This window comes from Lutra lutra, chromosome 4, assembly GCF_902655055.1.
Source record: "Lutra lutra chromosome 4, mLutLut1.2, whole genome shotgun sequence".
In the NCBI taxonomy this organism is placed as follows: Eukaryota; Metazoa; Chordata; class Mammalia; order Carnivora; family Mustelidae; genus Lutra; species Lutra lutra.
The window spans coordinates 160,807,201-160,949,509 of record NC_062281.1 but is presented as its reverse complement, the minus strand read 5'-3'; the positions used below and the strand labels follow the sequence as shown (position 1 = coordinate 160,949,509).

Sequence of the window (142,309 nt, the reverse complement as noted above, 5' to 3'; positions counted from 1 at the left end):
GCCAGGTACACCAGCTCCTGGCCTGGCTCTCTGCCTGGCCTGCCCCTCTCCATCAGTCCCCTGAGGCTGGCTGTTCCAACCCAATCACCAAGACAAAGGCTTGGTTCACCTTTGGTGTGCAGGAAGTCAAGGGCAGCGGCCACATCCCGCACCACTCGGCTGGCTTCTCGCTCATTGAAGTGCTTCTGCTTCTGGATATGGGCCAGGATGGAGCCTGGGGAGCAGAGGAGACACACAGGTATGGTCTTTTCAGGCCTTAGGAAGCCTAACTTCTCAGAGGTCAAGTCTGCTCAAGTTTGGGGTGGGGATGGAGCCTTATTCTTTCAGCACACCAAGTGTAGTACCTGGCACAAACGAGGTGCCAGCACAAAACTGGAATGAACATGGGGCACCTGGGTGGCTCAGTTGGTTAAGTGTCTGCCTTCAGCTCAGGTCATGATCTGAGGGTCTCGGGATCGAGTACCACATTGGGCTTCTCCCTCAGCAGGGAGACTGCTTCTCCCTTCCTCTCTGTCTGCCACTCCCCTTGCTTGTGTTCTCTCTCACTATCTCGCAACATCAAATAAGTAAATAAAATATTAAAAAAAAACTGGACTGAACAGAACTGGACTGTCATCTTCTGTACCTACCCACGATGAGAAAAGGAGAAGGGAGAAAAAACAACTATATGCACGACCAAAAATATTAGTGTCATTGAGGCAGATTTGGCTTTTGAAGTAAGAAAGAATTAAAGTGAATCCACATAAGGTTTGGGCAGGGGCCTCACCACAGGAACACTTCCTCTTTTGGTTCTGATCTCAGATCCAAACAAGAGCACAAGCCTTCAAACAGAGGTGCCACGCCTTCAACAGATATGTAAAGGTCTAGGAAAGTCTAGAAAAAGGGGGAAAAGTGCTTTCCCTCTGACTTTCCTATTTCTTATTAATAATAGTATTATTCTGTTAGCAACGGCTAACATTCATGGAGTAGTGACTATGTGCCAGACACTATGTAATAATCTTCAAATAGGTTATCTTAGCCTCACCACAACTGTACAAAATAGTTATCCCTGTTCTATAGATGGGGAACCTGAAGTCAAGAATGGATCAGCAACTTGCTCAAGATGACACACCAGTAAGTGGAGGCATCCGGACTTAAGCCCAGTGAGTCTGGCCTTGAACCTGTACAGACTACCCCTCAGCTGGACATGTGGTCTGGCTGCTGGGGGCACGGGCTGCACTAAGCCAACCACAGTCTCCTTACCTACTGCAGTGGCTCTGGCCTCAGCAGGGCTGCACTCTAAGCAATACGTTTACAGACAACCCCCAGCATTTTAAATGTAACGTCTTGGTGGTGGCAGGGCAGGGGCATGAACTTATGGCACAGGCATGAGCACATGGCCTGGCTCCATGCGCTCTGTGCTCACAACTGGAAGTCAGTATTTCTGGGCTGAAGGGCTCATTTCTGCATCTTTTTTTTTTTTTAAAGATTTTATTTATTTATTTGACACAGAGAGAGAGATCACAAGTAGGCAGAGAGGCAGGCAGAGAGAGAGAAAGGAGGAAGCAGGCTCCCTGCTGAGCAGAAAGTCCGATGCGGTGCGTGATCCCAGGAAGAAGGCAGAGGCTTAACCCACTGAGCCACCCAGGGGCCCTCGTTTCTGCATCTTAAAAATGGCACAGGGGCGTCTGCGCTCAGTCGGTTGAATGTCCGACTCCTGATTTCAGCTCAGGTCATGATCTCAGGGTTATGAGATGGAGCTCTGTTTTCAGCTGGGAGTCTGCTTGAGTTTCTCTTTCTCCCTCTGCCCCTTCCCCGCGCTCTCTCTCTCTCAAATAAATAAATCTTTTTAAAAAATGGCACAAATTTACTTATTGCTGGTTTTTGGCATGGGGAAGGGATGACAGATCTTTCACTTGCCAGATTAAACAATGAAAGGATCCCAGCATGCTAGGGATCATTCCCAAATAACCAGCTCCTGGCTAGGTCTCACATTTGCTTTACTGTAGTGAGTCTCTTGCTTCCAAATTTATTAAAAGGGCAGATAGACAGTAATATGCTACCTACTTCTAAGATAGCCTTCGGCATAGCCAATAGTTTTAATAATACTAATAGCTGACACTTACTGAACCCTTAGTGCCCACGGGGCACTGTGCCAAGCATTTCATCTAAATGATCTCACTGAATCTTCAGAGCTATCGAAAAAGGTAGGTGCTGTCATGATCCCTATTTTATAGATGAGAACAATGTTTAGAAATGTTATATGACTTGCCCAAGTTCACACAACTAAAAAGGGATGGAGCTACACTTAAACCCAGCTTTGCTGGTTTCTAGAGCATGCTCCCTTAGCCACCAAACCCTTCCATGTGGCCCTCCACTCAGCTCCGGATATCCTCTCTAACCTGCACCCTGCAAATCTATCCTTGGGCTGGGTGAGTGACGGTGAGAGCAAGGGCTGTTTAGCCCCTTCTCTGCGTCAGGAAAACAACTTCAATACCCATTCCAGTGGTCACGTGTGTGCGTGACAGCAGTAGTGGTGACAGTCAAGAGTGGCATCTTTCCGTCCGAAGGACACAAATCCTCAGACCTCCTCTCTATCCTGGGTCTATGTCCTAATCCATGGGACCCTCCTTTGCTCTGGTGAGCCTTTCTGGACCTCATAATGTATGCAAGAGCTTCTGCCCCATAATTAATTTAAACAGTGAACAGGTCAAAACAATGGATTGATAAATTGATGACTAAATGTATCTATATGAGTCCTACTACAGGGAGAAGGCATTTATAGAATGCCCACACAGGTGACATTCTAGGTTCTGCAAAATGCTAATTATCATCTTTCCCTCCGGCCTCCCTTCTCCCAAATCAAGGGCAGTTTTAAGTCCTTCATCCTTTTTATTAGCTTGACTCATTTTAGAAGTCTCTGGGATTCATGATGGATGATCACCACCCTGAGTCTTAATCAGAAGTCCAAACACATACTCAACAGTAAGTACCTCCTTGCAATTTCTCAAAGACCAAGTAAAACCTTGTGTCATCTTCAAAGAACTCAATCAGCTCCAAAATGTTCCTTAAATAGGAAAAAATAGGAGAAAAGGGAAAAAAAGGGAAATGGTATTATATATTAAAGCCCACTTACAAATATACAATGAAAAAAATATACAATGCCCTGTAGCAGGGCAGAAATCAACCTGAAATCAGAATGCTTATTAAAGACCCATGTCTGAGAAGTAGCCAATGGTGTTAGCAAGACTCAGGTCACCTTATCTTTCCATAATGTTCAGTCTCTGGTGTTTTCACCAAGTCTGTGCTGTCAAACCCCAACCCTAAAACCCACTAGGTAGAGTTATAAAAAAGTCCCGGTCACATTAAACTGAATAAAATCTGCAGCCGACTGGAAGCAATTGCGGCTAATAACACTGAATAGTAGGTGTGTGTCCTGGAGGCAAGCAGCAAATAATTACTTGCCCTCCCTCTTGCCCATAAATCACGGGGCAGTATTTACATTGCCTGGAGAAAATGGAAACATCTGTCAAATAGACTTGGGGCCTAACGTGGGCACCGCTAGACCCTAACTGCTAAGCGCTGCTTAATGAAACGGCCGCGTTCCCGGCCGCCGTAGCACTTGTGGCCTTCCCCGGTGAGCACTCTCTGTCTGCCTGAGCATTACCGTGCTCTGCCAACAAGGTCGTCTTGTAACTCAGGAGGGAAGCCACTGGCCTGGATATCGGAGGTGTTGGGGTTTTTTTTCTTTTAAAGAACGAAATAAACCAAGTAGAGGCTCTGATGCTCAACTCAGAAGCTGCAGGGCTGAAAATAAAAATCTGTCCCTCATAAAAAAATGCTGACCACTTTGGGAGACGCCAGGCTTTTACTAGTGTGAAGGCGTCCAAATAAGATGACTAAAATGGCCTGATTTGAAAGAAGATTGTGGAGGCAGTGCCTGGAGTTAAATCAACAGCAGCCCCCATCCTCCAAGCTTAATGACAAAGCCATCAATACCTGGCCGCTGGCTCCCCGCTGACCCTGCTGTGCAGGGAGGCAGAGGGGGAAGCAGAGTCTTAGAGGTGACCCTGATTTAAAGCCACCGCGGGAGAACCACTCATTTGGAGCTGGTGGTGAGGCGGCTGAGGCGGGGCGGGAGGCCACCTTGGCCTGGTGGGCCCGCAGAGTATTGGAGCGGGCTTCTGGAGCCTGAGTGGTGGCTGCACATCCACTAACATGCTGGGTGCGGGACACAGCCAGTACCCGTGCTAGCTCACACTGTCCTCATCTAGTCACAAAAGCTGGGCCCGAACAGTGTGTACTGGGTAACCCTCAGTCAGCCTTGTTCCCAAGGGCACTTGAAGGAGGGAACCCCATCTTCTCCCAGCCCCTCATTCAGAGGGCTCACTCTTCCAATTTGCCTGGGTTGTTATTCACAATACTTCAGCCTGAACAGAAGCAAAGGCTGCAGCTGCATCTCCTCTCCCCACTCTCTTAAACATGGAAAGACAGAAGGAATCCCCTACGGTTGTGGCCAAGGCACGTGAGCTAAATGCTGGGGTCGGAGGTGGTGAGAAATGACCTCTTCTGCAGCTAAGCATCCCCCCAAGAGAAGCAGCAAGTAACCCAAGACTGCACTCACTTGTTTCCTTGACACTGATAGAGCGTCTCCACCTCTCGAAATACCCGACTCCGGCTGTGCCCTGCTTGTTTTTCGATGATCTGTGGAAAGAATAAAATCTGTTATACCCACCTGACCTTGAAACACCTCTCGGCAGGAGCCCTCTGGGCAAATGCAAGGCCCAATTCAGCCCACGTCTGGTTTCAAGCACAAATGTGGAATAGACCTTGGTGACACAGGCACTGTGACTCTGCCAGCAGCACAGGAGACCGACCCGAGGCTGTCCAGCCTGGCTGAGGCCTATTTTGACTCTGGCTAAGCAAATGCTGTGGAAGTCTATGGGGACACCGAGGCAGCCAGCAAGAAGACACAGAACTACTTCTACCTGGCTCCCACCTCAAGGGCATTTCTTCCTGTTGTAAGGGTGAGATTTACAACCCCCCACCGAAGGATCTTCCAGGGCGGGAGGAAGAGCAGTGGGGCTGGAGGAGGCAGCAGAGAGGAACTAGAGCTCCAGGACCCGGCTCAGACCCCACCCCAGCAGCTCTGCAGAGAATGCGCCCTTTGGCAGGCACTGTACTAAGTAACTCAGATACACAGTCTCGGTTCTTACAACATAATCCCGAAAGATAGGAAGAGGTCAAACATTCTGCCCACAGCTTGAAAAGTGGTGACAGGGTTGGCATCCAAGCCCAGCGCTGCCTTCAAAGCCCTCGCTATCCTACCTCTATCTATGTTCCATCCAGCTTCTTTCAGACAACCTAGAGACATTGTTTCCCATGTATATACCTGGAGATGCTTGGCAAGCAGGAACTGAAGGCATGGGTGAGCCAACAGATGAGCAGGTGGTTTAAGCAAGGACTGGCTAACTCTGTACATCTCCACGGACCCATCAACAGCCCCAGACCATTGCGAGTAGAGTCTGGTGGCAAGTGTTCTGCAGAGCTGGCTCTGCCTTATGGCCCCACGAACGGAGTGGGCGGCACAGAGGATAACACCCTTCTCCTTTGTTCCCAGACTGCTGTGTAGAATACTTCAAACCACTCCCATGTGTTGCAGCATAAGCGCCCATGACCAGGTGTAATTTTCTATACAATTCCATGTCTGGGAGTAAACCACGGTGGGCCCACATTCTAAGCAGTCTGAGAAGTGTGGAGCCGGGGCACAGAAGATCTCTAACTTGTTCATTTACCTAGCATTTCAGATCAAAGTCAGGAAGAACCTTCTAGCAGGCAAGCTCTTCAGCAACGGCATTATTTTCTCTGCATAAGTAATCGACTCTGCTATCAGAGGTTGGGGAGCAGAACATGGACAATTATTTGAGGAGATTTGGAAGAAATTCAGGACCATCCTGAAGTTCCATTTCAACCCTGAGACTCTAGGATTCATCATTTGGATGCCTATAGGGAAGGCCTAATAAAATCAAATATTGTGAGGGCATGCTGGGTGACGTAGCCCGTTTTTAGGGAGCTTCCAAAGGACAGGAGAGATATGAGATATGGGCTGAACTGCTCAAATCAAAGAATTGCAAAGCCAGGGTTTGTGTTTGCACCAAAAATGCCCAGGGGCACAGAGGGCCAGGTTTTCCTCTTATGATCCAAACCTGAAGAAATAGGTCTGGACAGATGTATAAATGTCCCCAAACCTTTGAAAATCAACTGATATTTGTAGCTTATTACTACACTTAAGCATATTTTTAAAAAATTACTTGTAATTTATACTCAAGTTTCCAAAAAGGAATTGAGGTAGTACTTTTTGTTACCATATGAAGCAAAACTCCAGCAAAAAAGGGAATGTGACTTAGCAGAAGTATTCCCCTTTATTAATCCATAGCTGGGACTATGGCCAGTTGGTTAAAGCAGAAACACTTCTTTCAGGAGCCACTTTGGCTGGGCTTGCCTGTATGAGGCAGTGCTTAGACCTGAGGGCTCAGGTAGATAAGAAATACATTTGACTTGCTTCCTTGGATTTAATGAGACCTTGTTTCTAGATCAGTGATTCCCAAACTTTGGTGGGTGTAAGAATCAGTGACGAACGAGGTAAAAACACAAAGACCCAGGCCCTACCCTCTATCAAGAAAACTGGGTCTCTGTGCTATTAGCCCTCTAGATGATTCTGATCCATGCTGAATGTAAAGCGGCCCCACATCAGGGCTTCTCCAGCTTCAGCAAGCGTCAGAACCACTTGGAGATCTGGCTAAAATCATATTGCTGGGCCCATCTCTGGTTTCTGACTCAGTAGGTCTGGGATAGGGCCAGATAATTCATACTTCTGACAAGTTCCCAGGCAATGCTGACGCTGCTGGTGCAGGAACCACACTTTGAGAACCAGTGCTCCAGATCCATCTCTTCCTCCGTGTGGAGATGGCAAACAGAAGCACAGACGGGGAGAGTGAGCCACTGCGAGGTCATGCCACAAGGAGCCACCTCTCCTGCTCCAGAGCTGATGCTCAGCCCTCATTATGATACCGTACATCACTTTACAGCATTGTGTAACTGGTAGTGTTTCTACTTCTACCAGTTCATTTTTATTTTCATCTTCATAACCACTCCCCTGAAATAGGAAAGCTAGGTATTATTATCCTCATTTTAGAGATGTGGGAACTGAGGCTTAAGGAGATTCAGCAACTTGCCCAAAGTCAGGTAGTAGTTTGGTAAAACAGAGATGTGGGTATGCCTTCTCATTCCAAATCTGGTTGTCTACTCCCTGAATTTTACTCCATTTTTCAGAATAAGACACAGCAGCTTACTATCAGCCAGGTATGGTTCTAAGCACTTTACATATATTCTATCCCTACGTCAATGCTCCAAACCTTCTATGATTACACCCATTTTGCAGGGAAGGAAACTGAAGGACAGAAGTGTTAAGTAACTTGCCCAATGTTACACAGCAAGTAAAAAGAGAAACAAAGAGTTGAATCCAGTGAGTCCAGCTTCGGAGTCCTCATTTTTACTGAGTTGCCATATTGCATACTATGAAGCGTATCTGGCTTAGGCCAGCTAGGAGTGACTGCGTGCGAAGTTAAGTCTGGCATCCAGAGGAGACACTCACTTTGACCGCATACTCTTTGCCATTCTGCAGGCTCACAGCACCTTGAACTTTGGCATAGGCTCCTTCTCCGAGCAATTCAGAGGTCAGCTTGTACATATCTAGAGGTGAAATGGGTGACAGGAATAACGAGGTAAGTCATGCCTTTGCAAGCTCAGATGGAAAGAAGAGCTTCTGTCACTCAGCCTCCCTGAGGCTGCAACAGCGAGGGCATACACGGTGACTCTGCAACGCTCAGTGACAAGGAAGACCATTAACTCTTCCCGCCATTGCAGGACTCAGTTTCTCAACAACTAGAACACATCAAAGGCATCCTGTTCCTCATTTTAGAGATGAGGTCAGTGGAAGAGTTTTAATTTGGCCCACGTGTCCTGAGCACCTACTATGTGCCACACAACATATTAAATTCATAATAGGGACAGAATGAGGAATAAAATATAGTTCCTGCCCTTTGACGGTCACAGTCAGGTAGGGAAGACAGACATGCAGACTAGTGACCCCAGAATAAACCAGGCAGTAGTAAGTACTATCATAAAAGGACAAGACACAGGACAAAAAAAACAAAAAACAAAAAACAAAAAACAGCAGAGGGAAGGAAAGGTTAAATCTGTGTAGGGAAACTAAGGGGTCATCACAGAAGGAGTGTGATTTCAATGGACATCATGACTCATTTGTGGAGCACCTGCTCTGTGCCCAGCTGTGCTTGGCACTGGTGATACAAAGGGGAACGAAGCACTGTTTCACTGTGTACTACACACAGAAGTGACTGGAGGTTTCTGAGAAGTTTCCAGAAGTCAGTCACAGGAAATAGGAGACAGAAGTAGGATGCAAACGGATGCCTTGAGGTTTTTAGGGTGCTGACTCAGGGTGGTTCTCACAGAGTAATAGGCTGGGGTGAAAGAACATTTAGGTGACCTGCCCAAGCTCACAAATGGCACAGACTCTTCGAGTCCCTTTCAAAGGAAGCCACAGCTCCATCATGGTCTCTGTCAAGCTGACCTCTTCCTCCCCTGACCTCCACTCACTCAACTGACCTCAGTTCTTCCCTCTTGAGGCAGCCCAGCATTTAAACCCACAGGGTGAGCAAAACACTTTTAAACCATGAAATTAGATTTTATCACTCCTAGCATGAAGGCCCACAATTGCACAAGCCACCCTCGAATAACAGGAAATACTCTCATGTTCACAGAAAGAGCAAGACCTGTTGATTTGGAAACTCCTCTGAAGATCTCGAGACTTTTGTCCATCCCTCCATCCCACCCCTTTACACATATATCTACTGTTTAAGTTAAAGACAAACAAAGAGACAAACCCTACTCTAATTACCTTCTTGGGTCCCGAGGCTGTTTATAAGCGTGCACACTGTTGTTTCTAAGTGTTTTAAATGACATGCGTCTCTGGCAATGGACACTTTGGTATTAGCCTTTTGTGCACCTCAGGATAGGTTGGTGGTTGGAAGCCCAATATCTCCGATTCATAAAGGGCTTGTTACTAGAACCACTGTACAAAACAACTGATTCACTAGTCTGTCTGCGATATTGCAAAGAGGGACCATGAGGGGACGCTCTTTTAGGTCTCACAGTGAAAGAAACACCATAGGTGAAGGGGGCGCATCACTCCTGGAGTAGCTACTGACGCTTTCAGTCCCTTGGAGAAGTGTATGATGAGTCACTTCATGCCATTGCATGCCCAGTGATGACAGGACCAGTGCTGATCCGGTGCCTCCCACAGTGTTCAAAATCTTTGATGATCCAACATCGTATCCCCTGAACACAGCATGCACTCTTAAAGTGGAGTCAAACTCATACAACACAAGTAGCTGTGATTTCTCGAAGTCAAATCCTCTGTTTCTAGAAGATTTAACTTTCACTTGGAGCTGTGGCCTTGGTGTTCTCTCATCCTTTTACACGGTCGTTCTACCTCTCAGCAGCCCCTCCAGGAACAGTCAGGGCAAAGAGCACATCGGATGAGGGCCGAAATGCACCAAGCAATCTCACTCCATATACAAGTCTGATGGATCGGTCTTTCTAATCCCCCAACAGGTGCTGAAACCATTCAGACCACACCATCTGAGAGCTCCGTCATCCCACCTTTCACCCTCCTCACACAGATCAGCACAAGCTGACTCTCAGATACACACGCTCAGAGCTAGACCTGTGGGCTACCTGGATGCTCCTCCCATGCTCAGGGAGCCACAGGCCCAGATCTGAGGAGTCGTGTGACCAACCTTCAAACTTCCCTGGTAAGGAGTCAGTGGCCCGGGCCTTCCGCTTCTTCTTTTTCTTCTTGTCACCCTCTGCAATGGGAAGGGGTTCACTGCTGCCCATCTCTGGGAGAAAAGAGATGTAAGGGAAATATCACTATACTGATCAAGGCATAAGTTCACCCAGAAGCAGGGGGACCCAGGAGCTTTACACTGATGGTTTTTAAATATCTGTGAGGACTATTGATTTGTTTGACCCAGGAGGCAAAACTAAAGGCAAAGCCATTATTGGAGATCATTAACTGTGGAAAGGAACTCAGACAGACAGGCTAGATTAAAAGAGGATAGCAGAACCTACTTTAACCAAGCTCATTAGCACGTGGATTTAGATCTGCCACCAGTCAAACTGTAGTTCCCAACAAAAACAATGAATCCACAAGCCGAATCCCACCTGTGACATCCTCCTGCCTCAGCGCCAGAAAGGCAGGGCCAAGGGAGCTAAGCAAGGGCGTGAGCTTGGGAGGGGCCCAAGCAAATGAAATCATATGCTCAGTGACATCCGAGAGGATGTGCGCAGGGATTTACAGGCCTTCAGTGGAGTTGCCCCTGGGGGTACAATAGGACAGGGGACGCCTTTGAGGATGGCCCTAAATTACTTCATGTCTGGGAACACACACCTGAGTTCCTATGCAACTCTGAGCATCCTCTCCCCTTCCCCTTAGCTCCTTATTTGAGAGGATGCAGTTAGGGTCTATTCATTAGTCTGAGAAGTCTACAGCTGACAGGTCTCCATTGGGCTGCTGGATGAGGTCATTTACGGCAAAAACATTATTATCTCTCACTGGCCAGCAGGTTAAAGGGAGGCTCCCCACGTTAAATGGCGGATTTGTGAGGCAGACATTTTGACACTGAGCACGCCAGGCAGGAAAGGGTAGGGATGGAAAGAATAAGCAGGAGACTGAGAGGGGGAAAGAGAAAGGAGGAACAGGGAACCAGGACTCAATCACGGCACTGTTTCTAAGACACTCTAGTAAGGGCCTTCTCCTGTTAAAGATAAATTACTTATAGAACATGTCATGCCCCTGATCCAGAGCGGAGCCTTAATACTCTTTGCCTGCAGTTAGAAATAATAAGATTTCTCTGAAGTCTCTGGGTCTAAATCCCCACCAGGGTGATTAAACCTTTACATCCTTCTAAAATAGAGGCACTCGGGTGCTGGTGGGGCATTCAGTGTGAGAGACTTTTACACCAACCTTCAATAAACACAGGCTCTGACTTGTTGGATTTTTTTTTTTTTTTCCTGAGATTTTGAAATGGAAGCTGGCTCTTTGCCCATTGAGGGGAAAGGCCCACTTTCTTCTCAGAGGACCCCGGCTGAACACGGTCAGAAAAATGGCAAGTCTGCTCGGGAAGATTGATTAGGGCCGATGCATGTCTCTACATTGTTCTCAGGAGCAAGTACACACGGCTATTAGGAGAGAGCACACAGAACGGTGGTACTTTCCACTATAATCCAGAAAGCCTGGTTAGACAGCCAAGTGTCTGACGGCTCGGTTTAGGTGCATTCTTCCTCCCATTTTTGGATCTGACGACAGCAGATTTTTCAATTATACGTTAGAGAACGGATAAACACGTGGATAAAAGGAATCCACAGAGGATCTCAAAATATTACTTGGCCAACAGCTTCAAGCACAAGATCTATCTGGGGGTGGCAACCCACTATGAATTCAAAGAATCCAACTTAAATATCGGCACCCGATATCTGCCCTCACCAAGCTAAGTTAAAGGGAAAAAGCTGCCCAACACAGTGAGAAATTCTACAGAAATGAAACTCAGGGGGCTCTTCAGGAGCCCAGGGTGGGGTACTGGCCACTGGGACAGCAGGCTGAGGAGGAGGGTCCACTGTCCCTCTTACCCTGACCTGTGTGCAGTCCAGGGCCAATCCATTTTCTTATCAGCGCTGAGGGGCAAGTGCAGAGCGGACCAATTTTGGATTCCCTTCTCCTTCTCCTTCCTCTGCCTGCTCTCAGACGGAGGAGGGCCTGAAGACAAGCAAAACAGCCAAAAGGCAGGGAATGCGGAGGAGCAGCAAGAGAGCTGGCAGCATTATAATTCACAGGGGATGCTCAGACATACTTACGACTCGAGCTAGAAAACCCTGTTAGCGGCAATTTATACTCGGTTTTTACCACAGCAGGGCTGAGGGAGCTTCTTGTGGAAGAATCATACCTCTGAGCACCGCCGCATACTCAATATTAGATTTTATGGCTTCACACACAAAAAGATAAGAGTACCTGGTCTATTCTGCATGGATTTCAATGGAAGAGGGCACGCCAGAAGGGACAAATGGTTAAGACTTTCCTTGGAAACAGAACTTGTTGAAGGAGAGTTGTTTTTGAAACTAGGAAGAAAAAAATGTAGGACGGCAGTGAAGTGATAAAAGAAAAAACAAAAAACAACCATGCTTAACTTCCCTGTTGACACGGGGGGGAGGGGAGAGGGAGAGGGAGAGGTGTCATAATCTTACCAACAGGTTGATAGGCTCCCCACCTGGAGCCTGTCTATAATCTCTATTCTATTGCAGACAGTCCACTGGCAGGGTCTGGGGGACCTTAATTTATTAAGCATGCAAACATTGGATGGAAGTTTCCTTAGGGCGTAAGTCTCCATAATCACGCTGGTCCTTGGCTCACCTCTTTCCCTTGGCCAGAGACGTCCTCTCAGCCACTACAACCCAGCTCAAAAGTCTCTGCTCCCCACACCCTCAAAGTCTCCACCTGCCTGAATGAGTTCAGTTCGTACAAACACTCTGGAAATCAGGTACTAGGCAAACAGATGGCTTTACTGCACAGAACTAACAGTGCTCCTCCTCTGCTCCCGAATATCCTGCCAGAAGTTCTACTTGGAGCACTGATGCGATCTGGCCTTGAGCTCTCTCCCTGCAGTGTTCGTAAAGGCCAGAATGTTGCCTGTTCATCTCTGCATCTCCTGTAAGCCATGGCACAGTGTCAGATCCACATCAGCCATCAGAAAATGGGCCCCGAAATGAAATGTTAGGAAATGATGCGCATACTTAGTGTTAGGTGTTGTGCCTGACATCCAGGCTCTTTAGGTAACAAGTGCACGCACTGAAAGAAATGCAGGTCCACCTCTGCCCTACAGACTGTGCAGAGTGAGGCTAGTCCATTCTATGAGCTCTCTGACAAACTCTTCCTCAGAAAGAGCCCTGTGGCCTGGAAGGTTCTTGTCTTAGCCAGAAGCGTGGTCTCTGCTACAGGATTGGGCAATGTGTTTGTGATTTCAGAGGCGGGAACGAGCACTTCTTTTAAGTTTTCAACAGACCCCAGCTGGTGTGGAAGCTCCCAGTACTTCTATGGCCTCCAGCCCTTACCTTCCCCTTGGTCAGGGCTCGGTGGTCTACCATCCGTGTACTGGTGGAGGTGGAGCTGGAGAGGAAGCACAGTGTTGACAGGGAAAGGACATGAGCTTGGCATCAGGAGACCAAAGAGAAAGTCCCAGCTCAGATATTACTAGACATAGCACCAAGGCTATGCCAAGTTACTCTGCTTCTTAGAGTCACAGCCTCCTCATCTACAGAACAGGTTTTAAACTAGTATCTGCCCCTTCCAGCAACCCTGTGAGGACCCAATGATATACTTGATATAAATGTGCAGGAAAAACATATGTGTTACGGGGCGCCTGGGTGGGTCCGTCGCTTAAGTGTCCAACTCTTGATTTCAGCTCAGGTCATGACCTCAGGGTCTTAAGATCAAGCTCTGCATTGGGCTCCACACTCAGTGGGGAGTTTGCTGGGGATTCTCTCTCTCCCTCTCCCTGTGCCCCTCCCGCCCTACTTGTTGGCTCTCCCTCTCTAAAATAATGAATGCATCTTAAAAATTATGAGTATGCATAGGTATGTAGACATACTAGACAGAAATACACAAAAATGTTAATACTACAACAATTTGAAAGAGAGCCTAGTATATGCCAGGCACCGTGCTACATATTTTATGTACATGACAGTAATTCTAATTCTTACAATAATTCTAATTCTTACAATAATCCCACAAGGTAAATATTTTGCTATATTTAAGGCAAGGAAACTGAGGCTCAGAGGTTAAACAATCTACCAAACACCAAACATCTAGTTAGTGGTTTAACTGGGCTTCAATCTCAGTGCTGCCTTTCGTGTCCAGGACATTTCTAATCTATAGTAGTTTCCTCTGTGTGATGGGGTGATTTTTATTTTCTGCTTTACATTTTTCAGCATTTTCCAAATTTTATACAAAGAAATGTGTTACTTTTTAATGTTGTTATTATTATTTTAGCCAAGTTTTATTTTCAATAAAATACACGATACTCCTTCTCCAACACACACTGGAATTCAGAATCTGATTATATAGAGTATTTAAAATCATATCTAGATTTCTCGGCGCTGAAATTCGACAATAAGTGAGGAAAAAACGTTTCAGGAATATTGGCACCTGGAAAACAACACACACTCTTTTAATTTTTATTTTTTTAAATGCTATTTTTTTTAAAGGAAAAACTTTGTAAAAAACCAAAATGATGTAATGAGCCTGCAAGAGACCAGTTTAAATCCTGGCTCCCACCACGGAGTGCGCTCGGGCAGCTTGCTTAGCTTCCCTAAGTATCAGTTTCTTCATATACTGAGAGAGGTCAGAGTGAGGCCTGGGCTGCCTGCACCACGAGGCTATGGTGAGGGTCAAAGAAGACATGGTGTGAAAGTGCTGATGACTTACTCATTCAACAAATACTGTATTTATTGGGCACCTATGGATTGTCCAGTGCTAGATGGTAAGACTACGAGAGAAGACATAGTCTCTCTGCCCTTAGAAATTTAAATCCACTGACATATAAAACAGTTTCAGTAGAGTGGGACAAGGGCCATGTGACAGGCAAGTACCAGGTGCCATGAAGCAGAAGACAGGCATCAAATTCAGTTTAGTAACCAGAGGAAGGGACAGCTAAGCTGCCATCTGAAGGATGAGGGAACTGGTCAGGGTGGGGCCTGGGGAGAAGGACAGAGAAAGAGCATGTGCTAAGGCCGAAGAGAGCAGGCATGGCTGGTCAGTGTGAATTGGGGAGAATTCCCAGAGCTGTTGAGGTGGGGGCCGAGGAGTCTCACCTGGTGGGCCCGCAACAGCAACAGTTATTTCCAACAGGTAAGTACCCTTCATCCACTGTTCTCCCCACAGGTGACCCCCAGGCCCACCTCTGAAAGAACTGTTACTTCTCCAGAGTCTTAGGAGCCACACTGCCCCCAAAAGCAGCAGATCTGTTCTCCATGTTTTGGTGGAGCCTACAGAGAACTGAGTAGCTCCAGCATCTGGAATGTGATACCCAAGATGATCACTTTCCCTCTAAGAACATGACTTTGCTGGTTAACTCAGCTCAGCAAATGTAGTTCATGCTCCTCTTCCGAGTACTCGAGAGTTCTTTTCAAAGTCTATGGTTCCCTCCTCTTTCCTAACGTGTAAGATTTATTTCCCTCAGTCACAAAGGCTTTCCAGAGAAGGAACAGTGGTGACGACAAGCTGAGGAGTACAACTATCTGTGTGGTGTTGCCTCCTCAGTCGCCAGCTGGTGGAGGCCCTCAAATGATGGAGAACTGATAAAAGGAAAGAAAGAGGGCGTACACTCTTAAGGAAGAGCCAAGACAGAAATGGGAGGTCAAGGAGGCAGCAATCAGGAGGGGCCTGGGAAGACAGAGCCCCGACACTGACTTCTCTGAAGGAGTAGTACTAATAGGCGCAGTGCTACCAGCTACAGTACGCATACCCACACCATGCTCACCAGATGCCAGGCAAAAGGTCCTAAGCATTTCACAAACACATTTTACATGTCCTAACTCCTTTCATCTTCACAACTCTAGGAGATAAGAATAATTATTATCTACATCTTACAGATGAGGAAATTGAGGTACAGAGAGATTAAGTAATTAATTTGCCCCGGGGTCACACAGCTAGTAAGTGGCAGAGCTAGGATTTAAATTGAGACAGACTGGCTTAAAATTCAAGCCTTTAACTATTATGTTACTAGTAGTATATTTAATATTATTTCATATATCTAATATTATTAATATTCTATTGAGCTATTCATGCTGGAAGGCAGGAGGGGTAGCCCAGTGAGAGTTAGCCAGGAACCAACAAGAATGCTTTTATTTAGAACCCTTAGCACAGAGCTTCCCTACTGAGGCACTGTGAATGAGATATTGATCCTCTCACCGTGCTGAAGAACATCATTTTCTGTGTGGGCACTTTCTGCGTGTGCTCTAGCTGACACAAATACAAAGGCATTATCACCACATTACCATTATTATATTAATCTGAAATCTGATTAAACAGAAGTTTCTTTGTCTTACTTGGAGATAACTATATTTTGCGTTTTGGCATATTACGGAGGATGAGCTACAAACTAGTCCAACCACATGATTTCGTGGCAGTTCTGGTATCAAGCACAAGGCTACATTCTTCTTCTCTCTGACGTATTAGTTGGTTGATGTCATTTCTGATGGTATCATTACTACATAGGGGCCAAGGTCAAGGAAAAAGTATACTCAAACAGAAGCTACTCATATTTAAGGCACGATGGCTGAAAGGAGCCACCTGTGCAATCAGTTCACTCAAAGGCCAGTCTGTGAGTGATTCCGAGGGACTAGGCTATTTCACAGGTTTTTCCCAAGAGCCCTGTGTGTAGTGAGGCTGGTCAGCGTTAGGCAGACTGCGGCATCTCACTCAACTTCGGGGAGAGTGGGCAGTCTGAGGCCCACTAGGGTGCCGGCAGGGCGGTGAGTCACAACAGGCCTCAAACGATGCTGGGACACCAAGATTTCCAGAGGGAAAAGGTCTGGAGTTAGGCCCATCTTCTTCCTCCATTCTGATTCTGGGATCACAGCAGCCTTCAAAGCTGTCACCCGCATCTCCTGGCGGAAGGAATGATCAGAGGAAGGATGGAGCGGGTAAAGGAAGTGTGTGCTTTACAAAGAGTAAGAGAGAGGGAAGGACTGTATTTGTGTGAGCAAGAGGACAGAATAAAAAGCTGAAAAAGGCAGGCTGAAGTCAGATCACCCAAGCTTATTAATGTGACCACAAGGCCCTCCAAAGTCTGATCCCCAGCTGCTCCGCAGCCTCACCAGGTCTGTCATTCTTCCAAGTAAAAATGAAGGGTGGCTAGTTCAGCTCGTCATTCAAACAATCCTGAAAATGCTTTTCGCTGAGACAACCACCGTACTTTGGCATGCACACAAGTGCTCTATAAGCCTTTTCACTTTGTCATACAGAATATTAAAAAGATGTGTACTCGAAGGTTGACATTAATTTAAATTAGCAATTTTACTGCTCAATCAGCATATTCTTTTTTAATTTTTTTAATTTTTAAAATTTATTTATTTTTTTAAGATTTTATTTATTTATTTGACAGAGAGAGACACAGCTAGAAAGGGAACAGAAGTAGGGGGAGTGGGAGAGAGAGAAGCAGGCTTCCCGCTGAGCAGGGAGCCCGATGTGGGGCTTGATCCCAGGACCCTGGGCTCATGACCTGAGCTGAACGCAGACCCTTAAGGACTAAGCCACCCAGGCGCCCCAGGACATTCTTTAAAAACAAAAACAAAACAAAAACAAAACCCTGAGATGTAGCAAAGAGGAATACCATGACTGCAAGGACAGTTCGTTCCGGCCACTGCCTTGATTCATGCTAAAGTTCCAGCAGTTCTATGCACTGTTGCTCTACAAAAACAAGTAACATTTTAGTGCTGTTACAAAAATAGTTTTGACTTGGTAGATACCCTGAAAAGGTTTCCAGGACCCCCAAGGTCCGCATAGCCCACTTGTGAATCACTGCTCTAAGCAGTGGGGCGGGACTGGGCCGTGAAACTGGCTGCGATGTGCAGAAGCAACTGGAGGCTGGCCGGGGACTGGGAGAGCAAGGAGAGGCTACTGCGGCCGGCAGGAAGGCAAGGAAGGCCTGTAACTAAGGCAGGGATGGGAAGGAAGAGAAAGAGGTGATGGGATGAAATCTTGGAGGTGGAACTGGTGGAACTGGCACTAGTCTTGCCGAGGGACTGGAGATGGTGGAAAAGTCAGAGATGCCCATCCTCTTTGAAGGAAGGGACGGGGCCTCTTCTCTCTGTCCCCTCTGCCCAGCAGAGAGCCAGCACAGAGGGGGACCTCAGTATATTTTTATGAACTAAAGTGAGGTAACCAGAAGAGCAGTGGCACCATTAAGGAAGGGGAGAATTCAGGAAGGGGAGCTGGTTGGGAATGGGGAGCGGGGAAGATGGTGTGTCGCTGGGAAGCCTCGGGTGAAGAAGGGTGACACACAGTAGCCAAGGAGTATAAAAGCTCACAGATCAGACTCAAACCATCCTTGCCCAACCGTCATTTGACCCCATCTCCAACTAAGGCATTATTTCTAACCTGCCAGGCATGATAGAGCCACAGGCATTTATGAACATTTCAAAAGAGCATTGTATATGTCACAAATACGGCAAGTTAAAAAGAAAAACAAAAACCTGGAAAGATACATCTCAAGCCATTATTAACAATGGTTACTTTGGGAGAACGAAACTTGGGGGGGTATAGAATTATACTTTTCATACCTCTGTTGTATTTGATTTTGTTATTTATGGCATAATTGTTTTACTTTCAATAATTACAAGTAAATAAATATGTTTTACTGACTGCACAATCTCCCTTTGACCTCCTCTGCCATTGTATTCTGGTAGAAATGTGCTCATCCTTACTACGTAACTGTCTTAGGCACGCCAGAGAGCTCAGCTAATCCCAGCTGCTCACTGAACACCGAAATCTCCTACCCACCCTTTCTTCTGAAGTATCAGATAACTTCAACCCAAAGCAACCTAAAAGCTTAAGCAAAATGTGCATCCAATCTTACCTTGCCCAACTTCTGAGAAGTAAATCCTCTGTAAACTGAAATGAAATAATGAAATAATGCTCCTGTTGGAGGGCTGCTGTCTTCCAGCTACAGGAAATGTTTCAACAGTCTCTGGAGGTAGCAGGCATTCTTCACTTCCTGACCAGCTTTTGCTTCCTCTGGCTTCATGAAAATCTTAAAAAAGCAGAAATAGAAAAGATATAACAATCTGACTTCTTTAAAATGAGCAGTGAAAATAAAGCACACCCTACATGACCCCCAGCCTATGCATCACACCAGTAAGTAGATATATACAAGACCATCACAGACTTCCCATCTTTAAAATCAGGCACTTTAGCATTTGAAAATGCTGACACTAAGCATTTGAAGATATAATGAGGGTCTGAGTAGAAGTTTTCAGATTCTCTTTCCGCTGTGGGAGTCCAGACGTGGACCTGGAGGACAGATCTGGACAGCTTTCACTGAGGAGTGTCCTGCGGAAGGTAAAATCTGACACTTCTCTGTCATCCATGTTTTTATTCTATTTTTTTTTTTTAAGATTTTATTTATTTGACAGAGAGAGAGATCACAAGTAGAGAAAGAGAGAGCGAGAGGAGGAGGCAGGCTCCCTGCCTAACAGAGAGCCTGATGTGGGACTCGATCCCAGAACCCTGAGATCAGGACCTGAGCTGAAGGCAGAGGCCTAACCCACTGAGCCATCCAGGCAGCCCCTTTACTCTATTTTTTTTAAAGATTTTATTTGAGAGAGTGCATGCACATGCGCATGTGCATAAGCAGGGGGAGGGGCAAAAGGAGAGAGGGAGAAACAGCCTCCTCACTGAGGAGGGAGCTCGATGTGGGGCTCGATCCCAGGACCCTAGGATCATGACCTGAGCCAAAGGCAGATGCTTAACTGACTGAGCCACCCAGGCGCCCCCGTCACCCATGATTTTAAAGATGAATGAAGGGGCGCCTGGGTGGCTCAGTGGGTTAAGCCGCTGCCTTCGGCTCAGGTCATGATCCCAGGTCCTGGGTTCAAGCCCCGCATCGGGCTTTCTGCTCAGCGGGGAGCCTGCTTCCTCCTCTCTCTCTGCCTGCCTCTCTGCCTACTTGTGATTTCTCTCTGTCAAATAAATAAATAAAAAATCTTAAAAAAAAAAAAATAAAGATGAATGAACTCTGGCTCAATCTCTTAGTGGCCAGGTCCAGGTCTCATAGGCAGGAGGCAACAGAGCCAGAAAGATAAAGTAGATGCTGAGAGCAGCAGGTGGTATAACCATGAAAAAGGTTTTAAGCCCAATGCATAATTATTGCTAGTTTTCCATGTGATAATTTGATCTTCTATATGTCCACGGCAATTTTCAATCTTGCGACTCTGGCTATCATATGTCAAAGCTGATTTGCCAATTTCTCTACAAAATGAGTATCTATTTCCCTTCTTCCCCAGTGGAAAAGCTCTGAGCATGCAGTTTAAATCTGAGTTCTGGGGCACCTGGGTGGCTCAATCAGTTAAGCGTCTAACTACAGATCAGGTCAGGTCATGATTTCAGGGTCCTGGGATGGAGCCCTGTGTTGTGTATGGGGGCTCCATGCTCAGTGGGCAATCTGCTTGTCTCTCTCCCCCTGCCTCTCCTCCCTCTCGTGCTCTCTCTCTCAAATGAATGAATAAAATCTTGAAAAAAAAATCTGAATTATGGGCCCTTGGGCTAACATTTCTAAAATGGTCTTCTAACTGGAAGCCGGATATGTTTCACCAGGATCTCAAATCATGTGTCCCAAACTTGACTTATCCCAACCCCCATCCTTCCTCCTTTCCCTTCTTCTCTATCAGATTCTGCCACCCTGCCAGCTGCCCAGCCACAGATCATTTGAATCATTTCCACTATCACTTTCTCCTCTAACCTTGTCATCCCAAATGCTCACATGCTCAGGTTTTCCCTCAGCCTGGTATGCTGCCTCTTGAAAAGAACACCTATTTCATCCTTCCGGGCTCCTCAGGAATTACTGAAAGTGATCCCACAAATTACAGCAGTCTCTAACCTTTTTCTATTTCACCCAGCATTTCATCACATCCATGGCACGCTATGATAATACACAGAGCTGGGTATTCACACACATACATGGCTTGCCCACTAGGCCATAAGCTCCTCAAAGGCAGGGATGGATCTTTTTCATGTTTGTCTAGTATCTAACGTAGTATCTAGCTCAAGAAGGGCTCTAGGAAATATCTGACTACATTATTTCATCCATAAAATATTTCTTTATTGTTCAATAGAGAATGTTAGCATACATAACTATTCTTCCTATCATGCTTTTTATTCCCCAACAAATCTCTGTGGCCCAATGAAACTATTTCTAGGGCCCAGAGAAGCTCAAGTTACACTCCCTCTCCTTAAGGCCACATTTCCAGGGACTACCTGGAACACCTTTGAACTATAACTCTGCCTTTAGTCTTGCCAGAGGTTCCATCTTATTGCCTATAGTAAGAGTTGGCCAATTTTTTTTTCCACAAAGAGCCTGATCGTAAATATTTCAGGCTTTCTCTATGTTGCATGATCTCTATTGTGACTACTTAATTTTACCTTAATTTTGTAGAACGAAAGCAGCCATAGACAATATGTAAATAAATGATTGTGACTATGTTTCTATAAAGCCTAATTTGGATTTTCTCTCTTTCTTTGTCTTTCTTTTTAAATATTTTATTTATTTGCTTTAGAGACAGAGAGACAAAGAGAGAGAGTGAGTGTGAGTGGGGTGAGGAACAGAGGGAGAGGGACAAGCAGACTCCGCACTGAGCACAGAGCCCAACCACAGGGCTTGATCCCACAACCCTGAGATCATGACCTGAGCCAAAATCAAGAGTCGGATGCTTAACAGACTGAGCCACACAGATGCCCCTTTATTCAATCTATTTATTTATTTATTTGAGAGAAAAAAGAGAGTAAACACAGGAGCAGGGGGTGGGGGAGTGGCAGACAGAGAGGGAGAGGATCTCAAGCAGACTCCCTAGTGAGCATGCAGCTCAATGAGGGGCTCAGTCTCAGGACCCTGAGATCATGACCTCAGCTGAAACCAAGACTTGGACACTTAACCAAATGAGCCACCCAGGCACTGCTAGCATTTGGGTTTTAGATAATCTTCCCATCACAGATATTAATCTTCTCCCCACCCATTTAGAAATGTAGTAAGTATTCTTAGTTTGCGGTCCATACAAAACAGATGATGAGCCAGATACAGCCTACAGGCCATGTTAGTCAACCCAGTTTATTTCCCCTCTTCACCAACTCCATTCCTCCCCCCCCCCCCCACAAGGCACACATGCACACAAACACACCTCCGTTTGCTCCCACCTCCAGCAAGCCTTCGGTAAAAACAACCTTCAGAATTTATTTATGGATTTTGTGTTATTCTGCTGTTTAGAACTACTCAAGAGCTGCGGAGGTCCAAAGTACACGGGCTTTTGAGCCATGAGGGCCTAGAATCAGGTTCCAGGCTTCCCATTCACTAATAAGTTGTCTTGGACATAATACTTAACTTCTCTGCTTTACTGTCATCATCTATAAAATGGAGGCAAGAACACCGACGCTGTAAGGTTGTTGTGAGAATTAAGCGAGCTAATGTATTTCAAGTTCGGGGCACAATGGCTGCCATAGAGTAGGCACTCAATAAATAGCAATTATGACTCTAGCTTGAGATATGGCTTCCCCAGATCAGCTGAGGCCCTAGAATACGCTCTGTAAACCACAACTGGGCAGCCAGAAGGAATAAACTGACAGCAAAGTACAAAGGCAGAGAGAGAGAATATGAAGATTTTCAGATTCATGACCCAGGATTCTAAGTGCCTGGTTGGCCCTGATTCCTTCTGGCACCATTTCAAATTCCTGGGTCTCTTTTCCTCCTCAGAAAGAACTTCTGACTCTCACACTGCCTGCATCTTCTCAGCATTGTTTACCAAATACCCCAATAAGCCCTGGAGCCCGCCCTTCCCTCTGGAGGTCTTCCTGGGATAAGGTTGGGAAAGGATGAATGAAGCCAGACCACACCTACACACAGTGGAGTGCCACTGGGTCTAAGATGGGTGGGGCACCCAATTCCCTCATTTCTTCTAAACTTCCAACGGGTATATGGAATGAAATTTTCCCAGAGTTCAAGAACTAGTTTCTCTATAGAAGTCTTAGAGAAAAAAGGCCTATTAAAAAACAAGGAATCCATCATATTATTTTTAAGTAATATGAAAACATCCATGAAGGGCAGATAAGATTCAGGCTTGTGGTATCTGTCCTTGGTTCACAAGTCAAATTTGAGCCTGTCACTTCCCTGCTCCAACACTTCTAATGGTTGTCCAATCCACTGGAATAACCAGGCCTCTGTGCCGTCACTCAGGGGCTCACAACCTTGCCCCAGATTACCCCTCCTGCATTAGGTCCTGCCATTCCTTTATAGAAATCCTGACCTACAGTCCAGGCAGAATGGATGATCTCTTTCTACCTAATTGCCTTCAAAAATTCCCAGCTCTCCACACTTGTGCATAGTCCAATCACAGCATCTGTCACATGTGATTGCACATCTCCCCTTAGCCTGTGATCTGGGGACAGGGTGAAGACTATGTCTGATTCCTCTCTGGGTACTTACACCTCACAGGGCCTGGCATGAGGCAAATACTCAATAAATGTTAATGCATGAATGAAAACACCTGAAGTTATTCTTCCCTTATATTGTTTTAGCTGGACTCTTAGGAGCAGACTAAGCAGTCTGGGTCACTGCCAGGAAGTAGGAAAACTGAAAAGAAAGAAAAGAAGCATGACCAATGTGATCCAAGCCACGGAAAATAGGTTTTAAGAGTGAGGTAAAAGAAAACTAAGGCTGCTTAGTCTGGAGAAGAGAAGAGGAGGCCTAACTCGATTCTGGCTTTAAGTACACAAAAGGTTCTCATGAGAAAATCTTGATCTCATCCTGCCTTTATAATCAGAAGGAAATTTTCAATATTCAAGGAAAATGGAACAAGAAGAAATGGCTTAAGTTAAGGTCAGAGGGTTTTAAGTTGGAGAGAAAGAAGAACCAAATTAGGTACCACTTTTCCAGAGATACTGTTACCGTACTTTTTGGCAAGTGAATTGAAGCTTACTTAGCACTTTTGTTGAAGGTTGCGCAAAAGGGAGTAAGTATGCTGCTCTGTTCCTGTTTACTGTGGAGAGAGGTGGGTGAAAACACAAGTCAGGTAAGATTTTCTAATGAGTCACTGACTTTTAACTGACCCTTCTCCTGTAGGCACTTTCTGTCACGTTACACTTTGCAGTTCTGCGATAGAACAATGTATTATTTCAAAGTTTCCTGATGAAGCAATGGAAGGCAAGAGAAGGCAGCGATGTCAGAGTAAGACAGTAGGGAAAACCACCCAAATAAATACACCTTCGATAGAAACAATAGCTAATGGGACATTAATAATAATTGTTAATATGATTACTATTAAAGCTAACATTCATTGAGCTCCTACTATGTGGTGGGCACTGTGCTAAGTATTTGATGTTAAGTTATCTCAATCCTCATAACAATGCTATGCAGTAGGTAATACCTGTATCCCCATTTTACAGATGAAGAAACTGAAAACCAGGAAGGTTAAATAACTTGCCCCAGCCACACTGCTAGCAAGTGATAGAGCCAGAACACAAACCTAGCCAGTCCATTTCCGGATCTTTATATAACCTAGCTACTGTGAATCCAGAAGAATGAGAGGCTGGAATTTAAAGCCTAATCTCTCAGAATCCAGGTGCATATTCCTGGCCACTTCCTTACACCACCCCAAGCCAGGAAGAGCAAAGCACCACATGACATTAGCAAGAGAAGAGATCTCAGAAGTGAACCCATATAGACCCAATATTACAGACAAAGAAGCTGAGATCAAGAACTCACAGATGATAATGAGCAGAATGAGGACTTGAATGAAGCAGCCTAGTAAGTCTTGAGTGGGGACCTCTTTCCTCCATTATAGATTCTTGCTGAATCTGAGGGTGAGAAAATGAAGGAATGGTATCTGCCAAGTGGGTTCCCTCCCCAGACATTTCTGTGATGAGCTGCTAATCTCACATTAGAACCTATGCCTGAAACACAAGGATGCCAGCAGCCTCTGTAAACTGATTCTGAGATTCTAATAGCAAAGGATGCCAATGCACTTGGTTGATGGTGCTACAGCAGCTGCCAGAAATACTCACACATTAAATCAATCAAGCAGACCTGGACCAAGCAGCTTCCATGTTAGGCTGGTGGTCCACAGTTTAAGCCTGAACTGGACTATTCCAACAGCCTCCTCGCTGATGTCCTCCTTCTGGGACCTTCTTTGCTCCAGACTAGCCTCCATTATGCAGCCAGAGTAAACAGAGCCCTAGTGATGGTATTAGGAGGCTTGCAGCATAATGGAAAGAACACAGGTCTTTGAAATCCAACACTTCTAAGTTTGGACCAAGTTCTGCCACTTACTCGCTACCTGACCTTGGGTAAGTCACTTTAATCTTGCTGAGGTCTGGCTTCTTCATCTTTAAATCAGGGAAAAATATCCCCATATTGTAGGACTGTGAAGATTAAATAAATCATAATGTGTAAAGCATTTAACATATTGCAAGCCACAGTGCAGAGCAGACCCTCAATAAATGTTAATGTTTTCTTCCCAACTCCCCTCTACATTTTGGCCACAATCTACCATTTCAGCTTATTTCCTCTCCTTACCAAGTCCATTCCTCTCCTACACACACACACACACACACACACACACACACACACACACACACACACACACCTGCTCCTTTCCACTTCTAGACTACTGCTCAAATTGCAGCTTCGCATAGGAATGAACTTCTTCCAAGGCCCAGCATAAATTTCCACCTTCAGGAATCCTTTTCTAGACTCCCTTTGGTCATGTTGGGATTGATTTCTCCTTTTCCCAAACTCCCACTTTGTTTACATTCCTTACTACATTTACCACAGTCAGTCTGATTTCAGTTATTTATGTGATTCTCTATCTTTCCAACTACACTGGAGGGAGAAGGCTCTGAGAAGACAATTACTTATTGGAGCGCAGGAAATGTGTTGTTTTCCTCTGTGTATATTTCTCAATACCAGGGTTTTGTACTTAACAAGAGCTCAGTATGTGTTTATTGAATTCAGTCTCGCCACCCTTGACTGGGAATCTTTACAGAAAGATCCTGGACTACGTTTATTCTAAAACTGTATTTACTACCTGACTTGATAAACATGATAAATGAATACTCATAGGCTTCCTTCATTTTTTTGTCAGTTCTTTCAAAGCACTTTGGATTCCTCTCAAGACATCTCCCCAGGTTACAGGGGGAACATCGCCAGGAGGACAGCTCTCATTCACAGAGGTAGCACAATCTGGAAGCAAGCTCTTTGGAGAATTGTTCCATCCACTGGTGAGGAGATGGCTGCCATTTCCACCATATTAAAAATCAGAATTGTGGAATCAGAAAGTAAATCTGAATGATTTCTATCTGCCTCAGTTTCCAAGTCTATAAACAGAGTTTTAAGGTGTTACATATAAAGCATGGAAACAGTATCTGCCATATAATAAGTGCTCAATCAATGTTAGATATGATATTTAGAAGGTGGTGGATTGGGGCGCCTGGGTGGCTCAGTGGGTTAAGCCTCTGCCTTCAGCTCAGGTCATGATCTCAGGGTCCTGGGATTGAGCCCCGCATCGGGCTCTCTGCTCAGCAGGGAGTCTGCTTCCCCCTCTCTCTCTGCCTGCCTCTCTGCCTCCTTGTGATCTCTGTCTGTCAAATAAATAAATAAAATCTTTAAATAAATAAATAAATAAATAAATAAATAAATAAAAGGTAGTGAACCGATAAAAAGAGTTAGGACTTTCACTTGTAGTACTATTTCACTTTTATTCTAGTACTATCTCCACCACTGACTGATTCCTTGTGCAGTCTTAATCAAGTCCCTCCTCTCTTGGGACCTCTCCCCATCTGTAAAATCAGAGGTAGAACCAGATGGTTCCCAAGCTCCTTCTACTATCAACAATGTGTATTTTCCTATGATCATCAAAGAGCGTTCTGTTCCACACAAGCTGTGGAACGGAAAGGCAAGGAAAAATGCGAATTTGTAGTTGCAGGTTCCCAAATGAGAAGGACCAGCCCCAAGGCCAAGGCTAAAGGCAGAACAATAGATTAATAAACCACCTGTGAGTTTTCCCGTGCATGAACTGTATCACACTCAGTTCAGGTCTTTGAACAGAGCACCGGCTTCCTTCTAACAAAACTCACAGCAAAGCCAAGAGAACAATAATAGCAATGAAAAATCTTGCCTTGTACAGAATTCCTGCACTTTCTTGCCTTTGATGCCGGAAATCAGGGCATCATCAATCTAAACTAGGGCTCTCCTTAGGCACAAAGAGAAGGAAAAACACAAAGGCCCACTCTGAACCTGAAAGCTCATAAAACAAAGACCAAAGTGAGTAAATAAAAAATGTTAATGACTCATTCAACCACAAACACTGCAAAGGCCTACTATGTGCCAGGAAGAGGAGGGATGAAATAGACATGGTCCCTTACTACCAGTGTACTCAGAATACACATGGGGAGACATACCCCAAGGTAGATAGTAATCAGAGCGATATTTGAAGTTCAGCCCCTGCTACCGAAGATGGGAAGGAGGGCAACTAATCCAGCAAGATCAGAGAAGCTTCCCTGAGAAGGTCACATGAGACACTGACCTTGAAAGACTAGAAGGAAGAGGGAATATAAGGAAGAGAGTGCAAGCAAAGGAACATGTAGGGAGTGTTTAAGGAACAAAAACTAGCTATTTTGACTGAGGCACAGGGTGTAGATTTGGGAGAACAAAGGGAAGCAAGGCAGGATTGATGTTTGGGAACAGATTATGGGGGAACTCCTCTATGTGGCTGAGGAGTCCAGACTCTATACAGTAGGCAAGAAAGCCTGCCAAGGTTTCTGAGCAGAGACAAAACATGATGAAGACCATTGTTTGAGGAAGATCACATGGGCACCCATGAAAAGGATGCAAAAGGGGCCAGATTACTATGGGACCACATAGCAGGAGACCACCTATACTTCTAAGCATGGGCTGGAATCCACAGTTCCTGTTCACAGAGCTTCTCTCTGCCAAGGTTCAGCTTCACGCAGTCTAAGTTTGAGAGGTGCTCTCTTACCAGGCCTTCAAACCACCAAAGTCTGCTAGATACTAGAGTAACAGGTTTCTCAAAGTCAAGAACCCAATTAACTCTGGGATCACAAAAAGGGAATAGCTGAGATGGGAGAAACTGGGGAAGGGGACACCAAAGTCTCCAGCTGGTTCAGCTCCATATGAAAACCCAATCCCTTGGTCTACTCTTTACATCACTTCCAGCCTCGTCCTTTTTAGAAAGGCTAAAGCAAAGGGTAGTAAGACTGAAAGCACCAGGCCGAGGGCTGAGGATCCAGTGCAACAATACACATCCATGGCCCAGTGCAGGGCTTGGCACATGAGCCATGTTCAACAAGCACTAGTTCCCTTCCCATCCTGCAAGGTCAGTTCCACCTATAAAGCCCAAGGAGGCTTCAGGACTTAGATCACCTCAACTCTTCCCCAGGGACCTCTCTAAAGTACTCCTAACCAAAATGACCTAGTTCGAAGAAATCACAGCTGCCATGTCTTCAGCACCCATTCTGTGATGGGTGCCATACTAGGTGACACATGTAATCCTAGTCAACCTTTACAATGACCTTACTGTGTCCCTTTTATACAAGACAAACCAAAGCTCTGAGAGGGGAAATGACTCAAGGACACACAATTAGGAAGTGGCAGAGGTGAGATCTGAACCCAGGACTACCTACCCCAAAGTCAAGCACTTCCAACATTTTATTCGTGTCACCTGAGCTGGGCTCTCATCTGCCACTGACCATCTGACAGGTAGCCTGGAAACTCCCTAAAAAGAGAGTACACCAGGCATCATCTCTCCTCACTGTACAGCGAACCCACACATGTCAAGAGCTTTGGGATGAAAACAGTTAACTTTAAAATAAGGCAGTGTACACAGATGTAAACTCCTCACGTGAAAATCTATTCGTGATGTTGGACTCTTGAGCCTTGAGCCAGCCATACGGTGTGTTAGGGACTGATTTCAAACTGGCCACCGACGGAGCTCCGACGTCGGACACCTGTCACGACCTAATCCTCACCCCAGGCATCAGCTGAGCCCCGGCCGGGGACACACGCCGCGTCCTGAGCTCGCCACGGACGGAACCTCGCCAGGTCACAGACGGGGTCCCTGAGAGAGCCCTAAAGAAGCGTCCCCTTCCATGGACCCTCCGCAGCACGCTCGGATCGTGACCTCGGGCCACTCCGAAGGCCCTAACTGCCCTGTCCCGGGCACACCGACTCGTTCACAGACCCCCGCCCCATTTCGCTCGGAGGGATACCTCGCTGTGTCGCCTTTACCTCAGCCGCGGGACCGGTCGCGCGCACCCGCCTGCAGGTCGCTCCGAGAACGCGGAAGAGGCGGTACTAGACCCGAGGGGCGGGCCCGACCAGAGAGGGGAGGAGCTGCGCATGCGCCCTAATGGCCACGCCCCGCCAAAGGGTGGGGGCGAGCTAAGTAAACTGGGAAGACGTGCTAGAGAGGGGCGGGAAGATTGCTGGGGCGGGGGGGTGGGACTTAGCTCCTCCTGACGTTATTTTTTTTTTCTAGTGAAGGTCGGGAGGTCGGGGAAGCGCCGGGGTGGGGGCAGCCAAGCAGCGGCAGGTGTAATTACCATTTACCAAGAGCTTCCGAGAGCTTCCGTGTGCCAGGATGGAAGTTTTTTTTTTTTTTTTTTTAAAGATTTTATTTATTTATTTGACAGAGAGAGAACACAAGTAGACGGAGAGGCAGGCAGAGAGAGAGGGAAGCAGGCTCCCTGCTGAGCAGAGAGCCCGATGCGGGACTCGATCCCAGGATCCTGAGATTATGACCTGAGCAGAAGGCAGTGGCTCAACCCACTGAGCCACCCAGGCGCCCCCAGGATGGAAGTTTTAAAGTGCCTTTTGCATATGGTGAAATGCTGCCAGTCTTTTCTAAAACGAGGGCTAATTCTGTAAAATTTCCTCAGATGTTTGTGTACCTATCATTTCACCGTAAGAGTTTTCTTGAGCAAAGCGTTACCCCCAGTAGTTCAAAATCGAATACTTAAAAGTTCATTTCTTGGAGAAAACCAACTGCTTTTAAATTAGTATTTCAACCAGCCCCCCTTCGCTCCCCCAGGCTGCAAGCTTAATGAGGGAATGAGAGTGCTGACTTGGGTTTAATTCAGGTCCTGACTCTTGAGAGTGTTTCCTCCTTGGTGAAATGGAAGTAAAATATCCCTTCCCTGTCTGTCTCAGGATTGTTATGTGGGTTTGGTGAGCACTGCTGATAGAGCCCCTTAGACTTCCATTCCACCATCCTGATAAAGCTTTGTTCCTTTCCTCTTCTGGGCTCAGTAGTCTCATCTGTGTGATGAAAGGGAGTCTGGAACCTGAGAGAACATTCGGGAATTTGCTACATTTTTCAGTCTGGGTGAAGGTTGGAGAGGGGGCCTTCTCCCAAGCTTCTGTGCTGAGTCACTTAGAGAATCCCTCAGTCCAATCCAAAGGCCCCTGTATATCCTGACCTCTCCCATCCATCACCTTCTAGGCCCACTCAAGCTTCATGTCTTCGGTGGCCATGCTGGCCTATTCCTCTCTGTTTCCTGAATATCGAAATAGCCAGCTGGTCCTGAGTCTCTCAGGCCTATGTTTCAGTCCAGGTTCTTCAAACTGCTATGTTTCTAAGTACATAGTTCAGTTAATACTAGATGAGGGCTCTGGAGGATTCAGAGAAGGAAGGGCTCCAGGAGGGCTCCCCCAAATCAGGTAGACCTCCAGTGATTCAGTGGCTCCCTTCACCATGCACTACATACAGCTTCTGGGGGTGGGACAGTGGGAATGGCAGCAGGAAACCTCAAAGCAGCTACAGTGTTCATCAGGGCCAAGGATGGCGGGGTATCCTTTACTCAAAGGTAGATGCTCTACCCCAAAATGGGAAGAGTGCCTTGCTTCCACCTCATTCCCTGCTCTGAATACTTTTATGGATCTTGAACAAACAGGAAAACAAAGCCTTCTGCTGTGGCTGCCCAACCAAACTGGCCCTCTACCCCAACACACTGCCTCTCACAGGACCCTCTCCTGCTAAGTTTTGCCCTGTGGGGTAGGGGAAATGCCTGCTTTCCTCTGGCTTACTGAAGCCCAACTCTCTATTCGTGTATCCTCCTTTTTCCCCACCTCTGTCTAGTCTTCTCCGAGCATCTTGCTCTGAATTTCTCAAAGCAATTTTGTGATGTAATCAGATGTAATCAGATGTAATCAGACATTCCCACCTTAAGTGCAGGACTTGGTCACACGGTTCTGAGATAAATTTACCTTCCCTGCCACAGTATATTCCAAAACAACTATGAGTGCAGAGCCTGAACTTTGAGTCTGAACTGTCCAGCCATTCAGGAGGTAATGGTGACCTGGCACAGGAGGTGTGCAAGCAGGGCCACCTTTTAGGATGGTAGGCTGGGCCTCCTCTGGTAAGCCAGAATAAAGAAGGGCAGAGTGGAGGGCTTTCCAGATTCTAAAGCAGTGAAAGCACGGATACTGGGCACCAGGAAGGGAACCAGGCAGCTAGCCAAAGACAGACCTGATTTGGTAAGCTATGACACGTCAAGCATTTAGAGCTGTGCCCGATACATAATGAGTGTTAGCTATTACTCTTATGACTGTGAATGATCCACAGACTGTGAGTAATGAAGGAGCTCAGAGGTCAATCAGTCCCTCACTTCCACACCTGGTCATGAAACAGACTGGGACTGGACTCTACTTCCCGGGAGAGCCACTGCACAAAGCCAGCCTATTTCCCTCATAGGGAGAGGAAAGAGCTCTAGGTGGCCCATTGCTGACTCTTGTCTGGGCAGCTGGTGGGTGAGGGACAGTGGAATCACAGCAAGACCTGTGCTAAGGGGCTCAGATGTCTCCTGAGGAATAAGCTCAGAAGTCAGCCCATGTCTTACCACCCTCACTTTGAGCTCTAACCAGCACCCAACAAACAACCTTTTCTTGAGAAAGGCTTCCCTTGCTGTGATTAGGGTTAGGACTATATTTCTGCTCTGTCCCTTGACCCATTTGCTCCAATAAACCACACAGACTAAGGACTCAGTGTGAGAACAGCCATGCTAGGGAACCTGAGCTGAAACAAGGAAAGACTCCAAGAGACTGAATTCCACGAAGCAAGGGCCAGCCCTCCCTACTCCTAAACGAGGCCAGAAATTCTGGGTCCAGAATTCCCAGAGCCCTGGGAAAACATTTATATCTCCACCCTGGAGAGCTAGGCCAGACATGACCACACCAGCCAGCCCTCCCCATGGCCTGGGATGTCAGGACAAAACACCCTCCCTTCTCAGAGTTGGGGAGTTGGGGGAAATTGGAAGGGGAGGTGAACCATGAGAGACTATGGACTCTGAAAAACAATCTGAGGGTTTTGAAGGGGTGGGGGGTGGGAGGTTGGGAGAACCAGGTGGTGGGTATTAGAGAGGGCACGGATTGCATGGAGCACTGGGTGTGGTGCAAAAAACAAGGAATACTGTTATGCTGGAAATAAAAAAAAAATTTAAAAACAAACAAACAAACAAAAACCCTCCCTTCTCCATTCTGGCCCAGTTCCCTTCTCAGCCTGCCCAGGAGCCATGTGGCATCCAGACCACACAGCTTCCCACCAGGGCCGCTTTAGTTTGCCTCCTTTATTTTACCAAAAATAACAATAATAAACTCTTCCCTCTGTTTCACAAAAATAGATTTCCCGTCTGCCCACCCCCTCTGCAGTCAGCACTGGCCACAGCCTGGAACCCATCTTCCAATCCACAGTCCTTCCCAAGGGAATCTCTGATCCCTGGACCCCACCCTACCCCAGAGCCTCTGGTGAAGTTGCTGGGTCGGTGTTTGCCTCTGGAACTTCTCCAGAGGCAGCAGTGTGGGGTCAGCTGGCCGGCCCAGGAGCCCCATCTGCTTCCTCAGAGATCAGGCAGCTGCTGGGCCACGGAGAGGGGTTAATTTTGGAGGCTTGGCTCAGGATACAGCCCCAGCAGACCCAACGGGCAGTGGGGCACTCTGACATCACTAGAAATCCTTGCTCAAAGCAGGAACAGTTGTGCTCTAGAGAGGGCTGTCAAACTCTCTTTCCACATGCAGTTCATTTCCCTATGTAGCAATCTGCAAGCCCTGGGGTGGGAGTCAGGACCTGGGGTTTCTACTCCAGCTCCACAAAAGCCTCACAGGGAGGTCTTGGATAGTTTCTCTCTCCCTTCCTCCTGGTTTCAGCTTCCTCCTATGTAAAGAGATGATTCTGTGAGATTGGATGATCCCCAGGCCCTTTCTGGCTCTCCATGCTGGCCTCCCAGTGTAGTAGAGTCTGGTGGGTCTGGGCACGGCGGTATGGAGTAATGGAGTGTCAAATGAACATCCCATGTTCTCTGTGGAAAGCTGTCCAACCAGCTGGAATGTCTCAGGGATGGCTCGGGCAGGAGGCAGGTCCTTGCAGGATAGGGGGCTTTCCAAGCCTGGAGGAGTCCATTCGCTAGCAATACATCTTCCCTGTCCAAGGATGGGATACAAGTCTCTAGGGTTTCTGAATTCAAGTTCCTCTAGCTCCTTGGGCTAGGGGATTATCTTGCACTGGGCTTCAGATCCCAAGAGCCAAGTCTACAGATTCTGGGAGCTAGACTGGAGTGTATGGTTCCCAATTTAAGGACCAGAGGACCTATGTAGGCATAAGGGATCATCCCCAGCCCTCTGGAGGCTGTCTATAATCAGGCTTTCCTGGAGGTAAAGGGATGACTAAAATGTCAGTTCCTGGGCATCTCTGGCTAAGCAGATCAGAACCTGTGTCTGTGGTGGGCCAAGGGTTTAGGTACTCAGGGCAGAACTCCTTTCTTACATCCCCACGGCTCCCCAGAACTCATGCTTATGGAAGCTGGTAGCCTGAAGGTTCAAATAAAGAGCTACATCTACAGTCATATTTTGTGCATTCACACACATGGTCAGACCACTGACCTGCCATCACTTGCATAGTGGTCACTGTCTGGTGGTCCTAACCCCTCCTTCCCTCCATTCTTCTACTTACCTCACATTTATGGAAGGTCTAGTATGTGCCAGGGAAGGTCTAAGGCAGCTGGCTCTTACAGACACATCCCACAGTGAAAATCACACGCTCTCACAAACTCACACAGAGTCATCTGCGCTTACTCACACACAGTGTGCCTACGCTCTTGTACCTTTCTCACTATTGCTCAGCCACACCCACATGCCCCACACTGGCATGGGAACCGCCAAGGAAGGGTCAAGTACTGGGGCAGAAACCCAGCCCATCCCACCCTTAGACTTCATCTGGAGGTGCAGCTCCTTCTGTCCTTTTCCTTCTGCCCCTCCTTCTCCATTCATAAGCAGTCAGGGAGCATATGGGCAGACTCCTGAGAACCACAAGTCCAGCGGCTTGGTGTGTGCAGAGGGGTCCCAGGGACTTCAGGTTCCTCTGCCACCAGATTCCTGAGGATCCTCTCCCCAGCTACTCTGTGTTCTGATGATCCACAGGACAGGCAACAACTCCAGGCTTGGGCTCAGTGACAGATCCGCTCTGTCATCTCCCTCTGCAGAGACAGAAGGTAGGTAGGGCTCAGTCAGAGTTCTGTCTCCCAGGCAGCCCCTTCCCAAACCATGAGGCCTGGCTGTTCTGCCTGAATCCAGCCCTTCCTGCCCTCCCCCACCCCAACCCCAGGATGCAGATCTGAGTCTATAAACAGAGACTAAAATGAATTCTCTATTAAAGTACAGAATCGGGGCACCTGGGTGGCTAAGTGGGTTAAAGCCTCTGTCTTTGGCTCAGGTCATGATCCCAGGGTCCTGGCATCAAGCCCCACATCGGGTTCTCTGCTCAGTGGGGAGCCTGCTTCCCCCTCTCTCTCTGCCTGCCTCTCTGCCTACTTGTGATCTCTCTCTCTGTCAAATAAATAAATAAAATCTTTAAAAAAAAAAAAAAAGTATAGGGGCTCCTGGGTGGCTCAGTGGGTTAAAGCCTCTGCCTTTGGCTCGGGTCATGATCCCAGGGTCCTGGGATCAAGCGCCACATCGGGCTCTCTGCTCAGCAGGGAGCCTGCTTCCCACTCTCTCTGTGCCTGCCTCTCTGCCTACTTGTGATCTCTGTCTGTCAAATAAATAAATAAATCTTTTAAAAAAAATAAATAAAGTATAGAATCCATGGTTCCATGAATTGCCTTCCCCTAACTTATCCACGTGGGTATTGGGTTTTCTGAAAGTAGGTAGCCTTTGGATCTGAAAACTTGGTGGCTAGCCCTGGGAGGGAGGGGAAGGCAGCAGGGGCCTGGCCTCACCAGCGGCTCCAGCTCCCTCTGGTCCACCAGGCTGAACTCGCGGATGAAGTAGTAGAAGTGCTTGTAGCAGGTGTTGACATGTGCTTCGGCCCCCATGCTGAGGATGCTGTCGAAGTGGTGGATGTAGACATGGACAAAGACCCGGAAGAGGCGGGTCAGGATCTTGGTGCAGACCTGCTGGAAGTTCTTGGGGAAGGGAACTCCTAGGAGGTGGGAACAGGCAGAAGTGGGGCGATCAGCATCTTAGGGATGAACCGCTGCCCAACCCTGCCCTTCCTGCAACAGGCACCCTTCACCCAGGATGGCCAGTACCCTGCAGGGGATGGAGAGATCAGGGTCCCCTTTCTCCCTGCTTCCCCTCTAAAAGCATAGATCCCACTGTGCCTTTCCCCTTTGAACTAAGAATCATCTCCCAATTTTCCCATCACCCGGGGCCAGACCCTGCAATCATACGGGGGTCACTGACCAACCTTTCTTCGACTACAATGGAAGTTATACCCAGATTCCCCACAGAAATATGTGTGTCCATAGGTGCTGCCCAGTGATATCCTGGATATAATTCCAAGGGGAGTTTATCAACATCTCTGGTCCATTTTTAAAAGCACAGGTCTTTGGGATTAAGTTCTAACTTCACAGCATGGTGCCTGCTCAAAGCCTTTTATGATCTGACCCCAACCTCCTTCGCCAGCCCCACCCCAACTCCTTCCTCTTCATACCATTCATGCAGCAGTTCCCAAATTCCCCATCTTGAGAATTACAAAATCCTCAAGAATTAGTTCAGATACCTCTCATCGCTTTAACTATTCAATAACACAAAGAACCTTCCATCTTTGATCTGGGCCCTGTGCTGGGTCCTCTGCATCTTTTGCCTCCTATGATATGGGTAAGGAAACCCTTCTAGACATGATGGTGATCTAGGCATGATTGTGACCCCACTGGTCCAAGGCCATACTAGGAATTAGTACAGACTGGAGGCAGGATTACTTGCAGAGATAAACACCACAGCCCGTGCCCCGCCTGGGAGAAGTTCCAGCATCTGTGAAAAAGGCACCATTTCTGCACAGTCCCCTGCACTCAAGGTAGAGATCTTGGTGACTATGCCTTTTTCTCTGCTATGGCAGAGCCATCCGCAGGGTTAAGGCACGGACACCTGGGGTGTCCTAGGCCTGAGCGTTAAGGCTAGAAAGGAATAAGAGCCCAGACACGGGCCCACACTGGTTCACCCTGCTTCACACAGGGCCTCACAGCTCTCAGGTGGGGTGGAGCCCTGCTTCCTTGTGAGCCCTTGCAAGCCCAGTCCAGGATCCTCAGACTTGTCCTGACCACCTAGACTTGGGGGCCCGGACCCCAAGAGATCCGAGGTGCAGTTCTGAATCACCGACTCAGTGCACTGTCCCTCTGTTGGTCTCGGTTCCTCCTGTGTGAAAGGCGGATGCCCACTGTCAGGCCTGATAGTGCAGGAAATGGCAGGCCCCAGATGGGGAGGGGATGTAAGCACTGAACTGTGACTCAGTACCCAGCCTCCCTCAGTATTCAGACTTTTCCCCTCTGGGCTTGCCCACCCTGCCCCACCCATCTCTGAGTCCTGTAGCCTTAACACGGAGGAATAGGGGGCCAGGTGGGGGTGACGATGCTGTGATGGATACGGTGTCATGCCTGCTCAGCTCCTGGGCCAACACCTGCTTTTGCTGCCCTGGGATGGGGAAGCCAGGCTGGTGTGACATCACTTATCCCCTCTCGCCACCCTCACCAGGCTGCCCAGCTGAGATAAGAAAAGGCCCCATGGCTTGGGCCTAACAAGGGAAAATTCTGCCCTCAGACTCCTCTGAGATAGAGATCTAATCGGGCCCTCCCAATCCCCACCCCCTTCTCTTTCCTGGAGGGAAGAGTCAGAACTAACAGTAGGTTGCAAGTCAGTCAGCCCAGGCAGGGTGATGGGCTAGGAGCACCTAGATGCATCTCTTCAAGAAGGTTCCAAGAATCACAGTGGTCTTGGCCAGGGTGGCTCTTGGAGGGACATTTAAGCTTCAGATAAGAAGAGTCCCAAGCTTTGAGTCAGGCAGTCCCAGCTCAAGATGCCCCATCTTGAGCAGACACTGAACCTCCCTGAGGATCAGCTGCCTCTTCTACAAAACAGGGATGAAAATCATAACTGCCCCTCAACCCCAACCCCTTACAGAACTGCTATGGCAAACTAAATGCCTCATCTATAGAATGGGCTCTGGGGGCTCCCTACCTCCCCAGCCGGGCCTGACTCGCCTGCCGGGGGATACTCACCGACACGAGTGGGGAAGACGTCCTCGTCATTGATGAGGCCCTCAATCCAGTCCATGAGCAAGGCCATGTAGCGTGGCGCTGAGAGCTTGGCGGGCCGCCGGTACTGGCGCTCATCCTGCCAGCGGTACTCATAGCGGGGCCCGCCGGCCATGACCGGGCAGCTGCTTTCGCTGCAGCGCTCGGCCATGGTGCCGTAGATGAGGTTGATGCGGTTGAAGAAGTCCACCACGTGCACAGCGATCCAGTCGTCGATGTTCTCCCCTGGTGGCAGCCTCACCACATTGCGCAGGTCCAGCCCTGACTTGAGTGATGCCTGCGCCTTCTTATATAGCTCAAAGCGCTGTGTGCCAGGCTCGAAGCGCTTCCGAGGCCGGAATGTCTTGTCCTTGGCGAACACCTGCTTCAGGCACAGTGCCATGGCTGGGCTGGGCGGCTGGCCAGGTGTCCAGGGGTGGGACCTGTGGATAGCCTGCCAGGGCCAAGGGCACAGAGGGAGCATGGTGGTCAGGTCCTCACGGAAAAACTTTGACTCCCTGACACATCATTTCTTTCATACCCTCAGCTTTGGGCCTGTCTCTACAGCCTTTGCCTGGAGTCTAAACCCTCCCCATCCCCAGGGCCAGGGCTCCTGCCCTGACTCCAGGCTACCCTTGCTCCCCCTGCCAAGTGGCCTCAGCTCTCCTGGCTCATGTTGTTTCCTCTCCCCTCTCGCTGTATCTCACAGAGGTCTGGGCCTGGGATCCAAACAGGTGCTCATCTGACTTCTTGTTGCCCACTGGAGAGGTGTGGGGAGGCTTCCTGCAGGCCACCAGGAGGTGGGAGCCTGGATGAAATGACCCCGGGGCTGCCCCATGGCAGCGTGGGAGAGCCTGGCTGCATTGTGCTGGGGGTCGGGGTAGGGGCAAGGCCCCGCCTTCAGCTTCCTCTGGGATATCCCGTAGTCCATCCGGCCACCGGGGATTCCCAGGGAGCAGGAGGGACTTTTCTACCAAAAATGTACTTTCCTTTTATTACCCTGAAAGAGGAAAGGGCCCTCATAGGGCCAGCTGGGTGACCTTTGAGTGTGGCTACAGGCCCTGGAAGAGAGGGGGAGGTGGCAGGTCCAGATGGGGGCCACTTCCTCTCACAGTGGCTAGAGATCCTTCCCCACGAAGCCAGCCTCCTCCAACCCCAAACCAGAATAAGCCAGTGCTCTCTCCCCCTGCTCTGGACAGTACATGTTCTGTGAGTACTGACGACGCACCTGACATGGGGAGGTAGGAGAATGCAGTCAGATCTACCTAGCTGGACCTTTCTAGAATTCAGACAAATTGTTTTGCCTCTCAGATGGAGGGATCCCAGACTCAGAACAGACTTTGGAACAGCAGTCAGAGCCTCAGGCTTGGAGGCAGGAGTCCTGGATTCTAGTCTCAGCTCTACCATGGCTGGGTGACCACCAGAGCGAGCACGAGTCTGACCCATACAATGTCCTGGGTCAGGCAGGTAGAGGCCAGTTTTCTGGGACTCATGTGGTAGTCATCTCACCTCCCCTGTGGGTGTGTGAGCCCTTGGGAAAGGTGGACCCAGGTACCCGCTGAGGCCAGAATTTAGCCGCAGACAGAGGGCTAAGGCTGAGTTGTAGGATAAGTACTGAGCTGTGACTCCCGGCTGACCTCTGACCTGGCCCTGACCCTGGCCAATCTGAGTCCTGACTCTAGCCCTAAACTGAGGCTGATACAGCCACAAACAAAGCTTTGCCTTAACCTCAGAGCTGACATAGAAGCACTTAACCTTCTCACATCTCTTATAATGCTGGGGCAGGATGGAGGGGAAGGAACGAGGTGACAGTTGGAAGGAGGTGTCATGTCAGACAACAAGTCAGGCTAGTGGAGAAGTCTGGAACAAGGAATCTTCCTTGTATCCATAACAGGCAGGCCAGGATGGGGATGGTCAAGTAAATGACAGGTGTTTGGAGAGCAGGGGCAGGTCTCCTGGCAGGATCTTGTCCTCTTGAAAAGATCCCTCAAATATGTGGAACGTCATCTCTTCCATTCCTTGATCCTTGACTTCTACCCAGAAAAGTCCCCAGTGTGGATGCTGAGCTTCCTGACCCCAAAGGAGATTTCCACACTTCATATACCACCTGTATTCCAAACTCTGCTTGGGGCGGGTGCTTCCAAAACCACTCCTACTGTGGTTCTGTGGGGTTCCTGGTTCTCCTCCTTTGCACAGCCCCCTTTAGGGACAGTTACCAACAATCATCACCTCACCCTATCTTTCCTGCCCACTTCCCTCCTCCAAGAGCCCCCTCTCCACCAGCACAGTGCTGTTGCTTGTTGCGTGATCCCTGAACCTATCCCCACCCTCCTGCCACTGTGTGTTTTGTCACACTGGTCTCTTTGTCTGACTATACATGGTCAGGTTGAATGTTATCTCCTCCCACAACCCCCTCTACCAAACCCAGATATCTTTCACCTGGGGGGCAGGGGAGGCTGCTCTTTGGCCACTGTTGTCCCTCCCCTCCACCCAGCCTCCAGCCTAGGTCAGGGCCTGGCATATAGTTGATGCTCAGGGTTTAAGTAAAGCTTAGAATCCAGAACTGCAGAGTTGCAAGAGCCCTGAGAAATCAACTAACTAACCCACTTCTTGCAGAGATGGGGAAACTGAGGCCCTCTTTCTGAGGAGCCACCATTCACAAAGCAAGTTACTGGCGGGGGGTTCTCCAACGGCACAACTGGGAACTGGGATAAGGTGGGGCTCAGCCCATCACAATGAGTAAAGGACCATTTTCTTGTGCTGGCTGGTCACTGGTCTGGTGGAGGTAAGGGGAAAAGAGGGAAGTGACTGGAAAGGGGAAGCATGTTCCCACCAATTAGACCAACCTAATTCCTGTTCCCTCACATGCTGAACCTCCCCCAACCCCCCACAGCACCCTGAGTGTCCTGACCAGTGAGCTAGACTCCCACCATCTGGCTACAAAATTTCAAGACCTGGGTCTTTTCCCTGGGTCTTTCCCCAAGCTTCAGGAAGGGGAGGGGGTAATCTCTACAAGCAACTTGCCACTAGTTTCTTCGCTTTCCACTCCCATGCCCTTATTTGGGTTTCCTTCCCGCAAAAAAACTCTGTTCCCTCCCTAAACTAGGGCCCTTTCTGCTTCTTAGCCCCGCCCCTTTCCTAACTCTGGGTGTCCTTATACTCCTAAAGTGCCCAGGGATGGCTCACTCCCTGGGTGGGCATCTGGGTTTCCCAAATGAAGACCAGAGTAGCCCTGCCTGTTTCTGACATTTAGCCCCCCACCCCCCCCCGCCAGGGCCACACCTGCCGCTCCCCAGGCCTGGCCCAGAATCTTGGCAGAGGTCTGGCCCCAGTTTGAACCAAGAATGCAGCTTCTGCCTACGCGACGTGAGTGTGCGCGTGCGCCCTGAGGGCAGAGATCCAAGAGAAAAGTAGAGACGGGACTCTGTCCAGCGGCGCTCGGTCCTCCGCGTTCACCCCTAGGCCGCCCCCGGACCCCCTGACCCCCACTCGCCCAGCTGCCGGGACAGACCGGTGGTAGGACCCAGAGGCGCAGACCTGACGTTTCCGCTCCCGAAGACACGCCCCCCTCCAAACTACGCCACCCCCAACCCGGACTTTCGGAGCTCGGAGCCTCGGACCCCGGACCGAGCGCCGCGGCCAGCCTGCCTTGGGGCGGAGGTCGCCTCCGGACGGGGCCACGCCGGGACAGCCGCAGAAATGAAAGTGGCAGCGAAGCTGGGCCGTGCGCCGGCGGGGGCGCGGGCGCTCACTCACTGGGACCGCCTCGGTCCTCCTCTGGCCGCAGGGTCACATCCCCGGCGCGCCGGGTCGCCTTCTCCTGTCCTCCGGCTGGGCCGGTTCTCTCTCTTGTCCGCCCGTCTCCTGCCCGCCGGGCCGGGCCGCGGTCGCCCTCCGCCCCCGCGGCGTCGCCGGCTCCGCCCCCGCCCTCCAGGGCCAGGCAGCGCCTCGGCCTCCAGGCGGGGAAGGGGCGGGGAAAGGGGACCCCCTCCCAGTTCACAGACGCACTCCCGCCTTTCCGGAAAGTCCGAAGCGTGCTCCCAGCTTCCCTCTGGGCAAAGGACTGACTGAGCAGCCGGCCCTGGCAGTATTTCCTCGGACTTTGCCACAGAGGCAGCCTCAGCTTCCTCGACTGTAAAATGGGAACAGACCCAGCCCCTGTGTGAAGCAGAAGCAAAGGGGCTGCTAAGTAATGGTGGTTTCCTTGTCCTCCTAGGATAATCTGTGGCCCATTTGTCCCTGAGCTCAATCAGGTATCAGGGCTGCCCTCTCCACTCCCATACCCTCAGATCCTGGCCTAGTGCCTGGCACATAGCAGGCCCTTGATGCCCATTTGCTGAGTACATGAAGGCTTTGGGAAACACAAGCTGAGCCCCTCACCCAGCACTGAAGGGACGGGCCCTGAAGAGTGCTCAGGTGACAGACTTTCACCTGACCAGGGCTGGGGTCTTCGCTCAGGCTGGGCAGATTCTCCTCACCAAAGTCACCCCATTTCCCCTGACGAGACCTTTGTTCTAGGTCTGCCCAGTTTGGAATATCTTATTTACCACCTTTCTTCTCAAATCCAAACCTTTAAGACCTAATCTGCTCTCTTTTCAGTTTAGGTTCCTCCCCTGGGGGCAGACAGACATCCCAAACCAGTACTCAAGTCAGGGTAGCCGCTAGGCCCAGAGATCAGTTGGCTGATTCTGTCCTGGGATGGGAGGGAAGGTTAGAGGCCTTCTAGGGTGGGAGGACCAAGGCAGAGAGACAGGCTACAGAAGTCACTCTGGAGGGGTGCAGAAGGTGAGCAGGTGTAGGGTGGGGGGGAGGGTAGACATTTACTATTGTACTGATGTCCCCACTGGGCTCTTCTTGTGTTTGGATCTTCTGTTTGCTTGATGGCATGAGAACAGACTGAATCCCTAGGAATCTCAGCTCATAGAACTGAAGATTCATTCTTTTGTTAAGCACCTAGTTTTTTGCCCCAGTCTAAAGTCCAATTTTCTCTCTCTTTTTTTTTCCCGATGTCTGAGTCTTCACTCTGCCCCAAATCCCCTAGAAGTGAATAATTACATGCTCTCGTGTATGCAGAAGGAATTCTAATCTAGTCCTTCATCTGTTTGCTATCCTAATCAATACCCTTTCTGTGACCTGAAAGAGGAGCAGGTGATGAAGCTGACCCTGTTGCTGACCTCAGGTGCCGACAAGTCAGTGGTAGGGACAACACACAGAGAGAGATAACACAAGGTCAGAGCTCAGTCATCACAAAACCGGCACAGAACCGTGTTCTCATCTCGGTGAGAGGATGGTTAGGGACTGCTGGCGAGCACTTTGTGTGCGTGGGGTTAGCCACAGGAAGCACATGGAACACTCAAATTGGGCCCTTTGGGGAGAGTTTAAAGAAAGCACTATTTAGAGGTGGAGTCGGGGTGCAGGGAAACCGCAGGGTTGGCATATCACTGAAGGGCTAGCAAGAGCAGTCCTTAGCTATCTACCCCAGGCCGAAGCTGTCATCCCTAGTGAAGGGGTGCTGGGAGGGAGTGAAGGTGGGAGGTATGAGCAGGGGGCTACTGACTGGAGCTGCGGCCTGTTTCACCGGCATACCCAGCTCAGAGCAATCCTGGTGCAAAAGACGGGTGGTAAATCCGATGGAAGCCCTGGACCAGGGACTGTCTATGCAGCCCATAGAGGTGGGCATTTGGGGGCCTAAAGCTGGAGGGAGCTGGAGGGAGGAGGGTGTGGAGTGTACAGAGTGTAGCTGGAAAGGCAACGGAAGATAAATGCTTGGCACATGGGCCCAGAGACAGTGACTTCACAAAGGAAACAGAAACTGCTTATGCTTTCCTTATCATTCAGTTCTAAATATTTTGAAATTTCATTGTCATTTCCTCTTAAACTCATGGATGATTTGGAAGTATGGTTTTAGTTTCTCAGTCTATGGGAGGTTTATATTTTTCTTGTTGGCTTCTAATTATATTGCATTGTGGTTGGAGATCACGGTCTGTAAGATTCTTTGGAATGTGATGTGACTCCCTCTGTGGCTTTGTACATGGTTATTTGCTGTGCCTCTGAGCCGGGTTTTATAGGATGGGTAGGAGTTTGCCTGGTGAAGAGTGAAAAGCACAGACTCTTAGGTTGTGGGAAAAAGAAAATGATCCATTCTGAAGGCACTTCAGAAGTTCCCAGCTCATCTGCAGAGCTCCCTGGTGTCTGCCTTAATACAAGCTGACAGGCTGGCAGGTGGGATGGGAGGCAGATGGAAGAGTTGGGAGAAGCCAGAGATGACCTCAGATCTCTCAAACATCTGTACCCTCTTCCTCTGGCTCTCAGTCTGGGCTAGAGAGACTGTGTTCTTCCAGGAGGCTCTGCAGGCACTAAGACCCAGACCCTGGAGGACGAGGTCCTGGCTATACCACATATTAGCTGTGTGACCTTAGGTTACTCCTGCCCTCTCTGATGGCATGCTGGAACCCTACAGGACAGGCACTGGTCCCTGTCACTGTGTCCTGAGTGTAAGTGGCTCAAATAAGGCCCTGTCTCTGAAGAGTGGTGGGAGCCATCCAGGACCAAGGTGAGGACATTCTCTCTTCTATTGCACAGCCTGAGCCTGCGGCTCATCTAACTCCGGGTGGCAGCTGGGTTGTGGCTAGACCTAGGCACCTGCCCTGCTGTGTGTCTGGGAAAGTCTCTGCCCCTCTCTCTGTCTGGGAAAACCTACTTTCCCCATTTGTACCACAAAGTATCTTCCAGCCACACCATTCCAAATGCCTTTTCAGGACCAACTTCCTGCTCTTAGTCCCATAGGCCTGTACCCAGTAAGTCTGCCTATATGGAGTGACCTCTCCCTGGGGACTCCCCCACCCTCCTGTGCCAGGAAAGCCCCCTCATTTGCACACTCCTCCCAGAATGAACTACTGTTTACATCCCCCTCCCCCACCCCACCAGGCATCTGGCAGCTTCTATAGCCTGATGGCGCCCATCTTGCCTCACTCTCCCAAGAACAAGCTTCTATTTTGGCTTCTGCCCCTCCCTGCTCAGAAGGCAAGATCTCTCATCCTGAGTCTTTCATCCTGGCACAGTGAGGAAAAAGTGAGGGATATGTCAAGGCAGTAAGAGGAATTGAGCTGACTTCCTTTAGCTTGAGGAAGACAAGGTTCAAGGGAATGTGACAGGGGAAGACAAGGCTGAAAAGGATTTAGGTTAAAATTCTGTGTGACTCTGGACAATATATTTCTTCTCTCCGAGTCTATTTATTTCTCCTTCTGTAAAATAGAAACAACAATAATGCACGCTCCACAGAAGAGCTGTGAGGGTCGGAGGTGATAGGCCTGGTAAACTGCAGAAAACTATCGCCAGTCTTTTGGCGGGGGTGTGCTGCCTTCAAACATCCAGCAGGCTCATACACAGAAGAGGGACTGCACTAGTCCCTGTGGTCCTGGGAGGCAGGGGGCAGAGATCCAGGCAACGGGAGAACAACTGAGCTGTCCAGCCACACAGCCTGCTTGTGCTCCAGTGTGCTCCTCCCTCCAGGCTCCCCAACCACCCTTGGAGCAGGAGTCAAAGTGTGTGCAGAAAGGCCTTAGGGCAATGTCACCACTTTCTGCCCTGACCCCCAACAGGGCTCTGGTAGACACTGCCTCCTCCCCAAGTGCACACCCTCCAACCACTGGGGTTGGTTTCCAGTTAGTTAGCGGAGGTGAAAGTAAAGGGGGGGCGTTGTTCACCAGTGTCCCAGGCTCAGCCTTCCATAGAGCCCACCCCACAGCCTGCGCAGGAAGTTCTCTCCATCCCTAGTTGTGGAGAGCAGATCAGTGGTTGCTAGAGTTAGGGTTGGGGAGGAGAGTGTGACTATAAAGACAGGGTACAGGGGCTTTCTCTGGGTCACAAGTCTGTGTCCTGATTATGGGTCCATAAACCTATACATGTTGTAAAGTTTCATAGAAATATATACAAAAAAAAAAAAGAAAAAGAAAAAGAAAAAGGAGGGGATATAAAAACTGGTGAAATCCACATAAAGTCTGTAGTTTTGTTTTTTTTTTTTAAGATTTTATTTATTTTAGTGCTCGCTTCGGCAGCACATATACTAAGATTTTATTTATTTTATTTGAGAGGGGGATGGGAGGTGCAGAGGGAGAGAATATCAAGCAAACTGCACGCTGAGCATGGAGCCAGACAAGGGCTGGAGCTCAGGATCCTAAGATCAAGACCTGAGGCAAAACCAAGAGTCGGCTGCTCATCTATAGTTTTAATAACATTATACTAATGTCAGTTTCCTGGTTGTGACCCTTAGTGTGATTATGTACGATGTTGTCACTTGGGGAACCTGAGGGATGGGTACATGAGAACACTATCATTTTTGCAACTCCTATGTGGTCCAAAATTGTTAAAAAAATTTTTTTTTTTTAAAAAAGTGACCAAAATTCTTATCAGTTGCAAGGTATGGATCTTCTCTGGATCGTGATATGAACAAATATATAAAACTATAAAACTATAAAAAATGTTATGAAACAGTTGAGGAAATTTGGATGACTGTACTTTTGATAATATTAAGGAATTGTTGTTACTTACTTTAGGATTTTTTTTAAGTACTTGTCTTTTAGAAATATAAACAGAAGTATGTATGGATGAAACAATATGACGTCCAGGATTTGGAGGGAAAGTGGGTGAGGGTATATATGAAACCAGATTGTTATGTGTTGAAAAATTTTTATGCTGAGTCACAGGGACTTGGGATTTATCACACTGTTGGCACTATTTCTGTATACATTTTAATACTTCAATAATAAGTTGAAACTTATTAACAATAAGAAGTAAGCTTGATAATAATATGTATTACTTAAATAATAAATATCTTAAATAATAAGTATTTACTGGGGCGCCTGGGTGGCTCAGTGGGTTAAGCCGCTGCCTTCAGCTCCGGTCATGATCTCAGGGTCCTGGGATCGAGTCCTGCATCAGGCTCTCTGCTCGGCCCGGAGCCTGCTTCCCTCTCTCTCTCTGCCTGCCTCTCTGTCTACTTGTGATCTCTCTCTGTCAAATAAATAAATAAAATCTTAAAAAAAATAAGTATTTACTTATTAACAATAATAAGAAAGTTGTTAACAGTAAGTTTAAAAGAGGTTTCTAGGCATCTCTCACAGCGATTTTGTTTCATGATCTCTGGAATGGGTTCCGGAATCTGCTACTTAGCAAGCTCCCCAGTGATGTTCATTCAGAAGACTGAGGTTTGAGAACATCTGCTAGAGACTGAATGCTTATATCCCTCCCCTGCAAATTCATATGTTGAAACCTAATCCCCAGTATGATGGTATTTGGAGGTGGGGCCTTTGGGAGGTCACGAGGCCATGAGGATGGAGCACTCAGGAATGAGATTAGTGACCTTACCAAAGAGACTCTACAGAATACCCTTGCCTCTTCTACCATGTGCGGATACAGCAAAAAAAATGGCCATCTGTGAGCTAGGAAGCAGGTCCTCACCAGACACTGAAACTGTGTACGTCTTGACTTTGACTGCCCAGCCTCCAGAACTGTGAAAGATACATGTCTGTCGCCACGCAGTCTATGGCATTCTGTTACAGCAGCCCAAACAGAGTAAGACCACCTCTTCCTGTTCCCTGTATCACCTCTGGCGGGGGTAGGGGGGTAAAGCTGGAGGGCCTCTCAGAGGGTAGGGTGATGTCTTCTAGTAATAATGGTAGTAAGTAAGTATAGCTTCAACATCTTGTGGAGACAGTGTGTGGAGTGAAAACAGTATGCCTATCTGGTTCATTTGTTCATTTACTCCTTCATTTATTTACGGAAGGGTCACTAGATGGCAGGCACTGTACGTGGCCCTCACGCAGACCTTGTCCTTGCTTTGTGGGTGATGATAAAAGCCTCAGTCTTCTAAGGATTTTCCACTAGGCCCAGGTATCCCACTTCACAGCTCATAAAACTGAGGCTGCACTGGGGCATCTGGCTGGCTCAGTAGAGCATGTGACTCTTGATCTCAGGGTGGTGAGTTCAAGCCCTACTCTAGGTATAGAGCTTACTTTGAAACAAAACAAAACAAAAAACCTGAGGCTACAGAAGATCATTACATGCAGTAGGTCATAAAAGGGTTGGCTCTTAAAGGGGAAGGGTCCAGTGACTATCATCACTTCATTTAACTTCCTCAGAATAAATGGGGAAAATGAGGCACGGGGAATGAAAGGGATGGACCCAAAGATAAATAAGGACAATAAAAGCCTTTTATATACCTGTGCTTGAGATGCATTTTCTTATTCCTTCTTCTCATTGACCCTGGGAGGGAGGGAGGTTTTTCTCTCTAGAGCTGTTAAATTGTCCTTCCCTCTACAGGGAGGGACGGAGGCATGGACAAGAGAAAAAGAAGTTATACCAAGGAGGAAAGAAGGCACTGGACATGTTAGGATGACACGCCGCACTCTTGCCTTATAGTTCTCTCTGGGAGAACCCCGATGTCCCCATCTTGGCTTCATTTCCCAGGAGGAGGGAACACTGCAGTCCCTCCCAGCCAGAAAGCCAAGTGGTCAGGCAGTGGGTGGGGGCCGCCTCTGTACAGCTTGAGTTCCGCAGCCAGCACGGCTTGTGACTTCCCGAAGTTGTCCTCCAGCTCAGCGGGGTGGGGTGTGAGTTGGGGCGGTGTTGTGTTTAGGGCTTTTCAAGAAGCAACTGGAGGAGTGCAGCTTTGCCCAAGGCAAAGGGAAATCAGGGTGTGCTCTTCTCTTCCAGGGGAGTCTCCTTCCATGACACCAGCTGCCTGGAACCAATCCTCCTCATGGGGGAGCCCTTGGCACAGAAAGTTCTTAGTGCTCTGCAGATCCGCTCCCTGGTGAGGCCCATGAGACGTCTTCCCCTTTGGACAGGAAACCCTGAAAAAGTGGGCTGTTACTTATTTTACCTCCTCCCCTGGGTCCCTGTAGCAACAACTGACAGTTGTAAGGTACGTTTTGGTTTACAAAGTGCTCTCACCACTCTGGTCACTTTTGAGTCCTGTAACAACCCCGGGTGGCTAGGACTGGCTCCAAAAGGTGAACTCAAACGGAAGCCTCTGAATTCCAGTCATGGGTCCACCCCATCTCCCCCTCCCTCCCCCCAACCCCCACCCCACGCTGAGCACTTAGCAGATGCACAGTTTAACAGCTATCTCATATGGCCCACCCGCTAAGTCAGGGAAAGGAGAACCAATCAGCTTGAAAGGGGGCTACACACTTTTCTAAAAATGGTCTCCTGGGAAAGTAGATGATAACAGACACCTGTACCTGGATCCATGTCAAAGCAGTTAACAGCATTAAGTTCACCCATCATCCTCAGTAACCTTGACACCACCTTAGAGTTCTCGCTCATTCTTTTGATACCCTTGCAAAATCTGCTAGTACAGGTCATATTCCATACATTCTACAGATGGCATCTAAGAAAGAAAGTTGTCAGGGTGAGCTGCAGGTAGAAAAGGAGAAAGACACAAGAAGGAATCCAAGCACAGAGAGAAGGGGTTCAGGAACAGAAAGCTATCTGAGGGTCACTTGGTTTCTAGAGTGGAGGGTCTCTGCCTCTGGGAAGAAGGTACATGGTAGACCGCCACTGAGATACCCAGCTTCCCTGACCTTGACAGCAATTCCCTCTCCACAGGGGCGATCAGAGGACCCAGAGCAGGCTGCTGGCCTGAGATAAACTGAAAAGGGCGAGAAAGTTCCAGTCAATCAATCCCAGCTCCAATGGGGTGTGAGTCTCTCAGCCAAGCTCCACAGCTGAGTTCCCATCCATCCCCCATGCCTGCCCAGCTTCCATACATCATCCGCCTCTGCTCCCTCACCACAGGCAAGAGCAAATGTGCACAGGATGGATGGAGAGCTTTGGCCTGCCCAGGCAACATACAATTCTCTGCGCAGCTACAGGGGCTGGGCACAGATAATCCAGCATTTGGCTCCAGGCGTCATAAACTGGGGAATTCTTAGCTCTTACAATCAGACAGGGAAGCCGTGTGGACTCCGAGAGTCTGGGAAGGCCTCTGCTTTTCTCTGTTATCCTTCAAAGTCCTTACCTGGGACATGCTAGAAAGAAATACAGAAATACTGCATAAAGGCAGATAATAAACATGCTAGGGACATGCTAGGAAGAAATACAGAAATACTGCATAAAGGCAGACAATAAACAAACCCTTGTTTCTCAGATATTTTACAGGTGGGCTGCCTAGAACCAAAGTGGAGAGAAAATTTGCAACAAGGAGAGAGAAGGAATGTTGCTACCAACACACTGTGTGACATTGGGAAAATCATTTCGCCTGGTCTGGGGACTTCTTCAGGGAAAAAATTACTAAGTTATTGCAGGAGTTCCCAAATCAGACCAAGCCTCAGAATTACCTGGAGATTTTTTTTTTTTTTTTTTTTTTTTAATGAATCTTTTCCCAGGCCTCACCCCAGACCAGAAGAATCCATATTTTCATGGTGAGGCCTAAGGCCTAAGAATCAACATCTTTGGCAAGTTCTTCAGGTGTTTTTTGATGCTCAACCAGGTGGGAAAATTACGGGCTCTGGTCTCTTTAACCTTTAAACTGTTACACCTAATGCTAAGAAAACAAAGGTCTGTAATCTGGAGGAACCTGGTCTCGGGAAAGCCATCCACCATTGGGACACCTGGGTGGCTCAGTCAGTTAAGTGTCTGCCTTCGGTTCAGGTCATGATCCCAGAGTCCTGGGATGGGGTATACCTTGGCCCAAAACTCCAAGAGTCACCTGGTTCCTGACCCTGTTCTAAATATGGGCACTGGGTCCACCCAGCTGGTGATCAGAAGAAATAAATAGTGCTCATTCTAACCTGTGTGCTCTGGACTGGGCTTAACCCAGCCTTCCCCTCCTTGCTCCCACCTGCCAGTTTGTGAATCCAGTCTTGAGATCTCCAAATTCCTCCTGCCATGCTCTCTGGCATGATAACTGTTGCTCAAGCCTCTTCATATCTGTGGAAGAGAATTTCTAGAAATGACAACATAGTGCAGGAAGAATGGTACAAAAGAAACTTGTATTTAGAAGTAGGTACATGTTCTAGAAGTAGATCTGTGTTCCAAAAGCAGATCCTACCTCTTCACTATAGGAGATGTGTGCTTTGAAAATATGAAGTATTTAATCTAGCAGCTACTATGTTGCACTTTTATAATGTGTGAAGTATAGTGCTAAATGCTATATATATGCCATATGATTTAATCCGTTCTTTTGAGATAGGACTTTTTTTTTTTTTTTTTTTTAATTTACAGATGAGAACACAAAGGCTCAGAGAGACTGGGTAACTTATCCAAAGGCAGATCTGGGATTCTAATTTATACCTTACTCTTTAGGTCTCTGATGCTGTCTTCTCAATGTCCTCATTTGTAAAATGGGAGTAATATTACCCTGATAGTATTGTTGAAAAAGATCAAATGGAAGAAACTTAAGTAGTGGAAGCAAACATCTCAAGAGTCTCCTGGGAGTCGTGTACCAAGCGAGGCTCAGCAAAACCCCTCTCTGCTCCCTCTCTTTCCCTGAAAAATACAAGATCTGTCAGCTACTTCCCACCATGCCAGAGGGAGGTCAACATGGGAGAATAAATGTGGGTTGAAGAAATATGAATGCAAGACAGGAATTCATGCCACGCAGTAAATGTAGGAATAATAACAACAAGAGCAAAAGTGATATGGGGATCACAGTGGACCAAAAGCAAAAAATGACCCAGTGGTGATATTGCAAACCAAAGCAAGGATTTTATTGGGGCGGGGGAGGTTAAGTGAAACACTTGAGGGTACACCTGATCACTGCCATTGCAGAGGTAGAAGACCAAGCAAAAGTGAGTACCACACGTTAAGAGGGACACAGGTGCTGGGCAAAAGAGTCAAGATTCAAGTCAAGATGTTTTGGGAACACTGGCCTGCAACCAGCCAGATGAGAAATAGGGATATGTATAGAAGCCTTGAAGTCAAGAGTTGCAGATGGGAAAAGCCATGTTTGACAGCAGATCATGGGGAGACAGTGGAGGATGGAAGTGGGGATAAAAGTGAGAAAAGGACAAGGTGGAGGGGTCAGAAAGGTGACCTTGGTGAGTGGCAGCAATGTGGGGAGATGACTGCCAGATAGGCCGTGGCAACTCCCAAAGGACTGCCACCCTAAATCCACACTCTGTTACCCTACAAGATCACCTTAGGCTCAGCTCCAGGCCCCAGTGTGAGGCAGACACTGGTGGGTTCGACTTTGCATAAGCAGGGGCGGGGATTTTGACTCATATAAGGAAAGACAGAAGGTGGTTTAATCTGCTGCAAAGACTTCAAGGCAACTTGAGAGCTGTTGCTATACGTCAGCAGGACAGGCTGTGAGGTAGAAAAGTGAACAGACTTTTCTGGGGGCCTCCAGCTATGGTGGGCAGAACAAAGCCAGTGAGATAAGGAGTGAGGGGTGGCTAGGTCTCAGTGCAGGGTACAGAAGAACTTGTCATCACTCAGAGCTATCTCAGCAGGGCTCAGACCAGCTAGCAGGTGGACAGCTCCTAGGCCCTGGAAGTTTCCAAATAGTTGCCTGGTGGCTAGGGGATATTGTAGAGAGGGCTGCTGTCATGGTGGGAGGTTTAACTAGACCACGGTTTTTCAGTCTTTCTTGGAGAAATTGTTTTTTCGAATGACAGCTTAGGGGAAGCCCAGCAAATAAAACACTGCTTCTTTGGTTGAGTTAGGGGTAATAAGGACCAGGCTTCCGGAAGCCCCATCTCTAAGGAACTGTTGGCATTCCCTGAAGCAGTGTTGCAAACTAGCAACTGGACAGTCTCTAAGTCTTTTGTACCATTAAGATTTAGTAAGCCAAGATAGGAGCTTGAACATGCTTTAAAATAATTATCTTGCTCCAAAAGTTTGGACATTGTCTCTCAGTTTCTCCTGCTTATATACCCTGAACCTGGTTGCCTTCTCTGATGGCCCAGTGGTTTTGTTTTCTACGTGCAGCCTCTGTAATAAGAGCAAGCAAAATGCCCACTACCTGGGCTGGGACATATCACAGTATGTTTTGCTAAGGCTAGATCTCATGGTGTGGGGGATGTTTATGGATGCAGATGGCCTGAGTTGAGTAGTCATCTAAGACAAATTTAATCCACATTCACTGGTATCTCTCTGTGTAAGCTTCACACTGGACCCCGGGAAGATAACGTCCAGTTAAGATATGATCCCTGTCTCCAAAAAGTGTCCAATCTATGGAAGCAATAGCCTTGTAAACACCAAGCACGAAATGCTGGGGAAGCACAAGGACCATGTGATGTGCTGGGAAGCACTGAGGAGGCACAGAGGGCAGCAGGGAGGAGGGCAGGTGTCAGGCCGGCTCTGGATGCTTCCAGGGAGCTTTGAAAGGCATGTAAGAATTAACCTGATGAAGAGGGAATGGCATTTGAGGCCGGCAGACACATCCTAAAAGACCAGCACAAAGGTGAGAAGAGCACGGGGTATTTTGGGAACTGCCGCTCATCCAGAATGACTGGAGCTAAGGGAGTACGTCGGGGCCCAGCCCGAGAGGGGCCTGCAGAAGCTGACCAGATCTTGAAGTTCCTTTGTCCTGGGAGCTGATGGAAAGGGACTTGGTTCTGAGAGCTCAGGGGAGCCTGGGAGGATTCATAATGGTTTGAACCAATTTTTCTCACAGCTTCCAGCTCCTGCGGTCCACAGAGCTCAGAGATGGTCCTACGCAAGTGATGAGTCGGCTCACTGGATGTCACAAATGACACCATTAAGCCTGGAGCATGGACAGTCGCCTTCTATTCCTGGCTTGGCTCCTGATGCAGGCGTGACCTTTCAGTCATCTCTTCCCTTTTTGTGTACCAAGTCTCTCCTTCAGCAGAACAGGGATAAAAATGCTGCCACCAACCTGCCACATTAGGAGAACTGCCAAGACCAAAGTGCTATGGGCAGAACAAAACAACCCAAAACAAGTTCTCCTTGGTTAGGACACGATGCCTTTGGAAATAAGGTTTGGAGAAATCAGGAATGTCTAACACATGCATTTTGTTCTTTAGTTGACAGCAGGAAAAACTGGCAAACCTGTGTCTCAGAGCAAGGGCTGATTCAAGAACCCCCATGACTTCTCAGGGCCTGAGCTGGCTGCTGGGGCTAGGCTTAGGCGTAACTAACTACCGTCTTTTCTGAGCTGGAAGTAGAGGAGGTCAGGGCTGGTGCACAGAGAGCAGCCATGCATCTCACCAACCAGCAGGTTCTACTGATCTCACAGGCTTGTGAGAAGGGCAGATCTAACTCATGCAAAGGGCTTACACAGTGTCTGGCACTTGGTGAGTTTCCGATAATCAGTGCTAGTGGTTACTGTTAATGGGTATAGACTATAAGGCCAGCTCTGAACTCACTGGACCTCTTTGCACGGAGCATATAGTCTTTGAAACTTTGATATCATCTACCTGTTACTCTCTTTTAGAACCATAAGCACTTCATGGTGGGTGCCATGGTCCGGGAAGATGTGCATCTCCCCACAGTACCCAGTAGCGTTCTTGAGCCCTCTTTGCCCCTCTTCTGAGATGGCACTGGTCCACTGTCTTATACTGTAATTATTCATGTCAGTGTCTTGCCCGCTGAACTGTGAGCTCCTCCAGGGAAAGGAAGGAACCTTGAAATCTGAGCCCAGAAACACTCATGCTTAGCCAGGCCCTGCTGCAAAGGCCTCAGCACTTGCCGTTCTTTCTACCTGGCACTTTTCCTCAACTCATGTAGCAGCTCTCACCTCTGCAGACACCACTCTCCTGACCACTAAGTTATTGCTTCCACTCCACATTCTAGCACACTATTTTTTTTATTTTCATAGCACTGCCAGTATTTGAAATAATCTTATTGGTTTATTCCTTTATCCTCTCCACAAGGGATAAAAGTTCTGCAAAAACAGGGGCCTTATTTGTCCTATTTGTTGCTGCAGTCACTGGTTTCCTATAACTATGCTTGGCATAGAATAGGTGCTCAATAAATATTAATAACTGCTGAATCAATGCTAAACCAAATGGCTGGGGGTGGGCATTTATACCTCTTCTCCAAGACTGAGTAAGAGATCAGCATTGTGGAGACTGCAAAAAAACCCAGAACATGTAGTTCCTGCTTCCAAACTGTTAGAGGAAAGAAGCAGCGGCATAAACTTCCTGAGAACGGACAAGGCAAACTATGGCCAAGTGCCAGACCTGAGGCCTGAGGGAAGAGAGACACAGGCAGTGGCCGGAACAGACCCGGAGAGCAGGGATCATCTTCTCCATCTCCCCGTGTCAGCACCTAACATGGCGGCTGGAGCAAGTGCTCTGTGAGGGACTGCTGAACTGCCCTGAGCCCGCTGAACTGCCCTGAGCCCACAGCCTGCCAAGGTCATGCCAGGGAATTGGTAAGATACACAGACTGTGTATAAGCTGGCATCTTGGCTTGCAAACATTACTACTTAGTAAGTTCCAATCTACGTGTCTTGAGAGATTCTCTTAAATTCAGAGTATTTAAATATAGGTACATAAACATATACATAACAAGATAATGTTTTGGCTAAAATCCATGTCATTTATTTAGTCAACAAACAACTGAGTATCTTCTATGTTCCAGGCCATGTCCTTGGCACTGGGAATGGAGATAAACCCTGGCCCTCAAGGAGCTCACAGTCTAGTGGGGGAAAAGATACATACACACATACTTATACTGGAAAGTATGCAAAGGGAGAACACTATGGGCAGCAAGAGCAAAGGAACCAGTCGTAAGTCTAATGTCCATAGGAAAGAGAGATTTTTCGTGACGAAGAGACAAGGCAATGGTTCTCAACGTGTGACTGGTGAATGACCTACACGCGAATCATCTGGAGCACATATTAAATGCAGATTCCCAGCACCTCTGGCAAAGATTATGATCCAGCAGGTTGAGGGACAGGAGAATAAAGTGCTCTAGGTAATTCTACTGCAATTTAAAGTTTGAGAACTTGTGAGATAAGGTTTGCTCTTGACACGGCAATGGAGAATGATCTGCATGTCTGAAATGCTAATTTGTGTTGGTCTTTAAAGAGAGGAGGGGGATTAGAAAAGAGGAAGGGTGTTTACATTTATTAAGCTCTACCATAGTGTATGTATAAGCCTATTTAATTCTCACCATAATCCTATGAGGTAGATATTATCCACATTTTATAGACAGAGAAACAGAATCAGAGGGTTTAAGTAATTTGTTCAACAGCATACAGCCAATGAAACCTAACACTGACATCTGAACCCAGATTCATTTAACTCAAGCTTGTCCACTTTCTATATCATGTTGCACCTGGGTACAAATTTACCGACTGTTAACAATTTTCTTTTGTTCTTTGCCAGATTGTACCAGGTAAATATAAAGAATAGCCAGATGGCATTTTGATCATGTCCAATGTAACTGTCCATGTATATATCCCTTTCTGGCAAGTGGGGATCTAGGGCAAAGCTGGGAGGAATGAGCAGCCAATTCTTATCTCTTTTCCACCTCTGGTGGAGATGTTATAAAGTGTACTATGGCTAAGAACTGGGTCTATCTGAAGGCAAGGCAAACATAACTGGATACCCACAAAGGCAACTCCACCCAATGTCAAAGATCAAAACATACAGAATCAAGTTTCTCAAAAAAGGAACTGTCAGAACTAGAGGCAGGTCCAGAATTTGCATTAGGAACAGTTCAGCCTTTAGAGAAACTGTGAAAGGGTAGCAGCAATTCTAGGTTAAACAAACAATATCTCTTTCTATGCAGACTCAGAAGTATGACAAAATCAACATAGTTCAGGAAATAATGCAAAGTCCAAGCCCATCTAAAGAGCTTGGGGACAGGTCCAACCTATAAGCAAACTTCTGTAATAAAGAAAATATACAAACACACAGGCTGCAAGTACTGGTTACCTTCCCACTTACCAATTCGGGGTCACACAAGCAGACCTCAGGCAGGAGCAGCAAAGTGGGGCACGCCAGGTCAAGAAAAGGAAACACATAGTAAAGGGGGATGACAACAATACTGGGGGGGCCCTGGGACCTCAGATTCAGAAGGCTGGTGTGTAACCACTGCCCTCTTCTAGCGCTGAGCCTGGAGCCACAGCAGTGACACTACAAACCAAATGTGAGTTTCCAGTGCTAGAGAATACCTTTCTTATTTTTCGCATTTCAAGCAACTGCTGAGTCCAAAGATGAGATTTACACTGACACCAAGGATAGCACATAGGTTAGATTTCACTGTTTGGTGTAAAAAGACTGTAAGCCAGACTTTATTTTATTGCTACATTTTCCCCATACCCAATATGGGAACATTTGCTTCCACTTACTTTTTCATATAGTACTGGCATGGCTTAGAGTTGTTTAAAACAAATGAAATAAAACACAACATGCAAATCGGGATGGTTCCTCTCCTTTCAAAAGTGTTGATTTATTTACACTGAGCTGATTCACCCTCTCCAGATACACAGCTTCTAATAGGCAAAGTTAGAGGAGCAGGTGTAACAAACTATGGTTTAGAAATGCACAGGCACTGTACTTTTGTGTTTCACTATACCTGAAATCTACTGACCCTCCAAACCAGCTCCAAGAAAGGCAACTCTGGAGACATCTAGATGAAGTCTGAATCTTGATGGCAATATTTGGTCATTCTAGAGTCTAAACAGGATATTTGGGCTATACCTTTGGCCAGCCAAGGGGCACACAGGAAGAGTATGCAAAGTCCACATCAAATTATAGCAGGTCTTCAAGCTTACTACCCTGTCACAAATTTATAAATATGAAGAACTAATCATTTGGGAACTATGAGGTCAAAGGGATACACAGCACTATTATACTGTGTAAAGTCACCATCCTGTGGATCCTTAGCTCTCTCTGGTTATGACCTCAAACACTTAGAAAGGAAGGCTTAAGTATGCTGGGATATAATTATCAGAATGTTTGGGTACATTCATTCCTGAATATCAAGTAATAGGGCTCACCTCCACGATTACTTCTTGCGATAAGCCTACAAGGCAACCCATCAGAGACTGCTCCTTACACCTGCTAAGCTCCCAAAAGTTCAAGGGGCCAGGTGGGCTGCAGAAAACTATCAGGGCTAAGCAGACTCTGTAAGCCAGCCCTCATAGCTCTAAGTCTTATCCTGGTTCTGGGCACATTTCAGTTCTGCTCCAAGTCCACTCTGCTCCAATTCAGCAATGACAGACATGTACTTGAACTCATTTGGTCTGAAGTTAAAGGTCTCCACTAATCCATAGGTCTCCTTCCGGTCGGTGGCATAGAAGAGCTGAACTTGGTTGGCAATGCACTGTGCCTCAGCAACATTCTGTAAGGTAAAAAGAACAGTGAGGTCGTTCCCTACAAAGGGCCATAAACCTGTGTCTGAGTCCTGTGGCAAGTAGAGGGCCTTACCTAAGAGTCACTGTTTCCAGAAAGCTTCTCTGACTCCCTGACATCCAAGTCTTGGTAAGGTGCCCCTTGTCTATGCACCCAATTACCCCACGTTAACCTCAACCATATGTATCATACGATATTGTATCTGTCCTTTTCTCTTCCGCTTTTTTGTCCATCGTTCCTAGTATGAATCCCTCAAAGTATATGCTTGCTTTCCATCCCTGAACATGGTCATATCTAGTCAATGTTTGCTGAATACATTAACTCACATGTCTGAATTTCCCTCTTCATTCAGTTCCTTAAAAACTGTTGTGTATTTTCGGGGGCGGGGGGGAGGACGAGGAAGAGCAATAGTTACTTAGCTTCTAGAACCAGTTTATGAGTCAGAACTAAGTTGTTAACTAACCAGGCATACTCTTGAGAAAAGCCTGTTCCTGATACCACCTCAGTTGGAAAACTAGTGCCAAAGCCAGCTGTGCACGTCTACAATTTGTCCACAAATTCTGACACTTCTCTTTGAGGGAGCCTAGTTTCCCTTTCCTTGAGTGTAGGCTGTACTTACTGTCTTCCTTCTTCCAAATGGTGGCAGAATGACTTCTGCTACTAAGTCACAGAAGACACTGTAGCTTGTGTTTTGCCACCTCTCTTGAATTACTTGCTCTGGGGAAAGTCAGCTACCAAAGTCATGAGGATATTCAAGCAGCCCTGCGAAGAAGCTGATGTGACAAGGAAATGAGACTTCTTGCCAACAGCCACGCGAGTGGGCTTGGAAGTGGATCCTTGAGCCCAGTCAACCTTCTTCAGAGGATTACGGCCTGAGCCAACATCTTGGCAGTGACTTCATGAGAGACTCCACACCAGAGACACCCAGCTCTGCTGCTCCTGAATTCCTGACCCACAGAAACTGGGAGGTAATAAATGTTTCTGTTTTGTTTTTTTTTTTAAGCCACTCAGTTGAGCAGTAATCTATTCTGCAGCTACTTCTTACTACTGTATCAGCAAAGCTCCAGGGAAGAGAAGGGTCTGCCTTATCTAAAGCTCAGTGGCAGAGAAATGGTGCACTCTATGTAACAGAGGTGGGGTCTACTCTCAACATCTTACAAAACAATGTCATCAAACTATTAGTACTTTTGCTTCCCATATGTTTCCCTGGTCCCAGCTGGTCAGAGGCACTTACTTACTCATTATCACTGTGTTTGTATGGCTAAAGCTCAACATCCCCCAAATACTGGAAAATTCCCACTAAAACTATCAAAAGTGTGGTATGTCTAGCTACAGAATGATGAAAACGGATTTATAAATACCAAAGGCTCCTTTACCTCCACTCCCTCCCACAGGGCTTTCAGGTCATTTCTTACTGGCAGGGACTAATCTCTGAGACTGGATTTTTAATCAAAAGCCTTTTTCCAAAACGCTGGTTATTTCAAGTTAATAGAATTTTAGAACTAGAAGGGGCCTCAGAGATCACCCAGTCTTCATTTAATAGGCCAGGAAACCAAAGGAGAAGTGGTTCAGGGATGGTCCAAGGTCATACGGCTAGTGAGTGGCAAACTGCATATGGCTAGCAAGTGGCAAACCGCGGGACTACTAGACTGGTACTCCCTCTCCTTCATCCTGATCCTGTTCATAGTGTGGCAAGATAATTAAGACTGATCAAGGTGGTAACTCCACTTCATCAATTTTACCTTTCCTATACTCAAACATGCCTCAAGAGGAAACCATTTCTTTCTTTTTTTTTTTTAAAGACTTTATTTATTTTACAGACAGAGATCACAAGTAGGCAGAGAGGCAGACAGAGCGAGAGAGGAGGAAACAGGCTCCCTGCTGAGTGGATAGCCTGATGTGGGGCTCGATCCCAGGACCCTGGGATCATGACCTGAGCCGAAGGCAGAGGCTTTAAGCCACTGAGCCACCCAGGCGCCCCAAGAGGAAACCATTTCTAAAGCAAGTGCATTGCCATAGTTGGAGGCAGATACCACTACTTTCTGGACCCATGAACTGTAGGGGTCCCTGATAACTGATTTAATTTGAGGCTCAGGCCAGTGGAGGCAGGGGTAGTTTCAGCTGTATTCATTCTAGAACAGTGCTGTTCAAACTGCAGAGTTGTAGGGGCTCTGTGGAGGTGTCTCAGGTCCCTTCACCTCTGTTATAGCTGTATTTTTTTTTTAATGTTATTTATTTATCTGAGATAGAGTGAGAGCAATTGAGAAAGAGAGAGAGAGAGAGAGAAAGAGAGAGAGAGAGAGAGAGAGAGATAGCACGAGCAGGGGAGGGGCAGACGGAAAGGTGGAAGTAGCTTCTTCCACTGAGCAGAGAGCCTGACACGGGGCTTGATCCCAGGACTCTGGGATCATGACCTGAACCAAAGGCAGACACTTAACCTATTGAGCCACCCAGGCGCCCCTGTTTTAGATGTTGTATCAGAGGTTTCGCATAATAAGATCTTGTTTGGAGGCACCGGTGGCTCAGATGGTTAAACATCTGACTCTTGATTTTGGCTCAGGTCATGATCTCAGGGTCACGAGATCGAGCCCCGCATCAGCAGACTCTTCCCCTCTACTGAGAGTCTTTCCCTCCCCCCCTCCCTCTGCTCCACCTCCGCTGCTGTCGTGGTCTCTCTCTCTCTCAAATAAATAAATTCTTAAAAAAAAAAAAAGATTTTGGGGGCGCCTGTCTCAGTTCTTAAGTGTCTGCCTTTGGCTCAGGTCATGATCCCCGGGTCCTGGGATCGAGCCCCGCATCGGGTTCCCTGCTCAGGGGGAAGCCTGCTTCTCCCTCCCGCACTCCCCCTGCTTGTGTTCCCTCTCTCACTGTATGTCTCTATCAAATAAATAAATAAAATCTTAAAAAAAAATAAGATTTTGTTAGGATAAAGGGTTCTGACGACTAGTTTAAAGACCACTAGTATGGTGGGTAAGGAGACATGTGTATTTCTCTCTCAAGGAGGGTTATGGAAAGCCCCCTCCCCACTGCCTTAGTTCTCAACATGAAGCAGTAGTCTCCTCCCTTTCTAGGACCTGAGAAGATAAACATTTAACTCCTGTATTGGTCAAAAAGGAGATATACTAAAAAACCTGACTCCTCCCTTTCTTTCAATCTTCACAGATACCATCACCTTACCAAGTCCTGCCCATTTTATTCCCTAATATATTTTTTTTAGATTTTATTTATTTATTTGACAGACAGAGATCACAAGTAGGCAGAGAGGCAGGCAGAGAGAGGAGAGGAAGCAGGCTTCCCGCTGAGCAGAGAGCCTGATTCGGGGCTCGATCCCAGAACCCTGGGATCATGACCTAAGCTGAAGGCAGCGGCTTTAACCCACTGAGCCACCCAGGCGCCCCCCTAGTATTTCTGCGGTCATTCTCTCTCCGTCATCTTTACTATTCTACTTCAGGTCTTCACTATCTCTTGCTCATACTACTGCAACTGTCTCCTAAATGATCACAATGACCAGGTTAGAACTAAAAAATATTTAGGAAGCAAATAATTAAGATTAATAGCTTTGAAGTCCTACTCTTTACCAGTCACTCCCTGTTCAAAACCCTTTCATGACATTTTCATGTCCTCAGGATAGAGCCAAACCTCTAAACACAACACACCATATCTTCTTTTTAATATATTAATGAGAGCAAACTGTTTGTAATACCTCAAGTCATTTTATGTGTCCTAACATGTACTTATGTGATTCCCTCTATCTGGAACATTCCTCTTCCCTGCCCCACTTTCTTTATCTGGTTAAACTCCTGCTCATGTTTGAGATTCAGCCCAGGTGTCATCTCTAGGACTTCTCTTTTTCCTCTTTCTGGGCCAGGGAAGAGCCCCTGCACGAGCATCCTAGCACTCTATCCGAGCACTGGCCGCACTCCAATGAAATAATCTATTAACACAGAGGTGGAATCAAGTAAGGATTTCAAATATTCTCCTAAATGTCAGCATTAAAGTTATTAGTGCAGAAGAAACCTCTAGTTTCTGTATATTTCTATTCATTTGCTTTACTGTATTTGGAAGTACTACGCCAAAGTGCAAATTCATGCACGAGTAGCAAAGGATCATATGTTACATTTCTACGTTTCCCATCTCTGAACTGCATACCCCTACAATAAATTCTAACATGTCTAGTTCTGTACTGCATAAGAAACTCACAGTAAAATTGATTTCTATGAGGCAAATGTATGTTGTTTGATATGTTTTCCAGTATTATAAGGGCAAGAAGCAAATTTTCATTGTTGATGAAGCCTGTGCAGCAGTGTAAGACCACCAGAGTGAGGTGGTAGAAATGCCATAACAGAAGGGCCTCCTGTCATCTCCAGAGTCCACTTTCATTATGGTTAGATGCTAGGCTTTGCTGAAGACCAGAAACTAAATCCTCTGTGTCACTCTGTCCTTCTTGTGGGAAAATCTTAAACCTTGTCCTTATTGGTAACTATATTCGCTCCAAATCTCAATTTGAAACAGCCACACTCAGCCTACTACTATTTCCTAATGAATTAATTATAGGGGCTTGAATTCAAGACCCTGAGATCATGACCTTGAGATCAAGAGTCAGACACTTACCCTACTGAGCCACCCAGGCACCCCAGCTATTTCCTATCTTTTAAGCTCACTCCCAACTTCGAAAATCCTTTAACTCCACCAGGACTCTCAATTCTTACGGTCTCTAACTTTCTTTATGTTTCACCTTCCTCTTTATTCAGCCTGTATTCCATGGTCAATAATTATCATCATTCTTTTGCACTCACCTTTAACTTTCTGTTCCCTACTTACTTCATTAGACCACTTGGCTGAACCATAACCCCAGGTAAACACAAATCTCAGCCCTCTCTCTCTCTCTACACCTGTACCCACACAGCCATTCTCTCTTCTGTTTTTCTAGACCATATGTTGACACTTTCTGTAAAGGGACAGCCAATTAATATTTTAGGTTCTGCTGGCCCTACAGTCTTTGTTGCAACTACTTAACTCTGGTGTGGACCTAAAGCAACCATAGAGAATATGTAAATAATAAGCATAATTGTGTTCCAATAAAACTATTTATAGACACTGAAATTTGAATTAAAAACACTTTTCACAGGCCATGAAATATTATTCTTCTTTAGTTCCGCCCCTCTCCCTCCAACTATTTAAGGATGTAGAACAAATTTTTAACTCATGGGCCTTCTAAAAACAGATAATGGATTGGATTTGGCCTACAGGCTGTGGTTTGCTGATTCTGTCCTAGAAAATAATTTCACACTTTTTCTTTTCCACTCAATTATCCAACACCTATTCTTCCGTCTTCACTCTCTGCTGATAAGTCTTAGTCTTTTCACTAAGCAATCTGGAGAGAACTTCTACAAGATACCACCACCTCTCTTCATTTAACTGTATTTGTGTCCTCTTATTTTGGCTTCTCTCCTATTGTTATATTTCTGGCAAAGATCAATCACTTAAAAATACCTCAAAAATTCTCTCCTCTTTCTCCTGCATTATCAGTATTTCCTTCTCTACTGAATCTTTCCATCTGCATACAAATATAAGGTTCTTTCTCTCATATTTAAAACAAAACACATTCTTGTTCCCACCGCTCCCTCGCCAGCTAGTGCTCCTACTCTCTCCTTCTCTCCACAGAAACATCCTTGGAAGACTTATGTTTACTCTACAATTTTTCTTCCCAACCTCTTTTAAATGTACTCCAATGATGCTCCTGGCCTACCACTCCTCTGAAACTGTCCTTAAAAAGCTTGGTATGACTTCCACGTTGTGACATCTAGTCAGTTCTCAGTCTTCATCTCATTTGCCCTACCAGCAAGTGAGACTTGGCCAGTTGAGCCCTCCTAATTTCTTGAAAAATTTTATCTTAGCTTTCAGGCATTTTACCATCTTAGTTTTCCTTCTATCTCACTATTCCTTTTTAATCTTCTTTGCTGATGCTTCCTCATAGCTCCAGACTCAGTTCTTAGACCTCTTTTCATCTTCATTTACTTCCTTAGTGATTTCATTTAGTCTCATGGTTTTAAATAACGATCTGTATGCCGACAACTCTCATATTTCTATCTCCAGTCTGGACCTGTCCCCTGACCTCTAGGCCCATATGTCTAACTACTTACTACTTGGGCATCTAATAGCTATCTTAGATTTAACATGTCCAAAATTGAGCTCTGATCTCTCTCCCAAATCTGTTCCTTCTTCATTCTTGTCTACCTTAATCAATGGCAACTCCAGGGGCACCTGGGTGGCTCAGTTGGTTGAGCATCTGCCTTTGGCTCAGGTCATGATCTCTGGGTCCTGAGATCAAGCCCCACAATGGGATTCCTGCTCAGCCGGGCGAGCTGGGGTCCCTGTTTCTCCCTCTGTCTCTACCTTGCTGTGCTCTCTCTCTCTCAAACAAATAAGTAAAATGTTAAAAAAAAAAAAAAAAAGGCATTCTTTTGGATAGGATTTTGTGTGACTTCCAGCTGAGTGTGATGATGGAAAGAAGTGTTCCAATTCTGTCCCAGGCTTATTGCTACCGTGAAACACTAGCTGAGTGTCATCACTTTTTCCTTCTCTGTATGTAGCTGGTAAGAGAGAGAGGACAAATAAGTGGGTATTGTATTGAAGAATCTTAGGGAGAAGAGGCACTACAGTGTTCACTATTTTGACATCCTGAACTTAAATCCTGCCAGATAAATGAGACGGAAATGAGCAAGGACTAGACAAACCAGTTGTATAACAACCATAAAATGGCTCCTGGCCCTGGATATTCAGAGAAAACAAACACAATGGGCATCACCATCTATGGACATATGGTCAATGCTCTATCCCAGGGAATGGGAAAAGGGAGAAGGGAAATCATTATGTATGCTGAATATAGTACATGTGAACAGTGTGGAGGAAGAGAAAAGATTGAGAACTATTCCAGACTTTGAACTCATCCTGACACTCAGAAACCATTTGTGTGTCCACAGTCTCTTACTTGAAACCCCTAGGGCCAGATGTGTTTTGGAGTCAGAATTACCGTATTCTAGAAAGGCAACAGGTGCATTATGTAACGCCCTATGGTCAAACACATTAAAATTTTCTTAGTAAAATGCACCAAGTGGGATTAATAAGGACTACAAGTGGCCTTCTATCAGTTTAAATGAAGATTTAGCTACCAAATAAGTTCAACTCAGATAAGGTCTTGTAACCAAATGAATTATGAGAACTTTGTTCTTAGAGCTTTTAGACTTCAAAATTGTGAGTAAGTGACTGAGTCAGTGATTGTACTAACTTCAACTTGGAAGAGCTCGTGCAAGACAAAATTATTGTCAATGTTAAGAAATAAGTACATGTAGGTCTCTGGAATTTTACCTCTCATGATCTTTGACAGAAGAATAGTACCTTCAGGGCTACCAGGTAAATCCAAAGAGGTAAAAATTAATTCTTACCAGAAATGTGGGATCCATTTCTGCTGTCATCAGCACTATGCCCTTTTCTTCCTTAAGTTCAGGGTAGTGATATAAAACCAGCTGGCTGGTTGCAGCATCCCCTCGGGTCTGTAAGAGAAACACTTATCAAGGCTCAATAAGGTACCACCACACAAAACTGCAATTTCAGAGCAATAGAGAGTCTAGAGGAAATTCAGGCTCTTAACAGCCCCTTGGGTGGCTAGTGAGTCAGAGGACTGGTAGGTGGGGGGATGGTCAGGCTTGCCAAGGCACAGTGAAACTGACAGTTCGCACAGTGTTATTTGTGTCTTCAATTGAAAAGGGTTTGGCTTTTTTCCCAGAAAATGTTTACAGTAGGCAGTGAATCCTTCATCATGCCATATATTTAAAAACAAAATGGCACAAGCAGCTACCAAATCAAGTTCTAAAGAAAGCAATATGCCTGTGTAATTGCCACTTTTATGGACTAGTGCATTTCACAGTTGAAATCTACTCCCCTTGGCTGGCTCTGAAGACTGAGCTCTTTTAAGCTGTAGCAAACAGCTGGAGAGTTTGCACATGGGCCAGATTTGTAATGTGCAGTTTTAAAATATAATCTAGATGGGAGATGGGGGGGGGGGGGAAGAAGAATGGGAACATCATAATTTCATGAAGAATGGACAGGGCAGTGGTTATCAGACCTCAGTCCAGACTAGGAAGAGAGGTGGGGTTCAAAGTTAAAGCCCTCAGATAGTATAGGAGGAAATAACTGTTAAAAAAAGATCTCTGGGTTTCATCTTTAAATTTCAGCAAAAGTCCTTCTAATTATTAGCTAATTATTGCTTGGGTTCAGCTCATCTTTCAGTTCTCCCCTATAGGCTTTAAATACACTGATCATTTTTTAAAAAAATATTTTATTTATTTATTTGACACAGAGAGAGAGCGCGCACAAGTAGGCAGTGAGGCAGACAGAGAGAGAGAGGGGGAAGTAGGCTCCCTGATGAGCAGAGAGCCTGACGTGGGGCTTGATCCCAGGATCCTGAGATCATGACCTGAGCCGAAGGCAGAGGCTTTAAGCCACTGAGCCACCCAGGCGCCCCTATACTGATAACTTTGATTATAATTACGTTTCTGAATCTTCTTCCCATAGTCATCTATATGAGCTTCAGGAGGTCTCACAGGTCTTTAAGTCCTAGCATTGCCTCTAACACAGTGGCATAAGGGTTCAGTTCACAGAATGGAATCAATCAAATCCAGCTCTGCCACCTATTACCACACTCATCCGCACTAGGAACTAACTGCTCTGAGTCCATACTCTTCTCTATAAATAGCAATAACAACAGTGATTATCTTCGTGGGACATCTGTGAGGATTAAATGACATAATGTATACAAAACACCTGGTACATAGTAAGTACATCAAATGTTGGTTATTATAGGATGTGCCCAATAAATGTTATTTTATAATTCACCCAATAATCAAGTAAAAACTGCTCCCTCGTTCTGCCTTTTCCTTTTTTTCCCTCCCCCCCCTTTTTTTAAACAAATGTAATACAATTTTAGGATACAATCACATGGGATACAGTCATGAGCAAACACCATTCTATTTTGCATTTCCTTAACTCCAACCTTCAAAGCCATTGAAACATATACTTGTTTTTTTTTTTGTTGTTGTTGTTGTTGTTTTTGGCAATGTGGCCTCCAAATATAGAATGTCAATCCTAGTTATGATCTGATTTAAAATACTGACTTTATTTTTAAAAGCTGCAAATGCTTTGGATTGAACTTAATCCAATATTTGAGAATAAAACAAAGAAAAAAAGAAAGGAAGGAAGCAAACAAAACATCTCTGGAATGGAAATGATGCATCTAGTATCTCGAAAAGTGCTGACTCTGTTAATAAAATACAAGTAAAACATGGAGCCTAACTTAGGGTTAAAAAGATAACCATCGTAACTCACCCATGTTTGTTAAGTGAGGCACAAGCAGTAAACGTTATAGAGGTGGGGGAAGAGACAGGAGAGACCAAATGTGGTCAGAGAATATGTTTCAGGGTCTTTTCTAATTTCTAGGTATTGAGTAGAGCCTAGAAAGCTAGCCCAATATACAAAATATAACAATTCATCAACACCAAAGCAAATACTGCTAGGAGTTAGTAGATACTCCGTGTCCTCAAGCCTCAGCAAGGGCTTAAAGTCCCACAAAGGAGTAAGCTTCTTTCTTCTAGGGGATGAGCACAAGCCACCTACCTGAATATTTATAAGTGCAGTGAAGTGGAGTTCAGTACCTGTCCATTGTCCTACAAAGAACTCATAACCTTCCCTTCTTGGTAGTGCACAGAGAAACTGTGGGAAAGATAGATGAATAAATACAATCATTTGCTCCATATCCAACTGCCTGTATCATTTACTCCATTTTTTTCACTATTGGTTTTTTTTTTTTTAAGATTTTATTTATTTATTTATTTGACAGAGAGAGATCCCAAGTAGGCAGAGAGGCAGGCAGAGAGAGAGGAAGGGAAGCAGGCTTCCTGCTGAGCAGCGAGCCCGATGCAGGACTCGATCCCAAGACCCTGGGATCATGACCTGAGCCAAAGGCAGCGGCCCAACCCACTGAGCCACCCAGGCGCCCTCACTATTGGTTTTTAAACTTTTTTTTAAATTATGAAATTCGTAAGTGACAATTTAACAAATACTCATAAACTTCCCAACCTACCTAAGAAAGCAAGCATTAGAGATCTAACTGAAGCTTTCTCTGTAACCCATTCTAATCCCATTCCAGAGTAACATTTATCCTGCATTTGGTGTCTGGCATTCCCTTTCAGGTTTTTATGCTTTAAATGTACACACACACATGCGTATCTATACACAAGAACTACTACATGTTTAAAAACTTAAATCTTATCAAACTATATGTCCATTTTGCAACTTGTCTTTTTCACTCCACATTACACTTTAGAGATTCATCTATGGTGATGAATACAACTCAAATTCATTAATTTTCATTGCTGTATGGAATTCTATACAAATTTACCACAACTTATCTATTCTATTGATGAACACTTGAGTTTTTGAATTTCTAATCTTTCCAATGCTGCCGAGTTAACTTTTGTTCCAATTATAATCATTTCCTATTCTATCATCTGAGGCTGATACTGGAGCATGGCTGTAAACACAAAGAATGATTAGTTTTACGCTATAATGTTTGGAATTGGGGATGAGTGGTGAAGAGAATGGTGTCAGGACAAAACAAAGTATAATCAGTCTAGTACGCCTTAGTCATGGAGCTGTCTCCTTATGGCCAACCACTCAGGCCAGATTTTATTTTATCTATTTTATTTTTCTTAGATGATATTAGATATTTTATCTATTTTATTTTTCTTAGATGATATAATCTCAGTGCCTAGCTAACATATAACTGATTTGATTTCTGTTGCTCCTGGTCACAGTGCATTTTCTAAAAGTTTCTATAAATGGAACCAAAGAATCTAAACTTCTTTTGGGTATGATATCTTTCATTTAGTTTAATTTTTCATGATCTTTCCATGGTATTTCATGTATCAATAGTTCATTCTTCTTATAGCTGAATATTATTCCACTTTATAGGTCTATGTACACACAATCCCTCTCCCCCTACAATATCTTTATATACCTGTGATAGATATCTTTTAGTATTTGGTTATTACAAATAAAGCTGCTATGAACATTTGTGTTATATGAACATATGCTTTCAATTCTTGGGAAATATCTAGGGAGTAGAATAACTAGGTAGTATGGCAGGTATATGCTTAACTTTTAAAGAAACTGTCATTCTGTTTTCTAAGGTGCTTATACTGTTTTACGTTATTCTATCAGCAGTATATGAGAGTTCCAGTTCTTTCATACCCTCACCAACACTTAGTACAGTCAGTCTTTTTAGTTCTAGTCATTTTAGTGGTATCTCACTGTGGTTTTAATTTGTAATTTGCATTGTGACTAATAATATTGAGCATCTTTTCAGGTGTTTATCTGCCATTCCACTTGACTGGCAAATTGTATCAGTCTTTTGCTCATTTTTTAATTGGGTTGCCTATCTTAAGTTTTAAGAGTTTTTAATATATTCTAGATACAAGTCACTCGCCAATATGTGTCTTGTAAATATCTTCTCCCAGTCTGTGGGTTGTCTTTTCGTTTTCTTAACAGTGTATTTTGCAAAGTAAAAAATTTTATTTTTTATTTATTGTGGTAAATAAAATAAATAAATAATATATAAAATTTATAAAATATATAAAAATAAATAAAATAACATTAAAAGTATCATTTTAACTTTTTTTTTAAAAAGATTTTATTTATTTATTTGACAAAGAGAGAGACAGTGAGAAAGGGAACACAAGCAGGGGGAATGGGCAGAGGGAGAAGCAGGCTTCCCACCAAGCAGGGAGACCGATGTAGGGCTCAATCCCAGGACCCTGGGATCATGACCCGAGCTGAAGACAGCCGCCCAATGACTGAGCCACACAGGCACCCCATCATTTTAACTATTCTTAAATGTACAATTCAGTGGCACTAAGTATATTCATGTTGCTATGCAAACATCACCATCATCCATTTCCAAAACTTGTAATCTTCCTAAACTGAAATTCCAACCCATTAAACGATAACTCCTCATTCCCGTTTCCCCCATTCCCTGGCAGCCCTCAATCTTTCTTTCTTTCTTTTTTTTTTTTTAAATCATTCTACTTTCTGTCCATTAGTTTGACTATTCTAGGTACCTACACCTATTCTAGATACGTAAGTGGAATCATACAATATTTGTCCTTTTGCATCTGGCTTACTTAGTATAATGTCTTCAAGGTTCATCTATGCTGTAGCATGTGTCAGAATTTCCTTCCTTTTTAAGGCTGAACATTCTATTGGGTGTATATACCACATTTTGTTATTTCATCTATCAGTGGATACTCGGGTTTCTTCCATCTTTTGACAATTGTGACTAATGCTGCTATAAACATAAGAATACAAATAGAATATTTTAATTTTGATGAAATCTAATTTACTAATTTTGATTTTTTTTATAGTTTGTGTTTTTTGTGATATATTTAAGAAATCTTTGCTGAGATCACTAACTAAGATAGTATTTTGTAGAAGTTCCATTTATATCTATGATCTATTTTGAATTAATTTTTGGATACAGTATGAGGTAAGATTAGAGGTTCATTTTTTACATATGGATATCCAAATTGGAGAGATTATCCTTTCCCCATTTAATTACCTTGGCACCTTTATTAACAAATAACTGACTATACATGTTGGTCTATTTCTGGATTTTTTGTTCTGTTCTATTGATCTATATAGGTCATCTTTTAAAAAAAATTTTTATTTATTTATTTATAATTTTTAATTTTAATTTATTTTTTTTAAGATTTTATTTATTTATTTGTCAGAGAGAGTGAGCACAGGTAGACAGAGTGGCAGGCAGAGGCAGAGGGAGAAGCAGGCTTCCTGCTGAGCAAGGAGCCCGATATGGGACTTGATCCCAGGATGCTGGGATCATAACCTGAACCGAAGGCAGCTGCTTAACCAACTGAGCCACCCAGGCGTCCCTTTGTTTTTAATTTTTCAAGACTTCATTTATTTATTTGACAGACAGAGATCACAAATACGCAGAGGCAGGCAGAGAGAGAGGGGGAAGCAGGCTCCCTGCTGAGCAGAAAGCCTGATAAGGGGCTTGATCCCAGGACCCCGAGATCATGACCTGAGTCGAAGGCGGAGGCTTAACCCACTGAGCCATCCAGGCGCCCCATAGGTCTATCTTTATGCCAATATCTTCATTATTGCAGCTTTATTTTTTTTCAAGATTTTATTTATTTATTTGAGAGAGAGCACAGAGGGGAGGGAGTAAGAGAATCAGACTCCCCACTGAGCAGAGAGCCAGATGCTAGGCTCAATCCCAGGACCCCAGGATCATGACCCGAGCCAAAGGTAGACACTCAACTGACTGAGTCACCCAGGCACCCCTGTAGCTTTATAATAAGCCTTGAAATCATGAAATGTAAGTCCTCTAATTTATGTTTTTGTTTTTTTTTTTCAAAATTATTTTGGGGCAACTCCCTTGGGTCCCCTACCTCTTTGGGAGCTTTGTACTATCACTCAATAAACTTTGCTTCACTATCACTCAATAAACCTTGGTTTCTTGCCCACCAAAACCAAAAACAAACCTGTTTCGTTAATCTAGGTCCTTTGGATATCCAAATGTATATTTTTTTAAAATGGCTTGTCATTTTCTTTAAGGTTTTTTTTTTTTCTTTTTTCTTAATTTGAGAGAGAGAGAGAGAGAGAAAGAGAGAGCATGAGAGGGGAGAGGGGCAGAGGAAGAAGCAGACTCTCTGCTGAGCAGGAAGCCTGATGCAGGACTTGATCCCGGGACTCTAAGATCATGACCAGAGCAAAGGCAGCTGCTTAACCAACTGAGCTACTGAAGCACCCCTATCAATTTCTTTAAAGAAAAAAAAGCCTACTGGGATTTTGACTGGGATATTTACTCTAGAGATCAACTTGGGGAGAAACGATGACAATACTGAATCATCCAATCCACCATCACAGTCCACCTCTCCATTTACTTAGATGCTTTTTAATTTCTCTCAGCAATGTTAGGAAAATCTTTCTGAAAATCCTAGAAATTATTACTGACACCAAATCAGATGGTCCACCTCACCAATTCCTTTTCCCTTGGGTCTTCTGGCAGCTCATGACTCCAACAATATCATAATTCCTTACGCACACATAGGCAGAATAGCATGGCCAAAAAGGAAAAGACATTGGCAGTAAAACAGGACTTAAAGGAGGGTGAAAATGCGAAGGGCTCAGGTGTTGCCTCCCATGTTCACTTTTACTGACAGAGATCCAAATCAGAAAGGGCTGTGCTGTGTCAGAGAGCTAAAAAGCCTGAGCCACCTACTGGGACAAACCCACATGATTCCTTACAGCTGAAAAATCTCACTTACGGAGTCCAGTCAACACGTGAGCATCTTTCTTAAATAAACAGAGTGCTATACCACATGAGACAGGATGGATTATGAAGGGGTAGGTCAGAAAACATCCTTGTTTGGCAGCACTGATAAGCAATCCTCATCTGGTCACTGGAAACTTACTGTTGGACAGGACTGAGCCCGGGACCAGATCAAGTCAAACTTCTCTTTCTGTAGGTTAGAAAAGAATAAAATTCAAAATCAAGAAAATGTAAGGCTGCAATCACATTTAAATTCACCAAGACTTAACTGTAGGATGAAAATACAACTAAAAATATCTCTTACATTCTATCATTTATAAGTCCCTCTTATGACAGAGAGAAAAACCGGGTGTGTGTTTGGCTGCTCAATGTCAGAATTATCCGTGAGAAGTGGATACTCCAAAGCCTCCAGACTCTGTCAGAGACTTCAGGCCACTGAGGCTAAGGGAGAGCCAAGAAGGCCCGTTCAAGCAATGAGTCAGTATTACAGATCTAAAATATCACAAAAAATGCAGATCCTTTTGGCGGCGGAACATTTCAAGAGCAAGCGTCTGTATGTGTAAGAGCTGGGGTAGCAGTACTCTCAGAGCAACCACAAGACCCGGCTTTACTTTTCTGTCTCTAAGTTCTCCTCCTTAATCTTGAACTCCTACATGTAAACTCAATGCTTGATGTAAACTTAACCTAAACGACTTCCTCTTCAGGGAAGAAGAACAATTAAAGAACTAGCCAATAACCCAGAATGGCAAATGTTTTCTTATGCAGAAGTTAGTGTGAGGACGTTAACTACAAGAAGCTAACAGCACCTGACAAACCTCAGTGGTCAAGAGTGGCCAGTGACTATCTCGAAGACAGCAATTTCAAGGGAAAAAAATAAAGAAAATGCCACTTGCTAAGGGAAAATGCCAGAAAAAGCCTAGGAAGAGGCTTTAAAGTCAGCTCAGTAATAGGTCACTTATAGACAAAGGGGAAGAAAGCTATGCTCGAGGCCCTGTCTGAAATTCCAACAGCGTGGCTGGAAAACACCAAAAAGAAGTAAAACACATTTGGCAATTGCTCAGCAACATAAACTTACACCATGCTCCCTTGTCAGAGACTTGAGTCAAAGAGACATTTCTAAACCAGAAAGAGGGAAAACAAGAGCCATAAATATACCATATGGAGCTTCCAATCTTTGGTGCTTAGGGCATAATAAAAACCCTCGGAGCTATAAATGTAAGTTCTCAAGAGGCAAATAAACATAGAAAAAGTAAAGACAACTGCCTGCTAAGGTTAGAGCCCTGACCTTCATGCTATAACACTTTCATTTTCCCTCCAAACTACTTACAGGAATAACTGCGTAGACCGTATCTTTTGCTGCAAAATACTGCTGCCAAATCTGTACAAAAAAGAGAGGGTGTCTGTGACTTGTAGGTAATCTTTTCAACCTGTGCCAAGAAACAGTGACAGCTTTCATTGCTCAGAATTAACGTGCTATTTGATAACAAGGAAAAAACCCCAATGTAATGCTTTTATTACTAGTACATGATTACGAAAAAGATTTAATACCATCTACTGTTCTAGATGATTAAACTGTAACTCTTAATAATAAATTCCTGTCAGACGAATGGATTCCATGACCTTGTTAATCATTTCTCTCAAGATGTGCCTGTATGCAACAGACATGTTCTTTTCTCATATCTTCTCTTTTTCTCCCCAAAACCCATATTCCCCAGCCCACTGTGGGCTTCTCAGACAGCCAGGACATCAGTCATTCAGAACCCAGTGTATGGAGTCAGGCTGACCTGGATGCAAATCCCAGCTCCAATCATTTGCTGGCCATGCTACTTAGGGCCAATTACTGAAAATACTAAATAACATAATACTAAACAACATAATAATCAGTAAAACAGCAATAATATCAATCTAACAGGATTATTGTGAGGACTAGTATGTTTGTGCTTAGCACGAGAGCATTACAGTGCAAACCACAGCCAAGGTGCTCTGAGGGCAACAAAGACGCACTTAACGCAAGTTCAAAAATGAATGGCAGAGGAGGGGACACTTGAACTGTATCCTCAAGAATGATCAGGAGTTAGCTCGATGAACAAGGAGGCTAGGAAGATGAACAGGTAGGATAGAAGACACACATCTTAAGTAAAGAATGACAGCATTAGCAAAGGCACAGAAGTCAGGGAAGGCATCACAGCCAAGGTGACACCAGAGTGAGCTTTTGAAGAACAGGGCCATCCTCTTCAGAGATGCTCTGCTTTGCCAACATTTTCAATAAGAATGGGGGGGGCTAAGTGAAGATACTAATCAAAGTATAATCTAACTAACACAGGATACAGAAGGACTATTACCTCCCAGGACCTGAGCAAACCACTATCAGTGCAGCCCAAGGTTGTTTTCCCATTTTTTTTTTTTAACATGTCAGATAGTCTTTTCATTTTAACGACAGCATATCCTGCTATTTTTATTTAATCTATATCAGTAGATAGTTCATGAATCAACAATGAAATTTATAGACAGATAGATGTTTCCTAACATAACTGACCTTGGTTACTCAAAATTATTTTAACAAACACAAACTTATGTTTAAAATTATAGGTCTGCATGATATTCATCACATGATCAAGGCTCCTGGGCCTGGCTTCTCTCTCTCCCCCCTAAAAAACATGGTTGGTGTCCGCTTTCTATTGGCATCTCTTCCCAAAGACACAGTTTGAGACTTTGCATAAGCCTCTATTAACATACATTAGAACCCTATGCTGTTCTTGTCTGTTTCTGTCTCTGTCCTTCTACTGGGCTAAAACTCTTTGAGAGTAGGGGATTCTCTCATTTATTTCCATGTCTGGCATACAACCTGGTATTTAGTAGATATTCAATAAATGCTTCCGCTGATACAAATGACACACAGCACCCAAAGGAAACTCATGGCAATTGGCACAACTTTCCATAGGGGAATAGGATGCAGAGTCAAAGAGACATGGGTTTGAGTCCCAGTTCTACCCTAAGCTACTTAATCTCTTTAAATTTGTTTTTTACAACCAAGTAAAACAATTTTTTTTACAACCAAGTAAAAAAATTTGTTTTTTAAATTTGGTTTTTTACAACCAAGTTTCCTTGGTTGTAAACTGTAAATAATAGCACCCGTACTTCAAGACAGTTATGAGACTTTAATGAAATAGTGCATATGAAGCACTTAGTACCTGGCACACAGTCTACTGCTTTATTATTTCGATTTTCTCAATATACCTAAAATAATTCATGGAATTACAAGAAAAGCCAATAAATAGCTTATAATAGTCTAATTAGAGAGAAAAGGATCACAGATATGAAAATGTAAACAGCAGTGCAAATCAAGGTGTATGGAATAATCAAACAGGTAGGACAGATCATAAGTGCTCTGAAGGAAGGTGTCCAGAAAGCTCCCTGAAGAAGGTCCTATAATAACAAAGGACTCTGAATGGCAAGCAAAGGAATACAGGAAGTCACTGAACATTTGCAAGCAGGTCACTGACATAATATTTATTTTTATTCATTTACTTAAAAACAAAAATGTGGCATTTACTGTGTGCCATGCACTGTTCTATGTGCTTTACAAATATGAACTCATTTAATTCCCCAAAGAATTCTACAAGTAAGTACTATCATTACTATTATGAGATAAGTACTATTTTTTTTAAAAAAGATTTTATTTATTTATTTGACAGAGAGAGAGAGATTACAAGTAGGCAGAGAGGCAGGCAGAGAACTGTTCTGCTGAGCAAAGAGCCTGATGTGGGGCTTGATCCCAGGACCCTGATATCATGACCTGAGCTGAAGGCAGAGGCTTAACCCACTGAGCCACCCAGGTGCCCCAAGATAAGTACTATTAATACTACTATTAGTATTATTATCTCCACTTTACAGAGAGAAACTAAGGCTCAGACAGGTTAGAGTTAGCGTTATAACTTATCAAAGTCATTAACGTAGTAAGTGGCAGAGCTAGGACTTAAAACTCGTGGCTTGGCTCTTGAGTCTCTGAGTCTTGGTTTCTTTTTTTTTTTTTTTTTGTTAAAGATTTAATTTATTTATTTCACACAGAGAGGACACAAACATGGGGAGTGGGAAAGGGAGAACCAGCAGGTGCTCAACTGACTGAGCCACCCAGGCCCCCTAGAGTCTGTGTTCTTAACGAATACACTATGCTTTTTCATAATGAAAGCAGAACTTTAAGAGCATTCAACTGGCAAGGCTATGAGAGGTGGAGAAGCAGGGAGGAATAAGAGCAGGGAAACCTAATTAGGTAGTACAGTACGCCAAGAACACAGTACTGACGATTTTAAATAAAATGTGGGCAACGGAGTTGGGGGTGCCTTGGTGGCTCACTCATTAAGCGTCTACCTTCAGCTCAGGTCATGATCCCAGAGTCCTGGGATCAAGCTCCAGCATCAGGTTCCCTGCTCAGCAGGAAGCCCACTTCTCCTTCTCCCACTCGCCCTGCTTGTGTTCCCTCTCTCACTGTGTCTCTCTCTCTGTCAAATAATAAATAAAATCCTAAAAGAAAAGATGTGGGCAACGGTAATGAAAGAGAAGGGGGTAATATGAGTTGATTAGACATATAGGAGTAAAATCAAGAAAGGTTAAGTTTTCTTCTGCCATTTTGTTTCACGTAATTGATCACTTTTGCTTTCTATGACCACCTTTCATTTTGGCTAGAAAGAGGGGTCAAGAAATATATGCTCCTTTCTCCTTTCAGATTTGGCTTAGAGAGCACATATTTTCATAAAGTATGCAAGCCCATTTTCATTCATTACCTGTCTTATTTCTTCTGCAGTTTTGTCTTTCACCATCTCAATGTTAAAGATTGAACTGAGAGTCTGAATGAGAAAACAAAAGGCAATTAACATCCACAATTAAAAAAATAAAACAGTTTAGCTACCTGTAAGCCTTGTGGGAAGCGACAGATCGGGACAGTGGAGCCGATCTTCAGTAAGTACAGAGTGTGTATAACAAAACCTGCATGCTCAGAGAAGTGAACCTTTAAGCCCAGGCAGGTTTTCACAGTCCTATTCCTGGGGGGTATATATAAGTACTTTCCAAATGCTTTACCCTCACTGATGAGCACTGTAGCATTTTGCAGCTGGTAAGAGAAAATCTGGTTGTCACCTTTAACTGCTATTCTACTGGGGTGGCTCCTTATTTGCAAATTAAATGAGTAAACATATTTTGATTTTTAAAAACTACTTCCTATAGAAAGAAAGCATATGACTAGGATTTCCTTCATATTTCCTCTAGCACCCTCAGGACCCACACTATGCCAGAAATTATATCAAGGGCATAAAAAGTCACAGAAATATTTTTCATCTCCACAGTTGGAAAAAAATCACAAAATCACTGAACCACAGTAAGTATGTTCAAATCTGCAGCCTCCTGTTATATATATTCCATATGACTTCAGACTTAGATCTTTAGAAACCTACCTTGCCCTTAGTGAATCCTCTGCTCACAGGATGTTTCCCCAGGGCGTCTGTCTGAAATACATGATGAGACAGGATATTAATCTGTACACATTACTCACAAGGAAAAGACCATCATGCTGGGTGAGGTGCACAATATCTCATTTAGTAATCTGACACTTAAAACCTCACTTTTCTCCATTCTATATAGTAACTGTACACACTGTTCTATGAGTTATCGTTTGGAGACAGCTTTTCTATGACTAAGCTTTTGAGATAGAGAGATGAGAAAAGACTTGTTAGTAACTACCATCTTCCAGTACATAGAGTCCATTCTGTACCTGCCACTATGGATAATGAGGGATTCCTTCCCAGAATGAGACCTGCTTGGGTTTCCTGTGCTCTGCTCTCTGATCTGCTCCACAGTGAGCCACAAGGAGGTGAGCAATGGAAAATTGTATTTTCGAAGGCTGTTTCTCATCTGTGACACACTTCTGATGGCAGGCATCCTTACCAGACTAGTCTTTCCAGCACTCACTCTTAATATCCCTCTATCAAATTAGTGATTATTTCTTCTCCTAGTCCACTATCTCTGATAAAGGCCAGGGCCAGGAAATCCTATTATGAGATTGCTGATAACAGGGATGTGTTGTTTTAAGTCTTGCACTCAATTTTCAGTTCAAGTCCATGCCTTTCAGGAGGAGTACAATCTACACCTGGGATTCTGAGGCTGAGAAACACTGTCTGCATAAAATCTTGTCTTTTGTTACTCTGTGCCTCAAGGAATCCAAACCTTTAATGAAGGATGCCCACAGAACCAGTACCAACAAATTAGGCAAAAGTCTGGTGTAGAAAAAACTGTTGGATATACCATTGTCTTTTTGGTCATACCCATACCCCTATATAGTGGCAGCATCCTAATGTAGTCTGTCCTTCACTCATAAACTTTCCAGAAAAAGAGAATTGATTTCCTTTTCATACCACTCACCTTCAGTTGCACTGTGAAAACAAAACAAATGAAACCCTCCATTTGCACAGCTGCCTTCACCTTTTTTTTTTTTAAATTTCTTTCCAGCATAACAGTATTCATTGTTTTTGCACCACACCCAGTGCTCCATGCAATCCTGCCCTCTCCAATACCCACCACTTGGATCCCCCAACCTCCCACCCCGCCGCCCCTTCAAAACCCTCAGATTGTTTTTCAGAGTCCATAGTCTCTCATGGTTCACCTCCCCTTCCAATTTCCCTCAACTCCCTTCTCCTCTCCATCTCCCCTTGTCCTCCATGCTATTTGTTAGGCTCCACAAATAAGTGAAACCATATGATAATTGACTCTCTCTGCTTGACTTATTTCACTCAGCATACTCTTCCAGTCCCGTCCGTGTTGCTACAAAAGTTGGGTATTCATCCTTTCTGATGGAGGCATAATACTCCATAGTGTATATGGACCACATCTTCCTTATCCATTCGTCCGTTGAAGGGCATCTTGGTTCTTTCCACAGTTTGGCGACCGTGGCCATTGCTGCTATAAATATTGGGGTACAGATGGCCCTTCTTTTCACTCCATCTGTATCTTTGGGGTAAATACCCAGTAGTGCAATGGCAGGGTCATAGGGAAGCTCTATTTTTAATTTCTTGAGGAATCTCCACACTGTTTTCCAAAGTGGCTGCACCAACTTGCATTCCCACCAACAGCGTAAGAGGGTTCCCCTTTCTCCACATCCTCTCCAACACATGTTGTTTCCTGTCTTGCTAATTTTGGCCATTCTAACTGGTGTAAGATGGTATCTCAATGTGGTTTTAATTTGAATCTCCCTGATGGCTAGGGATGATGAACATTTTTTCATGTGTCTGCTAGCCATTTGTATGTCTTCATTGGAGAAGTGTTTAATCACCAAGCCCGGTATATTCTTTTCCCACAGTGTCCCTCCAATCCATTCTTTATTTCCATTTGTACTTTCAGAAATAACAAATTTAAGCTCCAAGTATAAGCTTATTGCATTTTATTTTAAATTAAGACATTACTTAAGAGAAACCATTATTTTATGTATCAGAAAATGATGCCAACTAAATAATAGCACAATACTGTCATATCACCTCAATTTTAAGACAATTCTGGAGATGTTAAAATGTAAAAAAAAAAAAGTGGGTTTTAGAACCAATGAAATATGGTAATTAAAATTATAGTTGAAGGTATGTGCCGAAAGCCCTAAGAACACTTAATAAAGCATTTATCTTTTTAAAAATTTTATTTACTTATTAGAGAGCACATAAGCAGGGGGAGTGCCAGAGGGAGAGGGAGAAGCAGACTCCCCACTGAGCAGGAAGCCTGACTTGGGGCTCAATCCTGGGACTCTGGGATCATGACCTGAGCCAAAAGTGTTTCAGACGCTTTAACCAACTAGCTACCCAGCGTCCCTTAATAAAACATTTAAATGGGTACTTTACTACGTCCATGTAGATGCTTTGGAAATCCATGTGGCCAACTTTTCTGTTATCACAATAGTTCACTGGATGAGGACATTTGTATTTGTGAGCGGGTAAGCAGTGCCAGGAGCTGCAATCTTGTAAAGGAATTCCACATAGTGAAGAATTTTCCCTCACTCTGCTCTTTTCAGTGTCTAGCCAGATGTCCTCATAAGTGAAAAACCTTTTTATAATTACCTGGGTCTAGACTCTAACCTCTGTTTTGCTTTTCCTTTTTTCTTCTTTAACATGGCTTTAATAAACACCCGAGTTTTTTACAATCACAACTACTATATAACCTAAAAGGTTGCATATTGTGAAATCTCATGAGGATCACTGATAACACCACTCACAGTTTGGGAGTTTTGAAAAGTAGTAACACAATACCCCTATACCAGTCAGCATTTGCTGCTTACGTATTCATGGTGATTTCACATACAGGTAAGAGCCTCTGATGACTGCATTAAGTTTCACAGCATAATTGTGCTCAAGAATTTATATACTAAAGTTCACTCATAAAAATTTCATTTATATTACTCATTCATTATAGAAATTTCATATGATCTACCAAATAAGTATTTTATTTAAAAGTTCTTTCCTTGGGACCTCTGGGTGGCTCAGTTGGTAAAGCATCTGACTCGGTTTCAGCTCAGGTCATGACCTATGGGTCGTGAGTTCGAGCCACGCATGAGCCCTACATCAGGGCTCCATGCTCAGCAGGGAGTCTGCTTAAAGATTCTCTCTCTCTGCCCTTCCCTCCATTCTTACCTGTGCTCAATCATGCACACTCTCTTGCACACTCAGGCACACTCTCTCTCAAATAAATAAATAAATCTTAAAAAAAAAGTTTTTGAGGTGCCTGGATGGCTCAGTTCGTTAAGTATCTGACTTTGGCTCAGGTCATTATCTTGTGGTCCTGGCATCAAGCCCTCTGTCAGGTTAGGGGGGAATGCTGGGTCTCATGTGGTAGGGAGCCAATGACTCAGAGCAAAGAAAAGGCTTTGTGAGTGGAGTCATTAGCCCCCTTTATCTAGCTAAATAAGAAAGACAGTAAGTCATTATTTACCCAAGAGTTGCCATACTTTAAGGTAAATCTGGACTTATGTTTGCATCTTATCATCATGAAAGTGAATTTCTATGCCTTTTTACAAAAGAGGGCAAAGAGCTTTCCCATGTCATATTCAAAGTCTATAATACAGTAATATTCCAAGAGCTACTGATTTGTAACCTTGGCACTATAAGTGTTTACCACAGGAAATTACGTTTCTTAAAATATTTGTAATAGAGACTTGTTTGTTCACATAAGGTTGTAAACTATGTTTGTGATAGGAGGTTGAATTTGCTCCCCAACCTTATAATGATTAACCCAGTGACTTGCTTTTGTTCTCATGAACTCAACCAGTAATTAAAAGACTGAGTGGATTCTCTTAAAATTTAGAATACTCAAGGCAAAAAAGTTACTGTCCAAATTAAACAAACATCTTTCATTCTAAAACACAATGCAGAATCCCACTTTTCCACTGTATGTTATTTCAGGCCCAAACAGCCCACACCTGGATTATTGCATATCCTTCCTGGTGTCAGCCTTTCCAACTCCAATTTGTTCTGTGTACCACCCTAGGTTAGTACTTTTCAAATCACAGGTTGTGAAATCAATTTCCTGGATTGTGGCCAAAGTTTTTTTAAAAGAAAAAAGAAGTGCACTGCATGTAATAAAAATAAGCATTGCTTTGTAATAGCTCTGCTTCAGTTATAATTACACACATGTATATACTGAACTGCAGTGTAAAACAGATTTCTTACTGCAGATCACTTCGTTTGAAAAGCACTGTATTAGATTTCAACATGCTTCCTCCCGGCTTTGATTCTTGTTTATGGCGAGTAGCTATTAAGCACTTTTTTGTCTGGAGCTCCAGAGCCCCCTTGCCATGTGTGCTTTGCCTTAACCATTCTACCAAACCCGCCAGGAGCATGGACTGTCATTTTCATCCCTCTGTACCTCTACCATGACCACAGTACTTTGCCAGAAAGAGGAGGATACCATTTATGGTTGGAGACTGAGCTGTGTAGAGAGAGGCTACATTCAGTTCATCCAGCTGACCCATCAGTGAGCCCACTCCCAGGATAGGGTTGGGGATGGGGGTGTAGCACACTGGGGAGCCAATACCACAAAGAGGAGCAGGTCTTACCTTCTGTTCTACACATTTGATAAAGTCACCTTGCCTGGAGTGCCCCACTGGCTGCTTCCGAAACTCAATGCGCTTTTCCAGTCGGGATTCAAAAGCAGCTGGGTCAGACCTGATTAAAGGTAAACCAAAAGTGAAAATGTTTGGGACTTTTTGAATTTAGAAATAACAAAGTATCATGTTGCATCTCAGAGAGATACAAGTATCCTCAAGAGAGATACAAGTATCCTGAAGTATCCTCAGAGAGAGAGGACACAAGCATTCAAAGACTGAAGGATTTGCCTATAAATCAAGAAAGTGGAAAAATAAATCCAGTTATTTAATTATTGTTAACCTTCAAGGGGCCTGCATAACATTCTTCTCCTGCAGGTTACTTCTTAGAAGATGTAAACCTTGGTCCCTCAGGTACTAATACTCTGGGTACTTGGAATTCAAATCCTCAAGACGGGAAGGGGACTCTGAAATCATCTCGCTTGGTCATCCTACTCAGGCAGAAATCCAGTAGCCTAGCTGGTGTCAAGCTTTTACATGAACACATCTAGCTCTAGACATCTTCTTCAGCCCATGCAAAGGTTAAGCATCTGTTTATTTAGATGCAGGTAATTTAGAGGCATTTTGTAGGAAAAGATTTAGCACCTGAGTTTCTCCCTGACTCTCTCTCCAAAGAACCGGCTCCTGCAAATGAAACATTAGAACTGGTCCTTTATGTCAAAACAAAGCTGGTCTTCCGGCCCAAGTCCAGGTCGGGGCTGCCATCCTTGTTAAGAATTCTTCAGGCTGGGGCGCCTGGGTGGCTCAGAGGGTTAAAGCCTCTGCCTTCGGCTCAGGTCATGATCTCAGGGTCCTGGGATCGAGCCCCGCATCGGGCTCTCTGCTCAGTGGGGAGCCTGCTTCCCTTCCTCTCTCTCTGCCTGCTTCTCTCCCTACTTGTGATCTCTGTCTGTCAGATGAATAAATAAAATCTTAAAAAAAAAAAAAGAATTCTTCAGGCTGTGTAGCCAACGATGTGATATTTGGCACTGTACACTTTGGTGAAGACATCATACAGGGATTACAGCTTCTGGGCCATGAGACCTGTAGTGTCATAGGTGCAGTCTGCAGGATCCAAGGACATCCTGATCACTTCTCTGGTGGAGTGATTCCTGGTCAAGGCATTGTATGGGGCCCCTCTTTCATAAAAATCAGTTCCAGAAGTGACAGTGAACACTATGCCGTTCATGCCATTACATGGGCAGATCTTCTTCCTTCCCTCCACAGCAGGCCAGCAACTCAGTGCAGTCACTCCAGGGGTCCTATCCCGTGGGGTGTGGCACCTGCTGGGGCTGCAAATGCCAGGACCAGGGTTAGTGCTGCAAGCATCCACAGTCAAACCTGGCCTGCCATGGTGAGTGGATAGAGAGTGAGGGGTGGCCTAGGCACTGGAGTCTGTGCATTCCCACCTTGGACATCTTTTATTATTAAAATGTTCTGAGCTTAAATCTATTCATCTATATCTTTCATACTCAAGAACAAGAAAAAATGTCTAATCCCTTTTATCTGAGTACTTGGAAATTGCTATTATGACACCCCTGAAAGTTTTCTGTAAGTTAAATTTCCTTAGTTCTTTTGGCCCTTCTTCATACAAGTGATTTGTGAGTATTTCCTCACTGTGAACCTGCTCTTTGGACACCCTCCAATTTGTCCACACTCTAGATACAGTGGGCCTGCAGCTAGATCAAATATTCCCAATTCACCAATGCAAAGTGTGATGCAAAAATCCAGATACTGGGCTGAAGGGGTGAAGAGGGCATACAGCCTTGTCCTGCTATTGGCTCACACCAAACTTGTGGCTGGTGCTCCAAGGGCCCAGGTTTTAGTGAATGTAGAGAGACTGACAGATGCTACAGCATGAAAACCTTGTGTCGAACACTAAGGAATATGGACATTATCTAGAGTCACTGAGGGTGCTTTGGGATGCTCACTCTTTGAGACAGCAGTGTGTGAAAATATTGATGGGAATGATCTGGTGGGGAAGGAGAATAAAACCAGCCATTCATTGGTTCATGAGTAGGAATGAGTGGGAACTGTGAAGTATCCAGAGTATAAGTAGACAACTCTCCTAAGATGTAGCCTGTGAAAGGGATCAATGAGAAAAGGCCGGAGGGGAATGTAGGTCAACAAAAGGTTTTAAAGAAGAGAAATCCTTGGGGCGCCTAGGTGGCTCAGTGGGTTGAGCCTCTGCCTTCGGCTCAAGTTATGATCTCAGGGTCCTGGGCTCGAGCCCCAAATCAGACTCTTTGCTCAGCGGGGAGCCTGCTTCCCCATCTCCCTCTGCCTACTTGTCATCTCTATATCTCTGTCAAGTAAATAAGTAAAATCTTAAAAAAAAAAAAAAAAAGAAAGAAGAGAAATCCTTGAGTATATTTGAATGCTGCTGGAAAGAGGGCAAAAATATTCATTCCTTTATTCTGTCAGTTTTTTCAAAAAGGGAGGAAGGTCACCACAGCAGCAGTGAGATGGACTGGGGTGGAAGAGGGGAAGACTAGCTAGAGGATGACTGTAAGAGTCCAGAAGATGATGGAGAAGTACATTCAGGCCATGGAAGTAGAGATGAGACAGAACTCAAGGAAGTTACGGTATGCAGTTTTTGGTTTCCTTTCTAAGACAACTGCTTGCCTACCCTGCCGGATTCTCTTCAAAGCCACTCTAATTTTCACCTTTCATTTTCTTCACCTCTTTCCACTTTAACTCTTAAGACCCTCTCTTGGTCCCCTTGTACCTACCTCAAGCCTCTTGATCTCCAAGTCCTTTCATCTGGAAGCTGAGGAGTAGTGTTAGAAACCCTGGATTCCAAATCAGATGAATCCCAAGGAGCTGTGTGACCTCTGGCAGGTCTTTGCTGCAGATTCTGTTTCTCCCTCTCAATGAGAGGGTTCAATGGATGATCTGTGACTCCATAAATCTTTGATGCCTTGCTCTCTCCCCCAACCTCCTTTCCTTGTATTCAGGGCTGTAGCGAGAAGTTTAGGAACCCGAGCTCTAGGCCAGGCCTCAGTGACTCAATATGTGACCTTGAGCAAGTCAAGTCCCTTCTCTAGAAGGCTCTACGTTCCCATTTCTATAATCAGGGCAGGTCTCTTGGAACCGTCTACCTCATTAAGGCTGACACAGGACTCCACCTCAGCGTTTTGAGAACTAGAGCACAGACAACTCGGGGAAGAGCCAGGACTTTGCGGAGACTCTCATTTCTGGGACTAGCTGTGTGATGTTAGCAAGTCATCCTGCTTCTCTGAGCCCACAGACAGACACATCACCCACAGAGTGCGGACAGTAACGGAGCCTGCTTCGCAAGGCTGTTCTAAGCACTGAAGGCGTGGGGTCCACCAGAAACGGGGGTCGCGCGCCGCCCCTCCCCGCCCGCCGCTGGCCGGCCGGGGTCCGCACCTGCGCAGCTGCTGGATCTTGTCTCGGTACCGGTCGTAGAAGGGGTTGGCTTCGAGCTCGGCTCTGACCCCGCTGCCGTCGGCGCCCCCCGCGGGGCCGCCCGAGCCGCGGCGCACCGGGAACACGCGCAGCTGCGCGGGGGACACGAGCCCCAGGCCTAGGGCGCGGGTGCGCACGGCGCACAGCCCCCGGTACAGACCAGCCACCTGCAACACGGCCGGGCCCGCACCACCTGCCGCGGCCATGGCAGCCATGGCCGCCCCCACCTCCTCCTCCTCCTCCCGCGCGTCGGCCTCAGTCCGCGGCCAGCGCGCCTGCTCCATCGCGCTCCGGGTCCGCCGGGCCCCTGTTCCGGCACCGAAGTTCCGCGCGCGCAAGGTTCCGGGCCCCCCGGGGCGGAGAGGCGGGGGCTCGGGGCTAGCGGCTTGGCCACCGGCTCGGCGGGCGGCTCGCGATGCCTCCGCTTGTCTCCTCCCCTCCCCCGCCCCAAGTCCGCCCCGATCCACGCCCTCCAGCTCGGATCCAGCAGTCTCCGCGCTCCCTCTCCTCCGGAAAAGCGGCTCAGATCTGCTGCCTTGCAGATTCTCTTGACATTCGCCGGCAGTAGTTGTCTGTCCTTCAGCATCCAAACCCCTTTCCTCAACTATAATAACAGTAGCAGCTTCTCTTTCCTGGGTGTTTCTTTGTGCAGGACACCATCTGCTTCATATCCTGTGAGGCAGGCCTTTTCTGTTTTTTTTTTTTTTGTTTGTTTGTTTGTTTGTTTTTTACAGATGCAGAAACTGAGGCTGAGAGTCGTTAAGAGACTTGCCCAAGTTCTACCCAAGGACTGAACTCTTTGCAAGATGCCAGCTGCCTCCAAAGCCTTGTCTCCCTCTGCCTTGACCTCAAGCCAAACCTCTCCAAAGAGACACCTGTGTCTGTCTCTAACAAGTATTGATTTGGGCTGTTTTTGATCCTTGTAATGCTCTTTTTCCCCCTCTCTGTTGACCCAATACCACCATCTTCTTCATCCCCTTGAACCAAGTGGTAGTTCCTGGGGTCAGACACAGTGACATCAACATCTCTGTATCTTTCTCCCAGGACAGGGCCAGGCCTGGAGCAAGCCCACTACAATGGCAGGATCAGTTTGCCTTTTCGGAAGTCCTTCCTGTCTGAGTCTTACCTTGTAGAAACCCCTCATGAATGGTGGACTCCTCCCGGGCAGGAACAGAGCGCCTTCGACTTTTCTCAGTCCAGCCTGCACTCATAGAGATTGGCCCTAGGCCCTGGCCTGTAGTAGTGTGGTGGACTCGAGATTAGTAAGTCCTTCGAGTGTGCTGACCTAGACCTGCCTGAGGATCCTTGCACTGGCTGATGATCCCTCTGCTTGGATCTGCATGTGGCGGCCTCATCATTGATGGCTCAGTTCATAGGTTGGCACCTCAAAGGAACTTTTCTTGATCCATGCTGTCCCTTTATATTCTTTATCCCATTACCTCATTTTATTTTCTTTGTAGTCGTTATGACATAGTAGTTATGATTAGGTATTTATTTCCTTGATTACTACTAATTCATGGATCTTACATTCTAGAAGGATGAAAGACAAAAAACAAAACAGCTGACCCTTGAACAGCACCGGATTGAGTTGCAGGGGTCCACTTACATGTGGATTTTTTACAACACTGTAAATGTGTTTTCTCTTATGATTTCCTTAACATTTTTCTTTTCTCTATCTTACTTCATTTGTAAGAATACTTATTTTGTTGTAAGAATATGACATATGGGGGCAACTGGGTGGCTCTGTCGGTTGAGCTCCGACTCTTGATTTTGGCTCAGGCCATGATCTCAGGTGCACCCCCCACCCCATGCTCAGCATGCAGTCTGAGTCTCTTGCCCTCTGCCCCTCCCCCCCGCTTGTGTACATGGGCTCTCTCAAAATAAATCTAAAAAAAAGAGTACAGTATATTATATAATACACGTACAAAATAGGTGTTAATCAACAGCTTGTGTTATTGGTAAGATTTCTGGTCAAAAGTAGGCTATTAGTTAAATTTGGGGGAGTCAAAAGTTGCACATGGATTTTCAACTGTGCGGGGATCATAGTCCCTAATCCCCATGTTGTTCCAGGGTCAATTGTAAGGTTAGGTGATGATATAAGCTATGCAGGAAAACAAAGCAGGTTGAGAGAGAGAGAGAGAGAGAGAGAGAGATAAGGGGATGCTTGAGCAGGATGCGGATGGAAATGAGGGAATCATCTGTCTGGCTATCTGGGAGAAGGGCCTTCCAGACTGAGGACACAGCAAGTGCATAGGCCTTGATGCAGGAGCGTGCTTGTCCTGCTTGTGGGATAGCAAGGAGGTTCTTACGTGAAGAGGTATGGGGAGGGGCAGTTAGAGCACTCTGGGCCCTGTAGACCTTGGTTAAGGACTTTGGTTTTTATTCTAAGATGGAAAGTCACTGTAGGCTTTGAGCAGAGAAGTAACATGCTCTACTTTTATTTTTTTAATTTACTTTTTTAAAGGATCATTCTGGCTGCTGGCAAAATACAGAACATGGAGGGAGGCGGGGGCAAGGATGGAAGCTCTCCCAAAGGTGACCAATTTGTCCTAGTTTACCTGACTTCCCTGGTTTTAGCATTGAAAATCCTATGTCCTGGAAACCTCCTCAGTTCCAGGCAAAGTGGGATGGCTGCTCACCCTACGGGGAGACCAGTACTCCAGGTGGTGGAGGGTGGTGGGTAGAATGCAGTGATAGTGATGGGAAAGGGGTCACGTTCTGGATGCGTGTTGAAGGTAAGACCTAATGATTGTGGAACGGAGTGAATGTGGCTATGAGGAATTGAAAGGAGTCAAGGGTGACTTACAGGCTTTTGGCCTGAACAACTGGAAGGACAGAGTTGCCATTTACAGACAGGAGAAGGCTGAGATAGGTTTTGGAGGATGGCTGATCGGGAGTTTGGTTTGGGGTGTGTTCCTTTGAGATAACTTAATAGACTTAATCCCCTTAATGGTAGGCCTGTCAGCCAGGCTGTTAGGTGAAGGAGTCCAAAGTCTGGAGGAGCAGTTTGGGCTGGAGATAGAAAGTGTGAGTTGTCAGTACTTATGTAATATTTAAAGCCATGAGTCTGGAGGTGATCATTGACAGAATGAATGTAGACAGAGGGTAGAGGATCCAGTCCTGGGGCATGCTGGCATTTAGAAATCAGAGAAAAGAAAGATCAAAGAGACTGAAAAGCAGGAGCCAGTGAGCTAAGAGAGCTGAGCTTAAGCGGAACCTGGAGGGAAATCAGAGCTGAATAGTGCCCCGAGTCCCATGCTGGAGGACTAGAAAGGGGGAAGTAATTAAGTGGTCCCACTAGCTGGGCTAGGCCCAGGGGTGCAACCTCAGGGAGGGGGACTTGGACTTCATTAAGGCGAGGCTTTCTAACTGAGCTGCTCCAGGAGGCGTGGCAAGTCTCCAACTCGGTTGAGTCCTTGCGAGGCTGACTGCTGGGTAGGGGACATCTACCTCCAGGGCTCAAGCATCTGACAGGAACTGCCCTTTGAACTGGAGAAGATGGGATTCAGGGAAGCCAACAGAAATGACTGTGACAGAGTTGGGGGACTGAGCTGGGGCTTGAAGGATAAGTAGGTATTCAGTCCGGGGGAAGTGGGGAGGGCACTCCTGAGTGGAGAAGCAGTGCGAGCAGAGCTCCAGAGATGTGAAGAGGCTGAGTCTTTTTTCAAGAGTCTGGTCTGGTCAGTAGGCAAGGTGTGTGAAGGATAGGGAGGATGATGAGGCTGGAAAGAGATGTAGGGCTGGATGGTGGGGAGTTCCTACAGGGCCTGATGCCCAGGAAACACTTGCTGAAGGAAGGTAACTAAACAAAAGAGATTGTAAGAGCCAAGGATGGAGGCACTGATCACTTAGTATCCTTGAGCAGGTTTTCTCCTGCAACTTGGTTATAGAAGTCTTGAAGGCGGGGCGCCTGGGTGGCTCAGTTGGTTAAGCATCTGCCTTTGGCTCAGGTCATGATCTCAGGGGCCTGGGATAGAGCCCCGCATCAGGCTCCTTGCTCAATGGGGGAGGCTGTTTCTCCCTCTGCCTGCCACTCCCCGTTTGTGCTCTCAAATAAAATCTTTAAAAAAAAAAAAAAAAAAAAAAAAAAAGGTCTTGAAGGCAAGGCTGCCCAAAGCTGTGTGTGCTCCCTGCCCCACTCCTCCACTGGTGACAGGTAGCCATCAACTGTTTCTTAAAGCCCAGAAACATGGATAGACCCCTGAAACACCTGGGGGCTCTTTCCTGGGGGCTTCTCTGTGGGCTCATCATAAGAGGTGGAGGGCAGACTGTTCAGTGGGTGTGTCATTCCCCGGCAGTAGAGACACACTAGGCCTATGAGACATCATTGGATAGAGTCCCTTGCTTCCATTAACCCAAGACTTCACAAGCCCTGCCCCTAGAATGTTTACTGCTCAGAATACAGTGACCTCACCTTTAGGGAACAATGGGACTAAGTATTCCAGGGCCTTCTATTGGCAGGGCAGATGGGTAGGTGAGCTCCCTCTCCCCAGAGCTATCAGCTGGGTACCAAGGCTTGACCTTATGGATTCCCAGCAGGAGGACCTGAGCCTCCCTGGTGGTAAATGCCCTTCTAGTCCCTGCCTCTTGCCTTGTGCCCTTAGCAAGGGGCACTCAGGGAAGAGCTTTTACTTGGATGGGGGGGTAGCCCATATGGAGGAGTGCTAAGCAGTTAAGATATACTTTCCTCTAGAAAACTAGGGATTGAGGGCAGAGATTATGTTTCTCTACTGAACCGGGGGTGGAGGGGCAGGGTACAATGAATACCCTAGAACCATCACAGTTGAATGGGTAAGGAGTATGGTGGAATGGGATGGGACACTGGTGTTCCCCATCACCTCTAGACTTACTTCCTTGATGGGCTTTACCTTTAATAAGTCTTCTACATCAGATGGATTGGATGGGTCCAGGGTTGGGAACAAGAGGCTTGACCAAGTCTGGGCGGGTCATGCCCCCTCTAGACCTAGCTTTCTTGATCTGTAAAGGGCTAACAGTGGCCTGAAATCATAGCACTGACTGAATAAGAGAATGATGAGACAAGCCAATGAGGAGGGAAGGGAGGAATGGAGAGAGTGGTTGAGTGGATGGGATAACTGATGACTGGGTTAGGGAGAGGCTTAAGAAATAGCTCAGGTTCCAAGTTAGAGTTATCAGCCCACTTGCCTCTTTTTTTTTCTTGCCTTAGTGTGGGTCTCACTGTACTTTGGCTTCCTGGGGCTGTGTTCTGTCGTAACCGGTGGCTGCATTCTCTTTCTGCACTGGAGGAAGAACTTGCGGCGGGAAGAGCGCGCCCAGGAGTGGGTGGAGGTGATGAGAGCTGCCACATTCACCTACAGCCCGCTGTTGTACTGGATCAACAAGCGTCGACATTATGGCATGAACACAGCCATTAACACAGGCCCTCCCCCTACTGTCACCAAGACTGAGACTGAGGTCCAGAATGCAGATCCTCTGTGGGAGCTGGACATCCCCGAGAGCAGGAGCTCTGCTGCCCAAGACAGCAGCCCCAAGCCGGAGGTCCCCACCCTGCTACAACCTCCGCTGCAGCCCCTACCTTCCTCCATGCTGCCATCCCACACCAGTGACCCAGTTCCGATTCCCATCTTTCAGGAGGTACCCTTTGCTCCTTCCCTGTGCAACCTGCCCCCAATGCTGAATCACTCAGTCTCCTACCCTTTGGACACCTGTCCTGAAAGGAATGTCCATTTCCATTCCCTCCCCACTATGGCCCATGGAGACCACTGCTTCAGTACCAAGCCTCTCGCTTCAGAATTATAGTCTCCTCTCCAGGGTGGGAGCTGGAGGGACCGGGGGCAGGGCAGGAAAATACAGCTAATCCCAGGGAGGTGGGATTGACACAGAGGCCAGAGCCCATCTGGATGTCACATTATGAAAGACTGAAAAAAGCCCAAGGCTCCCTTGTGTCTCATTTGTCGTTAGGAGGGCAATGTCCTTCCCCTGTTTGATGGGGGCACTTTGCAAAACAGCTTAAGGTCGTAAATGGGAACTGGAGGGTTGGCTGTGGGGAGAGACACCAACTCAATACACATGAGTTCACCATCCCTCTGTTCAGTATTTAAGACCAAAAAACGTATGCCAGACTGTGGGCCAGGTATCCAGTGGTACTGCTGTTCTGTGGGACATTAAGCACAGCTGCCACCAGAGAGCGAGCTGCTGGGGGTGCGTGAGTGATGGCAATTCATAGTGGCCGTGTCACATGTAAAACAAGTCACTGTGACATCCAGGAGCCATGCTGCATTGCTGGCTGAATCACATTCTTTATTAATATTGATGATGCACTGAGTTCTTTTACGGTTGTCTCCACATCATGTCTAATACAAGAAAACTGCCAAATGGACCTCACAATCCTCCACTTATAAAAGAGTTTCCAAGGGCATACTGTTTTCATGTTGCAGAGTTAGGTCTCAAATTCACATCTGCCCGGCATCAAGTTCTTGGTCTTCTCAGCATACACCATAGTGTCCCTTCCCTGATGAAAAGTCCTGTTAGAAAACACGTGGCAAATGATTGTGTTTGTGTGTGTGCACATGCACATCTGAAGGGCATAATGAACTTGGTCCATGGATTGGCTTAGGGGAAGGGCTGGTTATTGAACCCTTCAAAATTACACACAAAAGGTATTTAAACAAAACAAAAAAAATCTCAAAGGGGTCCATGGACCTTCCAAAAGTTAACATCCACACTATATGGAGATATTTTTGTGCATTTTGCAAACAATCCTAAAAGGAGAGACAAAGAGAATACTGGTTATTTGGTCCCACTTTAAAGATAAGCAAGCCCAGGGGCGACTGGGTGGCTCAATTGTATCCCTTCAGCTCAGGTCATTATCCTAGGGTCCTGGGCTGGAGACCCCTCATCAGGCTCCCTGCTCAGTGGGAAGCCTTCTTCTTCCTCTCCCTCTGCTGCTCCCCCTACTTGTGCGCTCTCTCTCTCAAATATTAAATAAAACCTTAAAAAAAAAAAAAAAAAAAGAGCCCAGATCCATCCCCAGGAGATAAATTTTCCCCTTCACTTTGGGAATGAGGAAGTCATCTGACCATATTTGTAAATGACTTAAGCTTTATGTTGTCTTCCTTGAAGGGAAAGGCCACCCTGACCGGGTATGTTTGCTTATGTGTGTATGATCCTAGAACACCAGCAAACTTGTAGAGTTAATTTTTCTTATTCTTTTTTCTGTGTGTGAAAAAGTCCCAGCCCCTATATGACCATTCTCTTGGAATGGGTTTCACACACCCGCCCCCACCCGGTATAAAAAGGCAACGGAACATTCCTTGTCAACACACTCTTCTACTGAATCTTTTTTTTTTTTTAAGATTTTATTTATTTATTTGACAGACAGAGATCACAAGTAGGCAGAGAGGCAGGCAGAGAGAGAGAGGAGAAAGCAGGCTCCCCGCCGAGCAGAGAGCCCGATGCGGGGCTCGATCCCAGGACTCTGGGACCATGACCTGAGCTGAAGGCAGAGGCTTTAACCCAGGCATCTGAGCCACCCAGGCACCCCTCTTCTACTGAATCTTAAAAAACAAACAAAAACATCTCCAAGAAGCAAACAAAATAAAACAAAAAAACCAACAAACCCTCAACCAGCCAACCAAACAAACATAAAAAAGCCCCAAAACACAAAACAATGAAGACCCAAGTGGAGCTTGGCTGATACAGAGAGAGGAAGGGACTCCCTCCCCACTTAACCCACCCCCTCCAACCCTGAAGATGCCCAAGCAGCAGCCTTCTCTTCTTCAGGCTAGATGCTGCAGTTTTTTGTTTTTTTAAAGATTTTATTTGCCAGAGAAAGAGGGAGGAAGCAGCATAGGGGAAGCAGGCTTGCTGCTGAGCAAGAAGCCTGATGTGGGACTTGATCCCAGGACCCTGGAATCATGATCTGACTTGAAGGCAGAGGCTTAACCAACTGAGCCATCCAGGCGCCCCTAGATGCTGCAGTTCTTAAGGCAGATTCTTCACCATCTGTTCTTGCTTTAAAAAGGAGAGTCTATAAAAATAGGGATCAAAGTAGATTCTTGTTTTCTTAGTAATTGAAGGTATGGCGGGGGAGAGGGGAACCATTAGTCACAGACACAGTGGGAGAAAAAGGAAATGTTTTATTTAGATAAATTAAAATAGCTGTATTACTGATATGAAATAAGCAAAGCTCAAGTCACAGACACCTTGAATTCACTCTCCACAAAGAACCAAAATTGCTCAGACATTACCAAAATAGCTCCGCTAAAGCAAAGTAGATTTACATTTCTTAATATGAGAAAACAACAAGGTAGGTTAGGTTCGTATAACAAACAATACACACTCTATATAAGTCTCAGGAATACCCAAATGTGTTCTGGTTTGGAAACGAAAGAAGGGACCACATCTAGCTGGTGTTGGTAAGTAAGCCAATGAGGTGTGTAGCAAACAAAACTGTCACTAAAAACAACTCAACAGCAGCCCATTATGAGTATGAGCCCATCACAGTCAAAGTCTTCAACTGTGACCGGCAAGACCAGCAGTGGCAGGTGGGAGCATCGGAGTTCCATCCAGCAAAGCAATTTAAAATGAGGAAATGGCCGCAGGTGTAGGGTGTCCTGTCCTAAGTGCCAGGTCCCTCTCTGCCCTTAAGAGGACGCTACCTTTTCCCCTAAGTCAGGTTCTCTACTCCTTTGACTCTTCTCTTCCTAGAAGACCTTTTTGGTCCTCTGATTTCTAGGGAGGCTCTCCAAGTAAACATTATCCCAGAGAGTACAGGCAAAAAAAAAAAAAAAAAAAAAAGGACTGAGAAGCCATGCTTTGGGTCACTTAGGAAAGCAGCAGGAGGAGCTGCCAGGGTGAAAAGGTGAAAGTATTTAAAACAAACTCCAAAACCCAATCTTCCTCTCAGAGCTGAGACATGAGGCAAAGAGGCTTGAGTACAGCTCAAGTCACAGGTTAGGGAAGTTAAGACAACTTCCAAAGAAAACTCCCAAATTGTCACTGAAGAATAGGTTCGTCAAACTCTTTATGCCAATGAATCTCCTCAACCTGGAACAAGAGTTCCAGATGCCCTCGTTCTGCCTGGAAGCTAGGGCAGTGGCACGGCAAGGATATTCACAGTCTGAGAGTGTGGCCAGAACACCTCTGCCAAAGGCGACAGGAAGTCCAGCGGGCTTCAGGACCATGCGAGCCAGATGAGCTCGAGGTGGGGGTGAACAGCTGAGAAACTGAAAAACCAAACTGAATTCTCCAGGTGGAGCTATCTGATACAAAAGAAAAGTACAGACCACAAAGAGTTAAGGGGTCCTCAGAGTATCTGCCTATGAATAAGAAACTAAAATGGACAAGCTACATTACCCTCAAGTATATTTCATATAAATCAGTTCTCAAAAAAATACCTTCCAGGTACAGACATACTATTTATGGTACAGTATATACAAATATAGCAGTATAATTCAATTTATTGCTAGAATTTTATTTGGTTGTTACAAAATCTGTAAGGGTATATATATTTAAAAGGGGAGGGGGTGTTCATGGAAGGCAGCCAGAAGAAAAAGAGTTGTCTTCAAGTTACCTAAAGTGCCAGGCTAATTTTATGCTATATTTTAACCTTTCTAAGAAAGAGAAAGAGCTCAATAGGAAAAAAAAAAAAAAAAAAAAAAATTTTTTTTTTTTTTTAAAGAAACACAAGCCATTGTGAGGTAAGCAGACACATTCATGGGAAAAGACTTCATCTTGCTTTAACTAAATGTTCATCCTTTCAGAAAAAAAAAATCAAAATTAGTCAACACTAAACTGAACACCACATAAAGAAAAAACCAGCCCTTAAATGTTTGAAGGTGCTCAATGGCATCCCTGGGTAACAGGGCAACTTGGATGAAGTTAAAATGGAAACGAGCTCTACTAAAGAAGTCTGTGCCATGAAAGCTCTAGTGTCTCCCTGACTTGGTCTACAGAACAGTTAAGTTCCACAAAGTTCTTCCTTTTGTGTTGCCCAAGGCCTGTTTCTAAGAACAGCACACACACACACACACACACACACACAGGTGACAAGGAGATGTGGTTCCTTCCAGTCTGGGGACCTTTTGTACCAGACCCATGGAAGTATTCAAAGGGAAGGGTATTGCACATGCTTGTTATGAGATTTGAAAAAACTTGCTACCATCATGTGATGCCCCTTGCTTGATACTGTTCGGCATCCTCTGGACAGAATGCCTCTAGCTCCTTGAGCTGACAACTGTAAGGGAACCTGACCTGATTTCATGTGCTGCATTTCACAGCAGAGCCCACAGAAGAACATGCAAAGTTCTTCTTGGTAAGCCTCTAGGCGAAATGTCAAGGGGTTTCCTGGGTTACAATGAGGGGCAAAGATATCCCCTAAAGCCCCACCTGGGTAGCCAGGTGGAGACAGTGAGTGGAGGAGCACAGACCTGCCATTCAGAATGGAGGCTGGGCCAGAGGTGGCAGCCAGCTACAGCTGAGAGAGGTTGAGTGGGTGGGTGGGGGAAGACAACGTAGCTCATTCAGTGGGGAAAATGCAGCTCCCCACTGCAGAACTGCTTATGCTCATAAACCCTGAAATAGGATCAAAAGTGAGAAAAACCCCCAACAAGACTTGTCTGGTTCACAGGTTGGGATCAGCTGAGGGTACAGCAACAAAGAGCCAGACTCTTACTTTCCTGAGCCTGGAGGCAGCACAGTCCTGACAGGGTCACCTCCCCATATCTGGTCCTCCAGCTTCCAGGCCAAACCCCACAGCAGCACCTGAAGGAGGTACCTTAAGGAGACATGGACATAGTTTTAGCTGTTACCACATTAGTGATTTTTAATTAACAAGTCATTTGTTCACAGCCTGTTTCAAGCCATTCTACTGACGTCCCACAAAATATGCACAATTCTTTCTTTCATTTTAAATATTTACAAACAGAAAAGGTCTAGCTTTTAAAAGAAAGACATTTTCTGAGTCTGTATAAAGTGCAGCTAATTTAAGGCAAATTTATGTGAAATATAAAAGGTGGCTTAGTCTCACTATATACACATTTTCCAGTTTTAAAAGAGGAGGTCTCCTTCCCTAAAAAAAAAAAAATTTAAAAAGGAAAGAGAAAAGAAAAAGAGGGCCTGACTTTTTTTTCCTGGCAATTTTGAAATTAAGATCTTATTGGCATTAGGAAATCATAGATTGCTGAATATCATATAGGTAAAATGGCCTTTTTTAAAAAAATAACTTTTCTTTATAGCTTTTCAAAGAAGTTAAAAGGTGGCAATGTGTCTGCTACAGTAGTCTGGAGGACTGGAGGATCGATGGGTAAGTAAAAGGGTTGTTTGTGTTAGGTGAGTAGATGTTAGGTAGTCCTGGGTATATACCCATTTCTAAAATATGCCTGATGAGGCTAGACACCTAAAGCTACCCTTAGCTCCAGGAAAGAGTATCTTCCATCGTCATCAGAATCAAATGCTCTCAAAGTCTCTAGTTCCGGCACACTAGAACCTAAGGAGTTCCTGATTTCCTGGTAGGTCAGCTTCCCATCCATGTCCTGGCCAGTCTTGTGGAATAAATCCTGAAGATCTGTTAAAAAGGAATTACAAAAAAATGTTTATGTCTATACATATAGCTAAATTTACACAACAGTTTAAAAAGTAGTCTCAGTTGAATGCAAAGCACTAAAAGCTATTTTGCGGACTTTGTTTCCAAAAGGTAAGGCTTACTATCTCACTGAATCAGATGAATTCTTGACCCTTTAAGAATGAGAGGAACAGGGACACCTGGGTGGCTTAGTCGGTTAAGCGCCTGCCTTCGGCTCAGGTCCCTGGGATGGAGCCCCACATCAGGCTCCTTGCTCAGTGGGGAGCCTGCTTCTTCCTCTGCCTGTTCTGCCTGCTGCTCTCCACGCTTCAGCCCTCTCTCTGACAAATAAGTAAATAAAATCTTTTAAAAGAGAACAAGAGGAACACTGGAACTATCCTTCCAAAATAGAAGCAGTGACAGATAATCACAGAGAGAAATGAATGGGCTGGCATTCTCTCTGTCCACGGCTTTCCTTTTAGATTTGCCAGATTCTATTCTTCTGCTAAATGGGTAAAAAGGACTGGAGAAGCCTTAAAAGCTAATGATAGGAGCTGAGCCTGTAAAACAAACTATGGCATACTGTTAGTCAAAACAGGGTTATCATATGACCCAGCAATTCCATTCCTAGGTATATACACAAAAGAAATGAAAACATATCCCCACATCAACACTTGTACATGAATGTTCAGAGCTGCATTATTCCTACTAGCTAAAAAGTAGAAACAATCCACATGTCCATCAACTGATGAATGGATAAAATGTAGTATATCCATACGATGGAATATTATTTCGTCATATAATGGAATGAAACACTGCTACAGGCCACAACATGGGTGGACCCTGAAAACATTATGCTAAGGGAAAGAAGCATGTTGAAAGAAGCATGGATACGAGGCTATGGATCATATGATTCCAATTATATGAAATACCCAGAACAGGCAAACCCAAATTTTGGTTGAAGGATTAGTGGTTGCCAGGGGCTAGTGGGTGGGAGAGTAGGGAGTGACGATTTAATGTTTAATGCATATAGGATTTCTTTCCAGGATGATAAAAAATGTTCTGGAATTAGATGGTGGTGATGGTTGTACAACATGTGAATATACTAAAAACTGTGAATTATTTAAAAGGGTGATTACTATGGTATGTGAATTCTATCTCAATTAAAAAGAAAAGGCAGAGGACTACAGATCTTTTCGAAGTGATACATACAGTATATATAAAGCATCAGGCACCTGTGTGCTATTTCTCTCTCTCCCAGCTGAGAGAGAGTAGTATCACCCGTTGATCTGTAGCTTCTTTCAGATTTCGAAGATATTATTTGAGCCAACAAACAAGACTGGACAGTTTCTATCAATAGTCTCTTCTGGTATTTTCTCCAAGGCCTCATAATGAACACTTAGGAAGGCCGATTACTTACATAATATTTTAAAAGGACTTGATTATGTCCCCACAGAATGACTGACTTAATAGATTTAGTCTCTAATACTAGAAGATAGTCATGAGGCTTCTGTTTCTTTAGAATTCTTCCCTAAACCCTTCTCCTCTTTTCATTTAGTCAACCCCACACCTAGATTCTATAGGCCTCCTGCTGTTTGGTACTTAGGAAGAATGGAAATGGCCTGGGGGGATGAGGTGGTGAGCTTTTGAAGAAGGTCCTGCTTTCAGTCCTGAGACAGATCCAGAGAAGCGGCAGGAAAATCTCAAAAGCTCCGAAAGCCAGAAAAAGCAGGTGGGACTGCCTGCCACCAAGTGGCTAGCTGGAAAATGTTTTTTGTGTATATGGGGCATGAGCTTATAAAATTGGTAGTAGTAGTCAAATAAAAATCTTATTGCTGCTTTGGGTCATTTCAAAAGTATAGTCATCCAAAGTACATAATGCCTATGTTAGAGATTGAAGTACAAGTGTTAAGATGGCTATTTCTTAATCTGCTCTAACAGTATCTCTTCCATTCATTCTCATCAATTCTTGATGTAATAAACAGCAAGTGGGAGGAGATACTTGTATTGAAAAATAAACAATTTAACACTCTCCTGTCTCCCCAGAAAATATAGAGAAAAAAAAAACTGGGGATAAGGGGAAAAAGTAATTGCATTTATATGGCAATATAAATGAAAGTCTTCTATGCTTTAAGCATTAATTATAGACTGTAGATAATTCGTTCACTTAACAAATACGTGTACCAGGCACTATGCTAGAGGCTGGGAGTAAAGTTAATTTTCTATCTTCCCAGGAAATTACATGCCAACAGAGTGACATGTGCTAAACAGGGGTAAATATAAAATATTCTAAGAGGGCATACACGGGAAGCACCTAATCCACTCCTAGGAGGTAAGATAATGTTTCCTGGTGGAAGGACACCTAAGTTAAGGTGGAGAGCCCAGCAAAGGTAGGGGGTGGGAATGGGTGATTTTATAGGCAGTTGGCGAATGCAAGATCAGGAGACTCAGCAGCACAATGAAGGACAGCACATACGCTGCTGGAGGCAAGGTAGACTCGTTTACTGCGAATCATCTCCTTCCTACTAATATTTATCTTTCTGATTTTCAGCCAAAGGACCCTCATTTTTGGAAGGCCTTAGCAAACAGGGTCAACTTGCACTTCGCTAATCTCACAGTGTTGTGGTTGCCTGTTTGCCTTCTCCACTAAACTCACATCCTTGAGGAGAGTGAGATCGTATCTTAAACTGTATCTTCAGTGCTGATCACTGGGTCTAATTAGGCATTCATTGAAGGAATGAAGGCTCTCTAATGCACTGGTTAAGAGTGCAAACTTCGGTGTCAGACTGTCTCCGTGTAAATTCTGCCTCAGTCCATTGTGTGCTCTGTGGACTTAGGCAGTCTTCCTATTGAGAAAAATGGGTGTAACACATGAAAATACTTATGTTCCCAGGATTGTTAACGGGATTATATGATGTGGCACAGTATATCAAATATCTGGCTCACAGGAAGTACTCAGTCAATGTCAGATAGGATTCTTTTTCTTATAAGTTAAAAAAATTATGAAGTTTTAGCTTTGAACATTTTCCCTATTACTCCATGGTATAAAAATTTACCTTCAATGCTAGAAATTCCTGGAAGGGCAATAGGTCTTAGCTGCTCAGCTTTCTCAGTTTGACCTCCAAGAGACTGTGGAAATTTTGGCGACGCCGACGGCTTTGATGTGAAACTCTGTATTTGCTCTGTAACAAACATACCGCTGTAGCATCATCAAATCTGACACTATATTAAATGAATTCTGAAGGTTACTTTTTAGGGCAATTGCGTGTGTACTTAATTTAAGAGAAATAGTTGAGAATTAAGTAGCACAGTGACTACATGAAGCTCAAGGCATGGACTGAGATACGTTGTATGGACAAGTGAAGATCAATCAGTATCATATAACATTAGGTTTAAGCTGTGGGAAGCCCATGGGAAACTCTTACAGTACAAGTTAGCATTTATAGGTTGACGTGCTGAGTTCAAGCTGCAAGTGAGAACAGCACTGGATATTTCATATCCCAGGAGCCATACCATAAGCCTGATCTGGGGTATGTGCCACCAGATCAGCTGGTGTGGAAAGAGGGCTTTCATACGATTATGCAATGTGATGTTAGAACAAGGCCTCCCATTGTAGTGTCCCCCATCCAAAAGAGAGTAAGAGAGGTTGAATGCTTTCCCCCAAATGAAAAAGTATTTGCGGGGAGTGGGGGTCAAGGCCAACCCAGTCCAGTTACATCCTTGGGGCTAATATTGATTGCGTATGTCCCTACCTAGAGCCAAGGGCCTTTCCAACTATGGTCCTACTTATCATTATTTGTTAATGGTTTTTCGGAAGGACTAATATTCATTTTTAAGTAAATTTTATGCACTTAGAGTAATGAAAAGACTCCGTAAACAACATTTAGGCCTGGTTTAATATACGCTATGACAGTTACATTTTTGCCTATAATTGGATGCAGACAGCATGGAGAAGTCTATTTCAAGCTAAACATTACCCATTCTTTCCTTAATAGACTGGAATACAAATCATGTACAGAATGGGCTTTTTCTAAATGAAACCAAAGTGTATCAGCTTCATGTCGATGCACTCAGGCATCATTCCCTCAGTTTGATCGGTCCTGCTACAACACCTTTCCCCACTCCCTGTGTGGGAGGCAAGCTGCCCAAGCCTGCATAAAATATTTAGAAGCCAGCCCTGAGTATCTCACCTTTGTCAGCAGTGTCTGAAGGCCTGTTGCTCTCAGGTTTGTTTGTGAGAGCACTGATCAGCTGCAGTTTCTCTCTTAGCTTGGATACTTGAGAATCTGAACTATCTTCTTTCTGCCCAAAATAAAGATCACAAAAGGCTTAAGGTGGAAATAAGACCTTATCTGATTCTTCATTACATTCCCAGAGCCTATTTAGCATGTAGTGCTTGACTTCCAGTATGTTCCCTACTAAAAGTAATAAAAGAATAAATCAACAAATACTAGAGACACCTTTGGTACTCAGAGTTGATAAGGGCCTAGCAGGATTTGAGGCTAGACCATTAAGGGGAACATTATGCGACAGATGACCTGGTTCACTGTGAACATTTGGCTGATGGGAGAAGGCATGCATGTGTCAGCAGTAAAGGAAATGTACCCTTGCTCAGTGGCCATGCAACACCCATTTCCTAAATGAGTAGATATTATTTTCTAGGAACTATTTCACACTAAATAATTTTCCTGATATCTTACTTTACCTTGTGACTAGACAAATTTAGGAACAGCATTACACTCTTATCACCTTAAGAAAAAAAAACAACCAATCCTGGCTTTTCCTTCTCTCCCCCCACAGTGAGGATTCAACTGGTGGCAGGAACTGCTGAAAACACACAAAAGGAACTGCGAAATTCCCAATTCACTGATTTACTTACATCTTTTTAAAAAGTTTCTTCTCTATGCCCTTTCTCATTCCCAGGATGATCCAAGTGGCATATAAGAAATACATTTAATTGTTGTTTTTTTTTTAAAAAAAGAGAGAAGTCTGGTTTTATGAGGCTTAGGCTTTTTAAACTGCTCAGTCTAGTGTGAAACGTCCTGATCTTATATTCAATTAGACCACTGACTTATTACATGTTTCTTTCATTTAATTATTTCTCTCTGATCTTTATTTCTACTCTCATAACTACTATAGAGAAGACCACTCTTGGTTTATTAAGGAGCTAATATATGGGCACAGGTGACTAAAGCTAGGTACTAAATACTTGAATTACAAAGCAATTAGAGAGGAATTACATCCAGTTGGGATGCCTAGGTGAGGGATGCTTAGGACAAAGGGACCAACACACTGGGATGACAGTTTAAAACACAAAGAGTCTGAAAACAAAACCAGGAAATTTAGGCAAAAAATGTATAAGAGCTACATATGATTCTGAGGTTTACTATTAAAATCTGGACTGTTGCTGATATCATTATGAATCTCCAGCAATAACCACCTGTTACTTTTTGTGCTCAACATTTATATATGGATCTTTGGTTTTTCTTGTCATTCCCCAGGTGGATTATTTTTATTTATTTTTGTGCAGAAGCAGTTAGAAAATTCAACAAAAGCCTAGCTCACAAAGCATTAAAATCTTAATATATCTAGACTATATGAAACAGTTAAAGAAGAATGAATATAGATGGAAAGTATTACATTGAAAACTGCCTGTACTATGGTTCATTTCCAAGTGCATTTCCTCTGAACCTCATATCCTTGAGCTCCTCACATACAATGGGCATCTCAGATGGTATTTTAGTCACTCAGCCACAATCTTCCTGGCTTTCACTTTATCCTAGTCCATATCTTATAATATTAACACTCTAATCACAGAGAATGTTGCAAATAAACTTTCTTTCCCGGGATATCAAAGCATATCACAGATTGCCTTACCTTGACAATCTATCAGGTAAGAACTTAAAAAAACAGGGGAAGGGACAAGGTGAAAGGAACAGGCTGGGGCTTAAATGGACTATGTATGTACTGAGTCGGCAAACTAAAAATAAATGCTGATCAGACACCAGTTTTCGATGATCTCCACGTCTATTCTTTGTCATGAGTACAGATAATTTACTCTCTTAGATTAAGTCATTTCCTGGGACGCCTGGGTGTCTCAGTTGGTTAAGTGTCTGCCTTCTGCTCAGGTCATGATCCCAGGGTCCTTGGATGGAGTCCCACATCGGGCTCCTTGCTGGGGAGCTTCTCCCTCTCCTGCTTGTGCACCCCCCCCCCCCTCAGACAAATACATGAATAAAAAAATCTTAAAAAAAAAATTCATTTCCTTAGGGAAGCTTTCCTGGTCCCTGCTAACATCTTCATCATACCCTGTATTTTTCCTTTGTAGCACATATCATATTCTTGCTTAACTAATTATCTGTTCAATTAGGTATTAATGATTTTCTGACTTTAAGTTCTACCAAAATAAAGGTCTCATGTCTGTCCTGTTCACTGTGGTCACCCCAATTCCTTGCAATGGCCAGGCACAGGGCAGATGCCTGATAAAATACTCCCTTGTTCACTAATATACTAATTTACTTATCACTTTGTCTTGAAGTTGCAGCCAATGGGAGACCAAAGTGCTCATTTTGAGAAAGAAACAGTAGCTCAAAAGCACAAAGATGCTGGTGTGGTTTGTTTTTAAGTGACCTCTATGCTCCATGTGGGGCTTGGACTCATAATCCTGAGATCGAGAGCTGCCCGCTCTACCAACTGAGCCGGCCTTCAAAAGCATGGAGATAATACTGCATCATTTTTACCTCAAAATAAGCCCCCCCTTATATACCTTGATGCCTTGGGTTTTTAATGTATCTGGTTTGTTGGTCACTTGATGCAAGGACTCTCTTTTCAGAGTGGTGGCTCTTTCATCCATCTTAAAGGGTAAAAACAACAAGATTAAAGGCAAACATTAAAACTTAAAAACAACACCTAACACTTTTAAAACAAACTGGTCAAACTTCTTTAAAGGTTCTCAGAGCACTTTCAACAGAAATACCAGTAGGTGAACGAGAGGGGAGGGAGAAATGGTGCTGAGATACAAAGCTGAAACTGGTGCTTCACAAACCTTAAAACTTCTGAAGCATAAACAGCGAGAGGACTTACACCCAGAAGCATGCTAGGTAGGATGCTGCTGGAAGACACAGCAGGACAAATGGTACTACCAACAATTTCCTCTCTGGAGGAAAAAAAAGTGGAGAGGAGAGGGACAGGACGGGCAGCTTGGGGCAGAAAGTCCTCACTGTGAGCCTTGAAAACCTTCAAGGCCTACTAACTCATAAAATCACCCCAAATTCCTAGCCCCGACTTAGCAGAGTTCAAAAGTGCTTTTTAAAATAAGACTCCTTGGGGCGCCTGGGTGGCTCAGTCGTTAAGCGCCTGCCTCTGCTCAGGTCATGATCCCAGGGTCCTGGGATCAAGTCCCGAGTCAGGCTCCCTGCTCAGCGGGAAGCCTGCTTCTCCCCCTCCCTCTGCCCCTGCTTGTGTTCCCTCTCCTTCGGTCTCTCTCTGTCAGATAAAGAAAATCTAAAAATAAAATAAAATAAAATAAGGCTCCTTTAATCTTCCCAGCTTTGCAGTATATGACACACCTTTGTAAAGCAGGAGGGGGAACAGGTCTTCTGATTCCACCCTCCAAGCAAGCTGCCACGGCTCCACTGTGGCTGAGCCGGCTCACAACCTGATGTCTGGGTGCCAGGCTTCAATTTTCCTCGTGGGCTTGCTTCTAGCTCTGCTACTTTCCTCCCATTTATGGTACAATTTCTTGTTTTAGGTTTGCATTTCTTTACATATGCCTGTGTCTTTGCTGCAGGACATCTTTAAGGGTGGGGCTTGCAGCTATTTAAAAAATAATCCCTGTGGAGGGGCGCCTGGGTGGCTCAGTGGGTTAAACCTCTGCCTTCGGCTCAGGTCCTGATCTCAGGATCCTGGGATAGAGCCCCGCATCAGGCTCTCTGCTCAGCGGGGAGCCTGCTTCCCCCCCTCTCTCTGCCTGCCTCTCTGCCTACTTGTGATGTCTCTCTGTGTGTCAAATAAATAAATAAAAAATCTAAAAAAAAAAAAAAAAAAAAAACCCTGTGGATCCCAGCACAAAGTCCATATGAAGGGGATTAAAAAGCACACATTTTATTGACAATAACATGAAAACCAGTAAAACCCACGGTCTGCCAGCATCAGTGACTTAGGTTACTTAGTATGCTTGTGTAAAATGAGAGGATGGACTCAATGATCTCTCAAGTGGAGGAGCTGGTCTGGTCTGTTTTAAATGGCTTTCCTGCGTTACATGTAAAAAGTTCACCCTAACAAGCAGACCAAGCAGGATAAATCTGAAAGTCAAGTTCAGGCTTAAAGCAATGGCAAAAGATTCTTTAGTCATTGTCACTGTCAATGCTCCCACCCTTACCAACTTAAAAAAGAGCAAGAAGACCTCCCTTGGAAGTATGTGCCAGAGCTTCCCCATCAGACTGGTCACTGGTAACATGAAAGGAGGCTTGTCATTCCTGCCAGTGACTTGTGGTGTGGCCCTGGCAAGCCATGCAACTCCTCCTTCACACCTCCCCTTCCAGATCAGGGCTAACTCTGCCTGTGCCACTCTTTATCACAAAGCTAGTGTGAAGCATGGTATGAACACGTAGCCTCTCAAACATGCCAGGGGACTGGATCTGAAAAGTCTGTGGAGTGTCATCCACGTACAGACAAAACACACTGCAACACAGAACATACCACAAAGGATCCAAAAAGGCTTACCATGCTGAGGGACAGGTTCGCTTGCTTTTCTACCGTGCTCACAGCAACAAGATCTGTTTCTATCAAGCTGATTCTCTGGGTAAGGTTACTGACTGTCTCATTCATCCCCTCGAGTTTAAGATCATTCTGCCTCTGGTACCCAACTAGGGCACTGTTTACCTCCTCTAAAGAGTTGTGAAGGTACAGGATATCCTGGAGTGGAAATAAATCAAATTGTGGAATCCAGCTAAAGACATACACTCGACAAGCAGGCCAGGAGCACTAAACAACCATTACTATGTCACGTTACTAAAGTAAACTCCTTTTCCTGGTTTAGACCATTGATTGTCTGTCTTGGCTTTGTTCCTCCACTCTAAATTGCTCCGAGTCACTCCCTCTGGAATTGTTTGACCTCAGCTAGACAAGAGGGGAAAGGGGACTACCTACATGATTCACTCTCTGGTCCCAGAAAGCTGAGAGCTTGGAAATTGATTTCCCAATGTTTACCTCACCTGCTGGCAGGAAAGCTTGCTGGGTTATTAACTGAAACGCCTATTAACCTAATCTGTCAGAACAAAACTACCTTAGGAACAATACCAATTACCGAATTGGCTCATGTAGCAAAACCATAACAAGTAGTGCATTATTTAGTACAAGATTCAATTATTTTTATTGACATCCTCTAGTACTGATCACCACTTAAAAAGGAATGATGACTATAGGTTTTAGAGGGCATTAAACTCAGGACAGGAATTCTTCTTAGTGAAGATTGCCTTTATTCTCTTTAATGTGATTCTGAATTCAATAGCGTTTTCCCTCCTCTTGTCTTTAGAAAATCTTGACTTCCAGGGATATGCTTTCCAACATTTTAGAAATGTTAACTTGCCCAGATTGTTACTTTTCATAAACAGTTTCAGGATAATTTGGCTATCCTATGTCTTCCAAGATGTGAAAAGGAATTTACTCCACTGACTGACATGCAGGGGAAAAAAGCAGAGTGCCAAAGAAGAGCCAGGATGGCATCTTGGATTCCTAAGATAGCAAAACACATTGCTGTCTGCTCAGCTCTCAGGCAGGCAAATATATGCCTGGGATGAGGCGTGACAACACTGAGCCCAATTATTCAGGCAGCCCCCAAAGTCCACTGTGGGCACAGGGAGTTAAGCCAGAAACAGAAAAGTACCTGTTTCAAATTCTCACTGTAGGTTTTATTGTCAAATTCTGATGTAGCTGAAGGTGATGGAATGAGCTGGTTGCTTCCACTGGTCTCTTTCAAGAAGTGCCGATTCTGTTAACAGAAAGGGAGGTTAGTATAGGCAACAACTAATTACCAGGCCTACTTAACCATCTGGGATGGTCCTAGGATGTTCTAGTTTTCCAGAGGGGGCATTCACAGATTAATCAATAATTATTTCCCAGGAGTCTACAGTGTGACCAGTCTTGTGCGAGGCCCCAAGGGCAGCAGATTCTTTTGGGAATGCCAGCCTGAAGCATGGACTGGACCAGCAGCACCCAGACACATCAGGGAACCGAGATCTGCCTAGTCTGTTTCTTGTCTCTGAATGGAATGAACTCCCCAGAACCAGTCCTTCTCTCCTTTATTACCCATACTCCCAGAGAAACTACAGAATCACTAGAACCTCCCAGGGGCCAACTCAGTCTGGACCTGGCTAGTGTCATCACTTCCCCAGGACTAAAGAGGTTTGTGCACTCAAGGAATAGCCAGTCATGTAACCACTAGCCTTGGGCTCTAAGTACAACAACCAATCATACACATTATTCATTTTTCAGCTTTTACAGCACATGCCAAGATTTATGTCTGAGTGTTACCCTTCCCTTTCCATCTCCTTCCCACTGCTAAAGTGTCTCTTGGCAGAGACTGAAGTATAACACATTGATATACACTTTTTTCCTCTAGTGGAAAAACTTTGGATGGCTTAATCTTTCAGAGCTCGTATCTATGACTTAGTATAAAATGTGCCAGGGGTTTGCTTCTGTCTCACTTATCTGCTGCTGTGTAACAAATCATCCCCAAACTTTGTGGCTTAAAGCAATTTATTATTTGCCATGATTCGTGGGTTGACTGGGCTCAGGGGGTGGGGGTATTCTTCTGTTTCACATGGTGCAGGCTCAAGTCTCTCTCTCTTTTACACACACACACACACACACACACACACACACACACACACACGGCTGCATTCAACTGAGTGTCTGGCTAGTGCCAGAACATCCCAAATAGCCTTTCATTTATAGAGTCCTTTACACTTGGCCTCTCATCATTTCATAGTCTGAGTTCTGTCCAAATTCCCGACCCACAAAACAGTGAGAAATGATAATGTGTTGTTTTAAGCCACTAAGCTTAGGGTGATTTGTTATGTAGCAATCAATACTTGTGACACTTCCCTTTCCTTCTACTCCATTCTCCTTCCTATACATTCCATCTCAAACTGTATCTTACTGCTGTTACTTTCTCCACTATGTTCACAGAAGACTCAGCTTTTAATTTTATCCTCCTTGACTGTATAATTTACAGATTACATCTTTTAAAAAGGTGCATAGTAAGGTCTGTTGAGATGAATGGGAAGATGGCATCACTCCTATTACACGGAAGAGGGCACGCAGAATGCTGACTTCCTGTAGCATTTGTAGATTTCCTTACCATGTCACTCTGCAGTGACTCCATGGTTTTCTTGTGTTCATCCACAGTCTTCTGTATTGCCTCCACAGCAAGATGGACGCTGTTTAAAGTGTTGCCAATGGTAGCTACACTCTGAACAGAAATACGTTGTAAGGCCAGTGTCTTTTTCTTTTTGAAATTTCTAACAGTGTTACTAAGATGTAACTGGTACACAATGACCGGCACATATTCAAAAAGGTTGGCAAGTTTTGACATATACAGCTAGGAAACCATTAGCATGATCAAGATAACGAACAACCATCGCCCAAGTTTCCTTAGACCCCTTTGTGATTCTTCCCTCCCCCACCTCCAGGCAGCCACTGATCCACCACATATCAGTTTGCATGTTCTAGAATGTTGTATAAATAGGGCCAGTGAGTGAGTATGTGGGCTTTGGTTTTGTTTCTTCTTTCACTCAGCTTCACATTTTAAGATTTATCCATGTTGTAACCACTTAGCTTGTTGCTGAGCATTCCATCATATGGATACAACAGAGTTTAACTACTCACCTGTTGATGGACATTTAGGTTGCTTTCAGTATTTGACTAGTACAAATAAAGCTGCTATCAACATTCATGTGCAAGTCTTTATGTGGGCCTGTGTTTTCATTTCTCTCTGTTGTATGCTTTTTCATCATCATAATGCCTAGAAGCTGAATGGCTAATCATACAGTAGATATATGCTTAACTTTGTAAAAAGCTGCCAAGATGTGCTCTAAAATGGTTATACCATTTTACATTCCTACCAGCAGTGTAGGAGAATTCCGTTCTTCATATATGCATCAATACTGGTACTCTCAGTCTTTTTCATTTAAGCCATTCTTTTAGGAATGCAGTGGTCTATCACTGTTATTTTATTTTACATCAAACACTGACCTAAAGAAGCTCAGTGTTTCTAATTATTTCAAGTCTCTTCAAACTGAATTTCATGTAGCTTATGCAGACACAATTAATAGGAAACTACACGTTTGTTGATATACAGTTGACCCTTCAACCATGCAGTTGCTCAATTTTGCGACTGATAATCTACATGTAACTTTTTTACACGTAACTTCTAACTCCCCCAAAACTTAACTACTAATAGCTTGTTGACCAGACGCCTACCAATAGCATAAATTACTAACACATATTATATATATTATATGTATTATACATTATATTCTAACCATAAAGCTAAAGAAAATGTTAAGAAAATCATAAGAGAAAATACATTTATGATATTGTACTCTATCTACCAAAAAAAAAAAAAAAATCCATAGAAGTGGACTGCATAGTTCCAGGGTCACCTGTATATGTAAAATACATATACATATATATATATATATATATATATATGTATATATATATATATACATATATATATATATAAAACAGTTTTCCCAATTTAAAGGACTTTTCCTAGAGAAAAACCATATCTTTTTCTTAAAAAACAAACACTAGTTCATAAATCTGGGACCCACTGATAAGGGTCTCCCACAAACTGCCCTTACCAAGCCATGTGGTAGGTAGCAGAAGGTCACAGCTAACGATATATTGCTACTGTGTCAGGAGCAAATGATGACTTTTGAATGACAATGGGTAGAACCATTTTTGGCTTTGGGAAACCCAGTGTTGTAGAGATGAAGGAAAATTTCCATTTGGCAGCATTTGCTCCTCTTTTGCTTTAGAATCACACCAGCAACTGCTGAGTGGAATGAGATGCAAGTCTTCACTAGGCTTAAGGTGCCCAAGTGGACTGGTACTTGGAAAATATGATTCAGAAACCATCATTTTAAAAAGACCTGTCCTAAAAGAACATCCACAAGACTATTTGGTGGGTGTTGGCCTATTATTAAGATATACTGGCAGTTTCATAGTTTTATTTTTTTTTTAAGTTTTTGTTTTTTTATTTGAGAGAGAGAGCATGTGTACAAATGCAGAGGGAGGGGCAGAGGAAGAAGAGGGAGCCTGATGAAGGGCTCAATCCAGGACCCTGGGATCATGACCTGAGCCAAAAGCAGATGCTTAACTGACTGAGCCTCCCAGGTGTTCCAGTTTTATAGTTTTATGGTAAATACATTAGTATTTTTAACCAAGGTTGTTTTTATTATACTGACAGCCAAGAACCCAAAAGACCAAGAAATGACATTTTCAAAATAAAAAAAAAAAATCAGGGGGCACCTGGTGGCTCAGTGGGTTAAGCCTCTGCCTTCGGCTCAGGTCATGATCCCAGGGTCCTGGGATCAAGCCCCGCCATCGGGCTCTCTGCTCTGCAGGGAGCCTGCTTCCTCCTCTCTCTCTCTGCCTGCCTCTCTGCCTACTTGTCATCTCTATCTGTCAAACAAATAAATAAACCTTAAAAAAAAAAATCATGAGATACATTGAAGTCAGGTGTTTGACAAGATCTTCCACTTCAAAATGGAGCCACTTGTATTAAAAGTAGTATCTGACATTTTAAGTGTACAGATTCCCAAAGAGAAAACACACTGGGTAGAAGTCTCTAAGCTGGGGTGTTATGTATGAGAGCTCTGTTGTTAGAGAAGCTATGGGCATTCAAAGACATCTACTGTTAGACAATCCCGCCTTGCTGGATGTATGAGCCCATTAGGATGCAGGATAGTAAGCTCTTGTTTAAGATTTTTTTTTTTTCTTTTAAGGAAGCAGCTGACAGAGCCATGTGAACTCTAGAGCAATACCCTGGAACTAGTATTCTCACCAACAGCAAAGTGCCTGGCACAAACTGGAGGAAGCTCCACAAATGTTTACTGAATTAATTAATATAATAAACCAGTATCATTTTCTAATGCAAAACTGCCATAGTTGCTTCTGTATTAAAGACCACAGAAGCCTACGTTTTTTCCATTTGACCCTGGGGAATAATGGCAAGAACTTGCCTCATCACAGTTCTTTCCTTGCCTTCCCCTACTCCCATCATCACCCCACCGACCCCACTTTTAACTTGTAAGCAGATGACCACCTTGGATAAATAGCAGACTATGAAGACTGAGCACACACAGGTGGAATGACTACAAAGTAGCAAGTTCTGTTTCTGCATGTGGAAACAATTGATATGTTTATAGAGCCTGGCATATAGTCAAATCAAACTTCTATACACTAACTTTGAAAAGTCAAAGATATTAGATTTGACACCCATTTTTTTTTTTAAAGATTTTATTTATTTATTTGACAGACAGAGATCACAAGTAGGCAGAGAGGCAGACAGAGAGAGAGAGGGGGAAGCAGGCTCCCTGATGAGAAGAGAGCCCGATACGGGGCTCGATCCCAGGACCCTGAGATCATGACCTGAGCTGAAGGCAGAGGCTTAACCCTCTGAGCCACCCAGGCGCCCTTGACACCCATTTTTTAAGGTCCCTTTAACTCCAGAATCCCTTCTTCCATTTCCTGCTACAGGGGTTAATGCTGTTTGTGTCCCAATTAGGTACCCTTCTTTCCTTCCTACCCCCATCCACTCTCCCCATCCAGCTCTCCCGACTGCTGTATACTATTTGTCTGGTTGGTTGCTGCCTCTTGCTCTGTGCCTGAATCCTAGAGATCAAGTAAATGAATGTTCCAAATCATTTTTTCCTAGGCCCTAGAGTTTAGGGTACATCAGAGTGAATTACTTAGAGGATGTGCACCTTTACCTTTATAAAATAATATCTAATGTTTTCCAAAATGCTTTGTACTAGATTATACTCCCAGCAGGACTGTTTTTTTTTTTTGTTTTTTTTTTGTTTTTTTTTTTTTTTTAAAGATTTTATTTATTTATTTGACAGAGAGAAATCACAAGTAGGCAGAGAGGCAGGCAGAGAGAGAGAGGAGGAAGCAGGCTTCCCGCTGAGCAGAAAGCCCGACGCGGGGCTCGAACCCAGGACCTGGGATCATGACCTGAGCCGAAGGCAGCGGCCTAACCCACTGAGCCACCCAGGTGCCCCCCAGCAGGACTGTTTTAAAGTTACCTTTGCTCCATATCCTTGCCAACACTTACTATACCCTAAACTGTGAAATTCTGCATTTTCCCCAATTATCAATCTTATGTTTTTAAAAAACTTCTTTGTCAACCATAAAAAAAAAAATAGCCATCTAGAGCAACTCTCTTCTACAGTTGGTCTGCTTTCATGAAGACACTGTGGATGATGAATTGAGAATGCAAGTGATGAGAAGCAAACCCATGTATGTTAACCTCTAGGAGACCCAGAACAGCAATCTCGGGATTCAGAGAGCCAAATAAAAAGGTGTAAATCCATTAAAAAAAAAAAAAAAAAAGACAAAAACAACTAAACTCACCTGTTGCAAATTAAATGCCCAACTAACCAAACCAAAACAGAGAAGTTCTGAACTGTTTAGAACACAGTGATATACTCGATTACCGCCCTCTGGGAATAGCTGATTTCAAATGCCATGCTTTCAAAGAAGATTTGTTAGAAGCTGTAGCAATAAGTTAATCTCAGTGCCCACATGTAGCACTTACCTTCTGAAGGCCCTCTACAGTGCTAGGCAGACTAATTAAGTCTGCAGCTGATTTAACGTTGGCTTTGAGGTGGTTTACTGCAGAAGTCAACAGGGAAATCTGAAAGGAAGAGAGTAACAATGAAAAGAGAATTTGGAGAATGAATACTTCCTCCACAGACTCAAGGCACCCTCGGCTTTTAAGCATTTCTGTGATCCAGACATTATACCTTGCAACCTCACAAGAGTGGAGGAACTGTAGTATCTTGGATAGAGCTGAGATCTAGAAGGCAGCAGTAATACCTCTTCTTTCCCTGCCCCCATTTAAAAAAAAAAAATAAAGATTTATTTATTTATTTGAGAGAGAGGGAGAGAAAGAGATGGGGAGAGAGAAAAACCCAACCAGATTCCATTCTGAGTGAGGAGCCCAACTCAGGGATCAATCTCAGGACCCTGAGATGACAACCTGAGTGGAAACCCAGAGTTGGACGCTTAACCAATGTGCTACCCAGGCACACTTTCCCTGCCCAATTTAAACACCAGTGCCAAAGAGGGAAAAGCACGTATTATTCCTTACCCTACTCCTGGCAGCTACAAGATCCAAGTCTTGTTACCGAAAAGTTGCAGTGATTACAACACGATCCCTCAACAATTGGACAGGGAGAAAGCTAATGATCAAGAACCCCTGAAAGATTTCATTTTGGTAAAAAATAACACCTTGGTTATTTACTGAACTTTTGTTCCTGACCAAGTGGGAACATATATTATAAAGTAAAAGCCCATCATCACAAAATACAGTCTACAGGAACTTGTGCAACACTTTAAACTACTTGGAGATTCAGTTTTGGTTTAACAATGTGATTAATATTTCAAACTCAATAGCTCAACCAAAGTACTACTCTGTACCTAAAGGAGCTCCATAAATACCCACTGACACACTGACTGATGCAGTACTTGTATTAAAATAGGAATTGAATAAAAAGAAAATGTGTCTTCCCTTCTGCTATGTAGGGGTAGAATTCTAAATGGCTAGACTTCTCTCTTGAAGGAGGACTGGGGGAACCTGTATAATACATAATTTCAGGCAGCAGAGATCACATCCTAACACCTTTGTAGTGTGGCTCAAAACATTCTTCGAGTCTTAGTTCCAAACTGCTTTCCTGCCCCAAATTCTAGGATGAGGACACAGATCTACTGATAGCAATTATATTCTGAGTGGCCTCACAGAGTAACCACTGAAGTTTCTGGGCATCTGTTATGTGCCTAACACTGTTGTAGGCAGTAGCAGATGGACAGCAGACAAAGTGAACCTGATCCCTTCTTCTTTCCTTCAACCAGTGCTGGGTGTCTCGGTGTTAGGCACTGCCGCAGGCACTGTGCAGACAGTCGCAAACAAGAACGTGAGGTTTTACTCTTAAGGAGCTTACATCCTTGTTGAAGGTGAAAGAAAAATAAAGAGGAAAAGTATCAGATGAGCAAGGAATTTCAACAGGCATCCTGGAGCAAGCGGCAGCATGTTCTGAACCAGGAAGTCCATTGTAAGAAGCCCAGGATCTCAGGCCTCTTTCCCTCTTGCTTTTTAAGAGGGATATATGCAGGAGCTTCAGGCCATTTTTCATTCATTCATGACTGCAACAAATGAGCCCTATTCCATACCAGTGGTGAAAATACAGTGATCTTGCAGTATTTACATTTTAGTGCAAAGAGACAGACAATTTTATATAAGAAAAACACAGGATGGTGGGGTGCATTAGAAGAAAATTTAAATAAGGTGACTTTAGATTGTCAGACGAGATAAAATTTGAACTGAGATCTTAATAACAAGAAGGACTTAGTCAAAGACTGAATGAGTGCATTTCAGGGCAGAGGGAACTGCTAGGGCAAATGCCCTAGTGCAGGGAAGAGCTTGGCATAATTGAAGAACAGAAAGGAGGCTTGGTGGGAGGAACACATAATGTGAGTAAGAAAGGGAGAGGAGAAGGAAGACACAAAGAGGGGGAGGTAGAAGAGTAGAGGTAGGTAGGTAACATTTTTTTATTTTAGAGATTTTATTTATTTGACAGAGAGAGAGAGGAGAAGCAGGCTCCCTGCTGAGCAGAGAGCCTGATGTGGGGCTCGATCCCAGGACCCTGAGATCATGACTTGAGCCCAAGGCAGAGGCTTTAACCCACTGAGCCACCCAGGTGCCCTGTTAGGTAACATTAAAGAAATAATTAAGTACTAGATGTGATACTGAATAAAGTTCAAAGAAAAAGATATTTGTGTAGGCCAAAAGGGACAGGCTTCACTGAAGTGGGATTCAAATTAGACTCTGATGGAGAAATAAGACTTTTATATATAAAAATAAAGCAGGTTTCCTTTCTAGGTTAAATAGGTGAGTGTGGCATTAGGATATCGGTAGGGAACGACAGCATGAATAGGCCCAAGAATACCTTTTCTTCACGGTCTTTCTCAAAGTGACAATGACTTATTTATTTGTGTGATGACTTGATTAAAGATTCTGTCTTGCACTAGACTGTAGGCTCCATGACATACGGACCATGTCTATTTCACCATTTTCCATAATATGCCCGGCATACAGACAAGCATCAGTAAGTATTCACTGAATGAACGTATGGCTGAGAAAGAACACTCTGTCTAGGAGGACAGTGAGAAGACTAGTCTAAGCAAAGTAGAGGATAGAGGCCAGGAAGGAGGAGATACACCTAAATAAGAAGTCGACTCATTTTTCTCACCAGTAAAATGGCTGGAACAATAAAAACTGTTTAACAATCATCTCATAGGGATATATGAATGTTTTAAAATATGTCTACAAATTCTCTGATAGTCTTCTCTTCAACAGGTGGAACGTAATCCCCTTCCCTTGAACATGGCCCATTCCCACTGACTCACTTTTAGCCAATAAAGTGGAAGAGAAAATGGGCAACTTTGGAAACTAGTTCGTTAAAAGCACCAGGGCTGCTTCTTTGCTGCTTTTTGGATCACTCACTCATGGAAGCCAGCTGCTGTGTTGTGAGAACACACAAGCAGCCCAGTAGAGAAGCCCACGTTGAGAGGAACTAAGAACTGTGGCCAATAGCCATGTGGGTGAAGATCCTCCAGGTGTAGGGAAGCCTTCAGATGATGCAGCCTTGGCCTAGACCTTAAAAGCAACCTTAGAGAGATCTTAGCCAGAACTACTCAACTAAGCAGCTCCCAAATTCCTGACCCACAGAAACTGTGAGGCAATAAATGCTTCTTCTGTTAAGTCATTAAGTTTTGGGATGAAGGTAACATAGAGACAGATGACTAATACAGGCCATGAGGATGAAATGAGATATATAACTAAAGCTCTTAGCACAGTACATAGTACAAACAAAATACCAAATTAGTATTAGTTCTTTAACAGTGAAATTTAATAAGCACTTAAAACATGTCATTCTCCATAAATGCGCTAAAATATTCAGACTAATCTTCAACATTCCAACTCTAGCTATTTAAAAACAAGATGGGTGAGAAACCTCAGCAAACAGAGAGATACTCTCAGCAAACAATAAACCTCTTAAGGGTAGCGATTACATCACGGAGATTGTTTTAATCCACACCTTTAAAAAGATATGCATAATACTGAGGTTTGAAAAGGACTTAAAGGAAATAGACATTCTTATGTATAGGGTGTCTGCCTTTGACTCAGGTCATGATCCTAGAGTCCTGGGATTGAGTCCCCCATTGGGCTCCTTGCTCAGCAGAGAGTCTGCTGCTCCCTCTGCCCCCCAACTTCTGCTCACTTGCTCTCTTTCTCTCTCCCTGGCAAATAAAAATAAAATAAATAAAAATATCCTTTAATTAAGCAATTTCATTTCTAGAACTCTATCTACACAATCCTTGCTCATGTACACATAGATGTATGCACAACAGAATCTACTGCTTCCCCTATTTGTAATAGTAAACCCTAGAAACCACCCAAATGTCTACTAAGGATGAGGAGATATATTCAGTGAACAAAGGAAGTTGTGGAACAATATACAGGGAATAACTCCATCCATCTGGTCTCTCACACACAGATACACACACACTAATGCATAAACTAATTCTTATTAAAAGCTATTAAGATTTTCACAGAAAGGAGGCTAGAAGAATGCAGCCCAGACTAAGGGCAGCGGACACCTGTGGGGCCTGGAAATGTGTGTGATGGGGGAACACATTGAGATGTGCATTAAAGGGAAATTTTCTTAAGGAGTTCCTTATGTATTTTATTGTTTAAACCTTATGTAAGAATACACACATATATTACTCATAAAATTTTAAAGACAAAAGATGGAAGAGAAATTCACACATAGAAAAAAGACACCGTGACTCTGGAAGCATTTAACAGAATTCCAAGGCTGGCCCTTTCTTCCATGCCCTTCACTGGGTCTTCCAAGACTATCTTAATGTGCTTAGTCATAAAGTGCAAGGAAGGAGGCCTTCTCCAGGTATGTTTTACTCAGTGCCCCAAAGTATGTATACAATTGACTCAATACCAACTTGATGGGCAAGAATACAGTAATTCCAAATGCCCTATCAATTGTGTGGTTATCTTTTGGAGACCTAAGGGAACATACTGCTTCCACTGACAACTGGCCAGATCCTAAAAGACACAAACTGTGTTTTGGGTGGAGTGATCTAGGTAGAAACTATTCTCCCAGGAACAGATCCTGAAGCTAATGAGAAGCATCTCAAGAATGGTAATGGCCGGGGCGCCTGGGTGGCTCAGTGGGTTAAGCCGCTGCCTTCGGCTCAGGTCATGATCCCAGGTCCTGGGTTCGAGCCCCACATCGGGCTTTCTGCTCAGCAGGGAGCCTGCTTCCTCCTCTCTCTCTGCCTGCCTCTCTGCTTACTTGTGATTTCTCTCTGTCAAATAAATAAATAAAATCTTTAAAAAAAAAAAAAAAAAAAAAAAAAGAATGGTAATGGCCTCCCAAATGGCCAGTGTGGCTGGAGGCAGCTACCACTTCACCCAAAAGCAGAGGAGCAGGTGCAAGTCAATGCAAGTAGGACAAGGTAAAGTATTGTTCCACTTCTCCCCATCCCCCAAACACCCCAGGCCTAGGGTATCAGCTGCTTCCCTGAAAGAGTATGCCCTGGAGAGCTGACCATTAACTCTCTAAATAGCAAACACCACTTAGGACTTCTTACTCATTTACAAGACTTGAACCCCACATTGGTCACTAAGACTCAGCTACATTCTCAAACTGCAAAGCCAGATTCCATTTTTCAGCATTCCTCTTGTGAGAGGGAAGAAAAGTCAGTATCTGTGGAAAAGTACAGCAAAGCTACATGTGTAACTAGAATGGAGAGACAAGGGGAACTCTCCTTTTACTGCTCTAGTCTCTGAAAGATATTCTAGAATGTCCGATCAGATTCAAGCACTACACAATCTATCTCTAAAAGTCACAAAATATAGTTCAAAGAGTCTAAAAAGTTGAATTAAGTAGAAACCATTAAGAAAAAAACCCACATTCCTGCCAAAAGATGAATCATGACATTTATGCATATTACATGACTTTTCATTAGCAGAATTAAAAATAACTACTGTAGACCATTTGCTTATTAGACCATTTTATACTATAGAGCCTGAAACGCTTTTTTTTTTTTAACTTTGGGATTAAAATTAAGGATTCTTTATATAGTAAGTAAAAGAATTACTAAAACAGATAATCATCAATGATGAATGATTATGTGCCCTAATAGGACCTGATATCACAGCCTTCCAACTCGATCTACTGAGCACCTACTGCATCCTTAATATAAAGATGTAAGGCAGAATGAAAAACTGGAAAGAAAACACGCTCCTAGGCCTGAAATATTTTAATACTAGTACTGCTACATAGCTGTGCAACCTTGAGCCAACCATTTAACCTCTTCAAGCCTAGTTTTCTTATCTGTAAAATGGAGATACCACCTCCTACTTCATAGGGCTATTGAAGCAAAAAAGGAGATCTCACATGTGGCCTGCACAAAGAAAACATTTAATGAATGGCAGTTATCATCTTAATTGTTCTCATCATTGCCACCATCATGCTTAAAACTCACAAGTTCTAGTATAATTAGAGGCATACACAAATAGCTATCATATAAGGTATCAGGACTGAGTGCCAAGAGAAAGAGAGCATACAGAAGGGCACTCAAGGTCCTTCTTGATATGGCTCTTCCTGACATATCCTTACTTCTGGCCTCTTTGCACCAAACTTAGCTATGATGTACTACTAAAATTCCCCGAATGCGCTGTTTTTGTCTTTTCTTCTGGACATGCAGTAAATTCTCATTATTCACAATAGTTATGCTCTAGAAAGTTGCAGCAAACACTGAATTAGTGAATACTGAACCACTGCTCCTAAGGGAAGTATAGGGTTAGGTTCTTGAGAGCTGTCTGGTCACATTTTTGTCAACTGGTCAATATAATATATAACCTTGTTTTATAACTGTTTCTATTTAAAGACATCTTATTAAATATACATTGCTGAACTCATGCCTGAAGCTGATCTAACACATGTATTTTCTCTGTGAGACACATCACAGCCTTGGGACGCCTGGGTGGCTCGTTGGTTAAGCCTCTGCCTTCATCCCAGGGTCCTGGGATGGAGCCCTGCTTTGGGCTCCTCGCTCCTTGCTCAGCAGAGAGCCTGCTTCCCGCTGCCTATATGTGTTCCTGTGCTCTCTCTCTGACCAAAAGGGGGAAAAAAAAAGACACATCACAGCCTTCTTGCACTTAGGAATACTAGACAGTACTTGAGCACTATGCTAGGGGGACATGTCAAGCAGTGTAGTCACCAAAAAAACCCCCCATGAAGTGTGAAAACACGGCAGTAAATATAGTTCGAAAAGGGTATCTGTTTACAGTATGACAGCTGAAACAAAGCAGAATGTCACCTTGCTTGACATCAACTGGAAATGTCTGTGCTGGGTGACTCAAATATTCTGCCACTGTACACCTGTCGGTGAAGGACTACAAAAGCAGCACAAGTATAGATTTTGGGGTTACAAATTTTAGCAAGTAGGCGAATTCACAAATATGGAATCTGCAAATGAGGATCAACTCTACTCATGTTTTATCTATGACATCCTTCTCTCTTTCTGTAGAATTCCCCTGGCCAACTCTTTTTTTTTTTTTTTTAAAGATTTTATTTATTTATTTGACAGAGAGAGATCACAAGTAGACAGAAAGGCAGGCAGAGAGAGAGAGAGAGAGAGAGGGAAGCAGGCTCCCTGCTGAGCAGAGAGCCCGATGCGGGACTCGATCCCAGGACCCTGAGATCATGACCTGAGCCGAAGGCAGCGGCTCAACCCACTGAGCCACCCAGGCGCCCCGTCCTGGCCAACTCTTATGTACCCTTCAGGACTCAGCTCATGATGTGAGAGAACCCTGCCTGGCCCCAGCCATTCTGGATAGACACATCCTTAAAAGGGTCCATCTAGCACTCATCTGGACCTACTTCTTATTGCCCATAAGGCTGTTTTATAATTGTTTATTTTTCTGTCTCCTCCATTTGGCTATAAGAGCCTTGGGGACAGGAATCATCATTTTTGGTTTTGAATCCAAGCCCTAACTCTATAAAAAGCAGCTCATTAATCAATGGTTGAATTAACAGTCTTCAAAGAAAGAGGAGGACACTCCCTGTACCGGCTAAGAAAGGCAATGGGTATGAAATCAGAGGTTTCATGAATAAAACAGAAAAGTAAGCAAGATTTTTAACTACTAGTTTAAAAGTTTTCAATATAAAATTTGATTTTAACTTATTTCAAACTAAGGCTTTTTTTTTTTTTTTTCAGTTAGCATTAACTTCAGCTCACACTGGGCTAAGGACAGTTCTTGTTAACTGATGTACTCCATTTTCTTATTAAGCCGCTTTGAATTGCTTTTTAAAAAATAATTTGCCAATAAAAGCATCTTAACTGACAGTTACCCTTAGACACAGAAACATAGAAATTAAATACGGATTTTATTTTTATACCTATTCTGATTTAGGACAAATGCCTTTTACGTGAACAGACCATCAGATAATGTGTAACAGTAATTTTAGAAAATCACTCAGAGAGCAAAGAGCTCCCCTCGGACCAACATGAAGCTCACTGCACTACCACCAGCCTCCTGCGCCCATGCCAGCTCTGGCTGGTCTCAGCAGTCACCACCCTCAGCTCTGAAGGTCTAGGAGACTAAAATGGAAAGGGTTTCAGTTCAGTCTCTCCTTGTTATATATATGAAGCCCTGGGACTGGAGTAAACTTTTCCTGCATACCTGCCTTCCCAGGTACTTATTGCATTAAAACTAAGAGCCAATCCAAGAACAAAATGATTCTTTTGTTGCTAGATCCCTGGTTAAAGAGAATTCAAAGCCAAAATATGGAGAAAAAAAAAAAGCCAAAATATGTAGCAAAGATTTGATAAACTGTATGTCCTCTCACACCGAGTACCAATTTCCCCTTTCGATTCTTTCCACAATGCTGATTTACATGAATGAGATGAGAAAGAGACATAGACTTTTCATCTTGAAAGATTTCATCCTTGCCTCAGAAGAGTGATCTCCGTGATGGATTCTCTCAATGAAATCCACGGTTTGCCCCAGTGAGAGATGCTAATGAACTATTTCTCAGTGCTTCACTGTGGTCTATTTTCACTTGATATCATCTCTGACCAAACTGCTAATTTGCTCTGTCAATAAAAGCAAGGCCACAATTTATCCTATTCTTTTTACAAAAGGGAGTGAATATTGGCTTCTCCCTAATTACTGAGAATCCAAAGATAAATGATAACAAGCAAATAGTGGGTGCTACAACCCATCAGTTATTTCACCAGTAATTTAAAAAAGTGAAACAGAACTGAATAGGAAATAAAATATCGCAAGGCATACTAAGGGTAAGTTATCGTTTTCAGAAACTTTTATTTTAGTTACACATATATGTATGTAGGTATGTGTTTATTGGGTAATGACATAAAACATTTCTTTTTTGAGTTCCAGGAGAATTCTGAAAGCCACTGCTGCAGGCCACTGACCCCTGGCCTTAAGTGCTGACCTGCCACACTCCCCGCCCCTGCTGCTGAGAGCTGGCTGTAGCTTCGGAAATGTCTGTAAGCGCTTAATTCCAGCACGGCGCTCTCTGCCAGTAGCTGATTCTGAACTTTGGGACTCCCTTCTGAAGAACAGGGTATCTGCTTAGCCCCAACGAAGATGGTATATTTATTTATTTTTTAAAAGACTGACTGATTGAGGGGCACCTGGGTGGCTCAGTGGGTTAAAGCCTCTGCCTTCCGCTCAGGTCATGATCCCAGGGTCCTGGGATCGAGCCCCACATCGAGCTCTCTGCTCAGCGGGGAGCCTGCTTCCTCCTCTCTCTCTGCCTGCCTCTGCCTACTTGTGATTTCTCTCTGTCAAATAAATAAATAAAAATCTTTAAAAAAAAAAGACTGACTGATTGATTTGCCAGAGAGAGACAGCGAGAGAGCACAAGCAGGAACCAACTGCAGAAGGAGAGGGAGAAGTAGGCCCCCCGCTGAGCAAGGAGCCCAGTGCCTTAGTGGGGCTCAGTCCCAGGACCCTGGGCTCATGACCTGAGCCGAAGGCAGACACTTAACCGACTGAGCCCTGCAGTGCATCTGTTTCTAAGCACTCCACATGTGTACCATTCCTCCGGTGCTTGACTCTTCTTGCCAGTGTACATCTTTTCTAACTAAACTGCAAAAACTGAGAACGGAGGCTACAGGACCTAGCGACAACTCTAGCACCTGATACACAGGAGATGCTCAATTAATATCCTCTGCATTAGCCCCTTCCCTCTGTCAGAATCCCTCTTTTGGAATCAATGCCTACTGAGATCTGGTCAACTTAGGGACTGAAAACGTTTTTGCTCTAGGCTTCCTTGCCTGGCCAAGGTATTTAACCAACTCTGCTACCTCCTCCTGTGTGAGTCTAGAATAACTATCATTAGCTGCAGATGGCTTACAGGCTTGTTTTACTACAGTGTACACCACTACGCCCAAGCTGCATCTGTGAGTCTGTGAACTCTATTAAACCAAGTAAGCTCTTATTACCCAATACAAACAGACTACCCATTTTTCTTTGAGGTCAGAATGACATTCTATTTGATACCTACACTGCTCCTTAGGAAAAACTGACTCAAGAATTTCCAACTCCCTCCAAACTACTCTACTTGATAAAACCATTCCTTTGCAGAAAGGGTTAACATTTTATATATTTGGTAATGCATTACTATTATCCATTTTACCTAACCTTAATGTGCTGGGATCACAGTATGTAAAATGTCATCTCAAAAAGTAAAACAATCAGGGGCGCCTGGGTGGCTCAGTGGGTTAAGCCGCTGCCTTCGGCTCAGGTCATGATCTCAGAGTCCTGGGATCGAGTCCCGCATCGGGCTCTCTGCTCGGTGGGGAGCCTGCTTCCCTCTCTCTCTCTCTGCCTGCCTCTCTGCCTACTTGTGATCTCTGTCTGTCAAATCAATAAATAAAATCTTAAAAAAAAAAAAAAGTAAAACAATCAGAGGTGAGTGCTGCTCTATATCTACAAATTCATACTAAACAAAACTAAACATTCACAGCTTACACAGAAATAAAATCACACATTTGCTACCTGCTTATTCATTTCTGTGATGTTTATCCAGACTTTGTTCAAGCCCAGCTCCCCAGATTCAATCTTCTCAAGTTGCTTTTGTTCGCTGAGTAGTTCTTCATTAAGTTTGGGAATTTCTTGGAATGAGCTTTTCTGATTAGATTCCACTAAAAGCAAAAATACGAATAATAATAAATAACCACAGAGTACTCTCTTGACTCCAAGATGAAAAGATGATCTTACAGTGGGGAGGAAGACAGATTAATACAAGTCAATCCTGGTAGGATGACTGAATTCCTATCTACCAGCTACATTGTTTTTTAAAATTTATGTAAATGTATATTTTTAATATGAAAGCACCACTTTAACTGGGGCTACTTCACTACTGGGGTACAACTTTTAATTAAAAGTCAGATGGCTAAAAGTGATAACAAAGTATTAGCAGAAACAGCTGGACTCTGTAACTTACTGTGATCCTGAGTAAATTACTCAAATTCTTTGAGCTCAGTTTCCTCATCTGTAATACAGAGATAAAATATACTTTATAGGATTTTTAGAATTAAGTGAAAGAATGGTTTTGAAGTACTAAACAGGGCTGAGTAGGCATACAACAGGTCATAAATAAATACTAAGTATTAACCAGAGCAATTAAGGAGCTTTGTGATTAGTCAAGTGGAGATTTATAAACCTCACTCCATTAATTCTTAAGGTGATGTCAAAAATTATATCCCTAAATGCTTAAATCTAACTTTTTTTTCCTCTCAAACTGGTCAAATGCAAGATGGGTTCTTAACCACCTTTCAAGTGCTGTTATGAGGATTATGATTTTAAACTTTTTCAGTAAATAGTGTTTTCTTAAATCTTAAATCAACCCAAAAGCCCAAAGTGAAACAGAAGATAAACGAACATGTTAGGTGAAGTGTAGGGTGATATTTGGCTTTTCCTTTGGGAAAAAGTATCTCCTGACTGGTTTAGAGATTTGTCAGCCTAAAGGCAGAAGCCTGAAAGAGTGCTTTCTCTTCTGTTTCTAAAGATATTTTTCCTTTTCATGAAAAATAAAATACTGATCATGGCTGATCCTCCAGAATAAAACCCACATCACTTTTTTTAAAGCCACAGATTGCCTGATTAGTTGTTACATACTTTCTTTAAAACCAAAAAAAAACCTGGCATACAGGAAAGATATAAAACAATTTACTAAAATTTAAGTGCCATGATTTTTTTTTTTTTTTTTTTTTTTTTTTGGTTCCTCTCTGTAGGGTCAGCATTTGGAATACACCTGGCACATTTTAGTTAAGCATCACTAACTGCATAAATCTGGCCTTGGGCTTACCTCCCAACCACTTTTTGTATCACTTTACCTTTCTCTTCAATGTATTTTCTGGTAAAGTGGATTTTCCAGACATACCGACCTCTTTAAGTCTCAGTGACTCTGTACACACTATTCTTTCTGCCTAGATGCCCTTGGCTTCTCCCTTCTCCATTTCTGTTACCTTAGCCTATTTATTTCCTTTTAAGATTCACCACAAATAGCTGGGCTCCCATCTTGGACGCCCACCACCACTTCACCACTGCAAACTCTATCAAGCACTTAACACACTGTGCTGTAACTATTTACTTGTGTGTCTCCTTTACCAGACTAAGAGAGACAGAGAGTTGCTAAAGGACAGGGACCAGGACTTATTTGTGATGTATTTCCAGGGCCCAGCACAGTGCCAGGTACACAGAAGCACTCTAGTGCTTGTCCAGGGAAATGATTGTAGGGTATGAAATGGAGTTAGTGTTGTCCTATTAAGTTAAACAAAGAAAATTCAATCAAACTCAACAACAAAAAATCCCCACAAAAATCGGGGGCAGGGTGGTGGAGGTATCCTGCCAGAAACAAGCCCACTCTCTCCAAATTCAGAATTATTAAAAAAGAAAATTAGATATTTTTATTTTTCAAAAACATGCATGAAAGGATTTCTGTATAAGTAAAAGATTTCCCTCAGTGCTTTTACTGTAACATTTGATTTACATCAGTTTGCAGGAGTACATCCATCTTACAGAGTGAGAACATTCTGTTAGTTCAAATTAATACAGCATTTTAATGATTTTCTTCTACATTTTCAGTGAGGTTGTAAAGTAAAACTTTGTCTGCCACAAGTAAAACCATTCATGTCTGCCATTCTCAGGGGTTCAAACGTCTCAAGAGCTGGGGTGAGGGTGGGAGTAGAAGTAGAAGTAGAATGTGGAAGTGTTAGAGGAAATAAGACAAAACATAAATAACCTGGGTTACAGTTATTAACTAACAAACATATGAAGCTGACAAGCCCTGAAAACTCTCTGGATAACTTAGAATTCTATGAGCCAAGAGAGGATCATTATATGACTTGGGGCTTTTAAGGAGACAGTAGCCGAGTCAAGGCACTTTGGCTACCTAAATGGGAGGAAGTGTAACAAACAACTTATGATTATAATTTATGTTCTTCCAACTTGGAAAGCAACTCATTTAAAATCCAGTACATTAATACTCAAACGAACTTACCACCTCTTTTCCTGATCTCGAAGATCAGGAAATAGAGATTTTTGCACACACTCTTTAGACAGAAGACATACAATGCTAACAGCAATATTTTATATTTAAATGCCTTCAGTTTGCAATAAACTTTTATGTAATCATTCAACTTGTTACTGAGTCCCTATCATGTGCCCAGCCCTGCACTCAGCACTAGTGCATGCCAAAGACCCCGAAGCTCTCAGTCTGGGGGGTGGGAGTGAGGCAAGGAGTCGTTACAGAATAACTACACAGTGGGATGGATGGTATGACAGAGAGATGCCCAAAGTGTTTTGGTGGCATAAATATGTCTTTGGGTTTTATGGATGGGAAAATGTAGGCTCAGAAAGAATAAGGGACTTATCCATACTTTATAGCTAGTAATGAGCAATCCAGGATTCGACAGTCAAACCTTCTGCTCTTAGGACCAGCACTCTCTCTAGTGTACTCCAGCTGTCAGACACTTACACCCTAATGCCCTCCTTACTACAAGACCATTTTTAAGTTCTGTACTAAATGACCAAACTGCGACCCTGGCCGTGTGATTGAAAAGGAAATGGCCTGATTTATTCTTTCCTTCTCTTCTGGATTCTTTCTCTCCACTCTAGCATTCCATTGTTGAGTGACAGGGAGAGATGGTTGAGAACAGAATCTTCCTTAGAATAATTGTGGAGGTTTTCTGAAGTACTTGGTTCTGGAAAGAATAATGAACTAAGTTTCAAGACCAATGAGTACCTTCAGCTTAAGGATCAAGTTGCTCCTTGACCATAAGGAAAAATACCAACTCTATCTGCTTTGCTTTCTATTTCAGACATTTCAGCAATCCTGCCTCCCTTCCTGACAAATGTCTTTGAAAATTTATTGAAATAAAGAACAAGGACTCTGAATTTCTCAAAAAGGTATGAAAGCCAGACCAGTAGGTGGTCTTCTTTGAATCTGTGACTTCCACTGTCCTCTTGAAAAACAAGAAATAAAAATAAACTTACTGAAATATATCTAAAGTAGAAATATAATTCAAAGAAAGACTATTTAAGCTTAACCAGACTGACCTCATTTACTCAAGATGATGGTTTTCACAAAAAACTCTTGGGCAAGTGGTCCACAATGGTTCAGCCAATGGATTGACTATGCCCCAGGCTCCACCCCCAGAAATTACAAGGCTGGCACTTCTACTGCAGCAAACGAAAGACAACAAAGCAGCTGGACTGACAATTCCAAATCTGCTTCATTCAGCTGGCTAACAAATGTAGTCAGGGTCCCAGGGGACTGTTGCTCAGTGGTAGAATGCAGGTCTCACAGTTCAGGGTACACGTCCTGGCATCTCCTGAATATAGTGTTTCCAGGGATTGGTATTAGCAAATGATCGACAAGTATTTGTTGACTAACTGCCAGGTCTATGACCTGTGTGCACTTTAAATATACATTTCTAAAACAAGAAATTCCCTGAAAAGCTCAGCTAAGGTATAAGTTACATGGGTGTCCTGTAAACACAGCCATAGAGCAGTCAGGGAAAGGAGTCCCTGGACGGTAGAAGTGAGCAATGTTTTGAAATGTATAAAAAAATGATTGCTATATGTGACCAAAACAAGCTCTAGTACAAACCTAGTAGGCCCAATTAGTTACAGAGAGATGAGAGCACAGACAGGGGTCTTTAGCGATTATTCATAGTTAAACACTCTTTCTGAGAACCTCACTTCCAAGTTACCATTGCCACTTACAAAGAAAACACCGGCTTTAAAAAATTTTTGCAATTCTGGTATGGACAATCATTAAAGAAGGAAATTAACTAGAATACAAAATCTCATTCTTTCTTATACTGTACTCTGATTCCACCAGTTGATTAAATATATAGGTCAAGATGATTCTGGCAGAGAATTATGGTTTACTCAATTCCTTTTCTCGAATCAGAAGAAAACCAAAATTAGTATTTCAACATTTTTTTCAAGCAACATCAGTAAGAACATCATTAACACAGTAACTAAAGGTGAGCTGCCCCTATGGTCAGGTTCGGAACTTGAATAACTGCAGGCAGCAAGGCGAAGCTGGGGTGAAGGACAGCCTGGAAGTAGTGATCTCCTAAGACTTAAGATGGGAAATGAGGACACAACTCTGATTCCAGTTCTGGGGCCAGATTTTGCTATGGCATTGAGAAAGCCTAGTGGTCAGTTTCCCCATGTGCTAATGCTGCTAACCTTAAGGCATCTGTGATTAACTTGAAACTGGTTCTTTAGCTTAGAAAAGCTAAAACCCTGAAACCTCGAACCAAAGATCTGTGTTGCTAAAGGAAGATAGGTCAAATGTGGTTGAAGCTACTATGCAAACACACCTTTCGGATAAAGTACCTTAGATACGGCAAAATACAACTTTCTAATTTAGAATATATGAAACTCTTCAACATAAAGTCTCTTAAGCTTTAAAACTCATGAGAAAAATATTTATTTGTGATTTGGTACACACTAGACACTCCATAAATGCTAGCTATTGTTATTGTCCATTCCATACAGTTTTTCTTGAGAAGGAAATTGTCTGACAAATACTCCCACATGGCCCTACGAGGAGGAAGGAAATAGCCTGATGTTGGTATTGCCACTTCATACTTGAGGAAGTATACTTGGGGAAATGTAAAGTGGCAACAGGTGGAGGTTGACCAAGGTTCTAGATTCCTTAGCACTTCCTTTCTGCACTTTAGGTGTTGACTGCAATGCCAGTATTTCAGATGCTATCTGTACTGATGGTGCATAAGCACCATTTTTGTTTGTGGGTTTAAAAAGAAGCAAACAAACAACTGTTCCCACATTCAAGCTGATAGCTAAGAAAGAGTATAAGAAGGCTGGAAGGAATATATAATTGTTTCATCAGAATGGGCAAAACTCTTAATTAGGCATGGTTCACTTTGTGTTAACCTGGAAGCAAGGTAACATTCTGAAAAGGGCAACAACTTACTTGTTCTAAATTTTTCCTTGAGGGCATCCAGATCCTCCTTCAGGGCAACTTGCATCCACACCAAGCCAACGCAGGCCACAACACAGGCGGCAAGGATGACAAAAGCACAGAGGGGATAACAGATCTTGCAGCATCGTAAATAGTCTCCCCTGATCATAAGAACAAATTCAACCAGGAGTACAAGAGTGATTATGAGTACAGCTGTATTAGAAATAGCATACATGTTTCACCATATGGCTATTTACCAGGGAACACTGGGTACCACATTCTTAAATCTGAACAGCAGGTTGAAAATGACTAAATAAGATGACCTACGAAGAGTTCATCTTTTGGATATAAAGGTTTCAAACTTCACACGACACAGAAAGAGATCCTGTGGGCACTGCAGCCTACAACCGTCATCACGGATTTCCCCCAAGTTCAGGACAAAGTTCAGGTTAGGGAAGTGTCACTTTCCCAACAAGTTCAGGTTAGGGAAGTGTCAAGATCAGAGCGTCTCTGCAATAAATCATAGCACCGTAATTTACCTCTTTCTTGATTTCTTTCTTTCTTTCTTTTTTTTTTTTTTTTTTTCTATTTCTTGATTTCTAACATGTATCCTCTCCAGGGGAGCCTGTTTCAAATTACTGAAACTTCATAAACTTTTGAGCAAGTTTTACTGCAAATGCATGAAAGAAATCGGCACTGCAGGTTTAAGTGGACACCTGGTGTACTCTAGCTTATTGGCCTAGAAGGCAGGAAACACGGAAAGGTGTTAGATTTCACACCAAACTTCAAACAGCACTCAAACTCAACAGGGCAGTGAACAGTAAAGAGTAAACAAACTCAACAAGGCAACTATTCCAGTGGATATGTTCCATTTCACCAGACCTTCATATCCCAAATCTAAGATCGCCCTTAACTACTTAATCTGACAAAGCTCATTAGAAACCAAACTCTTCCTTTAACAAAATAAAAGGACAAAGACATTCTAAACAAAAAAACCTCAAAGGATTTAATCTCTTTCAGCACCCCAACCTTCTGTCTAGCCCTTGCTTCCTCTCCTCAGGCTAATGTTCTTTCCTTTCAGTGTGCTCCCTGAGAGGGTCCAAGGACACCTTCAAGGTTCCCTTCAGCCTTTTCCCACCCTGGGACCCAATTCTCAATGTCCTCAAAGCTCACTACTGGATTTGCCTAGGGGGCTGCACCATCTAAAAGTGGTTTGGGAGGAAGTTGCCTCTTCTTTTTGTTTCCTACTCTCCACATATTCTCGAGGCTCATACTTTGTAAGTTCCTCACCATTTCACCTCACTTTCAAGATCTGGACTCATCAAGAGTGCAAAGAATAATCTTAAGTCTTAAAGTTCCTGTCTCTACTACACGTTTTAAAAAGTTCTAGTCCCCAAAGCTTCTTTGCTCCCGGGTACCTATTCTTAGCTTTCCTGCCACTCCCAGCTTGCTCTCTCTGGGCTCTTGGCACATTCCCCAAGTCAATATTGCTACCCTGGATTCAGAGTTCTTCATACACTTAAAAACAGATCTCTAACTTATCCTTCATTCAGAACCTGAGCTCATCACCTTAACATCTTCCTGTTTGCTGCCCAAGGTCTACACCCTTTTTCTTTTCTAAGAACACCCTTCTTCCTTTCAATTTTCCCCACTGGTAGTATAAGGTAATGCCTTTTCCCCACCCACCCCTCACCAGTGCATCACTCACTTGACAAAGCGAGAGCGATTTCCAACTAAGCCGAATTCCTCTTCCTCTTCGGAGCTGGATTCAGAGTCTGAGTCAGGAGGCTCAGTGCGAAGAAGGCGGTGGCCTGAGCCTTTCTTGGGCTTCTTTCTCCGACTGTCCCCAGCCAAGCCGATCAATGCATTGAGCTCTTTGCGCTTCTTCATCTTTTTGTGTGGGGTGAGTGGTGCACCCACTCCTGAGCTGCCAGGATCGTACCCGACGCCCAATTCTCTCGCTGCCTTGGAGCTGCCTTCCAGGGTGGGGAATCTGGGCTAGAGCCCTGGGTCACTCCCACCCAGGGGTGGGACTGACCAGATCCGCTGGGGGCTAGCGCCTGGAGTCCAGAGGAAAGTGATACTCAGATGGGTGGGGGAGGTCACATAGAGATGGCCAAGGAGCTGGTGATAAAAATGGGTAAGGCTCTGGGCATGGAGTCTCACATAAGCGGGTGGCAAGGGACGCAATCTTTATCTCCGAATAGGTAGGTTATATTTCTAAGTGTTTTCCGGGAGCTGGGGAAGGACACGCAGATGGGTGTTTTGGCCTTCCGGGGCAGGACTTCCAGCAGAGAGCGAAAAGAAACTTGTTCTTGATGGAAAAAGAAGGGGAGGTGCAGAGCTGAACAGTGAGAACGCGCTACTCGCTCCCTAGCTGGAGAGGTGGCAGCAGAAGAGGGCTCGAAGCCGCTACAACCCGACACAGCTTGGGCGCCAAAGAAATGGACCGGGTCTTGGGGTGATCACCGTTCTCCGGCCTCCGCCTTGAGTTTGAAGGGGCCCGAGACTGAGGAAGGCCTAGAACACGGCTCGTAGGGCTCAGCTTGCCAACGGCCAGTACCGCACCTGGGAGACCCCAGCCCTGCTGGCTGGGCCGGGAGGGTAGAGCGGTGCGGAGGTGCGACGGCGGCTCAGCCCACCTGAAGCGCTCCCGCCGAGTTTGAGGTGTTCTGGCGACTCTGGGCAACTCACACGCGCCGCCTCCACTCCAGCCGCGACTCCGGCCCCCACTCCGGCTGTAGCCGCAGCTGCTCCCAACTTGCTGGTGGTGGTGGTGGCGGCGGCGGCCGCGGGCTCCAAACCCGGGCCATCGCTCCAGCCCTAGCTCACTTCCCCTTTGGCAGCAGCCGCCGGCACCGCCTGCCAGTAAGCCGCGCTTCCATTGGCCCTCCTCCGGTGACGTCACACCATGGGGCGCTAGAGTTGGTGGGAGGCGGGGCGTTAAAGGGGCCGTGGCCCCGGCGAGGGCTGGGTCCCACCTACCGGTTGAGGAGGCCCCGCCCCCAGGAAGGCTGCCTGGGCCTTGCAGCTCACCTGTCCGGGGACTGGAATCTTTTACCAGGAGCACCAATATCTACTTCTGGCAAAACACTCAGCTCCTTGACCTGCTTGAAAAGTTCAGAAGCCGCCAGACCCCTAGTTGTGATCTGGGCTGACACAGTCCAGCGGCTCCGCCCTTCTGACTCACTTGCTGTTTGTGAAAAATTTAGGCGTGTTACAGATTAATGACCCAGTTGAACACACTCATTCATTCCATAAATATTTATTGAGAGCTTACTACTTGTCAGGGGCAGCTCTGGCACTGGGGACACAGCAATGAACTAAATAACCACATGCCTTCCTGTGTAGGATTGCCAGGTTTAAACACACACACACACACACACACACACACACACACACACAGGACACCAGGAAAACTTGAATTTCAGATCAACAACGAATTTTTTTTTCAAAGTGTAAGTATATTCTATGCAACATCTGGGACATCTTCATAATGAAAAGTTAATTCTTTTTTCATTTTTTAAAAATTTCTAAAAGATTTTTATTTATTTGACAGAGAGAGACACAGTGAGAGGGGGAACACAAGCAGGGGGATTGGGAGAGGGAGAAGAAAGCTTCCTGCAAGGAGCAGGGAGCCTGATGCGGGGCTTCATCCCAGGACCCTGGGATCATGACCTGAGCTGAAGGCAGATGCTTAACGACTGAGCCACCCAGGCGCCCCAAAAGCTAATTCTTTTTTAAAACTAAAATTCAAATTTAACTGGGTGTCCCATATTTTATCTGTCAACCCCATTTCTGCAGCTTATACTTTAGTGGGAGGAGAGCAACAATAGGCAAATACATTAAATGTCAGGAGGTGATGAATGCTATGAGGAAAATTGAAATATGATAAGGGGATAGGGAGTGGCTCATGATAAGGCAAAATTTGGTCAGATACCAGGAGGAAAGGAGGGAGGCAGTTGTGCGATGGCCTTGAGGAAGAAGAGACCTGGAAGATCTGGTGTGGCCGGACCCAAAGAACAAAGAGGAGAGAGGTAGGAAATGAGAAAAGCACCAAGGGCCAGATCTTGTAGGACTTTATGGACCATAGATCATAGGCCAAGACTTTGGGAAACCATTGGTGCTTAAAGCTATGTCAAAATTTCAGAAATAACAGAAGTAAAACCAATGGATCATAGAAGCAGTAATTAGTAAAAATGTACTGTGCACACACCAAAAAGCCAGTTTGCAAACTAGAAGCACTCAAACCAAAACTTAGAATTAGGCTCAGGAGTGTATCATTACAGAGAAGCTTATATAGTGATAAAATAGTGGCTGTTTATTCTTCACAGTGGTTAATTATAAATATTAGAATTTTCTTTTTTTTAAGATATTTAATTTAATTTATTTATTTATTTGACAGACAGAGATCACAGGTAGGCAGAGAGGCAGCCTGAGAGAGAGGAAGGGAAGCAGACTCCCTGCTGAGCAGAGAGCCCGATGCGGGGCTCGATCCCAGGACCCTGAGATCATGACCTGAGCCAAAGGCAGAGGCTTAAACCACTGAGCCACCCAGGTGCCCCATAAATATTAGAATTTTCTTAAGTGATAGGGAATTGGTCAGTGGTTACCTCTACCAACCTTGAGAAACAGTTTTAGTTTTGCTTATGGTTTTCAGAGGCACAAGCAAGAAATAACCCAGATCAAGTTAGCCTTGCTAACTTAAGGCTAAATGAAGCTTTGTTTGAATGATTAGGCTGATTTTGTCTGCCCAGGGAATTTTCAAGGCTGGTCTCCATTTGTTTTTTTTTATTTGAATAATCTGCCTCCCTTGGTCATTGTCTCAGCACCCTGAGAGTATGACCAACCAGTACAGCATTATTCTCAATTACCACCTCTGATATAGTCAGGCTGAAGAATCACACATTCTGTGTTTCCTCTAGTTGAGTCATCAGGCTAGAGGGCCACATAGTTCCCATCTTCATCATTTATGTGCTTATTGCTGGTTTCATCCATTTGTCTGATCCTGATGGTTACCATTTGGCATATGCGTGGCTGCTGACAGGCATTTAAAACCCTCTAGAGTTTACAACACACTAGGGAGGTTAATATGATGACTGTAAGGAAAACAATAACCAAGGACTGAGAAATTTCCCAGAACAGAGATTCCCAGGACCGAAGATTTAACCAACTAAATAACTCAAATGGGTTATAATCTGATCCATGTTTTACTTAAGCCAATCTACCTTTTTTTGAATAATGTGTAATTGGGTTTTGATTTTTTCTGAGTTATTTATTTACATAGGCACAATGCGACATATTAGTAAACACATACCCTCATGATTAGTTAGGAAGTTGAACTTGAGGATGTTGTATTTCAGAAGGTGATGTTGCAGGTGAGTAATTTAATGAGAGAGATTTCTATGGAAACAAAAGGAAAACAAAGGTTAATAGCTCAAGCAAATTATAAGTATTGTTTCTGAGTTTGGAGAGCAGCCAGTTGAGAAAATTTCTAGATGTCAGGTTTGGAACATCTTCAGGTGGAATGAGGGCAAGCATGGTGATCAGACAGATTTTTGTGGTTTGCAGTATGAATGTCTCTGCGATTTTTCTGAGTGGCTACATAGCAACAGGCACAAAGTCTGTCCACTCATGAGCTGTTGCGGTGATCTGTCTGAAGTTTATATCAAGTCGTCCTGCTTTAGTTGGCATGGCTTTGGGAAAAGAACAGCTTTTGTTTCATAGTGATTCAAAAAGAGTCAAAAAGAGTAGGAGAAAATTGAAAATGTTAGTTTGGAGAGTTCTGGTCAAATATAGAAGGAAAACGGAAGAATTCAGGATCTAGATGCATAATCAAACTTATGCATCTGCCTTCAGCTCAGGGTCCACTGATGGAACCCTGCATCCAACCTCCCTGCTCAGTGGGGAGTTTGCTTCTTCCTCTCCTTCTCCTTCTGCCCCTCCCCTCAGCTCCTGTTCTCTCTCTCTCTCAGATAAATAAATAACATCTTAAAAAACAAAACAAAACAAGTTCAACAAGAATAGTGATTGACCATATAGGCTCTTTTAAATCTGTTTTGCTAGGGGTGCCTAGGTGGTCCAGTCATTAAGCGGCTTACCCGGCTCAGGACATGATCCCAGGGTCCTGGGATCTAGCCCCTCTTAGGGCTTCCTGCTCAGTGGGAAGCCTGCTTCTCCCTCTCCCCTTCCCCCTGCTTGTTCCCCCCTCTTTCTGTTAAACAAATAAATAAAATCTTTATTTATTTTTTTTATTTTATAAACATATATTTTTATCCCCAGGGGTCCAGGTCTGCGAATCGCCAGGTTTACACACTTCACAGCACTCACCATAGCACATACCCTCCCCAATATCCATAACCCCACCCCCCCTCTCCCAACCCCCCTCCCCCCATCAAACCTCAGTTTGTTTTGTGAGATTAAGAGTCACTTATGGTTTGTCTCCCTCCCAATCCCATCTTATAAATAAAATCTTTAAAAAAGATAAAATAAATAAATCTGCTTTGCTAGAAATTGTCACAAGGACTATCAGAGTGGACTTTATAAAGCCTCTGGAAGCTAGGAAGCCAAGTCAAGGAAGTGTCCAGTTGTGTCCTGTTACAAGGAGGATATAATCTTATTGAACTTATGCAAATATATATTTTTCATAAAAATAAGAATATCTAATAAGAGTTTCTGAATCCTGGAGGGATCAGGTAGGAAGAAAAATGTTTTAACCTTTGTCACAAAGACATTTTGCCAAATTGCTGTAAGTGATAGACAGCATTAAAAGAAGGAGAAAAGGGGGTCCTTTAATCTGGAAAATAAAACACTATAGAACTAGCACTGTTTTAAATGATATCATAAAAATTATAATCATCTCATCAGTTCATTCAGTATTGTGTAAATAATCTTTATATTGCTTCGTCTTGAGTTGGCAGATTGATTCTTTATGAACCAACCAGTTTTCCACTGGAGCTTTAGAAATTCTTACCTTACGTTGTGTTATGATCTTAAAGATGTCAGAAACCTGAATTTTAGAATACTTGTCAGGGTCTTTTCCATAAATCTCTTTGAAGATCAAGCATTTTTGCAGGAATACTTTTGCAAAATCATCGGAGTAAAGTAGTAGCCATCTGTAAGTGAAAAAAGACCTTAGAAGATCTGGTAAGAGTTCACATACACATACAAAGAGAGTGATGAAATTGACAACTAAATGTGTTTATTTTTGTGACATACATTTTAAAATCATGACTGATAACATTATACCAGAACACTCTAGATTTCATACCATCTCTGGAATACTTGTGTTAACATATATAAGTAGAAGCTAAAGAAAGTTTAACATTACTTATTTGACAATGCTTCCCACGTAATTTAACACCTGAAATGACCCTAAATAAATTAACCTTTCTCTTACTACTTTTTAAGAATTTCATTTGGGGAAGTTTGTTAAAAATGTCAAAAGACTTAAAGCATTTGATAAAATAAAATCATAGATCTCTGTGAGACAATACTTAGTTATCTATTAAACCAAAGTGACAATTAAAAGATTAAAAAAGCAAATACAGAAAGTTACACAGTTGTAAAAAAATTAAATAAAAACATTAGCTCTTTTAATAAAGAAGACTTGGGTTTTTTGTTTTTTATTTTTTAATAATCAAAGAGTTGATAAAGACAAAGCACAGAATCTTTTCTAGGCAGATTATATTAAAGGTAAAGAAAAACCTTTGTTAATAATTTTTTATTAAGAGCAGATTAATAATTTAAGAAAACTTTGTCCTTTTTATTTATTTTATTTTAAAAAAGATTTTATTTATTTATATAACAAAGCTAGAGAAAGAGCACAAGTAGAACAGCAGTCAGAGGGAGAGAGAGAAGGAGGCTCTCTGCTTAGCAGGGAGCCCGACATGGATCTTGATCCCAGGACCTTGGAATCATGACCCAAACCAAAGACAGATGCTTAACTGGCTGAGCCACACAGGCATCCCAAAAACTTGTCCTTTAAACAGAGAGAAAACTAAATTCTAATTTTGTATTAGTGTACTTTTGATATTAAACCTCTCCTTTTTGGGGAACATAAATAAATCCATTTCAATCTTAATCAGCTTGACTGAAATTCTCAAGATTGCTTTTCCAAAACCTTATACAACTTTCTGTATCCATTCAGGTTTTGTCTTACTTTTTCCTTTCTTAATCAGGGATAATGGTTTTACTTTAGGACAAAATTACTTTCTTTTTTTCTCTTAAGAGAACAACCAAAATCCAAACCAAAAAACTCCCCATGTTCTTCTTTCCTTCCCCTACCCAAAAACACCTTCTACTTTCCTTACCTGCTTTCCATAGCCAGTTGTGTTTTTTTAACCCTTAATATTTCTAGCAGTTTTCATTACATATATTAGTTAAAATTCTTAACTCTTAGAATCCTTAATTCCTAGTGAAAACTAAAAAGTCAATCATTGTTGGACTGGCGAATTTATAAGCACATTTCATAAATTTCTAGAAGTATATTTTTCCTCATGATAAGTTTTTAAATGTGGCACAAAACATGGTTAATAAATACAAATTAAAAAGTGAAAAATTAAAAAGTCAGAAGTAGATAAACTTATGTTTAGCATTTAATGTTTATTTGGAGATGATTTATATATTCAATTGAATATCCATTATTTAGCTTAATTTTGTATAACCTTTTAGTTATATTTAGTTGAATTACTTGCTTTTAACAATTATGCTTGGATTAGACATTAACTGATCATCCTGTTATTTTTCTTGTTGACAAATTTTGAGGACAGGCCTGCTTTTATTAAACCAACAAATTTAAACTAGCTTTTATTTATCAAAGATTATCTCAAATCACATGAACTTGAAAAACATTTGGATTTGTTTCTATATTTCTGAGAGCATATTTGATTTGTCTAAATGCTTAGTTTTCTTTTTAAAAAATCTTGCTCAGTATGTGTCCTTCAGTCTTTTATTTTATTTTATTTTTTTAAAGGTTTTATTTATTTACTTGACAGAGAGAGAGAGAGAGAAGAGAGAGCAAAAGAGCACAAGCAGGGGGAGCTACAGAGGGAGAGGGAGAACCAGACTCCCTGCTGAGGGAAAGGGAGAAGCAGGCTCCCTGAGGAGCAGAGAGCCCAATGTGGGGCTTAATCCCTGGACCCTGGGATCATGACCAGAGCTGAAGGTCAGACGCTTAACTGACTGAACCACAAAGGCATCCCTAAATGCTTAATCTTCTTTAAGCCAATTAAATAGAGCTCTCTACAAATTAATTTTTACAGATTAATACAAATTTTTTTTACAAAATTTATTATGTATAATACAAATGTATTTTGTGCAATACAAATTTTTTTCACAAAATAAATTTTACAAGTTAATACAAATTAATATCACATACATATGTGGACATACATGAATACACAGACTGACACAAACAGAGACCTTAATACTTTTGTTTTAAATAGTTTAGCCATGTTTCATGTACAAAACTCAAAAGAACAGTTGGATCCAAACTGTGTTTCTGGCAGATAGACTAAATTAAGGCTATCTGCTCAGATGACCAAAGAATTTTTACTTAAGATTTTTTATTTGCATGCTATAAGAATCCTTTAAGAGCTGTTTTTGGAGTCTTTGCCTTTTAGAAGCTTCTACATTATCAATTAAAGAATGCATCCTACTGTCACTGAGAGGTTTGGAATCATTTCTTTTAAGGGTACCCCTGAAAGGTGGACTTACCTAAGTGAAAGTTTTCACGATTCCAAAAGTTCGCCCATTTTTTTAAAAAGAGATTTTATTTATTTATTTGACAGAGAGAGATCACAAGTAGACAGAAAGGCAGGCAGAGAGAGAGAGAGAGAGAGAGAGAGATCGAGAGGGAAGCAGGCTCCCTGCTGAGCAGAGAGCCCGATGCGGGACTCGATCCCAGGACCCTGAGATCATGACCTGAGCCGAAGGCAGCGGCTTAACCCACTGAGCCACCCAGGCGCCCCTCGCCCATTTTTTTTGAAACGGCACAAGATCATGGTCCATAGATCAGGTGGAAATCGTCTTTGCTTTAGATTCTCTAAGACATCCTAACTCCAAGGCTCCATTTTTTCCAACAGTTCTTCCAAAACACGAGGAATCATGTATTCCGCCCCCTCCAACTTTTGAACACAATAGGGTCACTTACCTAGAAGCTTCAACTAAATGCCAGCATGTACAATAAAGTTGGAGAGCCCAAAACGCAGACCGTGGGGCTTGGATCCAAGACAGACTCCCCGACAAGCTCCAGGGTGGGTGAGAAAGCACTGAGCTCAGGGGGCTCTGTGGGTACCTGTTGTTTCACCAGCTTTGAAAGTGTTTGAGGTCTTCTTTGGGACCCACTTCAGATGACCTGAAATGTCAGAAGTTCAGGAATAACAGAAGTAAAACCAATGGATTACTGAAGCAGTAATTAGTAAAAATGTCTGGTGCACACACCAAGCAGACAGTTTGCAAACTGGGAGCACTCAGACCAAAACCTGGAATGAGGCTCAGGGTTATGTGATCATAAGGCAGCTTATATAGTAAGAAAGCAGTGATTGTTTGTTCTTCAATGTGACTGGTTATAATATTAGAGTTTCCTTAAGTGATAGGGAATTGGCTTTTAGTTTTAGTTTCGCTTATGATTTCCAGACGCACGAGCAAGAAATAGTTCAGGTCGGGACGCCTGGGTGGCTCAGTTGGTTGAGCGGCTGCCTTTGGCTCAGGTCATGATCCCAGCGTCCTGGGATCGAGTCCCACATCGGGCTCCTTGCTCGTCAGGGAACCTGCTTCTCCCTCTGCCTGCCATTCTGTCTGCCTGTGCTCGCTCTCTCCCTCTCTCTCTGACAGATAAATAAATAAAATCTTTAAAAAAAAAAAAAAAAAAAAAAAAAAAAAAAGAAATAGTTCAGGTCAAGTTAACCTCGCTAACTTAAAGCTAAATGAAGCTTTGTTTGTATGATTAAACTGATTTTGTCTGCTCAGGGAATTTTCAAGGCTGGTCTCTAGTTGTTTTTGATTCCAAAAACTAAGAGGAGTCATGCTCTGGCTTAGATTTTGAAAAAGAGCACTCTGGCTTTTTGAAGACAGAACTAACAATATTTGCTGAGGGAGTACATAAAAGATATGAAAAAGAAAGGAATACTAGATGACTCCAGAGGCTTAGCGTGGAACAAATGGAAGAAGGAAATTGCCGTTTACTGAGATGGTGAAGGGCAGTTTGGGGTTAACTTGAGAGCCAATTCAACATTCAAATGAGCTGTGGTATACAGGCATACCTTGGAGATATTGTGGGCTCGGTTCCCCACCGCCACAATAAAGCGAATTTCTAATAAAGTGACTCAAATGAAGTTTTTGGTTTCCCAGTGCATATAAAAGTTATGTTGACACTATACTGTCATCTCCTAAGTTTGCAATAGCGTGTCTAAAAAACAGTCTACATACTTTAAATAAAAATACTTTATTGCTAAAAAAATGTTAACCATCATCTGAGCTTTCAGTGTTTGCGATCACTGATCCTGATCACCATAACAAATATAATAATGACAAAGTTTGAAATACCGTGAGACTTACCAAAATGTGATGGAAAGACACAAAGAGAACACATGTTGTTGGGAAAATGGCGCTGGTAGACTTGCTTAACTCGGGGTTACCACAAAACCCCAGTTTGTAAAAAAATGCACTACCTGTGAAATGCAATAATATGAAGTACAATAAAATGGGATATGCCTGTGTCCATTTGGAGTTCTGGGTGGAGCCTGGGGCCTAAAGTATAAATCTGAGTGCTATCAAATGTAGGTGATTTAAAGCAAAATGCCGGGGTGATGGGGTGGCTCAGTAGGTTAAGCGTCTGTCTGAGTTCGGTTCAGGTCAGAATGTTAGGGTCCTGAGATCGAGTCCCTCGTTGGGCTCCCTGCTCAGTGGGGAGCCTGCTTCCAGCTCTCCCTCTGCCCCTCCCCCGAAAACTAGTACACACACTCTCTCTCAAATAAGTAAATAAAAATCTTTTAAAAAAATAAAGCAAAATGGGGCACCTGGGTGGCTCAGTATTAAGCGTCTGCCTTCGGCTCAGGTCATGATCCCGGGGTCCTGGGATTAAGCCCCTCACCGGTCTTCCTGCTCCTCGGGAAGCCTGTTTCTCCCTCTCCCACTCCCCTGCTTATGTTCCCTCTCTTGCTGTGTCTCTCTCTGTCAAATAAATAAAATCTTAAAAAAAAAAAGCAAAGTGCTTCAAAGTCAGTTGAAGTAATTTTTATACCTACATTTATTGAAATAATTTTTATATCCACATTTTATACCCACACAATAAAATCTATCTTCGTCTGGGTATCCCAATAAATATGCAATGCGTACATAAGTGGACAGCATTAAGTATAGATACTGGCAGAGATTTGGAATCAAGAGATGTGGGATGAAATCATGCTTCCTGTACTAGCTTTGTGAGCATGAAAGCTATTTACATTCTCTGGCTTTTAGTTTTCTCCTCTGCAAAATGGGATTAACATCTGCTTCACAGGACAGACAATGAGAAGATGCTTGTGAAAGTGCTTTGGGAGCTCCAATTATGGTGTAGTTATTCTGTTTTTGGTTGTCTCCTTTTGTTTGTAGAAATGCGATGCCCAATATGGTAGCCACAAACCACACATGGCAATTTAAACTGATACTTAACTTAATTAAAATTAAATAAGAAGTTTTAATTAGTTCCTTAGTCTCACTGCTGTTGTGCCCATGGACATATGTGGCTGGCGGCTCTCAGGCAGCACAGAACTTTTCCATCACTACAGAACATTTTATTGGACACTCCATTCTAGTGTCTCCTGGAAGGTCTGCGGGTGGGCAGGAAGGGTCCTGACCTCAAGGACCACTTCACAAACTCATTCTGGGGGGAAGCGAAACCTCATGCAAGAGAGGTGGCTAGCCCAGGATGGCCCAGAACAGCCCTTCCCATGGCCCTCCAGCCTCATAGATGTCACAACCTCATCTAGGGAATCAGGGGAGTGAGGCAAGGCCAAGGATGCATGACCTACCTGCAATGACTTCTGGTCAGTCAGACACAGACCTCTCTGCAGATGGGGCCCTTCCACGGACTGGCCAGTGGGCTAGTCGTGGGTGGGGAGGCTTGAGGAGTAGAGGTGAGAGCTTAAGGGGATGCTTCTGCTCCATCTGTTATTTGGTCCCTCTGTCTGCCTGTTTGTTGATCTGTGGATAACAGCCCTCCAGTGTCAAATAAACAACCCGAAGGATTATAAGAACCTTTG

General features: G+C 44.2%; 5 protein-coding genes across 19 annotated transcripts in view; 1 reads left to right on the top strand and 4 right to left on the bottom strand.

The window, feature by feature from the left end:
- MKNK1 (MAPK interacting serine/threonine kinase 1) overlaps positions 1-29,264 on the bottom strand; it is a 42,604-nt gene extending 13,340 nt beyond the window's left edge. For 2 of the 8 annotated variants that reach the window (XM_047726326.1, XM_047726333.1), the window contains exons 1-10: positions 29,178-29,195; positions 28,574-28,665; positions 18,750-18,923; positions 13,225-13,279; positions 12,128-12,234; positions 9,858-9,959; positions 7,634-7,731; positions 4,604-4,683; positions 2,973-3,046; positions 110-214 (exon numbers count right to left, since the gene is read on the bottom strand). In XM_047726326.1, coding sequence (XP_047582282.1) covers positions 110-214; positions 2,973-3,046; positions 4,604-4,683; positions 7,634-7,731; positions 9,858-9,959; positions 12,128-12,143 — 475 coding nt within the window. In that variant the 5' untranslated portion in view covers positions 12,144-12,234; positions 13,225-13,279; positions 18,750-18,923; positions 28,574-28,665; positions 29,178-29,195. Of the gene's footprint in view, positions 1-109; positions 215-2,972; positions 3,047-4,603; positions 4,684-7,633; positions 7,732-9,857; positions 9,960-12,127; positions 12,235-13,224; positions 13,280-18,749; positions 18,924-28,573; positions 28,666-29,158 lie in introns of all 8 variants that reach the window. The other 6 variants (XM_047726328.1, XM_047726329.1, XM_047726330.1 and 3 more) reach the window with 6 other exon arrangements.
- A 3,236-nt stretch (positions 29,265-32,500) lies between these two features.
- MOB3C (MOB kinase activator 3C) lies at positions 32,501-41,403 on the bottom strand. 4 transcript variants are annotated; one of them, XM_047727839.1, is made up of 4 exons: positions 40,985-41,403; positions 37,433-37,901; positions 35,156-35,358; positions 32,501-34,414 (listed from the first exon to the last, which is right to left on the bottom strand). In XM_047727839.1, the coding sequence occupies exons 2-4, from the start codon at positions 37,848-37,850 to the stop codon at positions 34,385-34,387; spliced, it is 651 nt and encodes a 216-aa protein (XP_047583795.1). In that variant the 5' UTR covers positions 37,851-37,901; positions 40,985-41,403; the 3' UTR covers positions 32,501-34,384. The 4 variants fall into 4 exon arrangements, with proteins under 4 accessions (XP_047583795.1, XP_047583792.1, XP_047583794.1 ...); XM_047727836.1 differs by having other exon boundaries at positions 41,096-41,402; XM_047727838.1 differs by having other exon boundaries at positions 41,204-41,401.
- A 13,534-nt stretch (positions 41,404-54,937) lies between these two features.
- On the bottom strand, positions 54,938-86,067 carry ATPAF1 (ATP synthase mitochondrial F1 complex assembly factor 1). Of its 2 annotated transcripts, XM_047724110.1 has the most exons (9): positions 85,629-86,061; positions 82,209-82,317; positions 77,578-77,628; positions 76,912-76,974; positions 73,458-73,508; positions 72,273-72,320; positions 67,396-67,491; positions 65,169-65,276; positions 54,938-57,712 (listed from the first exon to the last, which is right to left on the bottom strand). In XM_047724110.1, the coding sequence occupies exons 1-9, from the start codon at positions 85,949-85,951 to the stop codon at positions 57,518-57,520; spliced, it is 1,044 nt and encodes a 347-aa protein (XP_047580066.1). In that variant the 5' UTR covers positions 85,952-86,061; the 3' UTR covers positions 54,938-57,517. The 2 variants fall into 2 exon arrangements, with proteins under 2 accessions (XP_047580066.1, XP_047580067.1); XM_047724111.1 differs by lacking the exon at positions 67,396-67,491 and having other exon boundaries at positions 85,629-86,067.
- A 4,048-nt stretch (positions 86,068-90,115) lies between these two features.
- TEX38 (testis expressed 38) lies at positions 90,116-91,573 on the top strand. 2 transcript variants are annotated; one of them, XM_047724113.1, is made up of 2 exons: positions 90,116-90,137; positions 90,853-91,573. In XM_047724113.1, exons 1-2 carry the CDS (start codon positions 90,134-90,136, stop codon positions 91,443-91,445), a joined length of 597 nt encoding a protein of 198 aa, XP_047580069.1. In that variant the 5' UTR covers positions 90,116-90,133; the 3' UTR covers positions 91,446-91,573. The 2 variants fall into 2 exon arrangements, with proteins under 2 accessions (XP_047580069.1, XP_047580070.1); XM_047724114.1 differs by having other exon boundaries at positions 90,135-90,228.
- A 2,191-nt stretch (positions 91,574-93,764) lies between these two features.
- EFCAB14 (EF-hand calcium binding domain 14) lies at positions 93,765-131,898 on the bottom strand. Of its 3 annotated transcripts, XM_047724107.1 has the most exons (11): positions 130,774-130,966; positions 129,078-129,226; positions 123,620-123,765; positions 113,039-113,137; positions 108,572-108,682; positions 107,096-107,200; positions 105,934-106,125; positions 103,976-104,062; positions 101,400-101,511; positions 100,266-100,391; positions 93,765-97,212 (listed from the first exon to the last, which is right to left on the bottom strand). In XM_047724107.1, exons 1-11 carry the CDS (start codon positions 130,953-130,955, stop codon positions 97,037-97,039), a joined length of 1,485 nt encoding a protein of 494 aa, XP_047580063.1. In that variant the 5' UTR covers positions 130,956-130,966; the 3' UTR covers positions 93,765-97,036. The 3 variants fall into 3 exon arrangements, with proteins under 3 accessions (XP_047580063.1, XP_047580064.1, XP_047580065.1); XM_047724108.1 differs by lacking the exon at positions 105,934-106,125 and having other exon boundaries at positions 130,774-131,898; XM_047724109.1 differs by lacking the exons at positions 103,976-104,062; positions 105,934-106,125 and having other exon boundaries at positions 130,774-131,898.
- Between the last annotated feature and the right edge of the window lie 10,411 nt (positions 131,899-142,309).

What these genes read in the sequence shown, in the direction of transcription:
- MOB3C (XM_047727839.1), bottom strand. Translation starts at nt 37,850, where the DNA reads ATGGCACTGTGCCTGAAGCAGGTGTTCGCCAAGGACAAGACATTCCGG. An exon ending in CGTCTTCCCCACTCGTGTCG is followed by an intron (nt 35,359 to 37,432) that starts GTGAGTATCCCC and finishes CCCACCTCCTAG; the next exon opens with GAGTTCCCTTCCCCAAGAAC. An exon ending in AGAGGGAGCTGGAGCCGCTG is followed by an intron (nt 34,415 to 35,155) that starts GTGAGGCCAGGC and finishes CTGTCTCTGCAG; the next exon opens with AGGGAGATGACAGAGCGGAT.
- ATPAF1 (XM_047724110.1), bottom strand. Translation starts at nt 85,951, where the DNA reads ATGGAGCAGGCGCGCTGGCCGCGGACTGAGGCCGACGCGCGGGAGGAG. An exon ending in AAGATCCAGCAGCTGCGCAG is followed by an intron (nt 82,318 to 85,628) that starts GTGCGGACCCCG and finishes ACCTTTAATCAG; the next exon opens with GTCTGACCCAGCTGCTTTTG. An exon ending in GAGGATTCACTAAGGGCAAG is followed by an intron (nt 76,975 to 77,577) that starts GTAGGTTTCTAA and finishes TTTCTCATTCAG; the next exon opens with ACTCTCAGTTCAATCTTTAA.
- TEX38 (XM_047724114.1), top strand. Translation starts at nt 90,192, where the DNA reads ATGGATTCCCAGCAGGAGGACCTGAGCCTCCCTGGTG. An exon ending in GGACCTGAGCCTCCCTGGTG is followed by an intron (nt 90,229 to 90,852) that starts GTAAATGCCCTT and finishes TTCTTGCCTTAG; the next exon opens with TGTGGGTCTCACTGTACTTT.
- EFCAB14 (XM_047724107.1), bottom strand. Translation starts at nt 130,955, where the DNA reads ATGAAGAAGCGCAAAGAGCTCAATGCATTGATCGGCTTGGCTGGGGAC. An exon ending in CGAACCTGTCCCTCAGCATG is followed by an intron (nt 104,063 to 105,933) that starts GTAAGCCTTTTT and finishes TTACCCTTTAAG; the next exon opens with ATGGATGAAAGAGCCACCAC. An exon ending in TTCAGACACTGCTGACAAAG is followed by an intron (nt 100,392 to 101,399) that starts GTGAGATACTCA and finishes TGTTTGTTACAG; the next exon opens with AGCAAATACAGAGTTTCACA.